At 42.5% G+C, this 121,896-nt stretch overlaps 1 protein-coding gene across 3 annotated transcripts; it reads right to left on the reverse strand.

Annotated features, from left to right (window-relative positions):
• Positions 1-15,866: 15,866 nt before the first annotated feature.
• On the reverse strand, positions 15,867-120,318 carry LTBP3 (latent transforming growth factor beta binding protein 3). Of its 3 annotated transcripts, none has more exons than XR_013221518.1 (25): positions 119,398-120,318; positions 116,725-117,015; positions 113,426-113,640; positions 90,144-90,249; positions 78,145-78,237; positions 76,371-76,493; positions 73,715-73,873; positions 73,395-73,619; positions 71,448-71,467; positions 70,265-70,331; positions 64,401-64,496; positions 61,831-61,956; positions 58,886-59,017; positions 57,194-57,322; positions 54,959-55,087; positions 54,744-54,845; positions 52,892-53,059; positions 51,486-51,569; positions 49,255-49,383; positions 46,391-46,528; positions 44,389-44,544; positions 38,030-38,113; positions 31,246-31,377; positions 26,291-29,799; positions 15,867-16,294 (listed from the first exon to the last, which is right to left on the reverse strand). XR_013221518.1 is itself a non-coding variant. In XM_077287331.1 (24 exons), exons 1-24 carry the CDS (start codon positions 119,639-119,641, stop codon positions 29,648-29,650), a joined length of 3,327 nt encoding a protein of 1,108 aa, XP_077143446.1. In that variant the 5' UTR covers positions 119,642-120,317; the 3' UTR covers positions 26,129-29,647. The 3 variants fall into 3 exon arrangements, 1 of the variants encoding a protein (XP_077143446.1); XR_013221517.1 differs by having other exon boundaries at positions 54,744-54,872; positions 119,398-120,317; XM_077287331.1 differs by lacking the exon at positions 15,867-16,294 and having other exon boundaries at positions 26,129-29,799; positions 54,744-54,872; positions 119,398-120,317.
• Between the last annotated feature and the right edge of the window lie 1,578 nt (positions 120,319-121,896).

Consider the following 121,896-nt stretch of genomic DNA (forward strand, 5'->3'; position numbering starts at 1 on the left):
GACCAATCAGCGACGGGCACAGTCCGGCGGCAAAATGGCCGCTCCTTACTCCCCGCAGTCAGTGCCCACAGTCCATACTCCCCTCCAGTCAGCGCTCACACAGGGTTAATGACTGCGTTATATATGCCGTTAACGCTGCTATAAACCCTGTGTGACCAACTTTTTACTATTGATGCTGCCTATGCAGCATCAATAGTAAAAAGATCTAATGTTAAAAATAATAAAAAAAATAGTTATATACTCACCGTCCGTCGGCCCCTCGGATCCAGAACAGGCCTTTCCCGCTCCTAGCGACGTTCCGGTGACCGCTCCATGCATTGAGATCTCACGAGATGATGACGTAGCGGTCTCACGAGACTGCTACATCATCATCTCACGAGACCGCAATGCACTCTTGGGACCGGAGCGCACGAGGAGCATCTTCGCCTGGATCCGGGGGCCAACGGAAGGTGAGTATATAACTATTTTTTATTTTTATTCTTTTTTTTAACAGGGATATGATGCCCACATTGCTATATACTACGTGGGCTGTGCAATATACTATGTGGGCTGTGCAATATACTACGTGGCTGTGCTATATATTATGTGGCTGTGTTATACACTACATGGGCTGTTATATACTACATGGGCTGTTATATACTATGTGGGCTGTGCTATATACTACGTGGGCTGTGCAATATACTACGTGGGCTGTGCAATATACTACGTGGGCTGTGCAATATACTACGTAGCTGTGCAATATACTACGTGGCTGTGCAATATACTATGTGGCTGTGCTATATACTGTTATGATCCTAGTGGTAGAGGATCTCAGGAGTTCCAGCTAAGTCCGCAAACACAAAAACCAGCTCATAGGGAGGTGGTAACTTGGCTGACCGCATACCTGATCCTAGCACAACAACTAGAAGCAGCCGGGGAACGTACCTACGTTGATTCTAGACGTCTCGCACCAGCCGGAGAACTAACTAACCCTTTCAGAGAAAATAAGACCTCACTTGCCTCAAGAGAAAAGACCCCAAAGTTATAATACAAGCCTCCAACCAATAATAACGGTGAGGTAAGAAGAAAAGACAAACGTAAGAATGAACTAGATTTAGCAAAGAGAGGCCCACTAATTAATAGCAGAAAATAGGAAGCAAACTTATGCGGTCAGCAAAAACCCTACAAAAATATCCACGCTGAATATCCAAGAACCCCCGCACCGACTAACGGTGTGGGGGGAGAATATCAGCCCCCTTGAGCTTCCAGCAAGAACAGGAATCACATTTTGAACAAGCTGGAACAAAATAAGAGCAAATGCAAATGAACAAAAATAAGAAAGCAGAACTTAGCTTATCTTGCGAAAATCAGGAGACCAGGAGTCAGGAGAAAACAGACATAGACTGATTACATCGATTCCAGGCACTAGACTGAGTTTCCAGGAAGTCTAAATAGGAACACCCAAGGCCTAACGAACCAGGTGAGTACCAACCTGGGGAAAAAACAATCCAAGTGCCATACCGCTAGTGACCACAAGAGGGAGCCAAGAAATATAGTTCACAACAATATACTACGTGGGCTGTGCTATATACTACGTGGCTGTTATACACTACATGGGCTGTTATAGACTACGTGGGCTGTGCTATATAATACGTGGGCTGTGTTATACACTACGTGGGCTGTGATATACTACGTGGGCTGTGTTATACACTACGTGGGCTGTGTTATACTACGTGGGCTGTGCTATATACTACATGGGCTGTGCTATATACTACGTGGGCTGTGTTATACTATGTGGGCTGTGCTATATACTACGTGGCTGTGTTATACTACGTGGGCTGTGCTATATACTACGTGGGCTGTGTTATACACTACGTGGGCTGTGTTATACACTACGTGGGTTGTGTTATACACTACGTGGGCTGTTATATACTGCGTGCGTGGGCTGTTATATACTACGTGAGCTGTGTTATATGCTACGTGGGCTGTTATAAACTACGTGGCTGTGTTATATGCTATGTGGGCTGTTATACACTCCGTGGGCTGTGCTATATACTCCGTGGGCTGTGTTTTATACTACGTGGCTGTGCTATGTACTCCGTGGGCTGTGTTATATACTACGTGGCTGTGCTATATACTCCATGGGCTGTGCTATATACCCCGTGGGCTGTGCTATATACTACGTGGCTGTGCAATGTACTTCGTGGCTGTGCTATGTACTACGTGGCTGTGCCATTTACTACGTGGGCTGTTTTATACTACGTGGCTGTGCAATGTACTACGTGGCTGTGCTATGTACTACGTGGCTGTGCCATTTACTACGTGGGCTGTTTTATACTACGTGGCTGTGCTATATACGACGTGGCCGGCTGCGAGCAATCAGCGACAGGTGCAGTCCGGCCGCGAATTGGCGCAGGATTTGAACCACGCTTCGCTAATTGGTCGCCGTTGGCCGAATCCTGTGTATTCAATGTATTATTCTAAAATCTTCATAAATAAACTACATGCATATTCTAGAATACCCAATGCGTTAGAATCGGGCTACCATCTAGTTACTAATAATTAACTGAAAAATACTAATAAATAAATGAAAAAAAATGACGTAGGGTACCCCTTATTTTTAATAATCAGCCAAGGGAAAGCAGACAGCTATGATCTGGTCTTATGCTGGGAAGGGGCCAATATCCATGGACCTCCCCAGCCTATTACTATCCTAGCCTATTACTATCAACCCCCAGCTGTCTGCTTTGCCTTTGCTGGTTATTAAAAATGGGACCGTAAAAAAAATGACGTGGGGTCCCTGCAATTTTTAATAACCAGCTGAGGCAAAACAGACAGCTGGGGCTGATATTATTAGGCTGGGAAGCTCCATGGATATTGGCCCCTTCTCAGCCTAATAAGACCAGCCCTTACCTGCCCAGAAATGGCACATCCATTAGACGCACCATTTATTCTGGCGCTTAGCCTCAGCTCTTCCCAATTGCCCTGGTGCGGTGGCAATCAGTGTAATGGGATTGATGTCAACTGTGTAATGAACTCTGACATCAAGGCCACGGGTTAGTGATGGAAAAGCATCATCCCCATTACTAACCTAGTTAGTAAAAAGAGAAGAAAACTACAAAAAAAAATCTTCATTTGAAAGAAAACTCCCCAACAATTTCCCACTTTCCCTCCTTTATTAAAAAAAACTGTAATAATAAAAAGTAATAATAATCCACAGGGTCCGCTGTAATCCATAATATGGAGTATGGAGGTCCCACGACAATCCCAATCTTCTTCATCCAGTCTATGGAGCCCCGTTCAGAGAGCGCAGCTCCATAGACTGGAGTAGCAGCCACTGATGAGTACTGAATTCACTGCCCTCTTGAGACCCGGCCGCTGTGAACTGAGTTGATGTCAGTAAAGTTAGCTCAGTTCAGAGTGGTGCTTCCCTTGTGAGAACCGGCCTCTGAACTGAGATAACCTTACTGACGTCACCTAAGTTCACAGCAGCCGGGTCTCTCATAGTACAGCATCAGACCTGGTGGTGGCTGTTGCTCCAGTCTATGAAGCTGCATTCTCTTAATGGAGCTCCATAGACTGGATGAATAAGACTGGGATCGTCGTGGGACCTCCATATTATTGATTACGGCGGACCCTGGGGATTATTATTTTTATTCATCTTTTTATAAACGGTGGAAGGAGTGAAATTGTTGGGGAGGTTTTTTTTTTCAAATAAAGATGTTTTTCTGTTTTGTTTTTTTTTTTTTTCAAATAAAGATTTTTTTTTCAGTGTCTTCTTTCTTCCTTTTATTTACTGGGTTACTAATGGGAATGTATTATAGATGCCTCTCCATTACTAAACCGTGGGCTTGATGTCAGCGGATATTACACAGCTGACATCAACCCCACCATGCCATTACCCCGATTGCCACCGCACCAGAGCTAAGTGCCAGAATTGGTGCATCTAATGGAGGCTTCTTTTCTGGATCGGCTGAGGGCTGGTCTTATTAGGCTGAGAAGGGGCAATATCCATGGAACTTATCAGTATATTAATATCAGCCCCCAGCTGTCTGCCTTAACTGGTTATTAAAAATAGGGGAACACCACATCAGTTTTTTAGGGTGCCGCCGTTTTTAATAACCAGCAAAGGCAAAGCAGACAACTGGGGGCTGATATTAATAGGTTGCAGAGGTCCATGGATATCGACCCTTTCCAAGAATAATAAGACTAGCTGTCTGCTTTCCCTTGACTGGTTATTAAAAAATAGGGGGACCCCATGTCATTTTTTTTTTCATTTATTTCTTAGTAATAAATGAAAAAAACGGTGTTGGGTCCCCCCTATTATTAATAACCAGCTAAGGGAAAGCAGACAGCTTTGAGCTTATGTTAATAGACTGGGAATGCTCATGGTTATTGGGCCATTCCCAGCCTACAAATATCAGCCTGCAGCCACCCCAGAAGTTGTGCATCATATTTGATGTGCCAATTCTGGCGCTTAGCCTCAACTCTTCCCAATTGTCCTGGTGTGGTGGCAATCAGGGTAATTGTTTTTGAGGTTAGTAATGGAGAGGTGTCAGACACCCCCATTACTAACCCAGTAGTAAAAATAAACACAGATTTTTTTAAAAAAATTGAATAAAGACTCCCCCACACTAGCTTCAACGTTGGATACACCTATGGTGTATAGTTCATTTAGGGAATGATTGCATACTTTTCCTTTGCATATTTAATTTGATTAGATTTTTAAACTTTTTGTTAGATTCATGGATTGTTGATTGCATACTGTACAATGGTGTATCTGTGAGGCTGCATTCCCACATCCATGTATTGTTTGTGATGCACAGATCGTCCACGTTCACCTACCTGATGTTGGTTTAGTCTCTCTGCATTAACTCTGCAGCCAATCACTGAGCTAAGTGGCTCTGCCGAGGTAGACGGCACAAGTCGCTGTGCTCAGTGATCGGCTGTAGTGGTTATGTCATGTCGGACGCTGTTCAGACCAGGTCGTTCGACAGACAGCGGTAATTCCGCTTTTGACCACTATTTGCTCATTGGCGTCGGCTAGATTCTATCTAGCTGTTCCGGGGTTAATTTACCTGATCCTCGGATTGGAAGCTGGGCCATGCCCATTGCCTTTAAATAGTTCTCCTGATCATTGGGCGTCGCCGATTATAGCTTCTGTCTTGTGCGTTGTTATCTCGGTCTGGAGTGGAGAGCTGGTTGTTGGAGATTCGTAGCTGGTGGTGTATTTTCCTTTGTCTTATTTACTCCTTCCTATATTTGTATTTATTTTGCCCTGCACATTTATAGTGTATTCCTGAGTGACTGCGGCGTGGTGTATATTTTCCTTTATCCTTGTCTGTGCTAACTGTAGGTATTGGTGTATTACCAACACTGGGTGGTGGGCGGAGGTTTCAGCCTAGGGTTGAAACAGGAGACAGGGTGAGGTTCGAGGCCTGGACATGCACACCGTCAGTGTAAACTCCAGGTAGAGGGTCAGTCAGGATTTCCCTAGTCTGAGGGAAATTGCAGGGGCCCTGGTTATTAGCTCTCGCTCACCTAGTCTCCCCGTGATAGGTTATGCTCTCTATTTATTATATCACGGTGCAGCCAAAACTGAGTAGTGGAGGGGATCCAGCGGTAGACTAGAGGAGTGCTAGTTGGTTTTGATAGTTTACAAGCTAGTAAATGTGTGATGTTCACGTTTCTAAAACTGGAAAACCCCTTTAATTTATTTAGAAGGGCAACAACCCAGTAGCAGGACCGCTACCTCCTCCATTGTGCAAGGAGGAGAAGTGCCAGAGCCCTGCAAAATGACCTCTGGCAGGCCACTAACATTCATGTATCTGCTCAAACTGTCGGAAACAGACTTCATGAGGGTCCGACGTCCACAACTTACAGACAGTCCAACACCATGCACGGCGATTGACATTTGACAGAACACCAAGATTGGCAAATTCGACATTGGCACCTTATGCTCTTTACGGATGAGAGCAGATTCACACAGACCACATGTGACAGAGTCTGGATTCACTGTGGAGTATGTTCTGCTGTCTGCCACATTCTCCAGCATGACTGGTTTGACAGTGGAAAGGTAATGGTGTGGGGAGGCATTTCTTTGAAGGGCCTCACAGCCCTTCATGTGCTAATCAGAGGTTCCTTGACTGCCATTAGATACCAGAATGAGATCTTCACACCCATTGTGAGACCATATGCAGGTGCACTGGGCCCTGGGTTCCTTCTGATGCATGACAATGCTAGGCTTCGTGGCTGAAGTGTTCCTGTATGATGAAGGCATTGATGCTATGGACTGGCCTGCCCGTTCCCCAGACCTGAATCCATCATGTCTCGTTCCATCCACCAATGCCACGTCGCACCACAGACTGTCCAGGAGTTGACTGATACTTTAATCCTGCTCTGGGAGCAGATACCTCAGGAGACCATCTGCAACCTTATCAGGACCATGCCCAGGCGTTGTAGGGAGGTTATACAGGCACGTGGAGGCCACACACACTACTGAGCATCATTTCCTTGTTTTGAAGCATTTCCACTGAAGTTGGATCAACCTTTAATTTGATTTTCCACTTTGATTTTGAGTATCATTTCAAATTCAGACCTCCATGAGATATTAATTTTGATTTACATTGATCATTTTTATGTTTTATTGTTCTCAACGCATTCCACTATGTAATGAATAAAGATTTTCAACTAGAATATTTCATTCAGTCATGTCTAGGATGTGGGATTTTAGTGTTCCCTTTATATTTTCGAGCAGTGTGTAACGAAGGAAGAGATTATCTCTACATGCAAGTTCATATGGCAATAATTCTATGGAGCCATTTGGTTTAATTTTACCTCACAGATATTTTGTATACGCATTGATTTGTTTTTACGTTTGTTTGCTTATACACTCACCGGCCACTTTATTAGGTACACCTGTCCAACTTCTTGTTAACACTTAATTTCTAATCAGCCAATCACATGGCGGCAACTCAGTGCATTTAGGCATGTAGACATGGTCAAGACAATCTCCTGCAGTTCAAACCGAGCATCAGTATGGGGAAGAAAGGTGATTTGAGTGCCTTTGAACGTGGCATGGTTGTTGGTGCCAGAAGGGCTGGTCTGAGTATTTCAGAAACTGCTGATCTACTGGGATTTTCACGCACAACCATCTCTAGGGTTTACAGAGAATGGTCCGAAAAAGAAAAAAAATCCAGTGAGCGGCAGTTCTGTGGGCGGAAATGCCTTGTTGATGCCAGAGGTCAGAGGAGAATGGGCAGACTGGTTCGAGCTGATAGAAAGGCAACAGTGACTCAAATCGCCACCCGTTACAACCAAGGTAGGCCTAAGAGCATCTCTGAACGCACAGTGCGTCGAACTTTGAGGCAGATGGGCTACAGCAGCAGAAGACCACACCGGGTACCACTCCTTTCAGCTAAGAACAGGAATCTGAGGCTACAATTTGTACAAGCTCATCGAAATTGGACAATAGAAGATTGGAAAAACGTTGCTTGGTCTGATGAGTCTCGATTTCTGCTGCGACATTCGGATGGTAGGGTCAGAATTTGGCGTAAACAACATGAAAGCATGGATCCATCCTGCCTTGTATGGAGCATCTTTGGGATGTGCAGCCGACAAATCTGCGGCAACTGTGTGATGCCATCATGTCAATATGGACCAAAATCTCTGAGGAATGCTTCCAGCACCTTGTTGAATCTATGCCACGAAGAATTGAGGCAGTTCTGAAGGCAAAAGGGGGTCCAACCCGTTACTAGCATGGTGTACCTAATAAAGTGGCCGGTGAGTGTATATCAATTTATAGTTCACCCAATATTCTCGTCCTTCTTACAAGTTAATTCTTATTTGTGTTAATTGCCAATTTTATCTGAATGTTATTACCACTAAAAGATGTAGCGAAGAAAGATCTTTTCTTTCTCTTTATTTTGTCATCTGTAAGGCAGGATTATATTGTAAGTCTGCATCTCCTGATTTCATTGTGAAGTCTGGACCACAGCCAGAGTGCTTTCGTCATAATCGGTATGTTCTTTGACTTTGCCTAGCTTCTGATGAGTCTTCAGCACGTCATTGGCAAATAATATGACTATGTCAATTTGTGATTTTACTGGCGGTGGATAGTTCAGAGGTGTGCGCCCATCCTATCTCTTTAAATAAAGCCGCACCTAGCAACCTGAGTTATGTGGCAATAAATCTTTAAGTCGCAGCCTTATGAGGTAACTTAGGCCATGTCGTGCACCTGGATACAAAACCTTGATCCTGTGTTCTGTGGTCAGCGTCTCTTCCATCTCAGCCACAGCAGATACACCTTTTCTTTTGGTATTTAATTCTGTTATCATTGTTACTGTCAGTTTTGGGTGACAGGTGTTTTTAATTTACTCTCTTTGTTTTCTCTATCACCTTTCGAGTGCAGTTTTACGTACCTTCACCTGCTGGTGAGAGTCTTTGTTGGATTTGTTCATTTTGCTGTAGTCTATGTTGGTTACAATTTGTTTCATGTGTGATTCCTTTATTCCTTGTGGAATTGCTACTCTAGCGATCCTACGAGCTGCTAAGGACATGAAGGGTAAGCCGCTGTCGAGTGGGGGCACCATTGCGTTATTTTGGGTGCCAACCCCTGCGGTCAGTCAGGGACAGACAAGGGTCAGAGGAGAGTGTTATTCCTAGTCTGAACAGGGCTGTGTCAGGTTCTCCTGGTTTGTACGTTACCCGTGTGAATGTAACTCGTAACCAAACACAGACTCACCAAAAATTAGAGTACATTAGAGAAGATATTAAAATATAACTTTTACTTCATTATTTAAAAATGTAGACACTTATATAAGGCAAACACCATGAACATACAAGGTGGGAGTGTAATATCGCCCCTATTGATTCTCTCAACCTTGCTCCTGCCTATCAGGGGAGGTTGGCACCCTAGACTTTCGCAGTGGCGCCCCCGCTCGTCAGCAGCTAACCTTGCTGTCCCTTAGATAACCTATCTTGGGGAAGGGAAAAGGTGCTAGCACTATTCTATTCCAAAAAGTTAACCAGCTGTGACCAGTCAATAAAAATTATTCATGTAAACATATATAATGATACTGAGTAATATAAGAAAAAGTCTATTGATATAAGATACTAGTATTAGATACCATGGGCTAGCAAAAAAAAGGTTAATTCAGTCTGGGACTATATTTGCCCCTATGAAAATATCTAAACCTTGCTTCTACCTTGCAGTGGAGGATGGCACCCTAGCCGTGAGCAAATGGCGCCCCCACTCACTGACAGCTGACCTTTCTTTCCCCGTTGCCCCCTGTTGGGAAGAGGGATGCTAGTCGGGAAATGAAAATTCTGTTACAAATATCAGTAATATCAGTCAGTATTTTGGTACAAGATGGATATATAAAAACTATTTTGTCGGGTTCATGCTGATCACCTAGTGAGGGAGTTCTATCTGCGGCAATAGCAGTTGGGGAGCTCTGTGGGTCCAGTGTCCCCTCGTAGAATGGGGATACTGTCATGCGTCTGGATTAGAACCATTGATCTTGTCTTCTGTGGTTGGCATCTCTTCCCACTGAGCCATAGCAGATACACCAATTCTTTTGGTGTTTTAGTTCTATTATCTTTGTTTCAGTTTTTTGTAACAGGTGTTTTTAATTTACTCAGTTTGCCTGCCTTATCACCTTCCGGGTACAGCTTTATATACATTCACCTGCTGGTGTTTCCTACTGGTGATAGTCTTTGATGTATTCATTCACTTTGCTGTAGTTTATGTTGGTTACAGTTGTTTTCGTTTGTGATTCCTTTATTCCTTATGGAACTGCGCTCTATCAATCCTAGGATCTGCTAAGGACATTTAGGCTGTGTGCACACAATGCGTTTTGATGCGTTTTTTTCTGCGTGGCATTGACCCCAAAATGCTATGGAATCCTAATGCCAGCAATGTTAATGAGAATCCTGAAGTGTTCTGCACATGATCAGGGTTTTTCCTTTCAGGATTTGCTGTGCTTTTAAATCCACAGCATGTCAATTCTTTGTTCGTTTTTGCCTGCGTTTTTGACACATTGCACAGGAAGAAAACGCATGCAAAAAACACAGCAGAATTTTCTGCAGAGTTTTTGCTGCCAAGTTCAGGTATGTGTCCCCCTGGTTTGTACACTAACCGTGTGAATGTGCGTTAGCAGTCATAACAGGCCATATATAAGTGTGAAGAAAAATTGGTGTTCACTCAGCGCTGTTGGGATGTGCTAGTTGAACTTGGTGATTGCCCCAAAATGTACTAGAAGACAAAACAATCGCACTTTCACAATATATTTTGTGTACTTTATCAAAGAATATTTATTTGTGTGACAAACACAAAATGTGTGGTGTAAGGTATGGTGACAGAGGCGACAAGGACATTTCGACCCTTCCCAGGTCTTTTTCACATTGTCCTTGTTCTAAAAGATGAGGAGGAGAACAGGAAGGGCGTGCAATTTGCGCTAAGGTATGATGTGTGTATATATAGGAGGCAACTTTGCGAGATGAAGGCTTGGAAGTAGTGAAGCCTGTTGGGGGGACATTCTTGGTGTGTGTGGAAGTTTTAATAAATACTGCATGATAGGCAAAAATATTAGAAAGACGGCATTCAAGACTGCTGTCTTCTGAATTAGTCTAGACATTGGAGGTGCCGAGTATGCTGGTATTCATAAAAATCTATTAGCTGTTAATATTTTTAATCCTGCACAATCCTATTTATAATGATAATAATGAGGTTGTAATATGTAAGAAAAAAATATTTAAGAAATAGGCTATCTTACTAGTGAGGCTTTATGTATAATATTGAATCAATTCCTTTCCCAGGCCATTTAGTTTTCCCAGTCCCCCCCCCCCCCCGATATGCTGTGCCTAGATAAACACAAATCTTTCATTTTGCTGGTCGCTGTAGATCATGCTAATTGAGCTCAACTGATTACAAAGTCATGGCCTATCTTAAAGCCCATTTTCAGTTTTAATGTGGTAAAAATGATTACTAGTGATGAGCGAATATACTCGTTGCTCGAGATTTCCTGAGCACGCTCGGGGGTCCTCGAGTATTTTTTAGTGCTCGGAGATTTCGTTTTCTTTGCCACAGCTGAATGATTTACATTTGTTAGCCACCATAAGTAGATGTGGGGGTTGCCTGCTTGCTAGGGAATCCCCACATGTAATCAAGCAGGCTAGTAGCTGTAAATCATTCAGCTGCTGCAAGGAAAACTAAATCTCCGAGCACTTACAAATACTCGGAGGACACCCGAGCGTGCTCGGGAAATCTCGAGTAACGAGTATATTCGCTCATCACTAATGATTACATATGTTAGAATGTTAGAGGTTACCTTGAGTTTAACTGTAGGTTGCACTAAGTTTCAGGCTGCAATCTATAAGTCCTTATGAGCAATTTGCAATCTGCTTGTAGTTTTTATATACCATAGGATGTAGGCATATCCCTCCCAGCAATACCTGCTGAATATGATGTCTTGTGTGTACAGGAGGCTGCTGCCTTCAGTAAGTCTCTTGTCTGTGCCTTGTATTATACTTGTACTGGTTACAACTCTTTTTTAACACATGAGAGATCTCTTATTTCACGGTGTGACAAACACTGATGCCTAGGATTGTGCGATTTCCTCCTCCCCGGCAGAATCTGCTATGGGTTCCATCCTTTCTCTCTCCATATACACAGCCAGTGTGGTACACCCACTCCCCTCGCAGGCTACCATGTCAGTGCTTTTACTCTCACTTTCCATCTTGATACAGTATTGCCCGAGTGATGTGCCCAGAGAGCCTTAGGTGACTTTTTTATTTAAACTGAGTATCTCTTCCAATTAGTGCTGCTTCACAGATTTTTAGAGCAAGGAGAAAATAATGTGGTTAAAAGTGGCACTATGGGACCAGAGTTGGCAGTAGCCTGAAGAAGGTGTCAGATCGACTCCGAAACACATTGCCTAAAATAACCCTTTTACCTAATACCAACTCTGGTCTCCCGATGCCTGGAAGCACTCTTTTAACCACGTTATTTTTTCCTTGCTCTGGCGCTTTGATTCCTGGCTACCGTCCTGGATCATGTGGAAACAGCAGCAGTTCCTGGGAGATTGATCATTATACCTTTATCAGTGTTGTGCCTGCTGCACAACACCGTTAAGTGAGCACATTACCACTCACCTATTCTATCCATCACTGGTGTATCACACTTTGGAACACTCTCATTTCTTTTTTTATTACAGCTTCACTTATTCTAGAACAGTTTTTCTTTCCTACAGTTTCAAAGTTATGTTACACTTCCTAACAAAAAGCACCCAATACGCAATTTTTTTCTCCAACCAACTTGAAATATACCACAGAACTCTGGGGGCATTCGCATTTTCCCCTCTATGATGCTGGCCATTCAAAAAGTCATATAGGTGAAAAAGCAAACGCCCACAGAGTATGTCAAATGTAGAGCCTGGATTAGCATATTTTCACCCCGCAGTTGTCACATCCCTTTCTGGTGTGGAAGCAGCAGGGTGTAGAAGATCAGCAGCATTGGAGGTTCAGAGCACAGGAGAAAAGCATTCCAGTGCATCGCCTGTAACACAATGAGGTCCGGAGCTCCAACACTGCTGCTCTTCTGAGCTCCCACATTAGGAAGGGATGCCGCAACTGTGGAGTTCTCAGCGTGGTCATTTGAGACAAATCTCATCTCAGGAGAACTCACTGAACCAGGCTGGAGCTGTGTACTCTTTGGGTTTGTGTTTTCCTTTCTATGATGTGGCTGTGTTGATTGGTCAGTATTACATAGGAGAAAAAGCAAATGCCCACATGGAAGTTCCATGGTATACGTTTAGTGGGTCAAAAGGAAAATGTGGATATTGAGCACTTTTTATTACCTAGGGGCATAACCTTGAAATAGAAGGGAATAGAAGAAAAAGAAAATCTGTTTTATGCTCGGAATCAGTGGAGCAGCAGCAATTGGAGGAGAAATCATAATAAATTAAAAAATTCAGTTGAAGCTCCTCTAAAGTGGATGCAATGGCACTGATGCCCCATAGACACTAAATGACGTATCGGGCACATGCTCAACTCATACCCGATGCAAACACTTCCCCTTTGTGTCCGAGGAACTGGATCCAGTGATCACACATTTTCACCTATGCTGTGCGCCACTATGAGAAAACATATTTAATAAAATAAAGGGTATGAATTTATTTAAGCCAAGGCTAGTATAATAGTGAAACTTAAACCACATAATATAGCATTTGTGTTGAAGAAGGAATGAGAGATGTTAATATATGTATATATTTATTGATTACTGCAGGTACTGACAAATATACCTGTTTATCTTTTTGATTATTTGTAAAAACAATTTAGAAGCGTATGGAAACATGACAATATGAAATGATATTTTTATTTTAATGCCCAAAAGTTTAAAAGGAACACTTGCTTCTCTCTTAAAAAAAAATTGTAAATGATTTTATCATCGTCATTTATAACAAATATTTTATGAAGGGGTTGACTAGGCTTATGACAGGTCATTAATATCACCTTGGTGGGGGTCTGACACCGAGCGCCTTCACGGCCAGCTGTATTAAGTTGGATGTACAAAGTGAACGGAGCTGGTCATTGTCAAGAGCTGCATTGAATAGGAGCGGAGCTATAGTTCTCAGCAACAGCGACTACACAGTGAACTTAGTCGTGTGTTCCGCCGTCATTTACTGTTTATATCCAGCCACTGCCAAGGCTGATTGATAGGGGTGTCGGAGTCCCACCGATCTGAAATTGATGACCTGTTTGAGGATCAGTCCTCCTGGACAACCCCAAAGTTACATTAATTAAAAACAAAAATGGTTATTGAGAAAACAAAAACAAGCAAAGCAATAATAATTTAGTAAAACTTTACTTAAAACAATGATTGAAGCCAGAGAGCACCTGTCATATAAAGAAAACAAATCTTTAACTGCAAGTTATCTCCCATATTGACCATACACAGAGAGAGTCAAACTCACTATAAAAATATCATTCATCACAGTAAACAATATAACAAAGTTCAGGGGGAAAAAAGGAAATTATACGCACGGTTAATTGTAATATTATATTGTAATATATGTTTATAAATGTTTCATCGATCTATCACAATGCATAGGAGTGCATAAATCATAAAAATTACATTGCAAAACAATAATAAATACCAGTATTTCTTAAGTTCAACACAATAATAATGTCACAAAAGTAACACAATGAAGAGAGCGTGTATGTTTTGTAATACCAGTGAGACTTCACTTTTAATATTAATCTAACGTTTTAATGAACATCCCCAAAAATCCAGTTCCATCTTAAACACGTTTGTATCAATGTGCTTATAGATATATATACGTCTATAATAGAGATATTGTATGGAGAGCAAAAATTTACTACAGTATGAATGTTGCTGAGTATTAGTTAGCTTCTAATTAAACAGCTTTTTAGATTAAATTTAGAGTTGTAACAAAATTATTTATTATTTTCTTATTTTTCTTGTTTCATAGCAGGGTATTATGGGAGTTTGGATATAGTTACACGGCAAATCTGTTAAAGGGAATGTATCACTTAATATTTGTCTTTCATTTCACTTAATTGAACCCATGATGGACCCTATAAAAGGGATTACTTTCCCTGCCTTTATAGAGTGGCATTGTTATTCCTAGACACAGACTGTGACACCAACTCTGCAACACAACCAAACTGGGCAATGTGCTGCCACTTCGTTAGCTGGGAGGTCTTTGGTAGTTCTGCTGGAGCAGGAAAAAAAAATTACAGGGTGTCTAGTCTGAACAGATTTTTCCACAACAGCGGAAGGGAGAGTTATGACGTGAACCCTATCATTTCTACACCCTTGAAACAAGTAGGCTTAGGCTACGTTCACATTTGCGTTGTTGGGCGCAGCGTCAGCCACTCAACCAACAACGCATGTACACAACGCAGCGTTTTGCGACGCATGCGTTGTCATAAGATAGTAAAGATCAGGAATTTCTGCTCAGGGAAAACGCTACAAGTAGCGTCCTCTGCGCCCTGTCTTGTGCGTCAATATGACGCATGTGTCGTAAAACGCATTACAACGCATACCGGCGCATGTCCATGCGCCCCCCATGTTAAAGATAGGGGTGCATGACGCATGTGTCTGTATCTGTCGACGACGCTGTGCCCAACAACGCAAATGTGAATGTAGCCTTAGATAGTAGAGATGTTGAGATGATTTCCCTAGGAACTACAAATATCTCATGTCATTTTTGTTCACCATTGTTGCCATGAAGGCTGCACACATGTTACTGTTAAACTGTATTGATCAAGTGATTGTACTTGTCTTTGTATTTATTTAATTTATTTATTTTACTTGCTTACATAGCACCATTAATTTTAAAGGGAACCTGTCACCCCCAAAATCGAAGGTGAGCTAAGCCCACCGGCATCAGGGGCTTATCTACAGCATTCCGGTATCCTGTAGATAAGCCCCCGATGTAACCTGAAAGATGAGAAAAAAAGGTTAGATTATACTCATCTAGGGGCGTTCCCGCTTCGGTTCGGGTCCGATGGGTGTCGCGGTCCGGGCCGGCGCCTCCTATCTTCTTACGATGACGTCCTCTTCTTGTATTCACGCCGCGGCTCTGGCGCAGGCATACTTTGTCTGCCCTGTTGAGGGCAGAGCAAAGTACTGCAGTGCGCGGGCACTGGGCCTCTGACCTTTCCCAGCGCCTGCGCACTGCAGTACTTTGCACTGCCCTCAACAGATCATCGGACCGGACCGGAGTGGGACCGCCCCCTGGGTGAGTATAATCTAACCTCTTTTTTTTATCAGGTTACATCGGAGGCTTATCTAATGCTACAGAATGCTGTAGATAAGCCCCTGATGCCGGTGGGCTTAGCTTACCTTCGATTTTGGGGGTGACAGGTTCCCTTTAAAAAGAGCTTTAAAGACAACATACTCTCGCCTACAGTATCCTCACCCATCTCTTGTAGATTGTGAGCCCTCGCGGGCAGGGTCCTCTCTCCTCATGTACCAGTCGTAACTTGTATTGATTAAGATTATTGTACCTGTTTTTATTATGTACACCCCTCCTCACATGTAAAGCGCCATGGAGTAAATGGCGCTATAATAATAAATAATAATAATAATAAACACTGTCCCTATTGGGATTCACAATCTAAATTCCCTATCAATTTGTCTTAGGAGTGTGGGAAGAAACTGAGGTACTAAGAAGAAACCCACGCAAACACGGGGAGAACATACAAACTACTTGCAGATCTTGTCCTTTGTGCCATTTGAACTCAGAACCCCAGCGCTGCAAAGCAGCATTGCTAACCACTGAGCCACCTGTTGTGAACTCTATTTTTGGGCTCCCTCTAGTGGTCACAAGCGGTACTGTGTAGTGTTGTCTTTCTGCAGGTTGCAGCATCAGCTGGTTCGTTATCCTTGGTTGGTTTCCTATTTAGCTCACCTGGATACTCAGTTCCTTGCCTGCTATCAATGTATTCAGTGCTCTTCAGATTCCTTGTGTCTACCTTGCTCCCAGTCTCTCCAAGACAAGCTAAGTTTTTGTTTGATCATTTTTTGATTATCAGCGTTCATTATGTTTTTAGTCCAGCTCGCTAAAATGTGATTTCCTCGCTTGCTGGTTGCTCTAGGGGACTGAGGTTCTCCCCCCACACCGTTAGTTGGTGTGGGGGTTCTTGAAATCTCAGAGTGGATATTTTGTAAGGGTTTTTTACTGACCGCATAGATTCCCTTTTCTATTTTCTGCTATCTAGTATTAGTGGGCCTCATTTGCTGAATCTGCTTTCACCCCTGTGTATGTGCCTTCCTCTTACCTCACCGTTATTATCTGTTGGGGGCTTCTATATCTTTGGGGATTATTTCTCTGGAGGCAAGAGAGGTCTTTTCTTTCTCTCTAGGGGTAGTTAGTTCCTCAGGCTGGCTCGAGACGTCTAGGATTTTTAGGCACGTTCACCGGCTACTTCTAGTGTGTTTGGATAGGTTCAGATTTGCGGTCAGTCCAGTTTGCCACCTCCCTAGAGCTTGTCCTATGTTTGTTACTTAGCTGGAGTAATTTGTGATCCTCAACCACTAAGGATCATAACAGTATAGCAGGCCAAAAAGTGTTTAATGCATCACAGAAGTGGGATAAAAAGAAGACCTAAGTACATTTTTTTTTTTCCCTCCCGCTTTTGCTGCAGTCTGTTTAGCTTCTTTCATCCCCTTGAACTCTGGGTGGTATTGAGCTCAGCTGCAGACATGAATGTTCAGACTCTGACTTCTAGTGTGGATCATCTTACTGCACGGGTGCAAAGTATTCAGGATTTTGTTATTCGTAGCCCTATGTCAGAACCAAAGATACCCATTCCTGAGTTGTTTTCTGGAGATAGATCTAGGTTTCAAAATTTTAAGAATAATTGTAAGTTATTTCTATCTCTGAGACCTCGTTCCTCTGGTGATTCCGATCAGCAAGTTAAAATTGTTATCTCCTTGTTGCGTGGCGTGTTGTGAACTCTATTTCTGGGCTCCCTCTAGTGGTCACAAGCGGTACTGTGTAGTGTTGTCTTTCTGCAGGTTGGCTTCATCAGCTGGTTCGTTATCCTTGGTTGGCTTTCTATTTAGCGCACCTGGATACTCAGTTCCTTGCCTGCTATCAATGTATTCAGTGCTCTTCAGATTCCGTGTGTCTACCTTGCTCCCAGTCTCTCCAAGACAAGCTAAGTTTTTGTTTGATCATTTTTTGATTATCAGTGTTCATTATGTTTTTAGTCCAGCTCGCTAAAATGTGATTTCTTCGCTTGCTGGTTGCTCTAGAGGACTGAGTTTCTCCCCCCACACCGTTAGTTGGTGTGGGGGTTCTTGAAATCTCAGAGTGGATATTTTGTAAGGGTTTTTTACTGACCGCATAGATTCCCTTTTCTATTTTCTGCTATCTAGTATTAGTGGGCCTCATTTGCTGAATCTGCTTTCACCCCTGTGTATGTGCCTTCCTCTTACCTCACTGTTATTATTTGTTGGGGGCTTCTATATCTTTGGGGATTATTTCTCTGGAGGCAAGAGAGGTCTTTCTTTCTCTCTAGGGATAGTTAGTTCCTTAGGCTGGCTCGAGACGTCTAGGAATTCAGGCACGTTCACCGGCTACTTCTAGTGTGTTTGGTTAGGTTCAGATTTGCGGTCAGTCCAGCTTGCCACCTCCCTAGAGCTTGTCCTATGTTTGTTACTTAGCTGGAGTAATTTGTGATCCTCAACCACTAAGGATCATAACAGTGGCGACCCTCAAGATTGGGCTTTCTCTCTGGCGCCAGGAGATCCTGCATTGATTAATGTAGATGCATTTTTTCTGGCTCTTGGACTGCTTTATGAGGAGCCTAATCTTGAGAATCAGGCAGAAAAAGCGTTGCTGGCTATCTCTCAAGGTCAGGATGAAGCAGAGGTGTATTGTCAAAAATTTCGGAAATGGTTGGTGCTTACTCAATGGAATGAGTGTGCCCTGGCTGCAAATTTCAGAGAAGGTCTTTCTGAGGCCGTTAAGAATGTTATGGTGGGGTTTCCCACCCCTACAAGTCTGAGTGATTCTATGGCTTTAGCCATTCAGGTTGATCGGCGTTTGCGGGAGCGCAAATCTGCTCATCCTTTGGCGGTATTTTCTGGACAGAGACCTGAGTGTATGCAATGTGACCGAACTCTGACCAGAATTGAGCGACAAAGTCATAGACGTCAAAATGGGTTGTGCTTTTACTGTGGTGATTCTACTCATGTTATCTCAGCATGCTCTAAACGCTTAAAAAAAATCGCTAAACCTGTCACCATTGGTACTATACAGCCTAAATTTATTTTGTCTGTTACTTTGATTTGTTCTTTGTCGTCCTACCCGGTTATGGCTTTTGTGGATTCGGGTGCTGCCCTGAATCTGATGGATTTGTCGTTTGCCAGGCGCTGTGGTTTTGTCCTGGAGCCTTTGGAATTTCCTATTCCTCTGAGGGGAATTGATGCTACGCCATTGGCTGAGAATAAGCCTCAGTATTGGACGCAAATGACCATGTGCATGACTCCCGTACATCAGGAGGTGATTCGCTTTCTCGTTCTGCATAATTTGCATGATGTTGTCGTTTTGGGTCTGCCATGGCTGCAAGCTCATAATCCAGTTTTAGATTGGAAAGCTATGTCTGTGTCAAGTTGGGGTTGTCAGGGAATTCATGGCGATACTCCGTTGGTGTCTATTGCTTCTTCCACTCCTTCTGAGGTCCCTGAGTTTTTGTCTGACTACCAGGATGTATTTGATGAGCCCAGGTCCAGTGCCCTGCCCCCTCATAGGGATTGTGACTGTGCTATAAATTTAATTCCTGGTAGTAAATTCCCTAAGGGACAACTTTTTAATTTGTCTATACCAGAGCATGCCGCGATGCGGAGTTATATAAAGGAGTCTTTGGAGAAGGGACATATTCGCCCATCCTCTTCCCCTCTTGGTGCAGGATTTTTTTTTGTGGCCAAGAAGGACGGTTCTTTGAGACCTTGTATAGATTATCGTCTTCTGAATAAAATTACAGTCAAATTTCAGTATCCTTTGCCACTATTGTCTGATTTGTTTGCTCGGATTAAGGGTGCCAGTTGGTTCACCAAGATAGATCTCCGTGGTGCGTATAACCTTGTGCGCATTAAGCAGGGAGATGAATGGAAAACAGCATTTAATACGCCCGAAGGCCATTTTGAGTACTTAGTGATGCCTTTTGGACTCTCTAATGCTCCTTCTGTGTTTCAGTCCTTCATGCATGACATCTTCCGAGAATATCTGGATAAATTTATGATTGTTTATTTGGATGATATTTTGGTCTTTTCTGATGATTGGGAGTCCCATGTGAAGCAGGTCAGGATGGTGTTTCAGGTCCTGCGTGCTAATGCTTTATTTGTGAAGGGCTCAAAATGCCTCTTCGGAGTACAGAAGGTCTCCTTTTTGGGTTTTATTTTTTCTCCTTCTACTGTGGAGATGGACCCAGTCAAGATCCAGGCTATTCATGACTGGACTCAGCCCACGTCTGTTAAGAGTCTTCAGAAGTTCTTGGGTTTTGCTAATTTTTACCGTCGTTTCATCGCTAATTTTTCTAGCGTGGTTAAACCTTTGACGGATTTGACCAAGAAGGGTTCTGATGTGACTAATTGGTCTCCTGCGGCCGTGGAGGCCTTTCGGGAGCTGAAGCACCGGTTTTCTTCAGCTCCAGTCTTATGTCAGCCAGATGTCTCTCTTCCCTTCCAGGTCGAGGTTGATGCTTCTGAGATTGGAGCAGGGGCTGTCTTGTCGCAGAGAAGCTCTGATGGCTCTGTGATGAAGCCATGTGCTTTCTTTTCAAGAAAGTTTTCGCCTGCCGAGCGGAATTATGATGTTGGTAATCGGGAGTTGTTGGCTATGAAGTGGGCATTTGAGGAGTGGCGACATTGGCTACATGATTATTTAAATATCAAACATCCAGTTATTCCTATTTATCATGCGTTTCCTAAGATTCATAAAAATGTTTTTCCTCCCCCGTTTAGAGCCATCATCTCTGGTATAGGGTCACTTTCAGAAAATTTGGGAGAATGGGTGGATCATTTTCTACAACCCTTAGTGATCAATTTACCGGGTTATATCAAAGATACCAGAGCAGTCATTGCCGCATTAGATGGCTTTTTGTGGTCTTCACATTATACATGGGTCACCTGTGATGTGGTTGGTTTATATCCTTCCATACCACATAATATAATTCTAACCAGCTTGTCATATTTTCTTAATAAGTACAGCACGTACAAACAGGAGATTCAATCTTTCATTGTAGACTCAGTTTCTTTTTTGTTGACCCATAATTATTTTTCATTTGACAGGTTGTTTTTTATCCAAAAAAAGGGCGTTAGTATGGGGGGGAAATGTTCCCCTTCATTAGCCAATATTACAGTAGCGGTTTGGGAAGAAAAATATATTTTCAATGAGAATAATCCTTTTTCTAATAACATTGTATTTTTTGGTCGCTATATCGATGATTTGATTATAATTTGGAAGGGGGATGATATGCTGATTACGGACTTCATAAAATACGTGAATAATAATGACTTTAATCTCTCCTTTACTTTTAATACCTCCAAGACTTCTATCAACTATTTGGATATTTCCTTATCAGTAAATGAAAATACTAACTTAGTTGCTGTTTCCCCTTATAGAAAATCTACTGACAGCAACTCCATTTTGGAGGCACACTCTTGTCACCCAAAACATGTCCTTCCCGACATGTGACGGGATAGTACGTCACATGTCGGGACCCCCGCTTTGATGTGCGCTCCGGCGGTGAGCGCACATCAAAGTCGCGACATGTCAGCTGTTTTTTACAGCTGACATGTGCGCGCAATAGCGGCGGGTGAAATCGCGATCACCCGCCGCTATTAACTAGTTAAATGCCGCTGTCAAACTCAGACAGCGGCATTTAACTACCGCATCCGGCCGTGCGGCCGGATATGAGCGCATCGCCGACCCCCGTCACATGATCGGGGGTCGGCGATGCGTCAGGAAGGTAACCATAGAGGTCCTGGAGACCTCTATGGTTACTGATCGCCGGTGGCTGTGAGCGCCCCCCTGTGGTCGGCGCTCACAGCACACCTGCATTTTAGCTACATAACAGCGATCTGATGATCGCTGTTATGTAGCAGAGCCGATCGGGCTGTGCCTGCTTCTAGCCTCCCATGGAGGCTATAGAAGCATGGTAAAAGTTAAAAAAAAAAGTAAAAAAAAATGTGAAAAAAATAAAAAAAATATAAAAGTTTAAATCACCCCCCTTTCGCCCCAATCAAAATAAATCAATAAAAAAAAAACCCAACCTACACATATTTGGTATCGCCGCGTTCAGAATCGCCCGATCTATCAATAAAAAAAAAGCATTAACCTGATCGCTAAACGGCGTAATGAAAAAAAAAATCGAAACGCCAGATTTACGTTTTTTTGGTCGCCACGACATTGCATTAAAATGCAATAACTGGCGATCAAAAGAACGTATCTACACCAAAATGCTATCATTAAAAATGCAAAAAATAAGCCCTCACCCGACCCCAGATCACGAAAAATGGAGACGCTACGGGTATCGGAAAATGGCGCAATTTTATTTATTTATTTTTTTGCAAAGTTTGGAATTTTTTTTCACCACTTAGGTAAAAAACAACCTAGTCATGTTAGGTGTCTATGAACTCGTAATGACCTGGAGAATCACAATGGCAGGTCAGTTTTAGCATTTAGTGAACCTAGCAAAAAAGCCAAACAAAAAACAAGTGTGGGATTGCACTTTTTTTGCAATTTCACCGCACTTGGAATTTTTTTCCCTTTTTCTAGTACACGACATGGTAAAACCAATGATGTCGTTCAAAAGTACAACTCGTCCCGCAAAAAATAAGCCCTCACATGGCCAAATTGACGGAAAAATAAAAAAGTTATGGCTCTGGGAAGGAGGGGAGTGAAAAACGAATACGGAAAAACGGAAAATCCCACGGTCATGAAGGGGTTAAGAATATACCAGTGGGTGAATTGATCAGGCTCAAAAGAAATTGTAGTTCATCTGCACAATTCACACAGGAAACTGAGTCTGCAGTTTTCAGACTTAAAGATCGCGGTTATCCTAATTGGATGCTACACAGAGCAAAATCAGTGACAAAAGACATTGATAGGAAGTCTTTATTATGGAGTGATAATGAGGATCTAGGGTCTCTTTCTATGAACCCCAACGAGAATAATAATAAAATTAAAAAAATTAAAAGAAAAAGGTTTAATGAGACTAAACACGCAGAGTCTGCCTCTCACTCTCTGAGTACGATACATTTTTCCACAGTTTATAGTCCGCAGTATGCAGAAATAATTCAAATTGTGAAAAAGTATGTTCCTATTTTATACAATGATGTGAAGCTAGCACATATTTTAGATCGTACTCACATACGATATCTTGCCAAAAAAGCACCTTCCTTACGTGACATCCTATCTCCTAGTCTCTATCTCAATAGTAAATTGACTGCAGGAAATAGTGCCTGGTTAACATATAAGGGTTTTTTTAAATGTGGTCACCACCCATGTAAAACGTGTAATTTCGTAAGAAAAACTACTAGTTTCACCTCTAGTGTGACAGGCATTACTTATCCAATTAGAACGCACATGAATTGCAACTCAGAAGGTGTCATTTATTTGATAGAATGCGATTTATGTAAACTGCAATATGTGGGCTGCACAGTGGGCCCTTTAAAAAGAAGGTTTTGTAAGCATATCTCAGAATCTGCACTTAATAATACATCACATAACATTTCTGCAGTCTCTCACCACTGCAAAACAATCCATGCAGGTAACACCAGCATGATTAAAGTGACTGCTATTGAAAAAGTGCATAAACCCCCTAGAGGTGGTGATCATAGACGTAAGATATTAAATCGTGAATCCTTTTGGATATTTTCTCTACAGTCAAGGGTGCCCTTAGGGCTGAACAAACGTCTTGACCTCATTTTGCAGTTAGATTAATGTAATAATCTCATGTCTTTAATATAAATATATAATTTTTTTTTTTATTTTTTTTTTTCTGTGTTTTTTTTTTTTTATTTATTTATTTTTTTTTATATAAGAAGGTGATATTTAATATTGTACACACTGTGAAATGGTTCTATTATTCCAGCTAATGTAATTTTTTGATACACCGATGTGGTTCTTTTTTCATGGATATGTCTTTCTCTTTTGCGGTTCACAGGGGGTTAATATAATGAATGTTCTGATTGCCCACCTGAGTTTTAATCTAAGCACTTGCTGTTTTAGTGTTCTGTGTTGTATAAAATGTTAATATGTGGTTCCATTTTCATGCCATGACTAAGACCTGATGGTCGAAACGCGTCGGCGTTGACCACCTGGGACCCCCATCTCTCTTTTTTGCAAATGTTTGCATTTTAAAGTGTTTCTAATAAATTGACTTTTAGAAGATCCATGCTGGAGATTTTTTCTTTTTCATTGCTGAATCCTAGATAGGCTCGTTGGTCGTTGTTTTTCTCCCGTTTCAACTTCGTGGTCTCATACCTGCCTGGTTCGAAGAACGTGAAAGCTGATGCACTTTCTAGCAGTTTTGTGCCTGACTCTCCGGGAGTTTCTGAGCCGGCTGGTATTCTCAGAGAGGGAGTGATTTTGTCTGCCATTTCCCCAGATTTGCGACGAGTGCTGTAGAAATTTCAGGCGGATAGATCTGACCGTTGTCCACCAGAGAGACTGTTTGTCCCGGATAGATGGACCAGCAGAGTTATTTCCGAGGTTCATTCTTCGGTGTTGGCGGGTCATCCTGGGATTTTTGGTACCAGAGATTTGGTGGCTAGGTCCTTCTGGTGGCCTTCCTTGTCGCGGGATGTGCGTTCCTTTGTGCAGTCTTGTGGGATTTGTGCTCGGGCTAAGCCTTGCTGTTCTCGTGCCAGCGGTTTGCTTTTGCCTTTGCCTGTTCCGAAAAGGCCTTGGACGCACATTTCCATGGATTTTATTTCGGATCTTCCAGTATCTCAGAAAATGTCTGTCATCTGGGTGGTGTGTGATCGTTTTTCCAAGATGGTCCATTTGGTGCCCTTGCCTAAGTTGCCTTCTTCCTCCGATTTGGTTCCTCTATTTTTTCAGAATGTGGTTCGCTTGCACGGCATTCCTGAAAATATTGTGTCTGATAGAGGATCCCAGTTTGTGTCCAGGTTTTGGCGGACTTTTTGTGCCAAGATGGGCAGTGATTTGTCTTTTTCGTCGGCCTTCCGTCCTCAGACTAATGGCCAAACCGAGCGAACTAATCAGACGTTGGAAACTTATTTGAGATGTTTTGTTTCTGCTGATCAGGATGATTGGGTTACTTTTTTGCCTTTGGCCGAGTTTGCCCTTAATAATCGGGCTAGTTCTGCTACTTTGGTTTCACCTTTTTTCTGCAATTCTGGTTTCCATCCTCGTTTTTCCTCGGGTCAGGTTGAGTCTTCTGACTGTCCTGGGGTGGATTCTGTGGTGGATAGGTTGCAGCAGATTTGGAACCATGTGGTGGACAATTTGAGGTTGTCACAGGAGAAGGCTCAGCGCTTTGCCAACCGCCGCCGCGGTGTGGGTCCCCGACTTCGTGTTGGGGATTTGGTGTGGCTGTCTTCTCGGTATGTTCCTATGAAGGTCTCCTCTCCTAAATTCAAGCCTCGCTTCATCGGTCCTTATAAGATCTTGGAAATCCTTAACCCGGTGTCTTTTCGTTTGGATCTCCCAGCATCGTTTGCCATTGATAATGTGTTCCATAGGTCTTTGTTGCGGAGGTATGTGGTACCTGTGGCTCCTTCTGTTGAGCCTCCTGCTCCGGTGCTGGTCGAGGGCGAATTGGAGTACGTGGTGGAGAAGATTTTGGATTCTCGTATCTCTAGACGGAGGCTTCAGTATTTGGTTAAGTGGAAGGGCTATGGTCAGGAGGATAATTCCTGGGTTGTCGCCTCTGATGTTCATGCGGCCGATATGGTTCGTGCCTTCCACGCGGCTCATCCTGATCGCCCTGGGGGTCTTGATGAGGGTTCGGTGACCCCTCCTCAAGGGGGGGTACTGTTGTGAACTCTATTTTTGGGCTCCCTCTAGTGGTCACAAGCGGTACTGTGTAGTGTTGTCTTTCTGCAGGTTGCAGCATCAGCTGGTTCGTTATCCTTGGTTGGTTTCCTATTTAGCTCACCTGGATACTCAGTTCCTTGCCTGCTATCAATGTATTCAGTGCTCTTCAGATTCCTTGTGTCTACCTTGCTCCCAGTCTCTCCAAGACAAGCTAAGTTTTTGTTTGATCATTTTTTGATTATCAGTGTTCATTATGTTTTTAGTCCAGCTCGCTAAAATGTGATTTCCTCGCTTGCTGGTTGCTCTAGGGGACTGAGGTTCTCCCCCCACACCGTTAGTTGGTGTGGGGGTTCTTGAAATCTCAGAGTGGATATTTTGTAAGGGTTTTTTACTGACCGCATAGATTCCCTTTTCTATTTTCTGCTATCTAGTATTAGTGGGCCTCATTTGCTGAATCTGCTTTCACCCCTGTGTATGTGCCTTCCTCTTACCTCACCGTTATTATCTGTTGGGGGCTTCTATATCTTTGGGGATTATTTCTCTGGAGGCAAGAGAGGTCTTTTCTTTCTCTCTAGGGGTAGTTAGTTCCTCAGGCTGGCTCGAGACGTCTAGGATTTTTAGGCACGTTCACCGGCTACTTCTAGTGTGTTTGGATAGGTTCAGATTTGCGGTCAGTCCAGTTTGCCACCTCCCTAGAGCTTGTCCTATGTTTGTTACTTAGCTGGAGTAATTTGTGATCCTCAACCACTAAGGATCATAACAGCCACCATGCTGCCACATGCTGTGTCATACACACATGATTTTGACAAGTATTCTTGAGTTTAGTCAACTGAGTTTTAACGACTCCTTGCCCACGTCTCAGTTCAATCCTTCATGCTTGGTGGCTGTCCCAGTGGCTGTCAGGAAGAGGGGGGAGGGGGGAAAGAGGAGCTAACCTATTGTGTTCTCCTATTGTCAATGATGAATCTTGTGATATCTGCCTCAACTTTTATTACATTGATGTTGGTTTTCATTGCAATTTAGCCTTCTGATGATAATAAGATAAGTTTAAAAAAATGATCTATAAACAAAAGGAAATGTCAGCCTACTGTTAGTCTCTGTGGTCAATGTAAAAAGTGAGAAATTTCAGAATTTTAATAACTAAAGATGTTACCATGAAAAAAAAGTTTTACAGCATTTTATGATAATACATCCCCTTTAAGATCATATCTAGCAAAGTAAGCTTAACTTTTTATTTGCTTCTCCAAGGGTAGATTTAAACTAATAATATAATGTACAGTCTTATGTAAAACATTGAACCCCTCTTATCACATGGCATGGTCTACTCCTTGTGTTTGTGAAATAACCACAACCTCTGGAAATAAACTTATAGTGAAGCTGTCAGTGAATACTGATTCCATTGATATGTCACTTGCTAGGCTGTATGTTGTTTCAATAAAAACCATTGTTTTATCAGCAGGAGATTATCACTACCCGACTAGGTGTCTCGCGCCTCCTAGTCCAAACCCTGTCCCAACCACTGATTGGCAGCTTTCTGACAATGTACAGTGTACACAGACAATGGTCAATCAGTGCTGTGGATGGGGTTATACACAGCTCAGCATTCAGAGCACTGCTAAATCTGCAGCAGAGAAAACTGTGATTGTATCACAACTGCTGCACCCAGTAAACAAAGTGAAACAGCACTGGAATCAGGGTCTCCATCCCTACATCATGCTTCTCTTAGATGTGGACAAAAACCTCTTTTAGATGTGGTATAAAATATTTTAAATTGTTAATATGAAATCACTGATAATTTAAAGGGTTACTCAACGTGAAAAATTCCATTTCAATGTGTAGAGTCTCAGAGCAGCGAGGTGTACATGAAGTAGGGATTCAAAAGCGTTCTTTATGTCATGGGTTTGTAAATTGTTCCCTATACTTAAGAGGATCACTTGCTAATCACAGGTGGACTGACCGCAATTACCGTCACTGATTCTGAGAACAGCCCTGTTTGAAGGGAGCTGAAGTCGAGCATGTGCACCTCCGCTCCATTCACCGTTTCTGCGACAAGCAGAGCTAGCCAAATCCAGGTAATAATATGTATACTCAATCTCTGCTCCACTCAACCAAGGCTCTGCTGTATATACCTGTGTTCCCCATTAAACAATTGTGGAGCATTTCTTCTTAGAACTCTGTGTTGTTATTTTCCCTTGTTATTCCTCAAAATGTAAACATACATTGACAATTAGGAGTTACAATTTCCTTTGTCAATATGGTACACAAGTAAACACTACAGGGTGGGCCATTTATATGGATACACAAAAAAAAATGGGAATGGTTGGTGATATCAACTTCCTGTTTGTGGCACATTAGTATATGGGAGGGGGAAAACGTTTCAAGATGGCTGGTGACCATGGCGGCCATTTTGAAGTCGGCCATTTTGGATCCAACTTTATTTTTTCCAATGGGAAGAGGGTCATGTGACACATCAAACTTATTGAGAATTTCACAAGAAAAACAATGGTGTGCTTGGTTTTAATGTAACTTTATTCTTTCATGAGTTATTTACAAGTTTATGACCACTTATAAAATGTGTTCAAAGTGCTGCCCATTGTGTTGGATTGTCAATACAACCCTCTTCTCCCACTCTTGACACATTGATAGCAACACTGCAGAAGAAATGCTAGCACAGGCTTCCAGTATCCGTTGTTTCAGATGCTGCACATCTCGTATCTTCACAGCATAGACAATTGCCTTCAGATGACCCCAAAGATAAATCTATGGGGGTCAGATCTGGAGACCTTGGTGGCCATTCAACTGGCCCACGACGGCCAATCCACTTTCCAGGAAACTGTTCAGTTATGCACTGAAGATGGCACGTTCCCTGAGCTTTTCCAGCAACATGGTGCACCACCACATTATGGGTGTCAGGTCCGATCATTCCTACATGAACAGTTTCCTGGAAAGTGAATTGGTCGTCGTTGGCCAGTTGAATGGCCACCAAGGTCTCCAGATCTGACCCCCTTACACTTTTATCTTTGGGGTCATCTGAAGGCAACTGTCTATGCTGTGAAGATACGAGATGTGCAGCATCTGAAACAACGGATACTGGAAGCCTGTGCTAGCATTTCTACATAAATTCTTCTCAACAAGTCCAAAAGCAGGAAAACAAATACTGCTATCTGGCTAAAGAAAATAATTGTAATTTCTGGGACTGTAAATTATGCGAAAGGGGCTTTAAACAGTTTTTTTAAATTTGGTGGCCTGTCCTTAAACGAATAATAACAAGTTGCACAATTGGATGTGTAAAAAAAAAATGTTCCTGTGCTGAGATAATCTTATAAATGTGCCCCTGCTATGTACCATGTAACTGTGTAATGGATGTGTATTCACAATGGCAGCAATAATTAATTATTTTAATATCTAGGTTTGCGCTCTGTAGCAGATAAGTTAACTTTTTTCCTTTTACATCAACATAACATTTAAAGTAGTACATACTTGGCTGACTTCATACAGCCAGTGCCTGTCTGTGGATTGGGATATTTATCTTAGAGAAATAGCCAAATCAAAGTCGTGAAGAGCTGAATAAAGAATTAGAACTAAATAGAAATTTGCCAATGTTGCATATTTATGACACACACCTTTCCTAATTCTCAGTTTAGAGCTGAAGCATTTATTATTGGTGGACATCCACATGCCTAAAAAAAAAGTGCATTTGCCTTTGAAACTGGCTTATATAAAATAGTTAGAAACCTTTAAATATTATAGGTTTATATGTACATTAATATCTAAATGATAGAGAAACTCAAATCTGGAATACCATAATCCGCATGCAAACAGATAGCATATATTCTGCATCGGTATGCACGCCTATATACATATAGACACTTTTCCTACTACTTGGATATAGGTGGAGAGCATTATGCCTGTACAAGTGGGGTGTATATAGGTCCCCTATTCATAAATATCCAGACAATATAAGCATGAGCCTTTGCTGAACAGAGATTTACCGCAAAGAACATATTTCTCAATACTTTAATCCATATCACATCTCGTTTTCCATGATGAAGAGTTTGTGAGTCTTACTTTGTTGAGGCACGTCAGTATTGACAGGTAATGATCTGGTGATGGGGAAGATCGTGCTATCTTTTCCTCTGCAGCACACATATGTGAGGATGTCGAGATCGTGTATAACCTGCTTTACACACACACCGGAATGACCCCATTGTATTTATACAACGGCTGTTTTTGCAGAGAGCTCCTCTTGGATTCTTTTGTCTACATTCATCCAGATCTGTCAGATCAAGCAAAATTCTATTAGTATACATCTTTCCACTATTAGTACTATTAGTTATTTTCAACAAATTCTAGGTTTATCCCTAAAAGGGGTTATCTCATAAAAAATATTAATCGCCTATCCACAGGATAGGTGGCAAGTGTAACAAATCCACCCCTCGGTGTGTCTTAGGATGCAAGGATTGACAGCTCAGTAATCCAGTATGGTGCTGGGGCGTGCTGAGTGGTCTGTGCAGTGATTGACAGCTCCGTTGTCCAGTCCAGTGCAAGGGCGTGCTGAAATGTCTGTTTTGATTGACAGCTTAACCGTCCAATCTGATACTGGGTGGTGCTGAGCTCTTGTCAGATGCTCACTGTTCTCTTGATTTGTCAGCTACGTAACAGGGCTGACAGTCCGAGATAGGTGCCAAATGTAGCTTCAGCTCAGTGTGGTTTGTTTCCTATATGCCTAGTGTTTTGCTTGTTGATATAACACTTCCTGTCCTTGAACTTCGTTCTGACCATCTGTTTGTTTAACTCCTTTGCTCCGATTCGCTATCCTCCTGGTATTTTGACCTTGGACCATTACCTGACTACCACCTGACTTAGCATCAGATCAAATGTCTGTATCGGTAGATACTCCATCACTGCTTACTAGATGGGGATTCTCCAACCCACCGTTCCTGCTCACTTTATGACCACAGAGAGTAGGAGTTTCAATGGAAAACTGATCACGCCTGCACATTTCCACTCCTTTGGATGTATGTTGGCTTGAGAGAAACATGCTTGACAACTTACAACTCCTTCTCAATGTGGTTGTGTAGTGAAGATAAATGGGAGACTCGAGAACTCCGTTCTAGTGATTATACATTTATCATGTATCCTGTGGACAGGGGATAATTGATTTCTTTATTGTTTTAATAACCCCTTTAACTTTTTAATTAAAACCATGATACCTTTTATACACTTTGGCACAGAATGTTGTATATTTTTATCATGGAAAGTTTCTGCAGTCAATAGTTAATGTGGCACGTAAGGTATTTGACAGAGAAAGGAAACTCATTATCTAAGGAGATTTCTTTCCATTGGTGCTAAATTAGGATACAATGGCAGCCAGGGGCCTATCAAACACCCCCAAGTTTACCAAAAGTATCTGTTCATTAGGCTTTACCAAAGGAATGGCCTATAAATTGCTTGAAACCATGACTAAGGACAGTTCAATGTCTGAAACACGTATGTTTTCGCCTTGATGCAGTATTTTTAACGAACCTGGAATCTTTTAAGCTGAACTAATAAATTGGTAAGGTTTTATATCCAAGCGGCTAGATATCTTTCTTTGCTTTGTAGATTGCTTGTCATTGTTATACTGACAGGCAGTAATTCTTTGGCATTCCAGATAGGACAGTAAAATAGAAATGCAACTAAAAACAAGAGACACATTTATCTAGTAATGGTTTTGACTCACCAGTGCAGCGTGTTCTAGTGATGTCCAGTTGGAAGCCACTCTGGCACTCACATGAAAGTCCATGAGTACCTCTCACACAACGACCATTGGCACAGTGACACTCCTCAGACTCCTCCTCTGAGCTCTCCCCATCTAAAAGGAGACATATCATTTGTGTTTTATAACATAAATGGCAATAGTAAACTTTTTTTTTCCCAAAAAGACAGTGCCATCCTGCATGTTGCTCGTGCTACTGTGAGTAGTTTGTATAACCTGTAGCACCTCCGAACTTGTCTCCTATTGAGCACATACGGGACATCATTGATCGGCAATTGCAAAAGAAGCTGCCAGCAGCGGATCTCGATGATTTGCCAAAGTGCATTCATTGTAGCAAAACATTTCTCAGGTAACCTAAATAACCTCACTGATGATAACCAAGGTTGTAAGTGTGGGGATATCTGTAGTGGCGCGTGTATTCCATACTGAAAGAAAAATCGAGATTTGTTGGAAATGTTGCCTTTTTTTAATCTTTTGCATATCCGTAATACGTCTACTCATCTAGTGATCTCCACAATTTTTCCTTCAAGGTGTTACAGTTTCAATGTTGAGGAGTGTACTTTAATGGAGAACATCTCTTTTCAGTACAACCTTGCTCGAATCTGATGGAGCTATAACCAAACCTTCACTTTTTCTAGGCATGAACACACTGGTACCAGGCCTTTCTGTACCAGCATCAGTCATTACATTTTCTCTACTTCTGTATGGATTTGCACACAGACAAAAGTGCACACTATTGACAGTGCAGTCTGTTCTACTGATGGCAAAGGCTGCCACATGTCTTACATATGTTTTGTGTCAAAGCACAATAGTGCATAGGCTTCTTCTGAATGGTACTTTTTTCACATATTTGTTCATGTGTTTTTACATTTTGATTGATAACAAAACATGAGTAATAGGAAATAAGGTTAATAATTAACCTAGGAAAAATTCCTTATCAGTTAACTCCTGAAAATATCAAGGGAAACGTTTCCTGATCTACTGTAAATCTAATTTCTCAAAATAGTCTAGTGATATTGTCGGGGTCGTAACGACAATATACCCTCATTCACCAGTCATTCCAAATTAAACTATAAGCATGTGGTACCGGGTAAGAATGAGTCAGACAGGTAGCTGGTTCAATCTCAGTGCATGCTCATGTGACTATATGTGTCCAGAGCAGTTGCAGCAACTACTTTATTTTTGAATACACAGTACTATTGTTTAGGAAAAAAAGGAATGCATTAGGCGGAGTTTAAGCAGCATACATCTAGTGCTCAGTCTCTCTCTCTGATTCGTCAGAACGTCTCCCGGTGGTTACTTCTTTCTTCACATTCCAGAGTTATCTTTTCAGGAGAAATGAAACTTAACCCTTCAGATTTTAAACTGAAGTGAAGAATGAACACTGGCAGCCATCTTTAATACAGTTACATTTGCATTAGCAAGGGAAAACTTATTGTTTCACAGTATAAGATATATAAAAGTACAAAAGGTATATAAGAAAGTATATTTTCACCTTGACAATATTATTGTGCAGAACTACAATTCTAAGGATATGCCTCAGACACATTTTTTTTTGCAGATTTTCTAATCTGTAGCGTGTCAATTTCACCTGAGTAAATATTGCTAATTGACTGTTAATCTTGTCCATTGTCATGAATGGGTAGCTAAAATCTGCAATAAATAAGCAACATAGTGGATGGAGTCCACTGCGGATCCGCAGCAAAATTAGTACCGTATTTTCCGGCGTATAAGACGACTGGGCGTATAAGACGACCCCCCAACTTTACCAGTTAAAATATAAAATCTTCTTAAAAGTCGGGGGTCTTCTTATACACCCTATGTCGTCTTATAGGGCCGGTGAATATGTGCCTTTTGGGGGGGGGGGGAGTGATCCTGATGACGAGGGGGCGTCTCACAGGAAAGTGAGTATCCCCCATTACCTTATCGTAGCGGTGCAGCGTGGGGGTCTCAGTGCTGGGAGTGGCGGCGGCGGCTGCTGTGCTCTGGTGCGGCGGCTGCTGTGCTCTGGTGCGGCGGCTCCTCTTCTGTGTGGGGCCTCTGTGCTGTGGGGTGGCGGTGGCGGCGGCATATCTTTATCCAGTTGGGGCTCCTCCGGCATCTCCTTAGCCCTGGAGGCCCCGCCGCAACTCCATCGGTGCAATGCAGCGGCCATTTTCCCGGAGGCAGCTCAATAGGTGCGATGCGGTGGCCTCCGGGAAAATGGCCGCTGCTCAGATTCAGATCTCGTCCCGAAATCTCGGGACACGAGATCTGAATCTGAGCAGCGGCCATTTTCCCGGAGGCCACCACATTGCACCGATGGAGTTGCGGCGGGGCCTCCAGGGCTAAGGAGATGCCGGAGGAGCCCCAACTGGATAAAGATACGCCGCTGCCGCCGCCACCCCACAGCACAGAGGCCCCACACAGAAGAGGAGCCGCCGCACCAGAACACAGCAGCCGCCGCCGCTCCCAGCACTGACACCCCCACGCTGCACCGCTAGGATAAGGTAATGGGGATTACTCACTTTCCTGTGAGACGCCCCCTCGTCATCAGGATCACTCCCCCTCCCCACCCACAATATACACCGGCGTACAAGACGATTCCCGGCGTATAAGACGACCCCCGACTTTTAAGAAGATTTTCGGGGGTTAAAAAGTCGTCTTATACGCCGGAAAATACGGTAAGTGATATCACAAAATAAAAGTTTGAATTGAAAAAAATAAAATAAATATAAAAAAAATATATATGTATATACACTGCTCAAAAAAAATAAAGGGAACACTAAAATCCCACATCCTAGATATCACTGAATGAAATATTCCAGTTGTAAATCTTTATTCATTACATAGTGGAATGTGTTGAGAAAAAAAAACTAAAAATGATCATCGTAAATCCGTAAATCACTACTAATATCCCACGGAGGTCTGGAGTTGGAATGATGCTCAACATCAAAGTGGAAAATGAAGTTACAGGCTGATCCAACTTCAGTGGAAATGCCTCAAGACAAGGAAATAATGCTCAGTAGTGTGTGTGGCCTCCACGTGCCTGTATGATCTCCCTACAACACCTGGGCATGCTCCTGATGAGGCAGCAGATGGTCTCCTGAGGGATCTCCCAAACCTGGACTAAAGCATCCTCCAACTTTTGGACAGTCTGTGGTGCAACGTGACGTTGGTGGATGGTGCGAGAAATGATGTCCCAGATGTGTTTAATCGGATTCAGGTCTGGGGAACGGGCGGGCCAGTCCATAGCTTCAATGCCTACATCTTGCAGGAACTGCTGACACACTCCAGCCATATGAGGTCTGGCATTGTCCTGCATTAGGTGGAACCCAGGGCCAACCGCACCAGCATATGGTCTCACTAGGGGTCTGAGGATCTCATCTCGGTACCTAATGGCTGTCTGGCTACCCCTGGCGAGCACATGGAGGTCTGTGCAAACCTCCAAAGAAATACCACCCCACACCATTACTGATCCACTGCCAAACCGGTCATTCTGAAGGATGTTGCAGGCAGCAGATTGCTCTCCTCGGCATCTCCAGACTCTGTCACGTCTGTCACATTTGCTCAGTGAACCTGCTTTCATCTGTGAAGAGCACAGGGTACCAGTGGCGAATTTGCCAATCCTGGTGTTCAGTGGCAAATGCCAAGCATCCTGCACGGTGTTGGGCTGTGAGCACAGTCCCCATCTGTGAAGGTCGGGCACTCAGACCATCCTTATGGAGTCGGTTTCTAACCGTTTGTGCAGACACATGCACATTTGTGTAGGACCAAACAAAAATCCCATTGGATATGGGCAAAATCACTGCTATGAGAATTTATCATATATAAATAACTACCAATAATATATTAATGCCCAATAATACCAATGAGGAGAAAAACGGGGTATTGATAAAAATGTATAAATTTATTGCACATATAAAGTATATAGACAAAAGGTACATGAGGTAGAAAAGACAACTGAAGACTAGCGGCAATGTGTTGGTAAATAAGTGCCGACTTAGAGAAAATAAAAACTGTGTGGTCACCAGTGTGACAGCACTGGGCGCAGTGGAAATATATACGCCGCAATGCTGCACCAGTCTGATAAAGAAATAAGGTAATATCAAAGATGGCTGTAGTGAAATGGCTCAAATCTAGGGTCTGAAAACATGCTGGACATAAAGATAACCAGGCTAATGCAGTAAATTTAAGTAAGATGTATATAAGCAGTCCAACATGAACAACCAAAAAAGATTAGTGAATCATTTTACCTTCAGACATGGTGCAGATAGTGTGCTGAGACACCGGTAAGTCACACAGAAGCCTCGACGCGCGTTTCACCGTCCTCGGCTTCGTCACATTTGTGGCCTGCTGGAGGTCATTTTGCAGGGCTCTGGCAGTGTTCCTCCTGTTCCTCCTTGCACAAAGGCTGAGGTAGTGGTCCTGCTGCTGGGTTGTTGCCCTCCTACGGCCCCCTCTACATCTCCTGGTGTACTGGCTTTTCTCCTGGTAGCGTCTCCAGCTTCTGGACGCTACGCTGACAGACACAGCAAACCTTCTTACCACAGCTTGCATTGATGAGCCATCCTGGATGAGCTGCACTACCTGAGCCACTTGTGTGGGTTGTAGAGTCCGTCTCATGCTACCACGAGTGTGAAAACGCAACCAACATTCAAAAGTGACCAAAACATTAGCCAGAAAGCATTGGTACTGAGTTGTGGTCTGTGGTCCCCACCTGCAGAACCGCTCCTTTATTGCGGGTGTCTTGATAATTGCCAATAATTTCCATCTGTTGTCTATTCCATTTGCACAACAGCATGTGAAATTGATTGACAATCAGTGTTGCTTCCTAAGTGGACAGTTTGATTTCACAGAAGTTTGATTTACTTGGAGTTATATTCTGTTGTTTAAGTGTTCCCTTTATTTTTTTTGAGCAGTGTATATATTTATATACAGCTCTGGCACAAATTAAGAGACGACTGCAAAATGTTCAATTTGTCTGATTTTTTTCTTTATAGGTATATTTTTGAGTAAAATGTAAATTGTCCTTTTATTCTATAAACGTCTGACAACATGTCTCCGAAGTTTCAAGCAATAAACTTTGTATTTATTTTCCGAAAATGAAAAATGGTCAAAATAACAAAAAAAAATGCATTGCTTGCAGACCTGAAATAATGCAAAAACAAAGCAAGTTCATAATCATTTAGAAACAACAATACTAATGTTTTAACTCAGGAAGAGTTGAGAAATCAATATTTTGTGGAATAATCATGATTTTTAATCACAGCTTTCATGCGTTTTGGCATGTTTTACACCAGTCTTTCACACTGCTTTTGGGTGACCTTACCACTCCTGGTACAAAAATGTAAGCAGTTTTTCTTTGTTTGATGGCTTGTGACTATCCATCTTTCTCTTATTTACATTCCAGAGGTTTTCAGTGGGGTTCAGGTCTGGAGATTGGGCTGCCCATGACAGGGATGTGATGTGGTGGTCCTTCATCCACATCTTGATTGACCTAGCTCTGTGGCATGGCGCATTGTCCTGCTGGAAAAAACAGTCCTCAGAGTTGGGGAACATTGCCTGAGCAGAAGGAATCAACTGATTTTCCAGGATAACCTTGTATGGCGCTTGATTCATACGTCCCTCGCAAAGATTAACCTGCCCAATTTCAGCCATGCTGAAGCATCCCCAGATCATCACCGATCCTCCACCAAATTTCACAGTGGGTGCAAGACACTGTGGCTTGTACGCCTCTCCAGGTCTCCGTCTAATGATTAGACGACCAAGTGTTTTGCAAAGCTGAAAATTAGACTCATCAGAGAAGATTACATTACTCCAGTCCTCTATGGTCCAATCCTTATGGTCTTTGGCAAACTTCAGCCTGGCTCTCCTTTGCTTCTCCTTGATGAAAGGCTTTTTTTCTAGCTTTACATGACTTGAGTCCTGCCTCTAAAAGCCTGTTACGAACTGTTCTTGCCGTGCACTTCACCTCAGCTACCATTTGCCATTCCTTTTGTAGGTCACTTGATGTCATCCTGCCTTTGCTGAGTGACATTCGAATAAGATGATGGTCATCCCGGTCAGTGGAGAGTCGTTTTCGCCCTCTGCCGGTCTGTAGCTTTGTTGTCCCTAATGTTTGCTGCTTGACCTTGTTGTAATGGAAATTTTAAAGATGGAGGCAACATATGACACTCACTGTATCCCTCTGCTAGTAAAGCCAGAATTGAGCCCTTCTTTTCCTCACTCAAGACTTTTCAACTCCTTTGGCATGGTTTAAAGTTATTTTTTCATTCCTATTACTTTTGGGATATTTCTAGCACTTGTTTTGCCATCCAGCTTGTCCTATTGCAAGAGGATTGTGAACACCACAGCAAGGTTTTTTTTATACTTTCCTTCGTTAAATAAGATTTGGTTCAGGGGATCACCTAATCAGAAGCACATTAAGTAGAATGAGGTGTACTCTGGTTGGAAGTCACCTGACACTGGATTGGAATGGCTGTCCGACATGTAGAGAGGCTGATTTTTATAAAACTGCAGTAATGTCTTCTATTGATTTCTCTGGTCCCAGTAAGGTTTCTCTGCTAGTCTCTGCTCATCTTGACCTCCTATACAGATGTTCCATTCATAGGCTGTAGCATTCACGTGGGATCAAATGCTGGCACGGAAGGATAAGATTTGCTGGGACCGAAGAATCGCAAAATGATATGCAGCAAGCTCGCAATGAACTTACCCTAAATATAAATATAACCCACTGACAATAAATAGGGAAACGTTTATACAATACCTCTCCGTGACTTTCTTTTTACATGATGTGCACTAAACTCCCAGAATGAATTTGCACCGCTGTGAGAGACTGAGCAGGCCCAAGCTGAAAAATACATAGTAAAGAACAAGATGTCATTTTTTTCATGTTACAAGAAGTTGTGATTCAATACAGAATACAGTCTGGTTTATGAAAAAAAATAGATTAATGCAAGTCAATGATTGTGTTGAAAACATAGGATTACGCACAGATGACAGTTCAACTGATAGAATGAAGACGATAGAGAATTTTTTTTCTCCATCTTCTCACCTGAGAGAATCTGATCATAGTTTGATCCGAGTGTCATTTGCATAATCATCCCAATTCTCTCGGATGAGACAACCTGTGGCCGTCTGCACCTGCCCTGTTGTGGATTCTGTTTTTGGGCTCCCTCTGGTAGTTACAACTGGTACTGGGTGACTTTGGTGGGTTGCGGTCTCTGGTTTCCACCTGTCCATCTGAGGCTGGGTGTTTCCTATTTAACCTGGCTTTCCTGTCATTCCCTTGCCGGCTATCAATGTATCAGTGTGTCTCTGTTACCTGCTCCTAGGCCTTCAAGTCAAGCTAAGTCTGGATTTCCCTGTTTCATTATTGCTTTCATGTTTTTTAGTCCAGCTTGCAGATATGTAATTCTCTGCTGCTGGTTGCTCTAGTGGGCTGAAATTACCACTCATGTACCATGAGTTGGCACATGAGTTCAAGTAATTTCAGGATGGTATTTTGAAGGGTTTTTAAGCTGACCGCGCAGTTCACCTTTTGTATCCTCTGCTATCTAGCTTAAGCGGGCCTCATTTTGCTGAATCTGTTTTCATAACTACGTTTGTGCCTTCCTCTCATTTCACCGTCATTATATGTGGGGGGCTGCTATTTCTGTGGGAATATTTCTCTGGAGGCAAGATAGGTCTGTTATTCTTCTGATAGGGGAAGCTAGATCTCCGGCTGGCGCGAGACGTCTAGGGGCCCCCCAGGAACGTTCCCCGGCTACTGTTAGTTGAGTGTTGAGGTTCAGGATCGCGGTCAGCTCAGGTTCCATCACCCTAGAGCTCGTCCTGTTTTTGCCCATGTTATGTTGCTAAATTCCCTGCCATTGGGACCATGACAGTATAGCCGGCCCACAAAGTGTTAATTGTTTGGGCTGAAGCAGGAGAAAAAGAAGTGTTGAAGGGAAATTTTTTTTTTTTTTCCCTCAGAGTTTTGCTGCCTAGCCCTTAATTGCTGTCTAGCTGCTTCTTACCTCCTCTTAACCCTTGAATGGCTCTGACCTTAGCTGTTTAACATGGATGTCCAGAGTTTGGCTTCCAGCCTGAATAATCTTGCTGCAAGAGTTCAAAACATACAGGATTTTGTTGTTCACACTCCCATGTCTGAACCTAGAATTCCTATTCCAGAGTTCTTTTCTGGAGATAGATCTACCTTCCTGAATTTCAGGAACAATTGCAAATTGTTTCTTTCTTTGAAATCTCGCTCCTCTGGAGACCCTGCTCAGCAGGTCAAGATTGTAATATCTTTCCTGCGGGGCGACCCTCAGAATTGGGCATTTGCATTGGCACCAGGGGATCCTGCATTGCTCAGTGTGGATGCGTTTTTTCTGGCACTGGGATTGCTCTATGAGGAACCTAACCTGGAGATTCAGGCTGAAAAGGCTTTATTAGCCCTCTCTCAGGGGCATGATGAAGCGGAAGTATATTGTCAAAAATTTCGGAAATGGTCGGTGCTTACTCAGTGGAATGAGTGCGCCCTGGCTGCAAACTTCAGAGATGGTCTTTCTGAGGCCATTAAGGATATTATGGTGGGGTTCCCTGCGCCTACAGGTCTGAATGAGTCTATGACTATGGCCATTCAGATTGATCGGCGTTTGCGGGAGCGCAAACCTGTGCACCAGTTGGCGGTGTCTTCTGAACAGGCACCTGAGACTATGCAATGTGATAGAATTCAGTCCAGAACTGAACGGCAAAATTATAGGCGGAAAAATGGATTGTGTTTTTATTGTGGTGATTCAGCTCATGTTATATCAGCATGCTCTAAACGCACAAAAAAGGTTGATAAATCTTTTTCCATTAGTACTCTGCAGTCTAAGTTCATTTTGTCTGTAACTCTGATTTGTTCACTGTCATCCATTTCCGTCGATGCCTATGTGGATTCGGGCGCTGCCCTGAGTCTTATGGATTGGTCATTTGCCAAACGCTGCGGTTTTAGTCTGGAGCCTCTGGAAGTTCCTATTCCTTTGAAGGGAATTGACTCTACACCATTGGCTATGAATAAACCGCAGTACTGGACACAAGTGACCATGCGCATGACTCCCGTTCATCAGGAGGTGATTCGCTTCCTTGTACTGTATAATTTACATGATGTACTAGTGCTTGGTCTGCCATGGTTACAGACTCATAATCCAGTCCTGGATTGGAAAACAATGTCTGTGTTAAGCTGGGGATGTCAGGGGGTTCATGATGATGCACCTCTGATTTCAATCGCTTCATCTACTCCTTCTGAGGTCCCTGCGTTTTTGTCTGACTATCGGGATGTTTTTGAGGAGCCTAAGCTCAATTCGCTCCCTCCTCATAGGGATTGTGACTGTGCTATAGAATTAATTCCTGGCAGTAAGTTCCCTAAGGGTCGTTTATTTAATCTGTCAGTGCCAGAGCATATTGCTATGCGGAATTATATTAAGGAGTCCTTGGAAAAGGGACATATTCGTCCATCTTCGTCCCCTCTGGGAGCAGGTTTTTTTTTCGTGGCTAAAAAAGATGGTTCCCTGAGGCCTTGTATAGATTATCGCCTTCTGAATAAGATTACAGTCAAATATCAGTATCCATTGCCATTATTGACTGATTTGTTTGCTCGCATTAAGGGGGCTAGGTGGTTCACTAAGACAGATCTTCGCGGTGCGTATAATCTTGTGCGGATAAAGCAGGGTGATGAGTGGAAAACCGCATTTAATACGCCTGAGGGCCATTTTGAGTATTTGGTAATGCCTTTTGGACTTTCTAATGCTCCTTCAGTCTTTCAGTCCTTTATGCACAATATTTTCCGTGAATATCTGGATAAGTTTATGATTGTGTATTTGGATGATATTTTGGTGTTTTCTGATGACTGGGAGTCTCATGTTCTACAGGTCAGGAAGGTGTTTCAAGTCCTGCGGGCCAATTCTCTGTTTGTGAAGGGCTCGAAATGTCTCTTCGGAGTCCAGAAGATTTCTTTTTTGGGGTACATTTTTTCTCCTTCTACTATTGAGATGGATCCCGTCAAGGTTCAGGCGATTTGTGACTGGACACAACCTACATCTGTTAAGAGTCTTCAGAAGTTCTTGGGTTTTGCTAATTTTTATCGTCGGTTCATTACTAATTTTTCCAGTGTTGTTAAACCTTTGACTGATTTGACTAAAAAGGGTGCTGATGTTGCTAATTGGTCTCCTACGGCTGTGGAGGCCTTTCAGGAACTTAAGCGCCGGTTTTCTTCTGCTCCTGTGTTATGTCAACCAGATGTTTCACTTCCTTTTCAGGTTGAGGTTGATGCTTCCGAGATTGGAGCGGGGGCGGTTTTGTCACAGAGAAGTTCCAATGGCTCGGTGATGAAGCCATGTGCGTTCTTTTCTAGAAAATTCTCGCCCGCCGAGCGCAATTATGATGTGAGTAATCGGGAGCTTTTGGCCATGAAGTGGGCATTTGAGGAGTGGCGTCATTGGCTTGAGGGTGCTAGACATCGTGTGGTGGTCTTGACTGATCACAAAAATCTGATTTACCTTGAGTCTGCCAGGCGTCTGAATCCTAGACAGGCTCGTTGGTCGTTGTTTTTTTCTCGTTTCAATTTTGTGGTTTCATACCTGCCAGGTTCAAAGAATGTGAAGGCAGATGCTCTTTCCAGGAGTTTTGTGCCTGACTCTCCTGGAGACTCTGGGCCTACTGGTATCCTTAGGGATGGGGTAATATTGTCCGCCGTCTCCCCAGACTTGCGATGTGCATTGCAGGAGTTTCAGGCGGATAAACCTGATCGTTGCCCACCAGAAAGACTGTTTGTTCCGGATGATTGGACCAGTAGAGTCATCTCCGAGGTCCATTATTCTGTGTTGGCTGGTCATCCTGGAATATTTGGTACTAGAGACTTGGTGGCCAGGTCTTTTTGGTGGCCTTCCTTGTCAAGGGATGTGCGCACCTTTGTGCAGTCTTGTGAAGTGTGTGCTCGGGCTAAGCCTTGCTGTTCTCGGGCCAGTGGGTTGTTGTTATCCTTGCCTATCCCGAAGAGGCCTTGGACGCACATTTCCATGGATTTTATTTCAGATCTCCCTGTCTCACAGAAAATGTCCGTTATCTGGGTTGTGTGTGACCGCTTTTCTAAGATGGTTCATTTGGTACCCTTGCCTAAGTTGCCTTCCTCCTCTGAGTTGGTCCCTTTATTTTTTCAGAACGTGGTTCGTTTGCATGGGATTCCGGAGAATATCGTTTCTGACAGGGGATCCCAGTTTGTGTCTAGATTTTGGCGGACGTTTTGTGCTAAGATGGGCATTAATTTGTCTTTCTCGTCTGCATTCCATCCTCAGACGAATGGCCAGACGGAGCGAACTAATCAGACCTTGGAAACTTATTTAAGGTGTTTTGTTTCTGCTGATCAAGATGACTGGGTTGCCTTTTTGCCTCTGGCCGAATTTGCCCTTAATAATCGGGCTAGTTCTGCTACTTTGGTTTCTCCTTTCTTTTGTAATTCGGGGTTTCATCCTCGTTTTTCCTCTGGTCAGGTGGAGCCTTCGGATTGTCCTGGAGTGGACGTGGTGGTGGACAGGCTACATCAGATTTGGAATCAGGTGGTGGACAATTTGAAGTTGTCTCAGGAGAAGGCTCAGCAGTTTGCTAATCGCCGTCGCCGCGTGGGTCCCCGACTTCGTGTTGGGGACTTGGTGTGGTTGTCTTCTCGTTTTGTCCCTATGAAGGTTTCTTCTCCCAAGTTCAAGCCTCGGTTCATCGGTCCTTATAAGATCTTGGAGATTCTTAACCCTGTATCTTTTCGTTTGGATCTCCCAGCATCGTTTGCTATTCATAATGTGTTCCATCGGTCGTTATTGCGGAGGTATGAGGTGCCCGTTGTTCCTTCGGTTGAGCCTCCTGCTCCGGTGCTGGTGGAGGGAGAATTGGAGTATGTTGTTAAGAAGATCTTGGATTCTCGTGTTTCCAGACGTAAACTCCAGTATTTGGTTAAGTGGAAGGGTTATGGTCAGGAGGATAATTCCTGGGTGGTCGCCTCTGATGTTCATGCGACTGATTTGGTCCGCGCCTTCCATAGAGCTCATCCTGATCGCCCTGGGGGTTCTCGTGAGGGTTCGGTGACCCCTCCTCAAGGGGGGGTACTGTTGTGGATTCTGTCTTTGGGCTCCCTCTGGTGGTTACAACTGGTACTGGGTGACTTTGGTGGGTTGCGGTCTCTGGTTTCCACCTGTCCATCTGAGGCTGGGTGTTTCCTATTTAACCTGGCTTTCCTGTCATTCCCTTGCCGGCTATCAATGTATCAGTGTGTCTCTGTTACCTGCTCCTAGGCCTTCAAGTCAAGCTAAGTCTGGATTTCCCTGTTTCATTATTGCTTTCATGTTTTTTAGTCCAGCTTGCAGATATGTAATTCTCTGCTGCTGGTTGCTCTAGTGGGCTGAAATTACCACTCATGTACCATGAGTTGGCACATGAGTTCAAGTAATTTCAGGATGGTATTTTGAAGGGTTTTTAAGCTGACCGCGCAGTTCACCTTTTGTATCTTCTGCTATCTAGCTTAAGCGGGCCTCATTTTGCTGAATCTGTTTTCATAACTACGTTTGTGCCTTCCTCTCATTTCACCGTCATTATATGTGGGGGGCTGCTATTTCTGTGGGAATATTTCTCTGGAGGCAAGATAGGTCTGTTATTCTTCTGATAGGGGAAGCTAGATCTCCGGCTGGCGCGAGACGTCTAGGGGCCCCCCAGGAACGTTCCCCGGCTACTGTTAGTTGAGTGTTGAGGTTCAGGATCGCGGTCAGCTAAGGTTCCATCACCCTAGAGCTCGTCCTGTTTTTGCCCGTGTTATGTTGCTAAATTCCCTGCCATTGGGACCATGACACTGCCCTAAAATGTTTGTATGGTTTCACATTCGTTTTTGTTGCTTTAGCTCGGAATATTATACCTTTATATTGATCTAACATGGGCCTTTTTTTGTCCTGGTTAATATTGGTGTCACAAATAGAAATTAATTGGAAGTTCCTTCTAATTGACCGTTAGATTATTTTGGATTTTTTGACAACTCATTTGATCCAATTTTGTTAATTTTGAGTTTATTCTAAAAATGAACGTGTATTAATTTTCTTTCTTCTTTCTTTGCTAAATCCTTACCATGCCTGGGAGGGCAAGAGTGGCACCTAGGACCCCAACCTTGACCTTGTCGACAGCAACATTCATTCAGTGACAGCTGAGGGCCATTCATTTGATGAGAACATATCCCGTCTGTACCTCGTATCATCCAGCAGATGTCCAGACCCTCGGTGCGATCTGAAGTGGAAAATATAGTTTAAGATTGAGTTGATTTCCATTCTGGATTCTATCCACAGTTCAATTATTTCCAGGTGCTGCACATGAGGCACATAAATAATATATAATTAGATTAAATATACTTTGTTTAAAGATAAGTAATATTTCTTAGGATTTATTTACACGGTTGTATATGGCTTTGCCTTTGGGACATTATTTATGGTAAAAAAAAACAACTGTCCTTCCCATTGCCTCTCACGCTTCTTAAGGATGGATCATCAATATTATATGCCTGGACGATCCCTTTAATTTTTTTTATGAGGGCCCACACAGTCACATCTCTCCCTCTGTTATATGCTGCTGTCAGAAAGGTACATGCTAAGTAACAGACTGCTTCAGTTGAAGCTTATTTTGAGCAGTTTGACAGGATGCCATATATTTTAAAGGAATCTGTCAGTAGGTTTTTGCTATTTAATCTGAGAGCATCATAATATAGGACGAAAGACCCTGATTACAACGATGTGTCACTTATTAGGCTGCGTGCTGTAGTTTCCATATAATCAATATTTTATCAGCTGCAGATTATCACTGCCGCACCAGACCTTATGTGCAGTTCAGTCCAGCTATTTTGTGTGACTCCGCCCCCAACATTGATTGGCCGCTTGCTCGAAACAGGAAGCTGCAAATCAGTGGTGTGGGCGGGGTTATACACAGCTCAGACAAAATAGGGATTCTAACAAAACTGCACCAAGCAGCCCAGAAAGTGATACATCCCTGGAATCATGGTCTCTTAGATTACATTACAAAACCTGCGGGCAAGCAGAGAAATCTGACCGCCGAGCAGCGTGCTGAGGCTGCGCAGAGCCAGGGACGACTCCGGCCGGTAGCGTCCCTGGATACGAGCGGGAACCAACAGAGGGAGGAGCTCGCTGGCACAGGGCTCAGCGCGTGACGTCACTGAGCTCAAGGAAAGTACGGGGTGTCACAAGGATCAGACCTGAGGTCTGATCCTTTTGACACCCCGTACTTTCCTTGAGCTCAGTGACGTCACGCGCTGAGCCCTGTGCCAGCGAGCTCCTCCCTCTGTTGGTTCCCGCTCGTATCCAGGGACGCTACCGGCCGGAGTCGTCCCTGGCTCTGCGCAGCCTCAGCACGCTGCTCGGCGGTCAGATTTCTCTGCTTGCCCGCCTGTTTGCCCATACACCTGCCCGACGGACATTATCCTCCAACTGGACTTATATCCATCATCGTATACCGGGCCATTGCAACATAACGGTTAGTGCACGATCCACTTATTTCCAGGTACACCTTCATTCCTATCTCCAGGTCTCAATCCTGACCAGCGATATCAGGCATATGGTGGTCCTGTGTTGTGCTGGACAGCGCAGCACTTATCCTTCTAACTGCCGCATTGTGCATTATCCAAGCGGAGCATCGGGTGTTTATTTCTAGTTGTTTATTAGCACTGTAGCGCGGACCCAGTTGTTCTTTCTATTTATTGTTTTCACTATCTGACAGTCTAAGCCCCTTTCTGTCTTGGTTCCTGCGGCTCAGTGACTTTGGGAACGCAGCGCTGGTGTATTTCTTTACATTACATTACAAAACCTGTTGACAAATTCCCTTTAAAAAAAATAAAAATTTTGAGAAGCATCTTTATTTTGACAAATTCCAATCTTGCTCATAGTCGCATCTTGTCAGCATTTTACAGTGACCGCACCCATTTACATGTGGTTTTGCACATGTGACCTGTTGGGGATCCTGGATGACTGGTCTGCGAAACTCTCTTCTACAGCTATTCAAAGATAATTTTATGGTTGTCGATAGAATGGTAAAGGCAGAATTTCTGAGATGTTTACGGCGTTCTCACCTAGTTCAGGATTGGGCATACAGCGCTTTTGCTCAGCATGGTATTGCATATGAAGAGGACAGCGACAATAGAAGGAGCCTCGGTTGTTAATGCACTGGCCATTTATGCAATTTGACTCATCTACGCATTCATCTACATCTGTAGGGCAACATACAAAAAGGTGTTATGCCTCTGGTTACAGCCTATAATTATATGCATTTTAGGAATTATTACAGGTTACAAAAAAATAAGAATTTGTAGTATCAAAATTTGATTTTTTACATTTGTAGACCTGAAAATAGCATAGTGAAGTACACTACTCTACGCAGAGGGATAGATAAACTCTTCCCAATGTAGGACATATCAAGAGCTCTTCGTCAGGTACAGGGGTATATAGGAAGCTCAGGAGCTGTGTCCGCTCCATACAACACAGGTGCAATCTGTGATATACAGCCATCACCTGCCTGGAATAACATCAACCAGAGATAGCTACAATCATGACCAGGGCCGTATTTGCCACTAGGCACTCAAGGGCACGTGCCTAGGGCGGCGACATTGTGGGGGGCGGCACCTGAGCAAGGGTTTTTTTTTTTTTTTTTTTAAGTCCCAGGTCACAAGCGACCGACCGCCCCGCCCCCCTCCTCCGAGTTCCACCCGCCCTCCTTGAAGACAATACTCACAACTCACAACTCACACCGGGCGGGTAGGAGGGGGGGGTCGCGGAGAGCAGCTGCACCATCCAGGAAGTGTCCTCTCGCGCTGCAGCTCGGAGGAGGCATGGGGCTAGAGAAGGAGAAAGCCGACGCTCGCATCTTCATGGACGAGTTCAGCCGCTCCTCTGCCCCGATGCTGACGCCGGATCGGGACCCGCACGACCTGAAGGTGAGTGCTGCGCAGATCTAGCAGAGCCGAGCGGGTTACTGGCAAACTCCCCGCACGCGGCACGCCATCCAAGTTCTGCTCTGCCACCCCTGTGTATGCCAGGGCACGGTATATACCTGGTCCTACAGGGGAATATATGAGCCATATGCATGGCTCATTCCACCCCCCCCCTGTATGCATGGCTGATGGGCCATCAGCCATGCATACAGGGGGGGTGGAATATGAGCCATGCATACAGGGGGAGGGGGGGTGTATATGAGCCATGCATACAGGGGGGGGTGAATATGAGCCATGCATACAGGGGGGGTGAATATGAGCCATGTATACAGGGGGGGTGAATGAGCCATGCATACAGGGGGGGGGGTGAATATGAGCCATGCATACAGGGGGGTGAATATGAGCCATGCATACAGGGGGGGGGGTGAATATGAGCCATATATACAGGGGGGGGTGAATGAGCCATGCATACAGGGGGGGGTGAATATGAGCCATGCATACAGGGAGGGGGTGAATATGAGCCATGCATACAGGGGGGGGGGGTGAATATGAGCCATGCATACAGGGGGGGGTGTATATGAGCCATGCATACAGGGGGGTGTATATGAGCCATGCATACAGGGGGGGTGTATATGAGCCATGTATACGGGGGGGGTGAATATGAGCCATGCACACGGGTGAGGGGGTGAATATGAGCCATGCATACAGGGGGGGGAGTGTGAGCCATGCATACAGGGGGGGAATATGAGCCATGCATACAGGAGGGGGGGGGGGTCATTATACAGTATCATGGAGAACTGTGTGTGGCCATTATACAGTATTGAGCATCATGTGTGGCCGTTATACAGTATGGAGCATCATGTGAGGCCAATGGCCATTATACAATATGGAGCATCATGTGTGGCCGTTATACAGTATGGAGAACTGTGTGGCCGTTATACAGTATGGAGCATCACGTGTGGCCATTATACAGTATGGAGCGTCATGTGGGGTCGTTATACAGTATGGAGCATCATGTGGGATCATTATACAGTATGGAGCATTATGTGTGGCCATTATACAGTATGGGGCACTGTGGCCATATTTTTTCGTTTATAATTATTGTATATAAAACAGTGTGATCAGCAGTGCTAAATGGCTGTGGTTGGGACGTGGATATGGGTGTGACTAGTTGTGAAATGGGTGTGGTCAGAGGCGTGGACTAAAATTTGCCGCAGCGCGCTACGCGCGCCGCACACTTTGTACCTCCTTCCCTTCTTCAAAAGTTGGGAGATATGGTACCACATTTGCCAGATCATGGCAAGTGCCGCAAATACCATAGGGAATGAATGAGGCCGACCGCAGTGTTGCCGTTCGTGATCCGTTACGCAGCACATGCCGAAAAACTGCCGGATCTGCTGCAAAAGGCGACTTTCACATCAGCGATTCTTGCTAAAGTCACTGCCGATAGTGTCATACTCACCAATGGGAGAGGCAGCGCTAAAAGTGCCTAGGGCAGCAGAAACTCTAAATACGGCCCTGATCATGACTGTTTAACCCATTAGATGCACTGATGTGGTCCAGTGCCAGTAATAAACCCTTTCCGGTGCCCATTGTTATCCAAAAAAAGCAATCTTGGGGTGCCAAGGAATTGCCATGACAACCAGTGACATGCCCCTGTTGTCACCACCTTTGTACTTCCATAAATCCCTTCTTGTGGCTGGTATTTATAGGAAAATGTGATCTTTACTAGAAACTAAGATATTGCATACTATCGGTATATACTAAGATATTGCAGTATATAATTGAAGTAATCAAACTATTAGAGGCGCAAGTCCCCTAAAGGGACTAACAATAAAAGGGTAACTAAACACAAAAAAAGGTTTAAAAAATATTAAAAATAAACCGCCCATAAATTTGAATTACTCTTGCCCCTTATCGCAGTCTGAGAGTAAAGACATAGCTAATGGTTCTGACAACCAAGGAAAGTAGTTATGTTTTCCTGAAACGCTTCATTTTTTTCTTACCCATGCATTGTAGTAATCGGGTATCGTAATAGTACCCATGTTTGCAGTAACATTCATAGCTGGGTTGTGTATTCACACACTTTCCTTCCTTGCAAATTTCTTGCCCAAATAGCTCACATTCATCAATGTCTGTAGAAAATAAATTCAAAATTAGAACTACATCCGCTTGAATCAAGTTTCTGGAAATATTGCATGCACCTATGAATCTGGCCAAATGCATTGGATAGTGTTTTTTTCTAACACTATGTAAGAAACTGTGTGGTTTAATTTTTAACTTTTATTTTAAGACCTCTCATATTGTAAGGTAAGCTTCACCAGTGAGGCATAGCCCCGGTCTCAATTCAGCAGGACTGTGCCAAAAGTGAAACACGGGTAGAAAAAAAATCCTCCTTTTTTACAATCCCTAAAGGCAATTTTAGTTGTAGATCTGGTGCTGGCTACTACAAAATGTAAGACTCTTGATTGTGAAAGTCAGGAAAATATTTTTTTTGTATTAAGAGTTGTCTGTACAACAATGGTATCTGCAATGTTCCTTTCTCTATTGTTTCTTGTGATCGCCAGGATGTTAATTGTGTAACTAAGTTGCTACATCTAACTAGTATTTTCATTTGTAGCGCACCATAAGGCCAGTTTTACATGTGCATGAAACACTGTTCATGCTTGGATTGGAATACCCTGTATGACTGGTGGATTTCCTGACAGGCCTTATATTCACTTAGCTCCGATCAGGAGTCCCAGTGGTCATGACGTGTATTTTGATTCGATTGCAGTCCACAAACAGGTACAAACAGGCCTGATTAAAAAAATAAAATCAATTTCCATAAACCCTAGGTATAGTGGAAGCTCCAATACAACTTCTCATTGTATGTAAAATGCTTGATAGTTCTATGTTTTTGACATGCCATGCATACCAGGTTTATACTCGAGTCCCAGATTAGGGGACTGTGAGGGCCAATGTAAAACTTTCAGCTTGCGCCTTTTGAAATAATCTATTGTGGATTTTGACGTGTGTTTAGAATCATTATCAATTTGTATAACCCATCCTCTTTTCAACTTCAGGTTTTTTACAGATGGTGTTATGATTGCGTCAAGAATTTGTTGAGATTTCATTGAATCCATTCTTCCCTCTACCTGTGAAATGTTCCCCTTGCCATTTGCTGCAACACATCCCCAAAGCATGGCTGATCCAACTCCATGGTTAATGTCTGGCGAGATGTTCTTTTCTTGAAATTCAGTGCCCTTTTTTCTCTACACATACCTCTTTATCATTTTATCATTATGGCCAAAGAGTTCTATTTTAACCTCATCGATCTACAGGACTTGTTTCCAAAATGAATCAGGGTTGTTTAGATGTTCTTTTGCTTACTTCTGGCGCTGAATTTTATTGTGAGGACGCAGGAGAGGTTTTCTTCTGATGACTCTTCCATGAAGAAAATCTTCTGATGACTCTTCCATGAAGGCCATGTTTGTGCAGGTGTCTCTGAACAGTAGAACCATGTACCACAACTCCAGAGTCTGGAGTCCAGAGTCTGCAAAAGTTTACTGAAGGTCTTTTTGAAGTGAAGCAGGGGTTCTGATTTGCCTCTTTAGCAATCCTACAAGCAGCTCTCACTGAAATGTTGGTTTGTCTTCCAGACCTTATTTTGACCTTCACTGTTCCTGTTAATTGCCATTTCTTAATTACATTTCGAACTGAGGAAAGGGAAACTTGAAAACACTTTTCCTACTTATAGCCTTCTCCTGCTTTGTGGGCCTCTATTTGCATTTTCAGAGTTCTAGGCAGCTGCTTAGAAGAACCCGTGGCTGCTGGTTTTTGGCACAAGGTTAGAGGAGGCTGGGTTTTTATAAAGCTGGGAAATATGCATCACGTGACCTTTCCTAACGATGATAGTGAACAAGCCATAACCATAACATGCTAATTGATGTCTTAAACCTTGGTCAAAGTTATTTGACAAGTAATCTGCAAGAGTGTGCAAACAACATTTTCCTTTGTATAATTTTAAAAATGTAAAAGATGAGAAGAAAAAAAAAATTATATAGCCTACAATACAAAGAAAATGTGTGATCTTTAACTTTAGGCCTTTTAGAGATGATTTCATCTTCAACTTGCTTAACTGTTTACAATAATATTAATTTTGACCAGGGGTGCCCAAACTTTAACATGCCACTGTATTTATTAAATTATTATGTTATCATCTGTGTAATTGCTTTGAAATTACATCTCATCTTACCTCGATACGTAGGAATACCATAACTCATAATATCAAGGTCAACAATGAAGCCTATCCCGTCTGGGCAAAGTGATACAAACTCCGCTGAAGAGACATAAAAGAAGTTCCATTGCAATAAAAACGTGTTGATTAGAGTTAGAATCTCTTTGTGACGACACTACAAACCATTTTTTTTAATTTTATGAGCTTTACATAACAAAATACTCATGAAAGCATACAATTATTATACGTTGACATCTCATTGTGTGCCATAAGAGCTTAGTGTTACAACTAGGACTTGTGAAGTTGCACAGTATGTGAACAAGATGGAACAATGGTGTCTACGCAATCTAAGACCAATTTTGGAGACACTTAGGAGAGATTTATCAATCCAAATGCTCCAGAATTTTAGTGTAATTTGGACAAAAAACTGACTTTCATGATTTGAAATATGTTTCTTATAAATCTTTTATGCGCTTGTCCAACAAGGTGAAAGAGTTTTCCCAGAAGGTGGCATGGCTCATTAGAAAATAGCTTTGGACTGTAGTGCGACCCTGTGAGCAGGAAACCCATAATATGAGTTAACAATTTCCAATTTCTCTCTCACTGTATTTTACTTGAAGGCCACGTTCACACTAGCAGTATTTGGTCAGTATTTTACATCAGTATTTGTAAGCCAAAACCAGCAGTGGAACAAAGTATAATAGAAACACCTCACCACTTCTGTATTTATCACCCACTTCTGGTTTTTGCTTACAAATAGTGATGTAAAATACTGACCAAATACTGAATGTGTGAATGTGGCCTAAGACTAGGGCTATGCAGAAACTTTGGACAGATCCAAACTCGGTGCCACTTCTGCAACGCAGCCCGATATAAGTTAATGGGGTCACATTGCGATCCCAAGGGTAATGCGAATGAGACAAGCAAGTTGCAAGGAGTCCAATCTCGTTGGATTTTTTTACGACTTGCTTGTTGCACGCGGAGTACCCAAACCCACTCACCTGTATTGTCTGCTATTTAGCAGTGGTGCTGGGTGAACTTTGATTGCGTGACAGGGGTCATGGCCACTCTCCGATGCTGCAAGTGGAGACAGTTTTGCAGCATCAGAAGAACGTAGTTGCAATAAAACTATCTAGATCAGGAGCTGTCACTGCGCACAACTAATCTAGTCAGCTTTAGAGCAGTGCTTACAAGCTCTTGGAAAGAACTGTTTATATTCGGCCACCGCTGCTAGACTGCCGCAGGATCCAGGAACCCAGACAATGAGCAGTAAACAATAAAATTAAAAATCTCGCCATTCTTAAGAATGGAGAGGATTTTTAATAGTAATTAAATTGCACTGTGTAATTTTACCCATTAAAGAACTTGAGAACAACACTTTAAGAAAACGTATTGAGAGCAAAAAGGACAGCGATAGATCGTACCTGAGCTGTGCACGGGACAGGGGTAGATCTCACAGTGGTCTCCCCATCCTGCACCCAAGGAACAGCAGCACTGCTCTCGTGTAACGTTCACAGCAAGAACACTGTCACAGAACAGAGTGTCATCCAGACTTAAAAAGCAATCTTTGAGATCTAAGCCACGAGAAACCTCTGTAATAATGAAATTGAAAAGAAATGATCCCAAATTATAACTAGAAGATGACTCACGTCACACTTTTAAATGTAATGTGTCACAAAACCAGTAATACACAAAAAAAAACATGCAGTGCATTAAAGCTGCTTGGGGGACATTTAACATTGTTGTAAATGGCTCGTCAAAACTTATCAATGTTGTACAACATTTATCACCAGTTATTAGCACCTGCACCAAAACGGAAAAATGATGAAAAAGGGGGATGTGATTAACTTTTTTGCATTAGGTACAAAATTTATGATTGCATTTCTTCTTAAAAGTCTAAAAAAAGTCACCTATTGTAGACAGGTCTTAGCAATCTTAAAAAAAAGTGCAGACAGTAGACTGAATACATTTCTGTAGTAATCATTTTTAACATCCATAAAAGTCGCAAGTTGCGCAGAATTCTACGTTACCATTTGACACATTGGTCTCCTGTCCCATCATTGGGAAGTGCATCAATTAATATGGTCTCAGGCTCTTATCATTGGGACGTGCAGCACCATGCAGCAAAAACATTGTCTTTTCCTAAATGTGGAGTTGTAGTGCGTACACAAAAATATTATCGCAAGGTACTTCTTGACAAATATCAGCCATTAAATCAGAGATCGCTACCCAAATGTATCTGTCTTCTGGTCAAGCAAAAAGGGATAGTTCATGACCAAGGTATCAAATCGGTGGTATCGGACCGATCACCTCCACTCGGGGGGGAAACTAGGTCCCACAGCTATCTAGTGTGCAGAGCTGGAATACCACAGCTCCATACACTGTGTAGTGGCCGTTCCCTGGTACTGATGTTCAGATCACGCTCACTTAAATAGAAGTTAAGCAGCAGTATCCGAGAACGGACGCTACACAGTGTATGGAGCTGTGGTGATCGAAATCAGCACACTATGTCCTGCCAGCAGCTGCAGGATCAGATATCAGCTGATCGGTGGAAGGTGCTAGCTGTCAGACCCACTCCAGTCTGATATTGATGACCTATTCTTAAGGTTCATGCACATGACTGTACAAATTGGGCGAGTGCTGTCTGTCGTCTTGACAGGCAGCGCTCATCGCCATGTTATTCTATGAGGCTGTGCACATGTCCAATTTTTTTCTATGACCAAGAATCGGATGACACTCACCCATTCAACTCTATGGGTCCCTGGAAAAACTTGGGACGCACTTGGATGACATAATGGATTGATGATACAGAGAAGGAGGGGACATTTTCTCCACCTCCGAGAAAATTGGATCACGTTCTGATCAAATTTTTTATCAAAATTAAGCCAATCAGACCAATTTTCTTGAATGAGAGAAAAAGGGTCATGTGACCCTACCCTGAGAATAGGTCGGCAAAACATTAGTCTGAAAGCCCCTTTCAGTAGGTTTTCTCATCATGACAACACTGTTAAGGTACACTGATGTCATAGAAGTGGGTCCTGCACTGCAATGTCCTGCAGACTGGAGCCAACTCAATCTCCCACTGCAAAATCATCTGTTTCCAGAACTTTTAGATTTAAGAGATTGTCTGTGACTTGTTCTTTGTGTATAATGGCAGCACAAAACATTTTTTCTAAAATGCAAATGATAAATTTGTAGGAAAGATACTTTAGGAAAGAAATCTGCATGAAATAGTAGTGACTTGCAAAGGAAGTGCTCAACCTAATATGTGATTACCTTCACATTTTTTCTCATCTTCACTAGGTGCATAGCCCGTGTCACAGACGCACATGTATGAGCCATCCAGATTCTCACACTTGCCATGAGGGGAGCAGATTTCTGGGAAGAGAGCACACTCATCTATATCTAAAATGAAAAATATATATATAAGAACAAAGAAACATCCAAGAGCCATTAACACAAAATGGTTGGAGACTAGGCTTATAAAGTACCTTGACATATCTGCTGGATTCCTTGGTTATACAATCTGTAGCCTTCGGGACAGATACATTGGAAGGAGCCTGGAGTGTTTCTACATTGTCCTCCAACACACTGCTGTTGGGTTATACACTCGTTGACATCTGCAATGTAATAAGTCAACAGATATAATAAATTGTCCTGTCTGTGACTGACAACTTTCACATCCACAAGACCACAAGATCAACTTTTTTTTAGAGTAAAATTTGTTCTTCAGTATCATCCTAGTTGTTTCCATTTTTTTTCTTTACTGAAGAGTTGTGCTTGCTTGCAGCCCAATAAATAGACATCTAGCCGGTCACATGATTTTATCCAATGTATCATCACAGATCTGTGAGACACTCAAGCAAATCAGAAGCCTCGACTTGTCTCACGGACCACCATAGACTTTAATGGTTAAGTGTGATCGTCAAAATTGCATTAGAACAAGACATGCTCGGAGACTCACGGATCTCATATTTGGATCTGCGATATTAATGGATGCATGAATACAACCATTGTACTCCATTGGCTCAAGGGCTGTCCTGTAAATAAATCAACAACACTAGGACTTGTCACACAGATGTGTGAATGCAGCCTTAGGGACATGTGCTGCCTGATTTTTCATTAGCTATAAGGACAACACACAGACCCATGTTACATGTTATTCAGTAGTTCTGTTCAGATGAACGATTTTTCTCTTTGCCCTACTGAGGAAGAAATTACAGCATTTAAGTCAATTGATGCATAAAAAATCTTATCCCACACATCATCTTTGAGGTATCCAATTTTAATGGATTCATTTCTATTATAAACCTAGGACATTGTATTTGATCATGTGCATTTTTTAATGTAGATATATAAAAATGGATCACACAGATGTAAAAAGCGAACACTGAGAACACACGGCAGTAAAAAAAAACAGACACATGGATGAAAATCAGATGAAAAACCTTAAGCAATAAACGCCAATTTCGTATCTGTAGATAGTGATGTTTCAATCTGTTCCAGTGTTAATTAAAGGGGATATCCAGGACTTAAAAAAAAAAAAAATGTATCTGAGCACTAACAGGCAGATAATTACAACTTACTTGTCTGTTGTGCACGGAGTCGTTCTTCCCCGGCGCAGAGTTGTCAAAGAGCGCTCCTACCGGGGATTCCACTGCCTCTGCTGATGCGACGGATTGGGATTTTCAAGGTCATTCTGATTAACAGCCAGCTCAACCAGTTAGGCTGCGGGGAGACGGCGGCCAATCAGAATGAGCTGTCTACAGAGAGGAAAAGAAGCTACCGCTCTGTAGACATGACGTCAGCAGAGGCTTCTGATTCCCCGGCAGGAGCTTCTGTGACCGCTCTGTACTGGGCGAGAATGGAGCCGTGCACAACAGGCAGGTAAGTTGCAATTACCTGCCTGTTAGTGTTAGATACATTTTTTTTGTGTAAAGTCCCTGATATCCCCTTAAAAGAAGTAGTCACATCAGGACCACATAAAGCCATACGCATTAATACTATATAGGGATAGCGCAAAGCAAATGCCTTTTCTTAGGATTTTCCTCTATAAACGAGTGTAGAGCCAATAACAAGGACTGTTTTTCATCCGTGTGCTGGATAAAGTTTTCAACTATTTTTGTCCCTAGTGTCCATTTTTACCATCATTGTGATATCTTTTTTTCTTTGCTATTTTTCACATTAAGGTAATTTTTGACACATGGTAAGGTTTTAATGCCAGACAGTATATGACTGTTCCGATTTGGGTTCACCTTATCGTGGTGGGATGGCTTTTATGCTTTACCAAGTACCCTATGTTATTTATATGCTCATTTGGTTTCTATCTTAGGTTTTGTCTGTTTAATGGCCAGTGTGAACATGTTCCTACACGTTGCATGTATACCAACTTATACACCAGTTCTTTTTTTATCTGTTTTTCTTGTAGGCAAAAAAAAAATGCAAGCATCTCCTACCTACCAAACAGTAATAAACAGATAGCAGTCAAATTGCATCCATGTGCTTTCAAGGACCTCTTTTTGTTATATTGTCCCTTTTGTCTCCCAAAATATGTGGACATCTGAGACTGACAGATTTGATCTTTCCCTTTCCAATATAATATCTTACATTAGTGTCTACTTTCTGAAATTTTATTTTCTAAAACTGATTGAGATGTCTTCATTTTATTATTTGCTGATCTGCAAATTAGACTTTTAGCACGTCCAAAGCTTCACCCGTCATCTTACCTTCACATACCAATGGTCTTCTATTCTTTATTTTGAATCCGGTCTGACATTCACATTTGTAGTAACCCGGAAAATTAACACAACTGCGAGAGTCGCCGCACATTCCGGAGCGTGAACACTCGTCAACATCTGTGAGATGACAAAGGAGATGAGAAAGGAAACAAACAGGTCAGTACATATTTGCAGGGGTTTTTTTTCACCTTCAACTTCCTGTACAAAACTCTTGCCTTTGTATCCATATTTAAAAAAATTAGCTGTTACCACCCCATGGTTTTCTTTTAAGCACGCAAAGAGCTATTTCAATTGTGTTCCTCTTTCGGTACATTTTTTAAAAAATATCAGTAATATAGATTTTTTTTGTTGAGACCGGGATTAGGAACAGCACTTTGCACAAGATGGAGCTTTCTTCTTTCTTAATTTTGTTTCATTTATTTTTTCTTTGTACATTTTTTCACACATTGTTAATCCATTTTTTATTACTGATTTCCCCTGTAAGGCTACGTTCACACGTTGCGTTTTTGCTGTTTTTTTTTCTGCAGGCAAAATTTTGTCTCTTGGCAGTAAATAAGCTGCTTACAAAAAGCAGGTTTTGCTGTGTTTTTTGCTGTGTTTTTATTGCTGCATTTTTGTTGTCTCTTGTGCATGTTGATGAAGTTTAGTGGACCCCCCAAAAAAGCCTAATTTAACTTCCTTAGGTTTTTGCAGCAAAAACTGATAACGTTGCTTTTTCTGCATTTTTGCACTTACCCATTGTTTCCTATGGGTGAAAAAATGCTGCAAATATGCTGAAAGAAGTGACATGGTACAGTTTGCATAAACGCAGCAGTTTTCCAAATCAGTGCGGAAAATAAACCAATGTGTGTGCATGAGATTTCTGAAACCTCATAGACTTTGCTGGTACTGTAAAACGCACTTTAAAATTTGCATTAAATGCAGCAAAAAAACCCACAACTTTTGAGCATAGCCTAACTGGGGGGTGACATATTGGCTCCAGTTACAGTCTCTTACCTGCACTATAAAGCTGATCTGGGTCTTCCTCCTGATCCCTGGTGATCACATGACTAGTATAGTTGACGGAGTACCGTTAGTGTTTCCCAAACTGTATACACGTGGCTCATTCAAGTCTGTGTATACAGAAATCAGGAAGACAGAGATGGTAATAAACCATGTCCGCCTTCTCTATGGTGAGTCCGGCCAACTCTACAGCTGCATAATCTCCATATGGGTACTAGCCCATAACTTTTTAAGACGATGGGAAGTCCACAAATAGATAATAGGTTCTGTTTACACTTGTGCCAGATGTCTCCTTAAGAACCTCCATTGCTGCCTTATTTTTCCAGCAAAATTTCAAGAAACCCAACAGACACCATTAAAGTCAATTTGTTTGACATGTAAAAGATCCATTCCTTACATGAATTCCTATTTTTATTTCTAAAACGAAACAAAAAAAACAATTCCTAACATTGCTCTAAACATATGTGTTCATATTACAGTTTTAGTGTCCCGAGTATGATATTATTTTGTTTATTTATATTTTATAGTATTTGAGTTTAGAATTATATTATCTTTACTATTTTATGATTCATACTGCATTCTTGGTTTTCCAGTTTGATCATAAAAAACAATTCTCATCCAAAATAGGTTAGCCACGTAAAGGTTGAAAACAGAGAAGAACACAAAAAGTTTTCTTACCCACGCAAGATCTTTGTCCATGTGATGCATTTAGTCTGTATCCATGATGACAATGACAGTTGAATGATCCAGCTGTATTCAGACACAAGCCCTTTCCGTGACCACAAGGTTCACTTTTACATTCATCAACATCTAAGATGTAAAAACACAGTATATGATAGAATCTGACCAATGACATAAAACAATAGTGACATAGAACAAACAATACAAAATTCCATAGCAAGCCTTCAATTCTTTTTACACATATTTTAGCACTAGGACTGTCTCTGAATGTTTCACCAAATACTAATGCTTAGATGTAAAACTTCTCCTATGGTGCAGTATTATGCAATGCTTTTCTGTTCAACCAAAGGCTAAAGGGAACATGTCAGCGCACTCCAGCTTGAAAAACCGCCACTGTGCTTTTTGCCGTAGTGCCATAAAATGCTATTTTCTTGTAAAAGTCAACTTTTATGAGCTGTTCGTCATGTGCAAATTAGCCAGGACTGTTCCTCAAGGTTGTCGCTTCCCCCAGACTAGTCCGGCTTCTAATGCTCAACAGTTGTGATTGAAGTCCTGAGTGTAGTCCTGCCAAGTTTCTTTCCTGCCTAGGCATGTGCAATGAACGCAGGTGTACTCTCCGCTCTCCCAGGTCGCTCAGCAAGCAGTCACAGAGAAGCTGTCTGGTTTCTCAGCGTGCACAAGGCTTCACTTTGCTGTCCCAGGAATTTGCAGTGTGCCTATGAAGCTGAAGAGATCCGGCTTCTTTGTACATAAGTAGGCAGGACACAGTTGGGATTTCTGGAAGTTGTAAGATGCGGTGTTTTGTGTGTAAGATATTAAAGGGGTTGTCAACCTTTGCAGGACTTTTTTTTATTTTTACATACGGTAAATGCATTATTTGGAGTAAAAATAATTTTTGCAATTTGGTTTCATTAACATTTTTTGCATTGTTTTGCTTTTCCAAGGTCAGTCAACTTAAATGTGGACCATAAATCAGCTGTGAAAAAAAAGAAAAGAAATAAAACTTTCCAGACAGTGACAGTGCAAACCACACTGGGCAGCAGGAGTGCTCAGTGGTTAGTACTGTTGCCTTGCAAAGCTGGTGTCTTGGTATCAAATCCCACTAAGGACAATATCTGGAAGCAGTTTGTATGTTCTCCCCGTGTTCCGTGTTTTTGTGGGTTTCTTCGGGGTATTTCTGGTTTCCTCCCACACTCCAAATGCATACTGATTGTGAACCATAATGGGAACAGTGCTGATGATGATGTTCGTAAAGTGTTGTGAAAATTAATGGTGCTATATCAGCGAGTAAAATAAATAATAAAGGCAAGTGGCGCAAATTTTCAATCAAACCCAACTGCAAAAATTATTTTTAGCAAAAAATACATTTATTTAAATAATACAAAATATGTCCCCAAAGGTGGCCAAGCCCTTTAACCATACCCTCTTTTATATGATACAAAGTCAGACTAGTCTAGGGGAAACAACTCCCCTCTGGATTATTCCTGGCTTATTTGCTTATAACATACAGGGGTTGGACAAAATAATGGAAACACCTGGAAACATCAACAAAAGTTAGTTTAATATGGTGTAGGTCCACCTTTTGCTGCTATTCCAGCCTCAATTCTCCGAGGTATGGATTCATACAAGGTGTGAATTGTTTTGAAAGGAATTTTAGCCCATTCTGCAGTTAAAACACCCTCCAGTTCTTTGAGCGACGATGGCGGCGGAAATCGACGTCTAACTTAAATCTCTAAAATCGACCATAAATGCTCAAAAATGTTGAGGTCTGGGGATTGTGGGGACCAGATGAGATGCTCAACTTCATTAGAATGTTCCTCGTGCCATGCTTTAACGATTCTAGCTGTATGAATTGGTGCATTATCATCCTGAAAGATGGCGTTCCCCTCCGGGAACAGCGCTTGAACCATTGGATGCACATGGTCGGCCAAAATGCCTAAATAATCTCGGCTGTTAATTCTTCCATGAAGGGATATCATTGGCTCGGCGGATCTCCACGAAATAGCACCGCAGATCATCACAAAACCTCCACCATGTTTTACGGTTGGGAGAAGGCAGTCTGGATGGAAAGTTTCTTTCGGCTGTCTCCAAACGTACACTCGGCTGGAGGTCAGAAATACGGTAAACGATGATTCGTCTGAGAATATCACATGTTTCCACTGCTCGAGGGACCAATTCTGGAGGTTTCTACACCACTCTAAATGCTTGGAAACATTTGTCATTTAGAGCAGCGGTTTTCTAATTGCAGCTCTTCCGTGGAATCCAGATTTGTGCAGCTCCCGTCGAACAGTTTTCATGGAAACTGGGTTCTGTAGGTGTTCATTGAGCTCAGCAGTGATTTTTGGAGCCATGGTCTTGGAATTCTCTCTCACAATTCGCTTTAGAGTCCGACGGTCTCTCTCAGTCAACTTTGACTTTTGGCTGGACCTGTGCTTTGCTGCGGATGTTTTTCCTTCTCTTTCAAATGCAGTCACTACTTTGGAGACAGTACCTCTTGACACGCCAAGCATTCGGGCACTTTCTGTTACACTAGCGCCTACCATACGAGCACCAACAATTTGGCCTCTTTGAAAATCTGAGAGGTCTGCCATTGGTATCAGGTTCTCATCAATGTTCTTACAATTATGCAAAACAAACAGTTAATTTACATACACATATCACATAACACAAATAATCAACTACAAAACATTACCATATGTCACAGTTTGCATGTTTATCACATGTTCGAAGATTATGATGCCAAAACGTTAGGTGTTTCCATTATTTTGTCCAACCCCTGTACATCCCGTATAAGTTGATTTTTACAAGATAGTGCTCTAATAAAAGAATTTAATGTTACAGTTGGCATTTGGCAGGATGGAGGGACCTGACAGGTTCCTGCTAAGACAAAGGTTACTAAAGGAACCATGAGCTAAGCCTAGAGAATTGGATGTTTTACTTACCTACACAAACTCTCTTCTCCGGATCTGGGTAGTATCCCGGATTACAAATGCAGTAGAAACCTGTAGGGGTTGAGATACATTCTCCATGTCCACACAGGTTTCTAATCATTTTACACTCATCGGTTTCTAGGTAGAAAAAAAATCAGGTCATTGATCAAAGGTAGCACATGATTTATGAAGCATTTAAGGTGTTTTCCTTGACTTTTCCTTAGGATCGTTCATAAATGTTTCATTGGAGTCTAACCAATGGGACCCATGCTCTATAAAAGGGTTATGAATGGGACTGAGAACCAATTCCCCAACACTCATATGTGTTTGACTGTGTAACAAGAGTGGTACTTGTTGGAGTGTTCTGATCATCAGTAGTGATGAGCGAGTCTACTCTTTGCTTGGGTGGTCTCCGAGTATTTATGACTGCTCGGAGATTACGTTTTCATTGCCTCAGCAGCATGATTTACAGCTATTAGCCAGGCTGAGTACATGTGGGGATTCCCTAGCAACCAGGCAACCCCCACATGTACTCAGCCTGGCTAATAGTTGGAAATCATTTAGCTGCCGTGATGAAAACTAAATCTCCGAACACTAACAAATACTTGGAGGTCACCCGAGCGTGCTCGGGAAAACCTGAGCAACGAGTACACTCGCTCATCACTAATCATCAGGTGTCCTATGATTGGACTTCCATAATCAAACATGGAGAGGCCATTAAAGAGATTGTCCACTACTTTATCATTGATGACTAGTGTTGAGCATTCCGATACTGCAAGTATCGGGTATCGGCCGATACTTGCTGTATCGGAATTTCCGATACCGAGATCCGATACTTTTGTGGTATCGGGTATCGGGTATCGCAACAACATTAATGTAATAATGTGTAAAAAAGAGAATTAAAATAAAAAATATCGCTATACTCACCTGTCCGACGCAGCCGGGACCTCAGCGAGGGAACCGGCAGCGTTGTTTGTTTAAATTTCGCGCTTTTACTTGGTTACGTGAAGTCCCGGCTTGTGATTGGTCAGGGCGGCCATGTTGCCGGGACGCGGACCAATCACAGCAAGCCGTGACGAAATTACGTCACGGCTTGCTGTGATTGGTCCGCGTCCCGGCAACATGGCCGCCATTAACCAATCACAAGCCGTGACGTCACGGGAGGCTGGACATGCGCGTATTTTGAAAAGCGCGCGTGTCCAGCCTCCAGTGACGTCCCGGCAACATGGCCGCCATTAACCAATCACAAGCCGGGATGTCACGGGAGGCTGGACATGCGCGTATTTTGAAAAGCGCGCGTGTCCAGCCTCCAGTGACGTCCCGGCAACATGGCCGCCATTAACCAATCACAAGCCGGGACGTCACGGGAGGCTGGACATGCGCGTATTTTGAAAAGCGCGCGTGTCCAGCCTCCAGTGACGTCCCGGCAACATGGCCGCCATTAACCAATCACAAGCCGGGACGTCACTGGAGGCTGGACACGCGCGCTTTTTAAAATACGCGCGTGTCCAGCCTCCCGTGACGTCACGGCTTGTGATTGGTTAATGGCGGCCATGTTGCCGGGACGCGGACCAATCACAGCAAGCCGTGACGTAATTTCGTCACGGCTTGCTGTGATTGGTCCGCGTCCCGGCAACATGGCGCCGTGACCAATCATAAGCCGGGACGTCACTGGAGGCTGGACACGCGCGCTTTTCAAAATACGCGCATGTCCAGCCTCCCGTGACGTCACGGCTTGTGATTGGTTAATGGCGGCCATGTTGCCGGGACGCGGACCAATCACAGCAAGCCGTGACGTAATTTCGTCACGGCTTGCTGTGATTGGTCCGCGTCCCGGCAACATGGCCGCCCTGACCAATCACAAGCCGGGACCTCACGTAACCAAGTAAAAGCGCGAATTTTAAACAAACAACGCTGCCGGTTCCCTCGCTGAGGTCCCGGCTGCGTCGGACAGGTGAGTATAGCGATATTTTTTATTTTAATTCTTTCTTTTACACATTAATATGGTTCCCAGGGCCTGAAGGAGAGTTTCCTCTCCTTCAGACCCTGGGAACCATCAGGAATACCGTCCGATACTTGAGTCCCATTGACTTGTATTGGTATCGGGTATCGGTATCGGATTGGATCCGATACTTTGCCGGTATCGGCCGATACTTTCCGATACCGATACTTTCAAGTATCGGACGGTATCGCTCAACACTATTGATGACCTATCAATGATCAGCAGTTTTCAGCGGCTTCTGGCCGAAAAGCTTCATTGTGGAGCTGCTCTGTTTTCTGATAGTGGCCGTGGATGGGTACTGCACATCCATCTCCTATTAAAATCAATAGGAAGCGGATGTGCAGTATCTGGCAATGGCCACCATTAGAAGATGGAGCAGATCCACAATTGAGTATTTCCGGCCAGCAGCTGCCAATATAGAGAACAATTGATTGTTGGGGGTTCTGGGTGCCAGACCCCAACCGATCAGACATTAATGACATCCTAAGCATAGGTCATCAAAGATAAAGTAGTGGACAACCTTTGTAATGTTTAAGTAATAGGAAACCCATTAAATGTCAGCAGTCACTTAGTAACTTACCGGTCAATTGTGTGGGAGCAATCTCGACAGCGCTCCGTGTGTCATACTCGGCAGGTATTTTCCGCACAGCCACGGTTGTGGGCTCCAAAACAATTGCTGAAAATTAAGTCATATTAGTATATAATTTTTTAAGTTTGTATTGTCAATCAATGGCTCCCTTGGCCAACTCTGTAATTTTTAACAGAATAAATTGTGCAGCATGCTGACATTTTTTCCAGTAAAATTGACGTACGAGAAAAGCTGACTGAGTTTCACCAGTGTTTGGTCAGAATTTCATCAGTTTTTTTCCACTGATGAGAAAAAAAAAGCTCCACTTCTACGGTCTTTCATTCAATGAAAAACAGACAGCACACAGATCGCATCCAAAATGCTGTCTGTTTTCACTGACCCATAGACTTGTATTGCCAATTTCCTCCGAAACTCCGATCAATATCAGAGATGTCTCTTCAATTTTGCACTAACCATTCTGTCTAAGTAAAAAATCTGATATGTGAACAGCCCCATAGATTATCAGGTACGAGTGTTATCAATAAAAAGCCTGCGTAGCCCTCATACGTCAAAATCTGATACATGAATGAGCCCTTACTTCTTTGAACCATTTCACGGTTTCCCAAGTGGTTAAAAGGAGTGATATATGACAAAACGTGTGCACAGCAATGGCCTTTTGACATTGCTGTGCATTATGTTAATTATATCGTGCGCTGGAATCCGCTTGGAAAAGACATCTTGTTCACATACCCTAAGGGCTCTCTCCCAATTGGATTGCATTCATACCAATTTAATCCTATGCTTTTGTTCTCGGTGGCGTTTTTTTTTTTTCCTGCTCCAATCGGATCGCGTTCGGACAGAAAAAATATCACAGAATGCTGTGATTGCATGTGTGGCATTTTTCCAAAACTTGTAGCTCAAGGGGATACTGGTGCTTATCGAAGAGACCCAACTCATCTTGGAGACTTATTTTCAAGGCAGTGCTCCATTGGAACAAAAAATGCCAAGTATGGGCAGCATGATCTACTTTGCATTTTTCCTAAAGTTATCTTGAAGTCAGTGAAGAAATGTGAAGCACATGAATATTTTTTTTGCTGTTGTCGGATTTGTCCATTTCTACTTTATTTTTCAAAATGCAAATTGCTGTAGGTATCTACAGTTATATGAAAAAGTTTGGGCACCCCTATTAATCTTAAGCTTAATGTTTTATAAAAAATGTTTTTTTTTGCAACAGCTATTTCAGTTTCATATATCTAATAACTGTTGGACACAGTAATGTTTCTGCCTTGAAATGAGGTTTATTGTACTAACAGAAAATGTGCAATCTGCATTCAAACAAAATTTGACAGGTGCATAAGTATGGGCACCCTTATCATTTTCTTGTTTTAAATACTCCTACCTACTTTTTACTGACTTACTAAAGCACTTTTTTTGGTTTTGTAACCTCATTGAGCTTTGAACTTCATAGCCAGGTGTATGCAATCATGAGAAAAGCTACTTAACCCCTTCCCGACATGTGACGGTATAGTACGTCACATGTCGGGACCCCCGCTTTGATGTGCGCTCCGGCGGTGAGCGCACATCAAAGTCGCGACATGTCAGCTGTTTTTTACAGCTGACATGTGCGCGCAATAGCGGCGGGTGAAATCGCGATCACCCGCCGCTATTAACTAGTTAAATGCCGCTGTCAAACGCAGACAGCGGCATTTAACTACCGCATCCGGCCGTGCGGCCGGATATGAGCGCATCGCCGACCCCCGTCACATGATCGGGGGTCGGCGATGCTTGTACATTGTAACCATAGAGGTCCTGGAGACCTCTATGGTTACTGATCGCCGGTGGCTGTGAGCGCCCCCCTGTGGTCGGCGCTCACAGCACACCTGCATTTTAGCTACATAACAGCGATCTGACGATCGCTGTTATGTAGCAGAGCCGATCGGGCTGTGCCTGCTTCTAGCCTCCCATGGAGGCTATAGAAGCATGGTAAAAGTTAAAAAAAAAAGTAAAAAAAAATGTGAAAAAAATAAAAAAAATATAAAAGTTTAAATCACCCCCCTTCCGCCCCAATCAAAATAAATCAATAAAAAAAAACCCCAACCTACACATATTTGGTATCGCCGCGTTCAGAATCGCCCGATCTATCAATAAAAAAAAAGCATTAACCTGATCGCTAAACGGCGTAATGAGAAAAAAAATCGAAACGCCAGATTTACGTTTTTTTGGTCGCCACGACATTGCATTAAAATGCAATAACGGGCGATCAAAAGAACGTATCTGCACCAAAATGCTATCATTAAAAATGCCAGCTCGGCACGCAAAAAATAAGCCCTCACCTGACCCCAGATCACGAAAAATGGAGACGCTACGAGTATCGGAAAATGGCGCAATTTTGTTTTGTTTTGTTTTTTGCAAAGTTTGGAATTTTTTTTCACCACTTAGGTGAAAAATAACCTAGTCATGTTAGGTGTCTATGAACTCGTACTGACCTGGAGAATCATAATGGCAGGTCAGTTTTAGCATTTAGTGAACCTAGCAAAATAGGCAAGCAAAAAACAAGTGTGGGATTGCACTTTTTTTGCAATTTCACTGCACTTGGAATTTTTTTCCCGTTTTCTAGTACACGACATGGTAAAACCAATGATGTCGTTCAAAAGTACAACTCGTCCCGCAAAAAATAAGCCCTCACATGGCCAAATTGACGGAAAAATAAAAAAGTTATGGCTCTGGGAAGGAGGGGAGCGAAAAACGAAAACACGGAAAAAGCTCCGGGGGTGAAGGGGTTAAAGTGGCCACTTTCACCCCCTCCAGCCGTTATAAACTAAAAGAGCCACCTTGTGCAGCAGTAACGCTGCAGTCTAACAAGGTGGCTCTTTTAGTTTTTGATTCCGTTATTCCCTCAATAAAGCGTTTTAAAATTTGCCCTAACTACCTGTCTGCAGACCTGGAGGCGGTCCGAAGCCTCCTCTGTGAATCTCCCAACGGCCATTACTCTTCTCTTCTGGGGATGTGGTCGCCGCCCCCTTCGCGCTGTTTCTTCTTAAATCCGGCGCCTGCGCTGTGCGTGCCTGCCTGGGACAGGCGCAGTGTTCATTGGCCGTCATAGGTCAGACGCAGGGTGCCTGACTGCGCCTGTGCGGGCAGTGTGGCCACCCTGTTGCTGAATCCCCACCCCGCACTGTGTTATTCATTATGCACAGTGCGGGGCTGGGGTTCCTGGGCATGCGCACTGCGCTGTTCAGACGCTCCCCCGGTCCCCCGCCTTCCAGCGTTGCCGGAATATACAGGTTTCCTTGCCAGCGTTTGGAATGAAGCAGCCGCAAATAACAACGCTGGAAGGCGGGGGAGCTGGGGGAGCGTCTGAGCCTGGGGAGCGTCTGAACAGCGCAGTGCGCATGCCCAGGAACCCCAGCCCCGCACTGTGCATAATGAATAACACAGTGCAGGGCGGGGATTCAGCAACAGGGTGGCCGCACTGCCCGCACAGGCGCAGTCAGGCACCCTGCATCTGACCTATGACGGACAATGAAGACTGCGCCTGTCACAGGCAGGCACGCACAGTGCAGGCGCCGGATTTAAGAAGAAACAGCGCGAAGGGGGCAGGGACCACATCCCCAGAAGAGAAGAGTGATGGCCGTTGGGAGATTCACAGAGGAGGCTTCGGACCTGCCTCCAGGTCTACAGACAGGTAGTTAGGGCAAATTTTAAAACGCTTTATTGAGGGAATAACGGAATCAAAAACTAAAAGAGCCACCTTGTTAGACTGCAGCATTACTGCTGCACAAGGTGGCTCTTTTAGTTTATAACGGCTGGAGGGCGGTGACAGTGGCCCTTTAAAGTGGCCACTTGCAAGTTGTTCTCCTGTTTGAATCTCCTCTGAAGAGTGGCATCATGGGCTCCTCAAAACAACTGTCAAATGATCTGAAAACAAAGATTATTCAACATAATTGTTCAGGGGAAGGATACAAAAAGCTGTATGATTGCATACACCTAGCTATGAAGTTCAAAGCTCAATGAGGTTACAAAACCAAAAAAAGTGCTTTAGTAAGTCAGTAAAAAGTAGGTAGGAGTATTTAAAACAAGAAAATGATAAGGGTGCCCATACTTATGCACCTGTCAAATTTAGTTTGAATGCAGATTGCACATTTTCTGTTAGTACAATAAACCTCATTTCAAGGCAGAAACATTACTGTGTCCAACAGTTATTAGATATATGAAACTGAAATAGCTGTTGCAAAAAAAACTATTTTTATAAAACATTAAGCTTAAGATTAATAGGGGTGCCCAATCTTTTTCATATAACTGTATTTGGTTCACTTTTTTCCCATTGAGAAAAAAATGCACGTATATCAAAAAAGCTCACAAAATACACTCACATGAAATTGATATTTTTTGCAATCTAAAAAAAGGCACTGTAAAAAAAACAAATGTGAAAATAGTCTAAGGCTATGTTACGGATTTTGCTGCGAACCGCAGTGGATTTGATGCAGGTTTCCATGCGTTGTACAGTACCATGTAAATGTATGGAAAACAAAATCCGCAGTGCACATGCTGCGGAAAAAAACGCGCGGAAACGCAGCTGTGTTTTTTCCGCAGCATGTCAATTCCTTGTGCGGATTCCGCAGTGTCTTAGGCTACGTTCACATTTGTGGCCAGCGCCGCAGCGTCGGGCGCCGCAGCGGCGCCGCATGCGTCATGCGCCCCTATATTTAACATGGGGGCGCATGGACATGCGGCGCACTTGCGTTTTGCGCCGCATGCGTCGCTGCGGCGCCCGCGTCGGGGCGCAGAGGACGCAGCAAGTTGCATTTTTGCTGCGTCCAAATTCAATGAAAAAAACGACGCATGCGGCGCAAAACGCAGCGTTGTGCATGCGTTTTGCTGCGTTTTTGTTTGCGTTGTGCGCTGCGGCGCCGACGCTGCGGCGCACAACGCAAATGTGAACGTAGCCTTACATCTGCTCCATAATAGGAATCCGCAGATGTAAAACCGCTGTTGAAAACCGCACAAATAACGCGGTAAATCTGATTTTTAGGAATCTGCGTGGAAGAATCCGTGGCAGATTCTGCAACGTGTGCACATAGCCTAAAGGAATGGAATACTACGAGACTGAGCACTATAAAGACAAGTCGATTCAGAATACCTAATTTACTCTGCAGTTTGGTCAGAGGTGAATTCAAAGGGAATGGGAAAAGTAATGGAAGACTTTCTCTCTGGATCCACTCTTTGCTTTAGCTCCTAAAACCTGCGTTAGGCTTTGTGCACATGGTGTCTTTTAGATGTCAGCCCATACAGTGAATTTTCCCAGGTGAATCCACTTCAGGAACACACTGGAAGTCGTTGTTCTGAACCCTGAAGTGGTTGAAGGAAGTAGAATAAGACTGAACATGTGCACAACAAGGTCGCTTTGGCATTGCTGTGTACTATGTTCATTTTATGGAGCGCTTTTGTGGTACTTTTTCAGATAGTTTCCAGGGCTGAATCTGCCTGAAAATGACACCGTGTGCATGTACCCTATGGACCACCCAATTGTTATTTTTGTGTAACGTGTAGGAAGACCGTATACATGCAGTTTTCAAGCACAAAAATATGAATCAGATTTTGACAATATCATTCCCATTTTGGAACATCTGATTTCTAATTTTACTACTGCCAAAAATATATAAATATTGGGCACATCGACCAACACTGGTTAATGACCCTTTGCAAGTGTTGAATGAAAGTTCAGCCTAAATGTAATTTATTTTTTAATGCAATTTCTCAATAAAGAAAAATTGCTCAATTGTGTTGATAAATATAATTGATTGCGGTACATTTCTTTTGGGAAACTTTGAACAAATAACTGGAAATATACATATATATTCAAATAGTTTTATTACCAGGTTTTGGTGGAATAAGGGATGGCAAAGACATAGTTTCTTCTAGGTTTGGGATGAATACTGGTAGCTGGAATATGAACAGATAAGTGAAAAATAACTCAAGATATACAATATCCTGCTGTAGTATACACTTGCTTTCAGGTCTGGACATATTTTGCTTTTGCAGGATATAGGAAAATTATGGCACCACGTTAAAAGTATTTATGCTTAGTAGACTTAAATCCTCTCATGGGTAACAGTATGGAAGATACCTGCACACACACATAAAGAAGCTCTCCTCTGACATAGCAAAATGATTTACAGGACCCTAGTGCAATGGCCTTCGCTGGTAGTCCTTGCCCGTCGAAGGAAAGTCCTTCAAAATTCCTTCTAAGTGCCGGCATCCCCAGCTCCTCTACAGATTAGTAGGTCCTGCTTGACATCATCATTGCAGAACGACACGTCACTCCAGACTACTGACGTGTCCTGCAAATCAACACTAGATCAATTAATTTACTCTGATAGGCTGTCATATACAGATTGAGAAAGTAGGTTTTTTGTTTTGGGAAAATGGACAACTAATTTATACAGTTCGTTTGCCTCCCTTTGGATCAATCAATAATATATTGAACTAGACGAGGAATGTTTGTCTTGTTTTTTTCAGCCTTAGATGAGAGAATTGGGCCGATTATGCTTATGTCACTTGGATCAAAGTTTGATCTAAGTGTCATCTTAGTGTGATCGGATTCTCTCGCTTGAGAGAATCGCAGCACAGGTGTGGAGAAGATGGAGAACTTGATTTCTCCATCTTCTCCATTGTCTCTGTGAGTGTACATCGGACGACATTCGAGTTCAGCCCAATATTTCACACGCACGTATAGACTTGTATGGTTGCGCGTTATCCGATCATCAGATGCACCCACGGCACGCTGAGATTATTTTCTCCTGCCAAATCGGTATGAGAAAGTAATCGCAGATCTGCACTGCCTCAGAGTATACATTGGTCCTTGTGCTATCCGATAAAACACCGGTTAGTACTCAGTCGTGTTATACAGCAGCGTGAGAGAGCCCTTACTATGGAATCAGTTTGGCTGGTAAATATCATGGAATCAGAAGTTCCCACAAACCTCACTGATAAATTGACTTGTGGTCCTATTTTAATGTTCATCATCATTGTCACTGAAAAGTTAAAACAAATACTTACCATAGATTCCGTAACTTCACCTAGAACATAAAAGATATATACATTTAATCAGGGACTCAGAAGAGTGCTGAAGATACAAAACTTTGTAGGATACTTAAAATTCACCTTGATAAGATAGCACAAGGCCTTATTCGCACATCCAGTTTTTTTATATAAATTTTCTTTTGTTTTTTTGGGGATTCTGTGTCCATTTTTCCCATTGCCGTGTCATATGTTTTTCTTGTATGCAAAAGAAACAATTTTGAAGCTTGTCCTACCTATTAGGCTGGTTTCATATATTTTTTCCCATAGGTATGTGTTAAAATACCTAACACTTAAACGCTTAAAAATAAGCCGCAACATTAAATATTGAGCCTCTGCATAAACTTGATATATTTGTCAATACAAATTTAAAGGGGTTGCACCCCTTCTGAAATCCCTATGTATCCCCCCCAAGTAAAATGATCACACTTGCACTAACCTGCACTGCTTGGCGCCTTTCCAACTGTGTCGGTTCTGGCTCTCCTGGGGATCGTGTGACATTATGTTACTCAATCACTGCAGCCAATCAGTGCAGACTTTACTCTTCTCTTCTATGGACATAATTGACATAAGGAGGAAGTGAGAGGGCAGCAGCAGCTCTCATTTCTTCTGGATATCTTGATTTGTCCAAAGAAAGAAAGAGTGAAGCCAGCTGTAGGGATAGAGTGGCATAAAAATGTCACACAATCCCCAGGAGAACCAGTGCCGATACCACTGGAATTGCACCAGAGGTGAGTACAAGTGTTATTATTTCACTGGAGGGAAATATAGTGATTCAGTAGTAAGAGAAGCAGCAGCAGTGTGGATGACATTGTACAGCAGTACTGAATGACAAATGCAATGGAGTGCACAAACTGGCCGGTGGCTCTTTTGACCCAAGCATCATAGATGCATAGAAATACATGCTACCATGCTCGGGCCGCCGGCCAGTCCGTTCAATTCGATGTGATTGTCATCTGTGTTATTCTGACTGCACCCTAAGAAACAAACTCTAATGTGAAGTTCAGCGCAATCTGCATGTCTCTTCCCTCTGCTTGTTTCCTCACTCTGCTCCTCATGTCTCAAAAGAGTATGAACGATTATCACTTGACACCACAATTGATGACGAGCTCATAAGTGGGGAAGGAAGCAAATTTCTCTGCTAATATACATGACAAAGTTTTATTTAAGTTCCCATGTATTACGGATTTATGTAAAGATAATTGAAAGTACAGTTACCCTTTACACGTGTTATGTGCAGTTCTTTTCTGTTTTATGTTAGTTTAATTACATAAATCCGGGTGTCTACCCAGCGTAGCCTCATGCAGCTGAAACTATTGCCAATGGCCATACAATTTTGAAGGTAATATCTAAACTTTTACTTGGAAAAATTGTGCAAAAATTGGCTATGCTTATAATTTTGGCTAGTAGATGCCCCGATGCGAAGAAGTGTCCTTTGGCCACTTTTACACTCTGTGAAAAACGGAGGGCACGCTAGCTAAGGTCAGGATACCCGGTGGTCAGGCCTGGTCTTCTGATCCAAAAAGTGTTTGTGCTTCACAGATGTGTGAAACTGAGCTTACAGAAATTGTAGAGGAGAGGAATGGACACGCAATTTGCTTTTTGATTCTGGTTACATTCTACTGTTTTGACTAGTAAGCGACGTACAGTGAGAAAAGTTTGTTTTTTTTCCTACACACATACATGCACAAACTTCTTCCCATTTATGACATAGTAATCACCCTTTCTGAACAAAGAAACTCTGATGGAGTAAATATCGCATTGACACCTTTTCTGTAACTACATCTAGAATATAGAACATGGCAGACAATTATAATGTTGTGATCTTCTACAAAAATTTATTTTGATAAGATCCTTGGCATTAGCCATTCTGTTTAAAATATGGCCATTCGTCGTTAGAAATTAGAAAATGTGATAAAGACTCACGTTGCCCTTCATTAGAATCAAACTCTGGTATCCTGTGAGGTGGAGGAAATTCAGGGATATTTGGAGGTGGAATCACATCCGGTATTCTTGGAGGAATAGCCTGCTGATCCCCTAAATCTGGCTGTAACTGCAGAGTGATTTCACTTTGACCATGAATCATAAAAGTTTGATGAGTGCTAAAGATGTGATACCCTTTTCCAGCTGGGCATATCTCTGCAAAAGATGCTGCAAAGTAAACAAGTAGGAGGAATTAGAACTATACCTAATGGTCACTTTCAATGATTGCAGGTTTTTTTTGTAAGTTATTTGCCCATGCCTACCTGTTCCTTCAGAAGGACATGCTTCACACTGAGGACCCCAAGCTTTTCCAACACTACAACAGCACAGTTGTTGAGTCATCCTAATGGAAATGGGATGCTGACATTGTCCTTCTTGGCCTATAAGCCTGTAGCACAGACTCTTCACATCTGATTTTTCCTCTATGAGGTGAAATAATGGTTAGTGTGGAATATAGGAATTAAATTGCCTTTTCCATCTGGTACTCCACAGATGAAGTCCACATATTATGATAAAAAGTTGTAGCAGAGATCAGGCTTTAGGGCTGTTGCTCACGTGAGAGCAAAAAAAATTAACGCCACCCTAATAGTGCAAACTTTCTTGGCCAGCACTGGAATAATGGTATGCTTGGTGCCTCTTACGATTACTAGGCTCCCAACTCTGTGACATCAAGTGAAGTATAGTCAGCAGGCATGGCGCTGTCACATATTGTGTCATGGGGGCCTAGTAGTTGCATGAGGTGCCCAATAATATATATGCTTATAATATGTCATCAATTTTAATAGAACACGGGCAAATTGGATAGGCCGATTTATTGCCTACCATGCCTTATCCATACAGATCCCCAATAATCTAATAATTATAACGAATGATAACGATTTCCTATCCTGAGAACAGGGAATTAATTTTAACCCCTTCATCCAGCATATATATACCAAAGAAGGAATACTCATACACTAACCTATATTTATCATGCAGAAAACCTGGCTATGTAACCCCTAAAAGGGGTTGTTCACTACTTGGACGCCCCTTCTCAATCCTCGTTTTTGGGGCAATTAACATAAAAACATCTATAATCTCCTCCGGTGTCGTTGTTGTGACAATAGTGTATTCCTAGCTCACATGAGGTTATTAAGTCACCTGAGCCCTTCGGACAATCAGTGCTGGCATTACTGTCCCCACCTTTGGATGTATTGAACATCAACAGGAAGTTAGGGCTGCAGCTGCTCTCTGACTTCCTCTTGATATTTGATTTGTCCGAAGGCAGGGACATTTATGCCAGCGCTGATTGGCCGAAGATCTCACATGATGTAACAACCTCATTTGAGCACTAGGAAGTTCAGAACATGAGTGCCGACACCATTGGAACAGCGTTGGATCCGAGGTGAGTATAGGTGTTTTTATTTTAACGAGCTAAACATGAAAAATGAGAAGGGGTTGTCTAAGCAGTGAAATGTTAAGGTCAATAGAGACTGTAGCATTTACGTTTTTTACATATGGTTGCAATGGCAGTCGGAGGCCTAACAATGATCTCTGGGACTGTCAACTTCAGAAGTCTAAAAGGCCTTACCAAGGTCTAAAAGGCTGCCTCTCAGTGTAAAGATTAGAAGGAAAATTCACTGCAATACATAAGTATTGCAATTAAACATTAAATGTTCATGTACTCTGGTGGAACAAAACAAAAAAAGAAAAAAATGTATTTTATAAAATAAAAAAGTACAAATATTAAGAAAAAACAGCAATTCTCATTTTTGTCAAATACTTACTTTATAGTTAGGAAAAAATATAAAAATATAAAATAATATGTAGTTGGCATCTGTAATGTAACGACCATGCTATAAAATCTTATTCTGTAGCTCACACGGTAAAAAATAAATACCGTATATACTCGTGTATAAGCCGAGCTTTTCAGCTCTTTTTTTGGATAAAAAGACCCCCCTCGGCTTATACATTAGTCACGGTCCCAGTGCGGAGGTCCTCGGCGTCTCTGGAACAGTCCGGCTCTGCTGCAGCCTCAGTAAGTATTCCCGGTGGCTGCTGACAGTGCCGGTGTCCTGAGCAGGCGAGGACACTGGTTATAGGGGCCAGGTGCCTGTGTCGCCACTTGCTCAGGACCCCGACACTTGCAATATTCACCTGTCCCCGTTCCACCGCTGCGCTGTGTCTTCCGCGTCCTCTGGCTGTGATGTTCAAGTCAGAGGGCACGATGATGTGATTAGTGCGCGCCCTCTGCCTGAACAGTCACTGCAGAGAGCCGGCGACACTGAGGAGCAGTGGTCAGCGACGAGAGGTGAGTATGTCATTTTTTTTTATTGCAGCAGCAGCAATATAGGATATAATCATATCAGCATAAACTGCACTGATATGATGCAGCATTACTGTATATGGGGCCATCACCAACCTTTATGCAGCATTATATGGGGTATATTTTTCTATGGAGCATCTTATTTGGCCATCATCAACCTTTTTGGAGCATTATATGGACCATATTTTTCTATGGAGCATCTTATGGGGCCATCATCAACCTTTATGGAGCACTATATGGATCATATTTTTCAATGGAGCATGTTATGGGGCCATTATCAACCTTTTATGCAGCATTATATGGGACATATTTTGTATAGAGCATTTACCAGGCGCTGCTGCATTTCCCACCCTAGGCTTATAATCAAGTCAATAAGTTTTCCCAGTTTTTTGTGGCAAAATTAGGTGCCACGGCTTATACTCGGGTCGGCTTATACTCGAGTATAAGCAGTAATAAACAGTAAATACATTTAACAATGCCAGCAGTGCTGTTTTTGATCATCTTGATCAAGTTGAATGAAAAGCTATCAAAATTCCACATTTATACCACAAGTAGAATTTCCAAAAATCTTTTATGAATGTGTTGTCATCCAGGGTACATTTTGGGACACTTACGTGTACAACGCATCTGAGAAGTGATGAAGACATATCCATGTTTGCACGCACATCTGAAGCTTCCTTGCGTATTCAGGCACTCTCCATTTTGGCATACTCCTTGGATGCTGCACTCATTTATATCTGACAGAAGAGCAGATATTATTTGTTCATGTCTTAATGTACTCAAATATTTAATTACATTAAAAGGGGTTAGCCAAGACTTTATGACTTTATAACTTTGATGGCTTACTCTTAGGATAGGTCGTCAATGTCTGATCTGTGGGGGTGCGACACCCGGTACCCATGTCAATCAGCTGTTCCTGGTGTAAATTGCAGGGCTGCACAGCTCCGTTAACAGAATAGTGGCCGTAGCCAGGTACTGCACGTCCTCCCCCTATTGATTTTAATAGTTGGCGTATGTTCGGTATGCAGCCACTGTACAATCAATGGAGCTGTGCTTTGCAGCCGACACTGGGAACAGCTAATCGTCCTGGGTGCTGCACCTCCACCAATCAGACATTGATGACCTATCCTAAGGGTAGACTATCAATATTAAAGTCCAGGACAACCTCTTCAAATGTTAGTACATGCTATAAATTAATATATTTTAGGAGTCTGTGGTCACTTTGCACCAAAAATGTCTGGCTAACTTCTGGCATTTGAGAGTCTCAATCATGGAAGCATAAAGGTATGTCACACAGTAAGTGCCAGTCATGTATTCCGGACTCTAATATCATGTCCTGGTGTCTGTATTTGGCCCGATAGGTCTTGGAGAGCCGAGTCTGAGATCTCTATTCGTTTATTGTCTATGGCCTGGGGTCTTTATTAGTGATGAGCGAGTGTACTCGTTGCTCGGGTTTTCCGGAGCACGCTCGGGTGGTCTCCGAGTATTTATGACTGCTCGGAGATTTAGTTTTCATCGCAGCAGCTGAATGATTTACAGCTACTAGACAGCTTGATTACATGTGGGGATTCCCTAGCAACCAGGCAACTCCCACATGTACTCAGCCTGGCTAGTAGCTGTAAATCATTCAGCTGCGGCGATGAAAACTACATCTCCGAACACTAACAAATACTCGGAGACCACCCAAGCGTGCTCGGAAAAACGCGAGCAACGAGTATACTCGCTCATCACTAATCTTTATTAATTTAGGTGTCCAGTATACATTTATTGTTGTATTCTGGGGAGGGACACTTTTCTGAAATTGTTCCACAAATTTTATATGCAGTTGCTCACAGATCGGCGAACCTCTGACCACCTTTGCTTCTGAGAGACTCTGCCTCGCCAACATGCTCTTTTATATAAAGTCATGTGACTTAGTTGAAAATTGTCCCTTTATCTGTTTTTTTTTAATTTCTTTTTCCAACTTTTAGTTAACCCAGTTCAAAGTTTCAGTTAGATGTTTTGCTGCCATCGGTTTCGTTTTTTTCTTCCAATGAAGCAGAAAATGTGTAACTTTCAATTTCAGATCTGCGTTCTATATTCTACTGTGAATAAAATATGGAGCTTTCCAAATCATTGTTGTTGTTTTTTTTGCATTTTAGGCAGTGTCCCAGCTATTTTTTTGAATTGGGGCTGTACATTTCAACATAGAAACATTTTTAACCCTAAAAAATCCTTTAACTATAAACAGTCATACTAGAATCTAGTTTCCGTAAGTATAGGGAGTTCACAACAAATGACATATAATGATCATATATCAATAACGTGTTCATATATTCTAGTATATAGTGGACACTGGCTAGTATACAGTATATAGTACACTGCAGGCACTGGTTATGTGATATTTACCCTGGCAGTGAGTGCTGTTGAGTCTTTTATAGCCCTGTATACAATCTGAACCAAGCTCTCCTCGGAATGGTGCAGTTTTCTGTGTGCCAGAATCTATAAAAAAAAAAAAGCGAAAAAAAAAAGTTATATACACTATGCATAAATAGTTAAAAACACCTCATTCACCCTTCCATCCCCCTCGCTATTGTCTGATGTATTTTACTTCCAACAGCTCTGGAAAATCTGAATCCAAATTCTGAGAGAAGTGAGAAAAAAAGAAAGGGAGGGGATGGAGGAAGGGATATGTATAAGCAGAGAAAGTGATCTGCATTCTACTGGCTCTACTCGGCCAAAGCCTTCTTGAACCTTATTTCTTCATGGGTCTCGATTTTCAGGAACTTTTTTTTTTTTTACTCAACTAAACTCCAGTTTAACAGTTGCCTGTAACAACATTAAAATACAGAATCCAATAAGGTCAAAGCTGGAAAAAAAGAGCAAAAAAAAAAGGATAAAAGTAAAAAGTGTATACGAGACAAAATAGTAACTTTACTCCAGTTCAGATACAAGCTGCATCCTAATATCCTGAGCTGATCCCCAAGGCATTATGTGGTATCAGCCTTTCCTTGGCAGCTCATCTACAGTATGTCTGCTTTGCAGTCTCTGACCAAGAAATATATCCATAAAGTCAAGTAATTTATTATTGACCATTTTTGAAAGTTTTTATAGTTTTTGATTTATTAGGATTTTAATATTATGGTGCTTTTGAATATTAGGTCTAAATTGTGTTAATGTATAGAGTAAGATAAAGATATTCCACGTAAAATGTACAGTACAGACCAAAAGTTTGGACACACTTCATTTAAAGATTTTTCTGTATTTTCATGACTATGAAAATTGTACATTCACACTGAAGGCATCAAAACTATGAATTAACACATGTGGAATTATATACTTAACAAAAAAGTGTGAAACAACTGAAATTATGTCTTATATTCTAGGTTGTTTAAAGTAGCCACCTTTTGCTTTGATGACTGCTTTGCACACTCTTGGCATTCTCTTGATGAGCTTCAAGAGGTAGTCACCGGGAATGGTCTTCCAACAATCTTGAAGGAGTTCCCAGATATGCTTAGCACTTGTTGGCCCTTTTGCCTTCACTCTGCGGTCCAGCTCACCCCAAACCATCTCGATTGGGTTCAGGTCTGGTGACTGTAGAGGCCAGGTCATCTGGCGTAGCACCCCATCACTCTCCTTATTGGTGCAATAGCCCTTACACAGCCTGGAGGTGTGTTTGGGGTCATTGTCCTGTTGAAAAATAAATGATGGTCCAACTAAACGCAAACCGGATGGAATAGCATGCCGCTGCAAGATGCTGTGGTAGCCATGCTGGTTCAGTATGCCTTCAATTTTGAATAAATCCCCAACAGTGTCACCAGCAAAGCACCCCCACACATCACACCTCCTCCTCCATGCTTCACGGTGGGAACCAGGCATGTAGAGTCCATCCGTTCACCTTTTCTGCATCGCACAAAGACACGGTGGTTGGAACCAAAGATCTCAAATTTGGACTCATCAGACCAAAGCACAGATTTCCACTGGTCTAATGTCCATTCCTTGTGTTCTTTAGCCCAAACAAGTCTCTTCTGCTTGTTGCCTGTCCTTAGCAGTGGTTTCCTAGCAGCTATTTTACCATGAAGGCCTGCTGCACAAAGTCTCCTCTTAACAGTTGTTGTAGAGATGTGTCTGCTGCTAGAACTCTGTGTGGCATTGACCTGGTCTCTAATCTGAGCTGCTGTTAACCTGCAATTTCTGAGGCTGGTGACTCGGATAAACTTATCCTCAGAAGCAGAGGTGACTCTTGGTTTTCCTTTCCTGGGGCGGTCTGTTATGATCCTTAGTGGTTGAGGATCACAAATACTCCAGCAAGGTGACTACACATAGGACAAGCTCTAGGGAGGTGGAAAACTGGACTGACCGCAAAACTGAACCTATCCAACCACACTAGAGGCAGCCGGTGAACGTGTCTAAAATCCTAGACGTCTCGAGCCAGCCTGAGGAACTAACTACCCCTAGAGAGAAAGAAAGACCTCTCTTGCCTCCAGAGAAATAATCCCCAAAGATATAGAAGCCCCCAACAGATAATAACGGTGAGGTAAGAGGAAGGCACATACACAGGGGTGAAAGCAGATTCAGCAAAAGAGGCCCACTAATTCTAGATAGCAGAAAATAGAAAAGAGGTCTATGCGGTCAGTAAAAAACCCTTACAAAATATCCACACTGAGATTTCAAGAACCCCACACCAACTAACGGTGTGAGGGGAGAAACTCAGTCCCCTAGAGCAACCAGCAAGTAAGAAATCACATTTTAACAAGCTGGACAAAAAACATGATGAACGCTGATAATCAGAAACTGAACAAACAAAAACTTAGCTTGTCTTGGAGAGACTGGGAGCAAGGTAGTCACCAGGAATCTGAAGAGCACTGAATACATTGATAGCAGGCAAGGAACTGAGTATCCAGGTGAGCTAAATAGGAAACCAACCAAGGATAACGAACCAGGTGATGAAGCCAACCTGCAGAAAGACAACACTACACAGTACCGCTTGTGACCACTAGAGGGAGCCCAAAAATAGAGTTCACAACAGTACCCCCCCCTTGAGGAGGGGTCACCGAACCCTCATCAAGACCCCCAGGGCGATCAGGACGAGCTGCGTGGAAGGCACGAACCAAATCGGCCGCATGAACATTAGAGGCGACAACCCAGGAATTATCCTCCTGACCATAGCCCTTCCACTTAACCAGATACTGAAGTCTCCGTCTAGAGATACGAGAATCCAAAATCTTCTCCACCACGTACTCCAATTCGCCCTCGACCAGCACCGGAGCAGGAGGCTCAACAGAAGGAACCACAGGTACCACATACCTCCGCAACAAAGACCTATGGAACACATTATGGATGGCAAACGATGCCGGGAGATCCAAACGAAAAGACACCGGGTTAAGGATTTCCAAGATCTTATAAGGACCGATGAAGCGAGGCTTAAACTTAGGAGATGAAACCTTCATAGGAACATACAGAGAAGACAGCCACACCAAATCCCCAACACGAAGTCGGGGACCCACACCGCGGCGGCGGTTGGCAAAGCGCTGAGCCCTCTCCTGTGACAATTTCAGATTGTCCACCACATGGCTCCAAATCTGCTGCAACCTATCCACCACAGAATCCACCCCAGGACAGTCAGAAGACTCAACCTGACCCGAGGAAAAACGAGGATGGAAACCAGAATTGCAGAAAAAAGGCGAAACCAAGGTAGCAGAACTAGCCCGATTATTAAGGGCAAACTCGGCCAATGGCAAAAAAGTCACCCAATCATCCTGATCAGCAGAAACAAAACATCTCAAATAAGTCTCCAACGTCTGATTAGTTCGCTCGGTTTGGCCATTAGTCTGAGGATGGAAGGCCGACGAAAAAGACAAATCAATGCCCATCTTAGCACAAAAAGTTCGCCAAAACCTGGACACAAACTGGGATCCTCTATCAGACACAATATTTTCTGAATAGGGAGCCCAAAAATAGAGTTCACAACAGCGGTCCTCATGTGAGCCAGTTTCTTTGCAGCGCTTGATGATTTTTGCCACTGCACTTGGGGACACTTTCAAAGTTTTCCCAATTTTTCGGACTGACTGACCTTAATTTCTTAAAGTAATGATGGCCACTCGTTTTTCTTTACTTAGCTGCTTTTTTTTGCCATAATACAAATTCTAACAGTCTATTCAGTAGGACTATCAGCTGTGTATCCACCAGACTTCTGCACAACACAACTGATGGTCCCAACCCCATTTATAAGGCAAGAAATCCCACTTATTAAACCTGACAGGGCACACCTGTGAAGTGAAAACCATTCCCGGTTACTACCTCTTGAAGCTCATCAAGAAAATGCCAAGAGTGTGCAAAGCAGTCATCAAAGCAAAAGGTGGCTACTTTGAAGAACCTAGAATATAAGACATAATTTCAGTTGTTTCACACTTTTTTGTTAAGTATATAATTCCACATGTGTTAATTCATAGTTTTGATGCCTTCAGTGTGAATGTACAATTTTCATAGTAATGAAAATACATAAAAATCTTTAAATGAGAAGGTGTGTCCAAACTTTTGGTCTGTACAGTATGTAATATTCACAAGTGTTATATTTATTTTATCTGAGGTCCTGATTCAATGCTTCAGCTCCATCATGTTGCATAATGTGCATTTTCAGGATAATCATGTAAATTACATGTTGGCTGTGTTCGTCTGTATTCCATCTGCTTCCAATTATAATTGTAAAGACTGATTCCCTTAGTTTGGCCCCTCTACAATAGGAAAGTGCATTTTTACTCTGCTTTTGTGGTATGTAACATTTCATATTCATCATTTTATAGTCTGGGCATGGGAACTAACAATTCATAAAGTAGGTCTCTGTTATGAAACCATTAGAGCTACACCTAAAGTGTAGGATCTACCTATAAGTCTCTTCGAATAATTGTTTATCAAGTGTACAGTCTGGAACCATTCCAATATATCTTCCCGTTGAGAAACCAATTACGCGAAACGCGGTGGGCTCATCTATCCTTACATATCATGGGTAAGCAACACTTTTATACTAAACAGTATATACCACCTTCAGCTTTATTTCAGGCTGTGGGCACCTTGATCCAATATTGCAATGACTGTTTACATGTTGGTATCTATGCACACTATTGGAAAATTGATGTTTTTTTCCACTATTTCCTCCTTTTTAGACCTTGATGTATATAATGGTAATTTCTAATATTTCTAAATAAATTGTTATTTTAGAATACTTGATTGGTGGTTTGTGGCTACACCAACAGTCATCCTTTTTGCCTTTTTTTGTGTATGTGTGTTCGTACTCGTTGAATTTTTTTTGCTCAAAGTTTTTCAACTTGTTTCTTGAAATTTTCACAAAATATATAATGCTTTTTTCTGTCTTTGACCCATTTTTAAACTCTGTAGTGCCAGAAGTTGCACATGCACTCGCAGCATGCTGTGATTTTTCACTTGTGCCGAATTGGCATGAGAAAATAATTGCAGATCTGAGCTGCCTCATAGAATAACACTGGTCTGAGTGCTATGTGATGTTTTGTTGCATAGTACTTCACCGTGTTATACGCCCGTGTGAATAATGACTTAAGAGTCTCTCTTGAATAGTCTCGCTTGCCTACCCAATTCCTTGTTCAGTTGACATCCCAAAGGTTGGATACATCATCACAAAATACCTCCTATTCATTTTGAGCATGCGCAGATAAAGTCGTGACCAGAAAACCTCTCTACATTGCATGTGCCCCAAATGCATTGCTGGTGCATTGTGATGATGTACTCAACGTGTGGGTATTTAAGTTAAGCAAGATTGACGGTTGGAAGAACAACTCCACCCTCGTGACTTCTGCAGAATGACAAAGACTGTGGTTAAGTTTGTCTCCTTTTTATTGCTATCATTTACCTCTAGGTTTAGTGTTCCTTACAAAAGGATCATTAAGTTCTATCTCTGCTAGACGTTAAAGGGATTGTCAAATACTTTTCATTAATTTATTAAAGGGTTTGTAGCATCTTCAATTATCAGGAGCACACCGCCCCACTTCCTGCTTTCTGAAAGGCAGTATGCTCATAAAGATTGACAGTTTAGGCAGGCAGCATGGCTAAGCCTTTGGCCTGAACTGTTTGTTCGCCCAGCCAACTTTACTTCAGCACCATGAAAAAAACACCAGGACTTTAAGGCTGGCCAAATGCAGTGACCCAGCCAGCTACAGAGCAGCACTTGCAAGCTATATACTGTAGCAAACAAAGAGCACACTCCTTGCCTTGGAGACCAGCAGCTCTGAGGTTTTCAGTGCGCTTTGCAATTTTAACAATTTAATTATATGAGACAACCCTTTTAATTGGCTCAGGGTGGTTTAGAAGAAAAAAAAGAGACAAACATATTAATTTATCAATCAAACCACTTCTGGCACCATCCTGCCAGGTTCCTAAACTTAAGGTGCCTTCACACGAAACGACGCTGCAGCGATAGCGACAACGATGCCGATCGCTGCAGCGTCGCTGTTTGATCGCTGGGGAGCTGTCACACAGACCGCTCTCCAGCGACCAACGATGCCGAGGTCCCTGGGTAACCAGGGTAAACATCGGGTTGCTAAGCGTAGGGCCGCGCTTAGTAACCCGATGTTTACCCTGGTTACCAGCGTAAAATGTAAAAAAAACAAACAGTACATACTCACCTGCGCGTCCCCCGGCGTCCGCTTCCTGCACTGACTGACTGACTGAGCGCCGGCAGTAGCAGGGCACAGCGGTGACGTCACCGCTGTGCTGTGCTTTCACTTTCACTTTGCGGCGCTCAGTCAGTGTGGGAAGCAGACGCGGGGGATGCGAATGTAAGTATGTACTGTTTGTTTTTTTTACATTTTACACTGGTAACCAGGGTAAACATCGGGTTACTAAGCGCGGCCCTGCGCTTAGTAACCCGATGTTTACCCTGGTTACCAGTGTAAAATATAGCTGGTATCGTTGCTTTTGCTGTCAAACACAACGATACACTGCGATCGGACGACCAAATAAAGTTCTGAACTTTATTCAGCGACATCACAGCAGGATCCTGATCGCTGCTGCGTGTCAAACACAACGATATCGCTATACAGGACGCTGCAACGTCACGGATCGCTAGCGATATCGTTACAAAGTCGTTTCGTGTAAAGGCACCTTTATAGTTTGGCAGGAGGATCAAATGACCACTCTTGACAATCGTTATTTGGCTGCAGCGTTCAGAATCTGTCCGAACAGGAAGAAGCTAGAACAAACAATGTTTTCTTCCATCTGAACAAAATGTCAAGGCCATGAAATTTGGAAACAGTTTATTCACTGAGAAGGAGACCAGGTTCTGTGGTGCCACCTATTAGAAGTATCAATTATAGAAATCTTTAAACAGCCTAGTCACATGAATTGCATGGGTCAATATTTCCTTCCAGGTTTGCTACTTCCAATGTTGCACAAGAGAACCTGCTCTCTTCTTCTATGAAGAGGCTATTTGCCCAGGGAGCAATGCATTGCCTATACGTCTTAGGCTACTTTCACACTAGCGTTGTTTGCTGTACGTCGCAATGCGTCGTTTAGGAGAAAAAACGCATCCTGCAAAGTTGTCCGCAGGATGCGTTTTTTCCCCATAGATTTACATCAGTGACGCATTGCGTTGTATGGCCACACGTCACAACCATCGTGCCACGGTTGCGTCGTGTTTTGGCGGACCGTCGGCACAAAAAAAGTTACATGTAACATTTTTTTGCACGTCGTGTCTGCCATTTTCGACCGCGCATGTGCGGCCGAATCTCCGCCCTCTCCTCCCCGGACCTTACAATGGGGCAGCGGAAGCGTCGTAACACTGCTTCCGCTGCCCACGTCGGGCATCACTTTCACAACGCGCGTTGGCACGTCGGGCCGACGCATAGCTACGGCCCCGTGCCGATGCTAGTGTGAAAGAAGCCTTACACCAACTTTGAGCTCAGATATCAGATAGTTTTCACTGGAGGTGTGCACTTCTTCCTGTATGATGACCAATCATAAGCAGGTAGCCACACAGTACAGAACATCCCTGCTATAGCTAAGAGCAAGTTTCTCAGTGTGTGAGATATATTACAGACAGCTTTGACCTCTGGTCTTACCTCCTACATGATTAGAATGCACAGATGACTACCATCTTTCAGATAAGGTCCCTGTGAGGGGGGGCAGTACAGCTGATTTTATCTGTGTCACATTAATAATAATAATAATAATAATAATAATTTTATTTATATAGCGCCAACATATTCCGCAGCGCTTTACAACTTATAGAGGGGACTTATACAGACAACAGACATTACAGCATAACAGAAATCACAGTTCAAAACAGATACCAGGAGGAATGAGGACCCTGCTGCTCGCAAGCTTACAATCTATGAGGAAAAGGGGAGACACAAGAGGTGGATGGTAACAATTGCTTTAGTTATTTGGACCAGCCATAGTGTAAGGCTCGGGTGTTCATGTAAAGCTGCATGAACCAGTTAACTGCCTAAGTATGTAACAGTACAGACACAGAGGCTATTAACTGCATAAAGTGTATGAGAACATGATGGAGGAACGTGATTATGTTGTTGTTTTTTATTAATAGGCCACACAGGGATAATTAGGTTAATGCGTTGAGGCGGTAGGCCAATCTGAACAAATGAGTTTTTAGTGCACGCTTAAAACTGTGGGGATTGGGGATTAATCGTATTAACCTAGGTAGTGCATTCCAAAGAATCGGCGCCGCACGTGTAAAGTCTTGGAGACGGGAGTGGGAGGTTCTGATTATTGAGGATGCTAACCTGAGGTCATTAGCAGAGCGGAGGGCACGGGTAGGTTGGTAGACTGAGACCAGAGAGGAGATGTAGGGTGGTGCTGAGCCATGGAGTGCTTTGTGGATGAGGGTAGTAGTTTTGTACTGGATTCTGGATTGGATGGGTAGCCAGTGTAATGACTGGCACAAGGTAGAGGCATCGGTGTAACGGTTGGCGAGGAATATGATCCTGGCAGCAGCATTCAGGACAGATTGGAGCGGGGAGAGTCTGGTAAAAGGTAGGCCAATTAGTAGAGAGTTACAATAGTCCAGACGAGAATGAATAAGTGAGACAGTAAGAGTTTTTGCAGAGTCGAAAGTAAGAAAAGGGCGAATTCTGGAAATGTTTTTGAGATGCAGATAAGAAGAGCGAGCCAGTGATCGGATGTGGGGGGTGAATGAAAGCTCGGAATCAAGGATGACTCCAAGGCAGCGGGCATGTTGCTTTGGAGTAATGGTGGAACCGCACACAGAGATGGCAATGTCGGGCAAAGGTAGGTTTGTAGAGGGAGAGAACACGAGGAGTTCAGTTTTTGACAGGTTCAGTTTCAGATAGAGGGAGGACATGATGTTAGAGACAGCGGTAAGACAATCACTGGTGTTTTCTAGAAAGGTCGGCGTGATAACAGGAGAAGAGGTATATAATTGGGTGTCGTCAGCATAGAGATGGTACTGGAAACCAAATCTACTGATTGTTTGTCCAATAGGGGCAGTATACAAAGAGAAGAGGAGGGGGCCTAGGACTGATCCTTGAGGAACCCCAACAGTAAGGGGAAGGTGAGAGGAGGAGGAACCAGCAAAACAAACAGTGAAGGATCGGCCAGAGAGATAGGAGGAGAACCAAGAGAGAACGGTGTCCTTGAGGCCGATGGAGCGGAGCATAGTGAGGAGGAGCTGATGATCCACAGTGTCGAATGCTGCGGAGAGACCCAAGAGAATTAGCATGGAATAGTGACCATTAGATTTAGCTGTTAGTAGGTCATTAGAGACTTTAGTGAGGGCAGTTTCAGTAGAGTGTAAAGAGCGGAAACCAGATTGAAGAGGGTCGAGAAGAGAATTATCTGAGAGATAGCGGGTAAGACGGGAGTGGACCAGGCGTTCCAGGAGTTTAGAGATGAAGGGAAGATTAGAGACAGGTCTATAATTAGCGGCACAATTTTGATCGAGGGAGGGCTTTTTAAGTAGTGGATGTATGATGGCATGCTTAAATGAGGAGGGAAAAATACCGGAAGTGAGGGAAAGGTTGAATATTTTTGTTAGGTGAGAGGTGACAGCCGGGGAAAGGGACTGGAGGAGATGCGACGGAATGGGGTCGCTGGTGCAAGTGGTCGGGCGAGAAGATGCAAGGAGCCTGCTTACTTCTTCTTCTGTAACTGGTTCAAAGTCAGAGAGTGAACTAGATGCAGTGGGGGAGGGAGGACAGTGCTTGGTATGAAGAGATTGGGAAATGATTTCCTGTCGAATGTGGTCAATTTTTTCTTTGAAGTAATTGGCCAGATCGTCAGCGTGGAGATCTGTGGTTGGGGCCTGCTCTCTTGGGTTGAGTAGGGACCGGAAAGTGTCAAAGAGACGTTTAGGGTTATTGGACAGCGAGGTGATGAGGGTGTTGAAATAGGTTTGTTTGGAGAGGTGAAGGGCAGAGTTGTATGTTTTTAACATGAACTTATAATGGATGAAATCTTCGGGCAGATTAGATTTTCTCCACAGACGTTCGGCGCACCTGGAGCACCGCTGCAGGAAACGTGTTTGCAGCGTGTGCCACGGTTGTCGCCGTCTGTGCCGAGTTGTTCTATTACAATCCTTGCTATCAGATGTCTACCTCTTAAGGTACCGTCACATTAAGCGACGCTGCAGCGATATAGACAACGATGCCGATCGCTGCAGCGTCACTGTTTCGTCGTTGTGTGGTCGCTGGAGAGCTGTCACACAGACAGCTCTCCAGCGACCAACGATGCTGAAGTCCCCGGGTAATCAGGGTAAACATCGGGTTACTAAGCGCAGGGCCGCGCTTAGTAACCCGATGTTTACCCTGGTTATCAGTGTAAATGTAAAAAAACAAACACTACATACTCACATTCCGGTGTCTGTTGGGTCCCCCAGCGTCCGCTTGCCTGCACTGTGTAAGCGCCGGCCCTAAACAGAGCGGTGACGTCACCGATGTGCTCTGCTTTACGGCCGGCCGGCGCTGACACAGTGCAGGGAAGCGGACGCCGGGGGACCCGACAGACACCGGAATGTAAGTATGTAGTGTTTGTTTTTTTTTACATTTACACTGGTAACCAGGGTAAACATCGGGTTACTAAGCGCGGCCCTGCGCTTGGTAACCCGATGTTTACCCTGGTTACCAGTGAAGACATCGCTGAATCCGCGTCACACACACCGATTCAGCGATGTCAGCGGGTGATCCAGCGACGAAATAAGGTGCTGGCCTTCTAGCTCCGACCAACGATGTCACAGCAGGATCCTGATCACTGCTGCGTGTCAAACACAACGATATCGCTATCCAGGACGCTGCAACGTCACGGATCGTTATCGTTGTTAAGTTGTTCAGTGTGAGTGTAAGTTGTTCATAGCCTTTAGGCTATGTGCACATGTCAGGATTTCTTGCAGAAAATTCCTGAGAAAAACCTGAAATTTTCTGCAAGAAATCTGCAAGAAATCTGCATGTGTTTTTGCCGCGTTTTTGACGTGTTTTTGCCGTGGTTTTGCCGCGTTTTTGGTGCGTTTTTTCCCGGACATTTCCCAATGCATTTTATAGTGGGAAATCCGCAAAAAAACCCGCAAAATTAATGAACATGCTGCTTTTGTTTACCGCGATGCGTTTTTTTCGCGGAAAAAAACGCATCATGTGCACAAAACATGCGGAATTCATTCTAAATGATGGGATGCATATTGTATGCTTTTTTTTGCGGTTTTATAGCGTTTTTATCACGAAAAAAACGTGAAAAATCAGCAACGTGTGCACACAGCCTTATAGCAATTTCAGCACTGTTGTACTGCCCCTCCCCCAAAACTGCCTTTCCAGAGTTGTGTCAGTAATCACACTACTGTCTCTTCTGCTCACAGCAACTTGTAACTGCTCTGCAGATATGTACAGGGTCTCATTAGATCTCACACAGGAGTAGACCAGAACAGGCTGCTCCTGTGTGAGATGGAGTGACAGCCCTGGTCTCACTGCAGAGACATTACAAGCTGCTTGATCATATCAGACATTATTATTATTATTATTATTTATTGTTATAGCGCCATTTATTCCATGGCGCTTTACATGTGAGGCATAAGTGATTACACTTAACACTCTGAGAAACCTGGTCTAACCTTTAGTGGGGGGGTGTTCTTTCACTAGTGTGTGGCTGCCTGCTTATGATTGGTCAGCATCATACAGGGAGAAGAAGTACACAACCCTAGTGAAATGTATCAAATAACTCACTTGGACTTAAAAAAAAAAGTTAACTAATGTGCCAAATAATTCGATTGCTAATATCTTCCCAACAGATAGGTGAAATTAAAAACAAAAAACAAACATTTTTTCCAATCTGCTGCCACTATTGCATTGTGTGTCCAATTGAACATGAAAAATAGACCCATTTAAAAATAAGTGTGCTATTTAATTCTACTTTATACTCACATGGAAACTGAGGACACTTATTACATTTATGGTGTCCCCAAGATGTTCCCACACTGCCACAACAATCCTCTTCCTTTGTTAGTCCAGGTAGAGGGTTAGAGCCACACTGCAATAGAAGGAAACATTAAATCAAACAGGATAATTAGGATGCACGGCAGAATTATTAGGGTTGAACAGACCCATTGAACCACAACCTGAACCCCATTCAAAAGAAACAATGGAGTCCATAACTTTTGGACCTGTGAAGGCGTACAACCGCTAACATACTACTACTGTGATTCATTTTGCTTTTTTTTTTTACCTGTTCCATAAACCATATAGAATAGCTTATTTTTGCCTTTCTGCACAAGATACATGCAGAGCAATCTGTATGCACATATTGTATATACTGTAAGTGTTCGCTGCCGTCTGTGAATTGTCGGGGAGGTGTTACATACTGCATGTCATACATTCTGCAGCATTCATGGATAATGTTTAACACTGCAGGTGAACAGTGTATGGTTTTCAGCATGTAGCTTTAATTGCTATAAATGTAAGGGTGCTTTCACATTGAGCTTATCTTCACATGTTGAGTCCTGTCGGTGCATACGTCCGAATCCGATTTTGGGGGGGGAGGTTCGGACACAAGCGCCGATAGGACTCACTATGTGAAGATAAGCTCAATGTGAAAGCACCCTTACATTTCTAGCTTGTGTCCGAACCCCCCCCCAAAAAAAATCGGATTCGGACGTATGCGCCGACAGGCCATAAACTATAAGGATGCTTTCACATTGTGTTCAGGCACCCATTCATGGGTCCTATCGGGGATTGCATCCGATCCCTCTGCAAAACGGGATTTGGGTGTATGCACTGACATGACGTGCATCATTTTCGGGCTTGTGCGCCTACTGGTGACTGACACCCAGACGCAGCCTGCTATGTCTGAGTGTCCACCTCTAGTAGGTGTTTAAACCTGAAAATGATGCACATCAGCGCACTATTATGGTCTATGGCCCCTGTGGCACATACATCTGAATCCCGTTTTGCAGGGGAATTGGGACGTTTGTCCGATGGGGCCACTAAACGTGTAACTAAATTCAATGTGAAAGCAGCCTCATGGTGCCGGCAGAGCGAACGTGCTCTCTGTCGTGCATCATTTTCGGGCATATACGCCCACTGGAGGCGGAAACCCAGATGCAGTCTACTACGTCTGCCTCCTGTAGGAGTATACCCCCAAAAATCATACATGTCATAGCGCACGTTCGCTTGGCTGGCACCATTAAAGTCTCTGGCCTTATCAGTGCATAAGTCCGAATCCCGCTCTTTGGGGGGGTTCGGACGCCATCCCCATGAATGTGGAGAAAAGCACAATGTGAACGCATTCTTACACTAAATTACATTCATAACACATCAGTCACACATTAGTTATTTGTCTGCAAAAAAATATATGCGGCTAATGCACAAAAGTTTCACATGGCGGGATCTGAATTTATGTGATTGAGCAAGGCAATTAAAGTAGTAAATGCTGGAAAACAATTTTTGGAAACCCTTCTACATTCTGTACGAGTAATGTGGAAGAACAGCAACTGGAAGCTTTGTCAATAGGATACATGAGAATATGCCATTTTCCATTAAAAAACAATTCCAAAAATCAGTCTGGGACAAGTTTTCTATTTGTTTATGACACGGCATATTGAAAATATATTTGGCTATTTACTCACATTTACAGATATCCTAAGCCATCTTTCTGCAATTATTATTTCCAGGTGATATTAGGGGATATTAACTTTTGGCCCCTCTGCATTTTGTGGCCATGACTGTAGCATCAGAACAAGGCACAGTAAGTATTTTTTTATATCCTAGCCGTAGAATAACTTTGATCTTTCATTTCTTCTAATAAAACAATTTGCCCTTATCTGTATTAAACATGCATTTTCAAAAACTTATATTTGTGATCCTTGAAGTTAAGTTTTCAAGTTCCTCGTGAGACTGAAGTAACACATAATTGTCATTTGGAACAATTTTGTTCACGTTTATGGTCTCCTCCTGATTCAGGATGTATTGGATAGAGACGGAAACATGATTACAGTTATCTCTCCATGGTACAGGAATGCTGAATTAATCTTGGCAAATCATATTATTTTGTCTACAAGGATTAAAAAAGAGGCACAACTTAAAGGTGTTGACTTGTTTTAGAAAACATTTTGTCATATGATTAATTAATTATAAAAAACACAACAAAAATGAGTATTTGATCCTCCCAAGGCTAGCAGCGGCACTCCACCACTTCCATGGTGTCAGTTGTCTTCCTGCAGTCACTGACCGCTCAGCTGAATGTGTATGGCGGTTTGGAGAGGTCACTATTGGCAGAAAAAGTTTGAATGGACAGTTATCAAAGGCTAAGTTCATATGTTATTATTATTATTTATATAGCACCATTAATTCCATGGTGCTGTACATGAGAAAGGGGTTACATACAGGGTTAAAGATATAATTTACAGTGCACAAATTTACGATGACAGACTGGTACAGAGGGGAGAGGACCCTGTCCTTGCGGACTTACATTCTACGGGATACTGGGGAAGAGACAGAAGGTCGGGGATGTGGCAGCTCTGGTGGTGGTGAGGCGGCAGCTCAGGTGGTTGGTGACCCAGCAGCTCTGGTGGTGGTGAGGCGGCAGCTCGGGTGGTGGTGAGGCGGCAGCTTGGGTGGTTGGTGAGGCAGCAGCAATTTTGGTGCAGATTTTACCTGAATAAACTCCGTATTTATAAACCACCACAGTACTTAGGTGACTTAACCTCTATAGTCATCATACCTGTAGTTTAGATTTTAGTGGGTTAGTTGCCAGATTTTAAAAAAAAACACTACAGTATTTAATTTGTATGCACTACCTGAACTCAATCAGGGGCTTTGTACCTCCCTACACGGACACTGCAGGAGAACAGACGTGCTCTGTGTCAGTGTGAACTCTCATCGCTGGCTCCTGTCTGTAGCACAATATCGAGGGGTTGTTGCAAGCATCAGCCATCAAGAAGAGCGCACACTGACACCGTGAGCAGTGCGCCACTTGGCTCCTGTAGTGTCAGCGAACGTTCTCATCGCTGGTTCCTGTCTGTGGCCACCGCTAAGTACTGTGCTGCAGACAGGAGCCAGCGAGGACAGTATACACTGACACTGAACATGGCTGGTCTTCCGCAATGCCACTGTGATTAATTGAAGGCGCTGTCAATTAAGATATGAATAGTGATCAGAATGCAAATTGAGACGTAATGGTGCACTGATCCCGTGCCTGTGTCCAGAGAAATCTGCAAATAAAATCTGTATGTAGCCTAATGTGTAGAACGAGTCTTAATGTCCCTTAGTGCCTTGTACAATGCCAAATCTACCTTTTAAGGGTTTCATTTTTTGAGGATACGGATACCGTCGGAGCTAGTAAGACTTACATTACTGACAGGACACGCTACTTCAGTTAGTAGGAATATACATTTTTTTGCACTGTATTACATTTCTTGTTTTTGTTCATCCATGTACAGTCTGTTGCCAGTGTTCCGGCTCTCCCTTCACAAGCCTGGAGGGGCAGGGTAAGGAATGTTTAATTTGGAAATTCCTGTTGTTGTGTCCCTCCGAGAGAACTTGGCAGGCAGGGACACTACACCAGTGACAAGACTACACAGTTCACCACGTGGCAGCCAACTTGCCTATTTTGGGTACTGTCCATCGAATACTGCTTTCCCTATCAGCTGGCCCTGTGTTTACTGAAGAAACCAATTTGAAATGATTTTTTGGGAGGCATCTAACATTGATTACCTGTCCTCAGGATAGATCATCCACATCAGATGGGTCGCACCGGTGGCATGCCCAGCGATCAGCTGTTTTTAGAACTTTTGGCAGATGGTGCTCCATTCAATGTGTAGCAGCCGCTGCCAGGTACTGCAGAACAGATACTGTTCTTTTGAGTAGGAACTGATTTGCAGTTCTCCATTTCGGGCACTACACAGTGAATGGAGCTGTGCCATTCAGCTTGGTTCAATGTTTAAATCTTACTGATAATAACAGCTGATTGTTGGGTGTGCCAAGTGTCAGACCTTCACCAATTTGATAAAGGTCATCAATATTAGATGCCTGAACACCCCCTTGAAACCACAATGAATTGTCAGTTAGCTTTGGCCAGTGCATGATGGATGCAAACATGAAAACTTTTTCAGGAATGCTCCTGTTTTGATAATCGAGTAGTCTAAGTCGGCTGCAAATCACCCAACGAACGAGAAAAAGGTTTGTTAGTTGAAATTATTTTTAAGCATGCTTAAAAATCATGCTTCTCTTCAGCGCATAATCATGGGTAAACATGTGCTGCCGAGAACAGTGATATTCTATACTCACAGAAGGATCGTATTAATGATCGTTCTGTGAATATGGAGGTGAAATTAACCTGTCAAGACAGTCTTTTAGGTGACAGCGAATTGGTGGTCTTTTAACGCGTGAGGATTGGCCAGTGTAAACATTGGTAGTCTGTTCTTGAAGTGTCTAATTTGTAGTATATTAACTGTCTAATAGGAATGAGCTTGGTACTACACAACTATTGGGCTACTTTTCACACCACTTCCACTAGAGCCCAAACTTTGTGCTTGTGAGGTCTATTTCTATTTGGCATTATTACTTTTCACAGGGGTAGTTCTCCGTTGAACAAACAATGGTTTATGCCCATTTTGTTCCTTGATTTTGCTTTATTAAGATTTGTGAAATGATGCCAGCAAAGGCTATGGGAATAGAAGAAGGCTGTCTGAATGACCTTCGCCTCCTCTGTACCACTGAGTATGTGCCAGAAGCATGGTGACATGAAGGAAAAGTAGCACAGGCTATGTTTGCTGTTCTACTTGGTGTTATTTTTAGCATTTTTCTACCATGATTTCATGTGTCACAAATACTCAGCGAGCTATCAGACCAAATTAAGGAATGTCTATAAAACTAAAAATAAATGTATGGGATGAGGGCAGATACAGTAGATGTCGCTAAATAAATGACTACAGCGAAAAAGAAAAAAATACGTGAAGGCATGGAGAAGAGTCGAAGCAAAACTTGAGCAAAGATGGGATCTGTATAAGGAAGAGTGAGTTGATAATAGGTAATAAAACTTAGATACAAAAGAATAAGTAGCTTGTGTCAAAATTAGGCTACATGGTGATTTGTGATTTTTCATGTCAAAGATATGGTTTTTGGCTGCAATTTTTTCAAGAAGCCCACTTTTGGCCAGACATGCTCGAACAGTAGATGGTTGTAGCTGAGTCCCACTGATTGCTCCCAGCTGTGAGCTGATGGCACTGCTGGACATCTACCGGTTTTGAAGGGAAGTAAGAATGATGTATCTTTCATCTGCTGCACTAAGTTTTCTTGGCGGACCACCACATGTATGTTCATCAGCGTTGCCCATTTCTTGGTGTCCTTGTTGCTGAGAAATACTGGCAGATACTTATCCATCATGCAATACCATCAGGGAGACATCGCATTGGCACCAAATTCATTCTGCAGCAGAACAACAACCACAAACATCCAGCCAATGTAATTAAAAATAGTAAAGATAAACAAGTAGCTCTGGAAGTGTTGGTTTGGCTCCACAGAGCTCTATCATTAAGTTTCTATGAGATTACATGAAGAGTCAGAAGGATTTGCACATACGATATTCACAGAAGATTCGTGGTTAGTTCTCCAAGATGTTTGAAACAATCTGTTTCCTGAGTTCCTTCAAGAACAGTATGCAAGTGTACCTCTAAGAACTGATTCTGTTTTAAAGACAAAGGTCGGTCACCAAATATTGATCTGAGTTAGATTTCTCTTTTGCTCATCCACTTTGCATTTTGTTAATTGATGAGTACTTCTATTTGTGAACGGTTCTGTGATTCTCCAGAATTTCTTTTAGTCTATGCCTGATGAAGAGACCTGAGTAGTCTCGAAAGCTTGCAATTTGGTACCATCTTTTCAGTTAGCCATTAAAAGGTATCAACCACTGAGGACTCTCAATTCTAAATATTTTTCTATTTGTGAAAGCATTTTTAATTTGCAGCAGTTTTTCCACACCTGCCTAAAACCTTTGCACATGTATGTATGTATATTGTGAAAGAATAGGTGGTAAAATGCTGGAAAGGAGATATGTGTCACCTAGGTGGCTAGCCTTGGTTATATGAAACCTGGATAGCAGGCTCCAGCAGGGTAGTGCTGAGAGGGTTTTTTAATAGGGCAGCACGGGTCCAGGTTTTTAGGAACAGTCAGCAAAGATGGGTGGGACTAGTTGCTCTCATGTCTCCATCTTGGGATCTGAACAGCTTATTTAAGGTGACTCAGCTGCTTCATTCCTAGTCTGGGAGTAGAAGTGTAAATACCTCTTGTATTGCTGTAGTCTGAAGCCAGAGTCTAAACATGTGTGGACACTAATCTGGATGGGTGAGCCCACCTTGGTATTTGTTACCGACTGGCATATGAACTGTTTATTTTATGTTATACATTTGTGCCCAGAAGAGGCTGGTTTTTTTTAAACCACTGGAGGTTTTATGAAGTCAATAAAACTTCACATGTTTGGACTAAACTGCATTGCCTTTGTGAACGCTAACAGCGAGTGAAAGCCTTCAAAAAATTTTTTTCCCCCGTATCTAGTTGTTTTATTTACCACAAACTTTCTCACTATAGATGGTGTAGGGGCAGAAGTTCTTATCACAGATTATGATGATGATTGCACAGCTCCTGTTACACAGTTATAATGTATGATACCCAGTTCATCCTACCTGGCTATACTTGTAATCTATTACTTAAAAGAATATAGAAGAAAGGGTGATTAAAGTCTGATCTCAGCAAATATAGATTGTGCTGGCTCTAGCTGGTCATTTAATCATGTTTTCATGCAACATGGGATTTATAACAGAGCATAAAGGCTGAAGAGAAGAAAAACAGGAGACTGGACTGTAAACTGAAATAAGTGCAATATGTATAACAGAGTAGCAGAATGAGATAGACAATCACGTGGAGAGTACAGTTATAGAAGTAAAAACAAACTAAGAGTGCTTCTTTAAACCGTCACGGAATGCAGGGATATTTAATCCTGCAGAATAGTAAAAGAGTGATTCCAACCGGGCATTTGCCAGAATTTGAAAAGCGATGGTGGTCGACACAGATAAGTGGGTGGTCCGGTTGTCTGGACAGAAAATGCTTTCAGTGCCATATGCTGGAATGAGCTACAAAACTGTTGGCTCTCCCTTCTACAAACGTTTTTCATAGATTAAATGTAAAATAGCACTCAAAGGGGGCTATATATTGTAAACATTCTCCACATGCAATTTAATGTGTATGAAGTGCATAAAAGGTATTTCCGTTATGAAAATCATCTTCTCTGAATTGGTGTGGGCTGCTTGATGTTTGCAACTAATAAATCCATACCCCAAGTTGAATGCTAGCATAAACCTAAAAAACCCTGCTGGGAGTGTCTTCAGTATTTTCAGCACTAGATCAGTTTTATTCTTGTGCCAATTCTTCTTCCTGTGGCTTTATACAGAACGTGTTACATGTTTTCTGTATATTTCTACATATTTGAATTAAAATACACCCGCTCAGTCCCACACTTTGTTTTATAGTATTCTTTTTCCACTTCTTAACTCTATATATTTTTGACACTAAGCCTCTCAGTCTTAAGAGACCACTAACGGCTCAGCCAGGATTGAAACCACCCACATTCTACTGCCAGTGCGGGCAGCGGTCTGTCTGCACCAGTTTGCTTAATTGGTCTATTCCTTTACCAAAATTGTGCCTGCTGTATCCATATATATATTTATGTGTTTATATGACACAGGATACTTGGTCATTGTGACTCACCATGCACCAAAAAAAATCTGTAAATGACTCATTCTGTTCTGCTGCATATCATTTTTCAGCCTCTGAAAGGACATGGTTCTATAATGATAGTCATTTTATGACAGTGCAGAGATATGTGAAAGTCGGTAACAATCTCCCACCAGATGTAGTGCTCCCTCCCTCTCCTCGTCTTTCAGCTGTCTCCTTAAAAACAAGGACTCACCTTATGAAGACATGTGGGACACATTAAACAAATGTGACTTTCTGCATTTGCTTGGCAGTGATAGTGTCCCCAATAAATCCAATCTCCATGAGTTGCTTGGAAGCTCTCAACTCACTTCATTACCAACATTTTAAGATCACTTGTTCCAAACTCTTGTCCAAAAAATATACCAAATGTGACACAACAGAGATGGAGAAGATACTGGTTGCAAAAAAACATAACATATAGCAAGATATCCAAACTCTACCATAATTTTGTGATCGTCATCCATCCTCAAGTCCTATACTCATCTATCGTGGGAAGAAGAACTTGGGATCACACAGATTTTCCTCTTTCGTACACCCTCATGAAAGCCACTACAAGTTATTCATTTACATAATGCGGTGGGTCAGTTGGAACCACTAAGTTCAAGGTCCAAGTGGGCATACAGGTCACGAGCATCGGTGCAGCAAGCAGGTGAGGCACGCAGGACACAGATAGTGGACAGGAGACCTTTAACAGAGATACTGAGGGTTGCAGATAGATATGGACTGGAAGCTGCAGACAGGCAGGAGATGTCTTGAAGACTGTAAACAGTTTGCATAGTTAGTGAAGACCACAGGCAGAATGAAGAGTTACTGTAGACCGCATGCAGACTGGAGACTCAAGGACTGGAAACTGCAGGCCGACAGGAGGCATCTTGGAGACTGCAGATGGGTAGTAAACAAAACTCTAGAGTAACAACAAAAGTCCAATTACTATTGAGGCAGCAGGTGGCTAGGAGACATCCTGGAAACTGGCGGACATACAGCAGAGGCCCCTAGAAGACCAGGAACAGGTAGTAGATAGAACTTCGGAGTAAGAAAAAAGTCTGAAAGGCACTGGCGCAGATAGGAGACGTTCAAGAAGAATCTAGCCAGTTAGCACATGGTACTGAAAGCCTCAGATATGTAGTTCAGAGACTGGAAACCACAGGCATCTTGTAGACTGGACAGGAACTGGGCACAGACAAACTAAGTCATACTAGAAAGTCTTAATACCAAAACACAGGTGTGTGTGTCTTGGAAGGACTTATATAGGCCTAGGAAATAAACACATGTGTGCCCGCCGGACTATATGCAAAGCTCTATGTGGAGCACAAGAAAGTCTAGCAGACCTTGGTGAGGTGTGTAACAATTAACTAGATGACATAGGACCCCAGAATGCTTACAAGCTCTCTAATTCCAATTTCTACCGGAGATGTAACTCCCAGGTAGAATCCTACACAAACATCTAGAGGTCTTGCCCTTTCATTACAAATACTGCTCCCAAGTTAAAGAAAAAACTTTCACAGAAGTTACAAATTCGACCTTTAAGCTTTTTTTTTATATGATCACATTGCCCAAACTATCCAAAGCATACAAACTGTAATATATCACATCTCATTGCTGCAAACAAATCATTGATTTCACTTCATTGGCTGCAAAATCAGCCTTCCGGTCATCGGAAATGGGTTAGCAAAGTTAACCAGATCTGCAGCTTCAAAAAGGTTTTGAGCCGGCCAAGAAGGAGCCATGACTCTTTCTTGGAAATCATGACTCATTTGATCAACTACCAATCAAAATGAATAACTCTGATTACTACTGAGCCTTACAAGTTGTCTAGACGACTCTTTTGCCAATTAACTAATTGAAAACTCTAATTGTAAGTTGATTAGTATCCAAAATTCATAGCTGCAGCCTTTACTTATGAGTACTTTCCCCACAAAAAATGTTGGCTGGGAAATTCTGCACTATAGTCTCACCTGCCATACAGGAGCAATGTGAGCCTATTTCTGTGTCTCCATCTCTACTTCATCAGTCTAGTAATAATTACCAGGTAGACTTCAGGATCAGGGCAGAACACAATGTCACTAATAATCTTTTGCAGAATACAGCACTGCTTAATTTTATTGAAACCGTAGATTTTAATGCAACAGTCAACTTAATCTATTTACAAGGTTGTGTTCCCCTCCTTTTAGCTCATAGTTGTATTAAGGGGGTTGTCTGATCAATATTCAAGTTTGTTTCTTCCTTGTGCATCTTTGTACATGCGATATAAGTACGGTAGCAATAGTATTGAAGTGGAAAAAGACCCAAATCCTCCAAGTGCCACCATTTGTGTCGATCTTACGGCAGGCAGAAAAACCCCATATGAGAAAGTGGCCAGTTGCCTCATAGGGGAATAATCTCTTCCCAATTCCAAATATCCATGATTCCCTGGATCATTGATCTTTGTCCATAAATCTAGTACATATTTGGCCAGCATAAACTATTTTGGTTTCACGGTGCATATATGGACTTCAATGCAAGGGCTGACTGTAGGTCTCCAGATACAAACATTGAGCCTCATAGGCACATAAGAGATTGTTAGATCGGGTCAGGATATTTGTCAATACAGGCATTGCAGTCCATATACAGAGAGTGAAATGCGCCCATCTAAACCTGGCCTAAGAGTGCTTTTACATTTACAATTCCCACATGTCTACTTTACATCAGAACAATTTTCGAAACATAATTTTTTTTCTTGAGACGTTATAGGGGTCAAAAGTTGACCAGCGATTTCTCATTTTTCCAACAAAATTTACAAAACCATTTTTATAGGGACCACCTCACATTTGAAGTGAGTTTGAGGGGTCTATATGGCTGAAAATACCCAAAAGTGACACCATTCTAAAAACTGCGCCCATCAAGGCACTCAAAACCACATTCAAGAAGTTTACTAACTCTTCAGGTGTATCACGAGAACTAAAGCAATGTGGAAGGAAAAAATTAACATTTTACTTTTTTTTTTCACAAAAAATTTACTTTAGACCCAAACTTTTTTATTTTCACAAGGGTAACAAGAGAAAATGGACCACAAAATTTGTTGTGCAAATTCTCCTGAGTACACCAATGCCCCCCATATGCAGGGGAAAGCCACTGTTTGGGCGCATGGCAGGGCTCAGAAGGGAGGGAGCACCATTTGACTTTTTTAATTCAAAATTGGCTGGATTCAGTGGCGGGCACCATTTTGCGTTTGGAGACCCCCTGATGTACCTAAACAGTGGAAACCCCCCAATTCTAACTTCATCCCTAACATAGCCCTACCCCTGACAATAATCCCATCCCTAATCCCAACCCCAACTCCAACACAACTGTATCTTCAATACAACCTTAGCCCAGCACAATCCTAACCATAACCCTAACTACAACCATAAGCCCCACACCACAACCCTAACCCCAACACCACAACCGTAACCCCAACACAACCCTAGCCCCAACCCTAACCCTAATAGAAAAATGTAAATACATTTTTTATTTTATTATTTTCACCTAACTAAGGGGGTGATAAAGTGGGGTTTGATGTACTTTTTTATTTTGATCACTGTGATAGGGTCTATCATAGTGATCAAAATGAACCGATAGGAAAAATCTATTGTTGCCGGGTGCCAGCCGGAAGATCTCGGCGGGAGCACGGCGCATGTGCCCGACATTTTCCCTGAAGAAGATGCCGTCGGACAGAGCCGGAGGGTCCAGGGACATCAGGGGGGGCTAGTGGGACCTCATTTCTCTCTCCTCTGGTATGCTAGATCATATCAGAGGAGAGAGAAATAAATGGGAAATCAGACTTTTTTTTTGCGGTCGCCGTTATTCGGTGAATAACAGCAATTGCAACACTGGGGAAGGTAAAAACCGACCTGAATCATGTTCTCTGGGGTCTCAGTTAGCCAGGTGGCTGAGACCCCTGAGATTTTCCCACGCTGGTGGGTGCTATCCCCTTATTTCTCTGCTCTGTTAAAAAGTGGCGCTGAGGAATAAGTACCCTTAAGTGCAGCCGTTAAAATGTGTATTGGTGGTTACACATTACACATAGGACATTACACATTTAAGGGGTTAAATTCTGTGCATATGCTCGAATGCCCTTTTACGGGGAGTTTGGATATAAGGACCAAAGAAACATGGCGAAGAGTGCAGTGTGAAAGGGCTCTAACTTGGGATATTATTTCAAGAAAAGCAACCAAGATCCTCTTTCAATGAAATAAACATCACCGTGTGCTGTGACAGAGAGTTCCACAGTCTCACTGCTGTTACAGTAAATAATCATCATCTATGTTGATACATCTAGATGTAGTGGGTGACCTCTTGCCATGGTTACACCCCTAGACAGATATGAGGATTCCTAGAGAAATTCCCATATTGTACATTCATATTTATGTACATGAGAATTTGATTCTCTAAGACTACAGGACACATTATTTCAGCATATTCCTACAAGTGCTTCTCACTAAAGTGGAATATCATCAAAAAGTTAATTTATTTCAGTTCTTCAATACAAAAAGTGAAACTCATACTATATAGAGTCATTAGAAACAGAGTGATCTATTTCAAGTGTTTATTTCTGTTAATGTTGATGATTATGGCTTACAGCCAATGAAAACCCAAAAGTCATTATCTCAGTAAATTAGAATACTTTATAACACCAGCATGAAAAATTATTTTAAAATCAGAAATGTAGGCCTACTGAAATGTATGTTCAGTAAATGCACTCAATACTTGGTCAGCGCTCCTTTTGCATCAATTACTGCATCAATGCAACGTGGCATGGAGGCGATCAGCCTGTGGCACTGCGGAGGTGTTATGGTAGCCCAAATGGCTTTGATAGCAGCCTTCAGTTCGTCTGCATTGTTGGGTCTGGTGTCTCATCTTCCTCTTAACAATACCTCATAGATTCTCCATGGGGTTAAGGTCAGGTGAGTTTGCTGACCAATCAAGCACAGTGATGTTTGTAAACCAGGTATTGGTACTTTTGGCAGTGTGGACAGGTGCCAAATCCTGTTGGAAAATGAAATTTTCATCTTCAAAAAGTTTGTCGGCAGAGGGAAGCATGAAGTGCTCTAAAATTCCCAGGTAGACTGCTGTGCTGGCCTTGGTCTTGAAAAAAACACAGTGGACCTACACCAGCAGATGACTTGGCTCCTCAAACCATCACTGATTGTGGAAACGTCACACTAGACCTCAAGCAGCTTGGATTGTGGCCTCTCCACTCTTCCTCCAGACTCTGGGACCTTGATTTCCAAATGAAATCCAAAATTTACTTTCATCTGAAAACATCACCTTGGACCACTGAGCAACAGTCCAGTTCTTTTTCTCCTTGGCTCAGGTAAGACCCTTCTGGCCTTGTCTATTGGTCATGAGTGGCTTGACACAAGGAATGCGACACTTGTAGCCCATGTCCTGGATACGTCTGTGTGTGGTGGCTCTTGAAGCAATAACGTCAGCAACGGTCCACTCCTTGTGAATCTCCCTACATTTGTGAACGGCCTTTTGTTAACAATCCTTTCAAGGCTGTGATTATCCCAGTTGCTTGTGCACCTTTTTCTACCACACTTTTTCCTTTCACACAACTTTCCATTAATATGCTTGGATACAGCACTCTGTGAACAGCCGGCATCTTTAGCAATGACATTTTGTGGCTTACCCTCCTTGTGGAGTGTGTCAATGACTGCCTTCTGGACATCTGTCAAGTCAGCAGTCTTCCCCATGATTGTGGAGCTACTGAAACAAATTAGGGGACATTTTTAAACTCTTAGGAAGCCTTTGCAGGTGTTTTTTGTTAATTATTCTAATTTACTAAGAGAGATAATGGCTTTTGGGTTTTTATTGGCTGTAAGCCATAATCATCAACATTTACAGAAATAAACACATGAAATAGATCACTCTGTTTGTAATGACTATATAATATACGAGTTTCACTTTTTGTATTGAAGACCTGAAATAAATTAACTTTTTGATGATATTCTAATTTAGTGAGAATTATTATTTCAGTATATCCCTATGTATTATAGGCAGAAGTATCACTAATTCAGAAAGCTGTATTATAATAGTGCTGATAAGATGTGTATCTATATTACCGCGAGTCTAGTCTAGTGAAAACTTTGCTTCCATTTATATTGGCTATATTTATTATAGTGATTTATTTTATTATTATGTTTTCCACTGAAAAGCAGAATTGATAGCGGAAGCAGAAAGGAAAGGTTTACAAAGTTTATCCTTTTATCGACTTGTCCATCTGGTCCCTCTATTCTCGTTTTTGGTTACATAAATCAGGAGGGAGCATAGATCTGTGTCATACTAATGTGAACTCAACTAAGCCTCAGGCTCATTTTAAAACTAAGTCATGCATGCATCAAAAACTAAATTAAGTGAATCTGACAACACTGTACGAGACAAAGACGCCATTCTGCAGCTGGCCGTCATTTCATTCCCTTTGTCGCAGAGTTAGACAAACGGTTTCTGCAATGGCATTCCAACAAATTACTGAAATGTAGAAAAATGACAATTTTCATGTTTGTACGTTCTCATTGAATGTATAAACAGTAGAAAAATGGTGAAAAGTTATATTGAAATAAGAAATATTCTATCAAACATTCTCAGTACATCAAAAAACCATTGTCTGAAATCCAGTCAACATCGTCTGGGTGGAAACTTTCCTCTTTTTTTGACACTTGTGGGAGCCTTCAGTAAATTAATGAGCTTATAGGAGAGTGGTCATTCTCTTCCATTTGATAATTTTCTCTGTTTGTTTTGAGGCATTTCTTTGTCCCCTTTCTGTAAAGTATTCAGCCATGTTGGTGACCACAAATGTTGTTAAGAGTTTCCATTCTTATTGTATTTCCTCTGAGAGTAGCAAAAAGTTCAATACTTTAACATAAAGTTTTCCTGCTATGTGATTGGTGCTCGTTCTTCACTGAGTTTTGGGCATGTCGGGGGTTAATAGTTTTTCACAAAAATGGAAAATGCTGTGATATGTCTATGGCGCAAATTGTTTATGGCGATGGAGGATATGTGACTGTTTGGAAGAATAAGTGTGTAGAGTTTTTCCCACCAGGAGTGGTTAGTCAGGCCTAGTGGTGGATATCTGAACGGAAAGTGCTTTGCTCTTTGATGCCAGTAAGACTGAATTTTTCTTGGCCATTGCCAGTAACATGAGCAATGCAGAAAGAACCACAGTGGAGCAACAGTGAATAAGGTCATCTTGGAGCTGTCAACGTAGACCAAAGGGCCAAGGACAGGCAGGTGCAAAGGGGGAGCACAAAGCACCAACTGAACTAGAGGAGAACAACCATGGGACAAAGGCAGGGAACTAGGAGAGTCTGATTGGAAAGAAATTGGACAGTCTTTACTTGGAAAACTGGCTGTACACCAAGATAGCTGACAGACGAACGTTGGTTCAAACAATCGATCAGCCGGCAGCAATCTCGCCCGACTCTCCATACACAGGAGCTTTTACTTTGCTGAGCGCTCCTTTGTTCTCTGAGAGAATCGCTGCCAGACATCTCTGGCGGTGGCTTATCTCAAAAGGACCAGCAGCCCAAAATCAGACAAGCCCGATTCTTATCTTCCCAACATCAATTATGGGGGAACCCCATATACATTAGACTGTCAGCCGGATCCATCGATATCATCGGGTTTCGCTGATATTTTCTAATGTGTATGGGGGGCTTAAAGGTACTCTTAGCCAGATCAACATTAGTAAAATTAAAAGCTAGCGCGGCAATAGACTATACACTCTGTAGTTAAGCAGAAAATCTTTAATTTCAGAGAAAATTGTTGTCATTAATCACTTTTTCCATGTCGTATGTTAATATAAATCCCATCTGGTCAGATGTCAATCGCATTGCAACATAACATAAACTATAACTATGACATTTCATAATTTCATAGTTTTTAAGGTTGAATGTAGAAAAAGAGTCCATAAATTTCAACCTATAGCCTAACATGTTGATACAGAGGATGGCTAAAAGTCCATGAGGCAGGTGCTAATTGCCCGTTAGGGTAAAAAATTCCTTCTCGACTCTGCATATAGCAATCAGGTTATTTCACTGGATCAATGTCCCATCACAGAATCTAATGTCCTGGTATTTTTTAATGAGTTACAACATTATGTGGCAGAGAGTTCCATAGTCTCACTGCTTGTACAGTAAAGAATCCATATTCTCGCTGCTTGTACAGTAAAGGATCCATAGTCTCACTGCTTATGCAGTAAGGAATTCATAGTGTCACTACTTATACAGTAAGGAATCCATAGTCGCACTGCTTGTACAGTAAAGAATTCATAGTCTCACTACTTATACAGTAAGAAATCCATAGTCTCACTGCTTGTACAGTAAAGAATTCATGGTCTCACTACTTATACAGTAAAGAATCCATAGTCCCACTGCTTGTACAGTAAAGAATTCATATTGTCACTACTTATACAGTAAAGAATCCATAGTCCCACTGCTTGTACAGTAAAGAATTCATAGTGTCACTACTTATACAGTAAAGAATCCATAGTCCCACTGCTTGTACAGTAAAGAATTCATAGTCTCACTACTTATACAGTAAAGAATCCATAGTCCCACTGCTTGTACAGTAAAGAATTCATAGTGTCACTACTTATACAGTAAGGAATCCATAGTCTCACTGCTTGTACAGTAAAGAATTCATAGTCTCACTACTTATACAGTAAAGAATTCATAGTCCCACTGCTTGTACAGTAAATAATTCATATTGTCACTACTTATACAGTAAAGAATCCATAGTCCCACTGCTTGTACAGTAAAGAATTCATAGTCTCACTACTTATACAGTAAAGAGTCCATAGTCCCACTGCTTGTACAGTAAAGAATTCATAGTGTCACCACTTATACAGTAAGGAATCCATAGTCTCACTGCTTGTACAGTAAAGAATTCATAGTGTCACTACTTATACAGTAAAGAATCCATAGTCCCACTGCTTGTACAGTAAAGAATTCATAGTGTCACTACTTATACAGTAAAGAATCCATAGTCTCACTGCTCTTACAGTAAATAATCCATAGTCTCACTGCTTATGCAGTTAGGAATCCATAGTCTCACTGCTTGTACAGTAAAGAATTCATAGTCTCACTACTTATACAGTAAAGAATCCATAGTCCCACTGCTTGTACAGTAAATAATTCATAGTGTCACTACTTATACAGTAAGGAATCCATAGTCTCACTGCTCGTACAGTAAAAAATTCATAGTGTCACTACTTATACAGTAAATTGTTATGATTCCAATGGCAAAGAATCTCAGATATTACAGCAAAGTCTGCAAACATAAATACCAGCTCATAGGGACGTGGTAACTAGGCTGACCATATACCTGATCCTAGCACAAACACTAACAGTAGCCGGGGAACGTGCCTACGTTGATTCTAGACGTCTCGCGCCAGCCGGAGAACTAACTAACCCTATAAGGGAAAATAAGACCTCGCTTGCCTCCAGAGAAGAGACCCCAAAGTAATACAAGCCCCCAACAAATAATAACGGTGAGGTAAGAAGAAAAGACAAACGTAAGAATGAACTAGATTTTAGCAAAGAGAGGCCCACTGACTAATAGCAGAATATAGTAAGATGACTTATATGGTCAGCAAAAACCCTGCAAAATATCCACGCTGAATATCCAAGAACCCCCAAACCGACTAACGGTGTGGGGGGAGAATATCAGCCCCCTAGAGCTTCCAGCGATAACAGGAATCACATTTTGTACAAGCTGGACAAAAATATAAACAAAGCAAATGATCAAAAATAAGAAAGCAGGACTTAGCTTATCTTGCAAAGAACCAGGACCTGAAGACAGGAGCAAACAGAAATGAACTGATTACAACGATGCCAGGCACTGGACTGAGAATCCAGGAAGTTTAAATAGCAACACCCCAGGCCTAACGAAGCAGGTGAGTACCAACCTGGTAAAAGACAATCCAAGTGCCAAATCACTAGTGACCACAAGAGGGAGCCAAGAAGTATAGTTCACAACAGTACCCCCCCCTTAAGGAGGGGTCACCGAACCCTCACCAAGACCACCAGGGCGACCAGGATGAGCAGCGTGGAAGGCACGAACCAAATCGGCCGCATGAACATCAGAGGCGGCCACCCAGGAATTAATCCTCCTGACCATAGCCCTTCCATTTGACCAAATACTGAAGCCTCCGTCTAGAGAGACGAGAATCCAAGATCTTCTCTACCACGTACTCCAACTCGCCCTCAACCAACACTGGAGCAGGAGGCTCAACAGCAGGAACCACAGGCACAACGTACCGCCGCAACAAAGACCTATGGAACACGTTGTGGATGGCAAACGACACCGGAAGATCCAAACGAAAAGAAACCGGGTTAAGAACTTCCAAAATTTTATAAGGACCAATAAAGCGAGGCTTAAACTTAGGAGAGGAAACCTTCAGAGGGACATACCGAGAAGACAACCAAACCAAATCCCCAACACGAAGTCGGGGGCCCACACCGCGGCGGCGGTTGGCAAAACGCTGAGCCTTCTCCTGTGTCAACTTCAAGTTGTCCACCACAAGACTCCAAATCCGCTGCAACCTATCCACCACGGAATCCACCCCAGGACAGTCAGAAGACTCAACATGACCCGAGGAGAAACGAGGATGAAAACCAGAGTTGCAGAAGAATGGCGAAACCAAAGTAGCGGAACTAGCCCGATTATTAAGGGCAAACTCTGCCAATGGCAAGAAGGTCACCCAATCATCCTGGTCCGCAGAAACAAAACATCTCAAATAAGCCTCCAGTGTCTGATTAGTTCGCTCCGTTTGACCATTAGTCTGAGGATGGAAGGCAGATGAAAATGACAATTCAATGCCCATTTTAGCACAAAAAGATCGCCAGAATCTGGACACAAACTGGGATCCTCTGTCGGACACGATATTCTCCGGAATGCCGTGCAAACGAACCACATTCTGAAAAAACAAAGGAACCAGATCGGAAGAGGAAGGCAACTTAGGCAAGGGTACCAAATGGACCATCTTGGAAAAACGATCACACACCACCCAAATGACAGACATTCCTTGAGACACCGAGAGATCAGAAATGAAATCCATGGAAATGTGTGTCCAAGGCCTCTTCGGGACGGGCAAGGGCAGAAGCAACCCGCTAGCACGAGAACAACAAGGCTTAGCCCGAGCACAAGTCCCACAGGACTGCACAAATGACCGCACATCCCGTGACAAGGAAGGCCACCAAAAGGACCTAGCCACCAAATCTCGGGTACCAAAAATTCCCGGATGCCCTGCCAACACCGAGGAATGAACCTCGGAAATGACTTTACTGGTCCATTTATCAGGAACAAACAGTCTGTCAGGTGGACAAGAGTCAGGTCTACCAGCCTGAAATCTCTGCAACACACGTCGCAAATCAGGAGATATGGCCGACACGATTACTCCCTCTTTAAGAATACCAGCTGGCTCCGAGACTCCAGGAGAGTCAGGCACAAAGCTCCTAGAAAGAGCATCAGCCTTAACATTCTTCGAACCAGGCAGGTACGAGACCACAAAGTCAAAACGAGAGAAAAACAATGACCAACGAGCCTGTCTAGGATTCAGGCGCTTAGCAGACTCGAGATACATCAGATTTTTGTGATCAGTCAAGACCACCACACGATGCTTAGCACCCTCGAGCCAATGACGCCACTCCTCAAATGCCCACTTCATGGCCAACAACTCCCGATTACCAACATCATAGTTCCGCTCAGGAGGCGAAAACTTCCTAGAGAAAAAAGCACATGGTCTCATCACAGAGCAACCAGAGCCTCTCTGCGACAAAACAGCCCCAGCACCGATCTCAGAAGCATCCACTTCAACCTGAAAGGGAAGTGAGACATCAGGCTGGCACAAAACAGGCGCCGAAGTAAACCGGCGCTTCAGCTCCTGGAAGGCCTCCACGGCTGCAGGATCCCAATTAGCCACATCAGAACCTTTCTTGGTCATATCCGTCAAAGGCTTAACCACGCTAGAAAAGTTAGCGATAAAGCGACGGTAGAAATTAGCAAACCCCAAGAACTTCTGAAGACTCTTAACAGACGTGGGCTGAGTCCAATCATGAATAGCTCGGACCTTGACTGGGTCCATCTCCACAGCAGAAGGGGAGAAAATAAAACCCAAAAAGGAAACCTTCTGCACTCCAAAGAGACACTTTGAGCCCTTCACAAACAAAGCATTATCACGCAAAACCTGAAACACCATCCTGACCTGCTTTACATGAGAATCCCAATCATCCGAGAAAACCAGAATATCATCCAGATAAACAATCATAAATTTATCCAGATACTTCCGGAAAATATCATGCATAAAGGACTGAAACACTGAAGGAGCATTAGAGAGCCCAAAGGGCATCACCAAGTATTCAAAATGACATTCGGGCATATTGAATGCAGTTTTCCATTCATCTCCCTGCCTAATGCGCACAAGGTTGTACGCACCACGAAGATCTATCTTGGTGAACCACTTGGCACCCTTAATCCGAGCAAACAAGTCTGACAATAGTGGCAAAGGATACTGAAACTTAACAGTGATTTTATTCAGAAGCCGATAGTCTATACAAGGTCTCAAAGACCCGTCCTTCTTGGCCACAAAAAAGAATCCCGCACCAAGAGGGGAAGAGGATGGACGAATATGCCCCTTCTCCAAAGACTCCTTGACATAAGAGCGCATTGCGGCATGCTCGGGTACAGACAAATTAAATAATCGTCCCTTAGGAAATTTACTGCCAGGAATCAAATCTATTGCGCAGTCACAGTCCCTATGAGGAGGAAGAGCACTGGACCTGGACTCACTGAATACATCCTGATAGTCACACAAATATTCAGGAACCTCTGAAGGAGTAGAAGTAGCAATACACACCGGCGGAGAATCGCAATGAATTCCCTGACAACCCCAACTCGACACCGACATAGCCTTCCAATCCAAAACAGGATTATGGGTCTGTAACCATGGCAGACCCAACACGACCAAATCATTCATTTTATGCAGAACAAGAAAACGAATCACTTCCCGATGTTCAGGAGTCATGCACATGGTTACTTGTGTCCAATACTGCGGTTTATTTTCCGCCAGTGGCATAGCATCAATTCCTCTGAGAGGAATAGGAATTTTTAAAGGCTCCAGGACAAAACCACAGCGCTTGGCAAACGAGAAGTCCATAAGACTCAGGGCAGCACCTGAATCCACAAACGCCATAACAGGGTAGGAAGACAATGAACAAATTAAAGTCACAGACAAAATAAATTTAGGCTGCAAATTACCAATGGAGACAGGACTGACAACCTTGGTTAGGCGTTTAGAGCATGCTGATATAACATGTGTAGAATCACCACAGTAAAAACACAGCCCATTCTGTCGTCTATGATTTTGTCGTTCGGTTCTAGTCAGGATTCTATCACATTGCATTGAAACAGGTGTCTGTTCAGACAACACCGCCAGAGGATTAGCGGATTTGTGCTCCCGCAAACGCCGATCAATCTGAATAGCCAGCGCCATAGAATCATTCAGACTTGTAGGAATTGTGAAACCCACCATCACATTCTTAATGGCTTCAGAAAGACCATTTCTAAAATTTGCGGCCAGAGCACATTCATTCCATTGAGTAAGCACGGACCATTTCCGAAATTTTTGGCAATACACTTCGGCTTCATCCTGGCCCTGAGAGATAGCCAGTAGCTTTTTCTGCCTGAATTTCAAGATTAGGCTCCTCATAAAGCAATCCGAGCGCCAGAAAAAACGCATCAACATCCGCCAATGCCGGATCTCCTGGCGCTAACGAGAAAGCCCAATCCTGAGGGTCGCCACGCAAAAAGGAGATAACAATTTTAACTTGTTGAGCTGAATCTCCAGACGAACGAGGTTTCAAAGATAGAAACAATTTACAATTATTCCTAAAATTCCTAAATTTAAATCGATCTCCAGAGAACAGCTCAGGAATAGGTATCTTAGGCTCAGACATAGGACTGCTAACAACAAAATCCTGAATGCTCTGCACTCGTGCAGCAAGCTGATCCACACTAGTAATCAAGGTCTGAACATTCATGTCTGCAGCAAAGCTTACAGCCACTCTGAGAAAAAGGGGAAGGAAGAAAGAGGAGAAAAAAAAACAAAAACTCAGAACTCCTTTTCTTTTAATCCCACTTCTGCAATGCATTAACTATTCATAGGCCTGGCATACTGTTATGATTCCAATGGCAAAGAATCTCAGATATCACAGCAAAGTCTGCAAACATAAATACCAGCTCATAGGGACGTGGTAACTAGGCTGACCATATACCTGATCCTAGCACAAACACTAACAGTAGCCGGGGAACGTGCCTACGTTGATTCTAGACGTCTCGCGCCAGCCGGAGAACTAACTAACCCTATAAGGGAAAATAATACCTCGCTTGCCTCCAGAGAAGAGACCCCAAAGTAATACAAGCCCCCAACAAATAATAACGGTGAGGTAAGAAGAAAAGACAAACGTAAGAATGAACTAGATTTTAGCAAAGAGAGGCCCACTGACTAATAGCAGAATATAGTAAGATGACTTATATGGTCAGCAAAAACCCTGCAAAATATCCACGCTGAATATCCAAGAACCCCCAAACCGACTAACGGTGTGGGGGGAGAATATCAGCCCCCTAGAGCTTCCAGCGATAACAGGAATCACATTTTGTACAAGCTGGACAAAAATATAAACAAAGCAAATGATCAAAAATAAGAAAGCAGGACTTAGCTTATCTTGCAAAGAACCAGGACCTGAAGACAGGAGCAAACAGAAATGAACTGATTACAACGATGCCAGGCACTGGACTGAGAATCCAGGAAGTTTAAATAGCAACACCCCAGGCCTAACGAAGCAGGTGAGTACCAACCTGGTAAAAGACAATCCAAGTGCCAAATCACTAGTGACCACAAGAGGGAGCCAAGAAGTATAGTTCACAACAGTAAATAATCCATAGTCCCACTGCTTGTACAGTAAAGAATTCATAGTGTCACTACTTATACAGTAAAGAATCCATAGTCTCACTGCTCTTACAGTAAAGGATCCATAGTCTCACTTCTTATGCAGTAAGAAATCCATAGTCTCACTGCTTGTACAGTAAAGAATTCATAGTGTCACTACTTATACAGTAAAGAATTCATAGTCTCACTGCTTGAAAAGTAAAGAATCACCATCTGTGATGTTGATTAAACTTTCTTTCCTCTAGACGTAGGGGATGCCCATTTTTTTTAAATATATGAGGAGCAGAGGCATGCATTTAAATTATAAGGAATACTTTTTTTACACATGCCCTTTCATGTTAAGGATCTTTATAGCAAACAATATTCTATGACGTGTTGGATTGTGACCAATTTTTCTCATGTATGACCAGATTTAGTGTATAGACGCTTTGAATACGAGATTCCTCACCAACTACTTTTTCTCAATATTACTTACAGTTTGTTTGGGTAGGGTGTCTTGAAAACATCGTCCTAGAGGTTTGTAAGTGACAGGATGGGATGGTGCTGCCTTTCCTTCAGGATGATGGAGTAAGTGTTGACCACCACCTCCTGCTGTTCCTTCAGCTCCAAGTCCTTCGATACGATGAACTTGGATGGTTGCATTGGGAGGGTGATGAACTCGGACATTTAATAGAGGTGGAAGCACTTGAACTTTGAGAAGAAAGAATAAAGAATGTATACTTCAGAATGAGGTGGAAAACATAGGAAAACATGGTAATACACGGACAAAGTAAAACAATGAGCCTCTAGAGGCCAAAATGTTCATCAATTTTCTGAAAATCTATTCGACACATGAAAAATTCCAATACAATAGTTAGCCTTAAAGTTGTTGATACAACAAATACAAAGGTGACCTACTGCTAGGATATACCACCAGGGTCTAACCAGTGGAGGTCTGACCACTGTGACTCCCGACACCACTTGATTGAATGCAAGGTAGGCAATGTGCCACTCAATCTTCTGTTATCAGAGGGTGGTTCTTGGTATCGATTAGGCAGAACCTTGAGCAGTGTCTACAGCTCTGCTGGACCCAAGATGTCCATTGTGGAGACATGGGTGATCGGCAGGCACTCCGGTCCGCTATGCCAAAAACGCATGGACCAGGGATTGTCCCGCAGAATGTCTGCTCTCCCTTTAATGTCGGCATAAAGCTACCCAGATAACACAGGGTGAGGGTAAAACAGTGTGGCAATGCTTTATTGAACCACAAAACAGGCAGATAACACATAGAACAGTCCCAGCAAAATACCTCAAGATGGTGAACATTACAGTCTCACCCTTTCGCTGACTCGTCAGGATAATAGCAGTTGTTACTTCAGAGCTCCCAGGGTCGTCTACCCCACCTGTGGCATGCACACAGAAAGGAGGTAAATACAAGCGTAGGAAGATGACAGTCCAGGTACAAAGCCAGTTGACCGGAGGGTGACAACCTGGCTTCATCTTCCTGGGTCGACTACCCCACCTGTGGCACACACAGAGAAGAGGTAATGACAAGCTTAGGAAGATGACAGTCCATTGAGGTACAAGACCAGTTGAAGCAAGGGTCACAACCTGGCTTCTCTGAACATCTCCATGGAGCTAGGTGACCGGCGGGTCCCACTCCTGGCTTTTTCCAAACATATCCATGGCTCAGCGATGGTCAATGGAGCAGATCAGTATTCTTCCAACCATAGCCGAGGTCCCCTAGGTTGTGTCCTCTAGAATGATAGATCCATGTCCCTCTTGATGGAGCTATGATGTATTGGTAGCAGTCCTGTAGGGTCCATTAGATGTTTGGATGTCTTGGCAGAATCTCTGGCTGTCTCAGTCTCTATAGTGGCATGTAACCTCTTTTTGTACTTAAAAGGTGTCCTTCATTCAGTGTTGACATAAAGTGTGAGAATGGAGATGAGATCAAGTAGCATTACTTGATTATTTAATCTATTTGCATAGCTTTTGCACCTCTGTTTTCATAGTCACCAAGCTATCCAGACTGCACAATGCATAATTATCATATCAGCAAACATCAATAGTCATCAAAGATAAGAGTACAATATGTTATATGAAATGACAATATTACAGGCTTACACAAGCGAAAGTCTGTTTCCTTGACCAAAACATAAATTCCAAAGCCAACTTATAGATAACAGTCTATTCTTCTTGGTTTGCTAAAAATAGTCATCTGGTTAATTAAGATACAATGCTGTGTCTCCACATCCATGTATGACATGAACAACTTCTGTGACTCTTAACGATGTGTGGTAGTACTGCAACAAAAGTCAACACTTGCTGCCATATTCCCCATATTTTACAGCTGTTCATTGGGAGTATTTAAAGCACCCTTGATTTTTTTTCTTATTTCACCCCTGGAGTGGTATCACTAATGTATGTTTCCTGCCTGTAGTAAAATACTTACCCATCGCCATCTTCTGCTGTTCTCAGTGCTTCTCCAGTCCTCTTCTGCTAGATGTGACCTGCCGGATCGCTCCAGTGTTTGCGGGGCTATTCTGGAGGTCATTTTTCAATGTAAAACTAAGGGTCAGTGTGACGCTAGTCACTTCTTATGGCCAAGTTGCGAGTCATAGTGGTCAAGGAATCCAAGGTCAGAAGCCAGGAGAGTACATTATAAACAGAAGGAAGAGACAAAAGTGTAGTCTGGTAACGTTCCAAGGTCAGCACGGGGAGCATAACGGATCAGAGCTGAAGGGGTTAAACAGGCTGATGGTCAGAATGAAGTCCAAGGTCAGGCAACAGATCAAGCATACAGAACTCAAGGCACAGGAAAGCACAAACCTCACAAGCTGAATGTACATCTGAGTTCTGGGAGACACTGCTCAATTAAGAAGCATGGCAATTACCTGGAATAATAAACACTTGGAGACAGCTGACACCTCACAGTCTCTGATTGGATAGTTGAGCTGTCAATCAACACACTGACAGCTCACCACGCCCCTGTACTAGACTGAATGGAAAGTTGTCAATCAAAGTACTGACAGCTTCAGCACAATCCTATGCCAGATTGGATGGCCGAGTTGTCAGGAACTGCATCCCAGACATACTGAGGGGTGGAACCATGACAGTCAGAATGCGACTTACATTGAGAGCTTGTGACTAATACAAAGCAAAATGGCGAAGCGGGACTGGAGCGGCACCAAAAAGAGCACATGACAGCAGCTGGCAATTATTTTACTATGAGGGGAACAGACGTGGTGCTTTAAGGTATGACCAAAAGAATAGCTTTAAATGGTTATTCCCAAAATCCTATGTTATCCTTAAGATAGTTTACTGATTGCATGGGGTCAGACCACTGGTGCTTCCATCGATTCTGAGAACAAAGAGATGTAACCCATGAGCAGAGCTCTGGAATCCAGAAACCGTGCTCTGAGGAGACACACTTTGAATGGATCAGTGATGCACATGCTCCCTCTCTACTCTATTCATTGTCTATGGGACTGCCAAAAAAAGCCGACTACAGCTCAATTTTTTTTCTGGCAGGAACATAGATGACGAATAAAGCGGACGTCAAACGTGTACCCACTCTTCATTCAAGATGGAGCTCTGCAAGACTTGCTCCTGGGCTCCAGAGCTTTGCTCTCGGGATTGCCGGAGGTCCTAGTAGTTGGACCCTCAGTGATCATTTAGTTGTTCCTTATCCTTTGGTCTTTGGATGACTTGCAATTTTTCGAAACAATGATATAACTTAAGTTTTGGATTTTGTAGATCATTTTCAGCTTTTAAGGCTTGTAAAAAATATACCTTCAGCAGAGCTGTGCCCAGGCCCCAGTGGCACTGTAAGGGCAGACTGGCTAATTTTCATCCCTTTGCCTTCTGGATCATCTTCTCCTGTAATGACTTGAACAGCATAGACTGCATGTTTCCCGGACGATGCCTCCATTCCTTCTCCTTCACCCGTCTCGCTCGGACTTCGCCCCACACCTCCTCCAACAGCAGGGAACTGACAAAATCTCCCTGTGAATTCTGGAGGGCACAGGCAGTGATTGTTGGAGGAACATTGGCCACCGTTCATGCATGGTATGGGGCAAACCACTGAGAAGAAGAGAAAAGATGACATATAAAACTCCCTAAAAACAGCACGATCACATCCTAATATTAAGCTTAATGAGCCCTAAATGAAGTCAGGATTCCTGACTCAGGAGACTTTTCATGGTACCATTTAATTCACCATATAATATACATACATTTTTTTCTACAGTCTTTTGGGCTTCGTTTTTACAACAATCGATTTGTAGCAAAACTGACATGAACTTTATTCTATGGATCAGTACAATTTCTGCAGTACCAAATCTATACAGTTTTTTATTTGGCATACATACAACCTTTTTATCACTTTTTATTCCATTTTTTGGGGGGATGAGATAAATGACTTTTTGATAGTTTTGACCTTTACATACACGATACCAAATTCATTTTTCATTGTTTTGAATGTTTTATATGACAAATGGAAAAGGGGGGCTATTTAGATTTCTGTGGTTTGTTTATTTTTGTTTATATTTTTTAACTTTTTTTTTCCTGTTAAGTCCAGCCTGTGGCTGTGCTGGGGTCTCAAACCATTGGCATCCCACAATCAAGTCCTGGACGGCCGAAGAGGTCATAGAAGGGTAGCCTCTTCTCTGTCTAACCGTTTGGCTGCAGCAGCATCTAGGGAGTTAAGCTGTTAACTGCAGCATCTAAGGGGTTAAATTCATGTAATCTAATATAAAAGGGGGAATTTATTTTTATCCTCTTTAAAATAAAAAGTATTTAAAGCTGCCACACAAATAAATCAAATCGGGATAAAGAAAAAGAGAAATGATAGAAAGTATACTTCATCACTCATCAGCATGAGCACCAAACAAATTAAATATAATTAAAATCAATAAAAAAATAATAAAAATATGGTACAGATATATCAGCTTCACATTTTCAAAAACGCATAATTTTTTTTGTTAAATAAAAAAAAATTACTTTTAAATTTCAGAACAATTTTAATGAATAAATAAGCTTCATAAATGAGATCAATAGAGGTTTGTCATTTGGAAAACCAATCATGAAAAAGAAATGTCCAATTGCAACTATTATGACACCTTGATAAAGGTAGATGGAAATATGATGGAAATACATGGTTACATAGATTTAAAAAAATGCATCAAAACATGCAACACCTTTCTCAGATCAGTTATGTATAACCATCCCAATTACTTTTCATTAAATAAGACTCTAGCCCTAAGTATCAACAATTACTATCTCTTAAAGTATAGGATTCCGCATTCTGAAAGCTCTAACTGTAAAGAACCCTTTCCTACATGGATGTCCAAAACAGTTTTCCTTGTATATTCAATTTAAAGCCAGTATAACAATATAGAATACTGGAATTGTCTAAGATAATAACTAGAATCTCTCAAAAGTAATAATGTATACTGCTATGATCTCTTTAATTTGGACCTGTCAAAAGTGGTCAGTTTTTGCTCTTATTTTATTCCCACTGTTCTCTTGAATAATCCCATTTTTTTTTTTTAAATCTGCCTTATGGTTCCAGAAATATGGACCTTTATGTTAACTGCTAATCATTACAGTCTTTTTAAAGGGGGCGTGGCTCACAGGATCCTCTGGGGCGTGTCTTTAGGTTAATCTGCATTATTACCCTGTGAGTACCACTCTCTAAATAAAAAGGACCCTATTTCTGTAACCATATGGGGATTAAAAAAAAAAAAAGAATATTCAGGGAAGCAGGTTCCCTCTCAGGCCTGGTTGACACTTTTCCCTTATATTTGCTATTCTCTTCTTTGGGGGTTCAATGTAATAACTGTTTGTCAATTATTGCTACTATTTGGTGCTTTAAAGAGAGTGAATAATGGAAATAATTAAAAGTGTCCAAGACTGTGGAAGTCATTAAAATCTAAGCCTTAAAAAAACCAACAAAGCAAATGTAGGTTACAATTAACCCTGTTTTCTATGCAAAATGACTGTAATCAACTACTATAAAAACTGCGACATAGGAAAGAAGAGAAGTTGATGGCCTTCTAGACAGGGACGACTGTAGTATTTACTGAAGATTTCAGAAATGCATTTCCTTTTTGTAGCCCAGGTATATTATTATGCCTTTTTACAATTCTCTATCATTATCATCACCGACATGGAAATTCCTATTGGATTGTGTCATGGTGCCAACCCTGCTGGAGGACAGCCAATTCTAATCAGTGGGCTGCAGTCAAAACCATTATTTCCGTATTGTGTGCAATGTCTGTAGCATTCTTTTTACAGTATAACTGCTCAACGTCGAGACCTTCTTCGTACCTATGCATAGAAATTGAAGTAAAATGCATAAAAGTAAAGTTTCTTAACACTTTGCCACTAGAAAGCAAAGAATCCACTATGGGTTAAACTGCTATCTGTATGCCCTCGATAGACAAGACTGGAACAAATACTCACCCACTCTAAATCCAGAGCCAGTGAGGGTGTCTGTGGAACCTCCATTCTCCGCTATCAGCGTCATGTTGCTCCCTGGTTTGCAGACATCGTGACAATAGCCTTTATGACATGTCCTTTTACAGACCACGGGGGCAAACACCACCTTGAAGCGCTCACGTGAAGCAGTCGAAGAAAAGTAACAGAAAAATGTTCCCAACCAGAGGATCAGGATAGCAAAAGAAGGGCAGGAACGTGTAGGAGCCATGCTCAAATTCCCCCCAAAAGAACTTTCCCTGTGTGTTGTTTGATTGTCTACGTGTATCTAGCCTTGTTTATTCGACACCTCGATGTCACCGGTTGTCATTGCATGTTACCTCTCATGATGACCTTAACTTTCATGTCGAAGAATTAACTTGACCTGACTGTTCTCGAAAAGCACAGGAGAGTCCTATGTGTCCTTGTGCATAGTGAAGAATCCTCTACTGAACCTCCTAATTAGCTGCGTATACTTTCTGGACAGATGCTCAGTCTCTTCACCTACATATCTGTCTCTGCTGTCACTATATTGTCCCATATAACGATTATGGAGTTAAGGTAATACCTGCTTCTAAGATCTAACGTAGCCTTCTACACTTAGAATATTACCTACCAGTAAAATAGACTGGCTCAGAAAAAAAAAGAAAAGAAAGGGAGACTGGAATGTGAAAAATGACGATGAAGGAATGGGAAGAGGAGATATGAAAAATAAAAAAAGAAGCCAACTAGAGGGAGGAAAGAAACAAAGGGAAAGTTTTCACGGAGAGATGCAGACATACACATAGACAGTGACAGTCACTGAAGCCGGAGGCTCTGGTAGAAAGGTTTTCCGGATGAGAGCAATGTCTTGAGAGCAGCCAGGGAAGAAATAGAGAGTGAGAAAACAGGAAGACGGAGGAGGGGGAAAAAGGGAGTAAGAGAGGCAGGCAGGGGAGGAGGGACAGGCACTGAAGGTGGGAGTAGTCTGGAAAAGAGGGAGAACAAAAAAAAAGTTACATAGAGCTAAAAGTTTAGAGTAAAAGTTCAGAGACACAAAGAGAAAAACCTAAGTGCGAACATGGTGGCACAATAATAAAATCTAACTATTGAGAACAGTTGTAGGTGTAAAGATTCAGGTAAAGCAATTAGACAGTCAGAACACGACATCAGGGATTGTGAATGAAAAATGTGCCAAACTTGTGTCTCCTACAGAGGGATTTGGAGTCCAGTGTATCAAGTTTGTGCAACTTTTTACGTATAATAAATGTTTATTCATTATTGTACACCATATAAAATCAAATAAAGAATGTTTATACAATCCTTCGAAAAATGTTTTCAGCGCCATATTATTAAAAAGAATCTGCTATAATGAATCCCCCTCTAGCGTAATGTTTGGATAGCTGAAAATGCACAAATTCTATTATGTATTTCTTAAAGGAGTTTTCTTATTTTATTAATTGGGTAAACAAAATTGCAAAGTGTTTGTAAATATAAGCAATTATGCTATTTAAATCCTCTTAATTTTCTAGGACAAAGGGGTTTTTAATGCTTTAGTGGCTTTCTCATCACCTAGGTTATCGACCACCTCTGATGTGGCTGGTTTCCAAGGCTAGGAGTGTGCACTTGCAAGCTGTTTTCTATACAGCTTGCAAGTGCTGCCCTGAAGCTAGTGGGACTACTGGATCTGGTCAGCATCAGCAGCTCTGCACTCCCCTAATGCTGCAGTTCGAACCAGCTGTTCAGCCTTGCCGCTAGCCTGAACTGTCTATCTTCATGAGCATACCGCTCCCAGTAAGCAGAAAGCTGGGAGGCAGTGGAGCAGTGTGCTCCGGAAGATAGGAACTTCAGAAAACACTTTGAACTTTGAACAAACTTTTTATTGCCTTGAAAAAACTTTCTGCGTTACACACTAATTCTATGTAATCTCAGCCCATTATTTTAAGTTCTACCAATGAAAATTCATACAATCCAAGATCCCTTGTCCCACATGCTGATTAGCTGGCAATGGCATTACAAGGCTTCTTCTAAAACTTGCACATGACTAGAGTAGGATTCCTGCTCCCGTACTGTAACTTTTTTTAAAATCTTTCTTGCTGCCCAAGGGACTTTTGTCTCTCGTTAGCTGTTTGTGCGGTATTCCTTCAAGAATTAATAGCTGTAAGTAGAGAAACCCGATGCAGAGACAGAGAAGGAGTCTGTCTTAGCTATTGAAATGAGCCAGTTAGCCAGCCCCCTCCATGCACATTCCTACTGACACCGGTAAGGTGTTTAGCTTCCTTTCTGTAACTGAACACACACATTAGTACAACAGGACCTGTGGAGAAATCTGGACACCAGGACTGAAGTCATAACAAAAGTATATTAGACATTTATTTTAGTTGTCTTTTATATCAAGTGGATTTTCATTCTGGACAGCTAGACGTTTTTTTTTAACTGGCTTTAAATTAAAAGAAATATGTCATCAGGCTTTTCCCATATAAAGTACGACCACCACCTTTAGAGCCT

The sequence above is a fragment of the Ranitomeya variabilis genome, chromosome 2, assembly GCF_051348905.1.
Source record: "Ranitomeya variabilis isolate aRanVar5 chromosome 2, aRanVar5.hap1, whole genome shotgun sequence".
Lineage (NCBI taxonomy): Eukaryota > Metazoa > Chordata > Amphibia > Anura > Dendrobatidae > Ranitomeya > Ranitomeya variabilis.

What these genes read in the sequence shown, in the direction of transcription:
- LTBP3 (XM_077287331.1), bottom strand. Translation starts at nt 119,641, where the DNA reads ATGGCTCCTACACGTTCCTGCCCTTCTTTTGCTATCCTGATCCTCTGG. An exon ending in TGGTATTCCTACGTATCGAG is followed by an intron (nt 49,384 to 51,485) that starts GTAAGATGAGAT and finishes TATTTTCTACAG; the next exon opens with ACATTGATGAATGTGAGCTA. An exon ending in CCGATTACTACAATGCATGG is followed by an intron (nt 46,529 to 49,254) that starts GTAAGAAAAAAA and finishes GTTGCCCTACAG; the next exon opens with ATGTAGATGAATGCGTAGAT.